The sequence below is a fragment of the Littorina saxatilis genome, linkage group LG2 (genome assembly GCF_037325665.1).
Source record: "Littorina saxatilis isolate snail1 linkage group LG2, US_GU_Lsax_2.0, whole genome shotgun sequence".
Lineage (NCBI taxonomy): Eukaryota > Metazoa > Mollusca > Gastropoda > Littorinimorpha > Littorinidae > Littorina > Littorina saxatilis.
This window is the reverse complement of record NC_090246.1, coordinates 11,765,054-11,872,553: the sequence shown is the minus strand read 5'-3', so window position 1 is coordinate 11,872,553 and position 107,500 is coordinate 11,765,054. Positions and strand designations below refer to the sequence as shown.

At 42.3% G+C, this 107,500-nt stretch overlaps 3 protein-coding genes across 5 annotated transcripts in view; 1 reads left to right on the top strand and 2 right to left on the bottom strand.

Moving 5' to 3' along the window:
- LOC138958209 (mucin-2-like) overlaps positions 1-35,013 on the bottom strand; it is a 44,709-nt gene extending 9,696 nt beyond the window's left edge. Inside the window, exons 1-6 of the mRNA XM_070329303.1 lie at positions 34,755-35,013; positions 34,011-34,271; positions 33,150-33,335; positions 31,047-31,232; positions 24,123-28,949; positions 23,500-23,713 (exon numbers count right to left, since the gene is read on the bottom strand). Coding sequence (XP_070185404.1) covers positions 23,500-23,713; positions 24,123-28,949; positions 31,047-31,232; positions 33,150-33,335; positions 34,011-34,271; positions 34,755-34,890 — 5,810 coding nt within the window. The 5' untranslated portion in view covers positions 34,891-35,013. The remainder of the gene's footprint in view (positions 1-23,499; positions 23,714-24,122; positions 28,950-31,046; positions 31,233-33,149; positions 33,336-34,010; positions 34,272-34,754) is intronic.
- Positions 35,014-37,589: 2,576 nt separating this feature from the next.
- Positions 37,590-44,866, top strand: LOC138958204 (uncharacterized). 2 transcript variants are annotated; one of them, XR_011453338.1, is made up of 7 exons: positions 37,590-37,862; positions 38,869-39,052; positions 39,509-39,567; positions 41,096-41,254; positions 41,853-42,016; positions 43,840-44,362; positions 44,510-44,866. XR_011453338.1 is itself a non-coding variant. In XM_070329295.1 (6 exons), the coding sequence occupies exons 1-6, from the start codon at positions 37,742-37,744 to the stop codon at positions 43,990-43,992; spliced, it is 840 nt and encodes a 279-aa protein (XP_070185396.1). In that variant the 5' UTR covers positions 37,590-37,741; the 3' UTR covers positions 43,993-44,866. The 2 variants fall into 2 exon arrangements, 1 of the variants encoding a protein (XP_070185396.1); XM_070329295.1 differs by having other exon boundaries at positions 43,840-44,866.
- A 2,369-nt stretch (positions 44,867-47,235) lies between these two features.
- Positions 47,236-96,821, bottom strand: LOC138958203 (chitin synthase chs-2-like). Of its 2 annotated transcripts, XM_070329293.1 has the most exons (24): positions 96,320-96,821; positions 81,331-81,723; positions 78,060-78,412; positions 77,376-77,505; positions 70,318-70,524; positions 69,070-69,192; positions 67,650-68,324; positions 66,523-66,857; positions 65,629-65,728; positions 64,976-65,142; positions 64,511-64,590; positions 61,742-61,850; positions 61,203-61,356; positions 60,413-60,626; positions 59,191-59,391; positions 58,113-58,279; positions 56,714-56,944; positions 55,874-56,155; positions 54,217-54,542; positions 52,853-52,929; positions 51,271-51,749; positions 50,302-50,601; positions 49,357-49,630; positions 47,236-48,811 (listed from the first exon to the last, which is right to left on the bottom strand). In XM_070329293.1, exons 2-24 carry the CDS (start codon positions 81,370-81,372, stop codon positions 48,210-48,212), a joined length of 5,628 nt encoding a protein of 1,875 aa, XP_070185394.1. In that variant the 5' UTR covers positions 81,373-81,723; positions 96,320-96,821; the 3' UTR covers positions 47,236-48,209. The 2 variants fall into 2 exon arrangements, with proteins under 2 accessions (XP_070185394.1, XP_070185395.1); XM_070329294.1 differs by lacking the exon at positions 81,331-81,723 and having other exon boundaries at positions 96,320-96,820.
- Between the last annotated feature and the right edge of the window lie 10,679 nt (positions 96,822-107,500).

The window sequence follows — 107,500 nt, the reverse complement described above, 5'->3', positions numbered from 1 at the left end:
AAGTCACACGGGTATTTTGGTGGACATTGTTTTATCTATGCCTATACAATTTTGCCAGGAAAGACCCTTTTGTCAATCGTGGGATCTTTAACGTGCACACCCCAATGTAGTGTACACGAAGGGTTCTCGGTTTTTTGTCTCATCCGAAAGACTAGCACTTGAACCCACCACCTAGGTTAGGAAAGGGGGGAGAAAATTGCTAACGCCCTGACCCAGGGTCGAACTCGCAACCTCTCGCTTCCGAGCGCAAGTGCGTTACCACTCGGCCACCCAGTCCACGTGATGTGGGGGCGGAGCCAAACATTGGTTGATACTTACTGTGTTGACATTAGTTCATTGGCCCCGCCCCAACATCATATGACTTACTAATCCATGGGCTATCTTTGGTTCATGTTTTTGGCGCTGAACTATCTGACAGGTAAAGAACTATTTTGATGTGACACGTTATTACTTGGTGCAAATACGCGCAGTGTTTAAAACCACTTGGCGGACAGAACTGTGCATTCTCACAATTCGACACTCACTACATCCATAATAACCACACCGTTGATCAATCGCTGAGAAATGGCACAAATGACAGTTGGGGAAAACATTCAGAAGTTGGAATGATCTTACTGAACGGCTGGCAGACTTTTCCAGAAAGAACGATTTGGTGTACGTGGTCAAATACAGTCGTGCTGTTCAACTTGCGAACAAGAATTCAAAACAGCCCTTTCCAGACGAACTGAAGTATGCATACGCAAAACTTGTGTGCAAGTACTCAGGAAAAGGACGACTCACAGGCCGAGGTGCGAAGAGGAGCAATGGGTAAACGGATTAATATTTAGTTGCTATACTTCTTATGCGTTCTTGTCACAGATAGTAACTCGTATGAATGTTTAATTTTAATATTATTTTTTTTTTTTTTTAGGTTTACAATGTTTCAACATTCATTCCAGTATCGACTGACATTTTAACGAGTGCGGAAAGTCTGTCTGTCTGTCTGTCTGTCTGTCTGTCTGTCTGTCTGTCTGTCTGTCTGTCTCTCTCTCTCTCTCTCTCTCTCTCTCTCTCTCTCTCTGCGCGCACTTCTTCTTCTTCTTCTTTGTCGGACAGATTTTTCACACAAATGACCAGGAAACCAGATTACGTAAGCCGTGTCAGCTGTACCCTTTGTAAAAGTCAGCGTAGCTCGAGAACGGCATTGAAATATTTTCGGTGTTCTTTACCTTGCCCAAGAAGCAGAGCATAAGAGTATACGTCACACACTCGAGTCAAGGACGTCGTAAAATGGCCCTCGGTCAAGTTTTCACCGAGAACCATTTTATGATGTCCTTAACAATTATGTGTTAGTCGGCTTAGAATATGCGCGCAGGTTTCAAAGTTTTGATCCATTCGATTATCTCAACAGACATCCTTTGATTGTAAAGTTGAATGCGGGCAAGACGGGCGCTGTGGCGGGGTGGTAAGACGTCGACCTCTTAATCGGAAGGTCGAGGGTTCGAATCCCGGTCGCGGCCGCCTGGTGGGTTAAGTGTGGAGATTTTTCCGATCTCCCAGGTCAACTTATGTGCAGACCTGCTAGTGGCTTATCCCCCTTCGTGTGTACATGCAAGCACAAGACCAAGTGCGCACGGAAAAGATCCTGTAATCCATGTCAGAGTTCGGTGGGTTATAGAAACACGAAAATATCCAGCATGCTTCCTCCGAAAGCGGCGTATGGCTGCCTTAATGGCGGGGTAAAAACGGTCATACACGTAAAATTCCACTCGTGCAAAAAACACGAGTGTACGTGGGAGTTTCAGCCCACGAACGCAGAAGAAGAAAAAGAAGAAGAAGAATGCGGGCACATGATGGTTGAAAATACTTAACTTGAAAGTTTCCCGTAGATTTTTATGGTGGTTGTCACACAGGCAGCGACGGCTTTACTGGTCGGACCCAGTTGTGCGTTACCTCGCTTTTGCCTTTAATGACTGACTGACTGGCTGACTTTGGGGATTAACGTCCTCTGAGGTAACTAGGATCTATTTGGGAACATTTACCGTGATACTGTAAGAGGAGCAAGAAAAGAAAAGAAAAATGATGATGATGATGATGATGATGATGATGATGATGATGATGATGATGATGATGATGATGATGATGATGATGATAGAAAGAGAGAAAGAAAGAGAATAGTGAGAGAGAGGGGAGAGAGAGAAAAAGAGAGAGGGGGAGAGAGAGGGAGAGAGAGAGAGGGGGAGAGAGAGAGAGAGGAGAGAAAAAGAGAGAGAGAGAGAGAGAGAGAGAGAGAGAGAGAGAGAGAGAGAGAGAGAGAGAGAGAGAGAGAGAGATATTTAGAACCGACTCCAGACGATGGGAAATGCTGTAAAGATACATTTGACGTAAAGCGAGTGACGCAATTTCACTAGATTTTTTCGAACTTTGATCATTTAGATTCCAAGTGAGCGGGTCGGCATTGCACACTCAGAGGATGGGCGGTGCTTTGCTATTCCGTGAAGCACCCACCGACAAAACTAGCTTTTCTGTACTTTTTTTTTTAGATAAAGAGAGTATTATCTCGCAGCATTTGAAGTGTCATTCTTTAGAATAAATCACGTTGGTATTGTTGATTTAAATTTGTACTTTGTCTTGTCAATGTTTTGCTTGATAAACAAAAAGGGTCCCTGCTTGAACGTTATAACATTTAGAGGGTCACCTAGAATCCGTCCTGATTGGTCAAAAAGCCATATGAGGCACTGAACTGGTACTAAAATAAAATAATGTGCTGACAAATTTAAGCTTCTTTTTTAATACAGTAACAGGATAGATTTCTCCCCCGAAAACTACAGAAAATTGGCCATTTTGACCTCCATAATGTAACATCTTACAAGTAAGTGTAGTTGGACCTGTCTTTAACGACAGTTTGAAACGAGTTGTTATCGCAATTAAAGAAAGCCGCCGTTGGCTACTCGGGTGGTGTCTTATCGCTTTCAAGAGTATGTCAAGAGGTGTGTATGGGGTGCGCTCAAGCGCAGAAGACAACGTGATTGCATTCGGCTAACTCAGAGCCGTCCCGCCCGCCATTTTATTACCTCTCTGGGCCATAAGATGTGGACTACCTTGGGATGGGACAATAAAGTAATGAGAGAGAAAAATCTAATATATTCCTTGACTTTGGGGTAGCGCGACTCTGTTGCAGCTAACTTTCATGTGGGAGAAATAGGCCCTGTCGGAGAACAGAAGTAGCTCGCTGAGTGTCTGATTTTTTCCGAGCTTTTATTACCTCTCTGGGCCATACGATGTGGACTACCTTGTGGTTTGTTTGTTGTTTGTTACGTGTAAGGATTACCCACATGACAAGCAAACAATACATAATTCGTTTGATCTTATCGAGGTTATCGTTCCGAATAAGTTGTTGTATATACTGTAAACATTCCACTTTTAAACACATTTTTAAAACACCTGTTGTGAACACTGAATGAATTACTCTTTTACAAAAATAACACATGAATAACACACACTAAATAATGTTTACCATTTGTGCTACTTTTACCAGTTGAATTAAACAAACTTCACCAACAAAGTATTGCGACAAATTACGCACCCGAATTAAGGCATTAATTCCCATGTCATTTTGTTCAATTTGTCTATGCTACTACCCGTAGTACATGTAGTATGTAGTCAAAATAGTCGGAAAGTTTCAAAGCAAACTAACAAGTCCTTGCTGACATACAGCGCTTTTTCGCATAATGCCCCTCGTAATTAACGCAAAAAACTCCCGTTTTTGACCGCACATACGATCGACACCTGCATCAGAAGGAATAGCATAGAACACAAAATATGCGAGCGTGTGAATCCGTGATTTGTAAAAATGTAAAACAATCGCCCCGCGATTTACAAATCACGTAAATGCGCCGGATATTTTCTTGTCATCTCCAAAGTCAAGATCTATTAAATGTTTTCAATAAGGAATCAGAAAGGCCATATACATTCCGCTCCGCGCATATCTATTAAAATCCTTCGGCAACAAATTATTGCGACAAATTACGCACCCAAATTAAGGCATTAATTCCTATGTCATTTCGTTCAATTTGTCTATGTACTACCCGTAGTAGCTTACATGTAGTATGTAGGCAAAATATTCGGAAAGTTTCAAAGCAAACTAACAAGTCCTTGCTGACATACAGCGCTTTTTGGCATAATGCCCTTAGTAATTGACGCAAAAACTCCTGTTTTTGATCGTAAATGCGATCGACACCTGCATCAGAAGGAATCCCGTCGCGATATAACCTTCGTGGTTGAAAACGACGTTAAACACCAAATAAAGAAAGAATCAGAAGGAATAGCATAGAAGACGTAATATGCGAGCGTGTTAACCCGTGATTCGTAAAAATGTAAAACAATCGCCCCGCGATTTACAAATCACGTAAATACGCCCGATATTTTCTTGTCATCTCCAAATTAAGTCAAGGGATCTATTAAATGTTTTGATTCTTATTTCATTACTTTTTTGTCCCATCGCTGGGATATTCGGGTCAATTCCCCCCAATGGAAGGCTAGCAGGAACAAAGTCGCGCTTCCTCCAAATCAGGGGATCTATCAGATGTTTTTTCTTCTTTACTTCATTGTCCAATCACTGGGAAATTCGGGGCGTTTCCTCCCTGTGGAAAGCTAGCAGCAACAGAGACACGCTACCTCAAAGTCAAGGGATATATTAGATTGTTGTTTTTCATTACTTTATTGTCTATTCGCTGGGAAATTCGGGTCGCTTCCTCCCAGTGAAAAGCTATCAGCAACCGAGTCGCACTACCCCAAAGTCAAGGGATATATTAGATTTTTTTTCTCTCATTACTTTATTGTCCCATCGCTGGGAAATTCGGGCGCTTCCTCGCAGAGAAAAGCTAGCAGCAACAAAGTCGCGATACCCCGAAGTCAAGGGATCTATAAGATGTTTTTGTCATTAATGTATTTTCCCGTCGCTGGGAAATTCGGGTCGCATTCTCCCAGAAGAAAGCTAGTAGCAACAGAGTTGCGCTACCCCAAAGTCAAGGGATCAATTAGATTTATTTAATTCTTTTCATTATTTTATTGTCCCATCGCTCAAAAATTCGGATTTGTTTTCTTTATGCTAAAAATCGTAATATTTTATCTATCGAGTCCAAACCACCCCCACCACCCAGCGTGGACGGCTTCACTGTGTCACAATGTGGATGCAAAGAAAGACAAAAATATCTACTGAAAGAGCACACGCCGACGACGAGCAATATCTAGTAAAACTGCAGACGGGTCACCTGCAGACTCAGCCATGTGTGTGTGTGTGTGTAATCCAGCAGCGTGCTTACAACAACAACAACAACAACAAACACAAAAAACACCTAATAAAAAATGTTTAAAAAAAAACACAATAAATACCGGTTAAGCGATATGAAACAAATCAGTCAATCTGTCGCTCGAAACAAAAATATCAACACTAAAAACCAGCCATATATGACGTAATGTGAGTAGTTTTGACAGCATCGCTGATCACCTACCTTAATTCTGTTTTCACATATTTAAAACAAACATAAACTTTGAAAATAATTCTCTGAGAATGTTAGGACAGTTCCACTCATCTTGAACTCAGGTCAAAAGGAGTTCAGGTCATTCTCTCCCTGACAGGATGCCTTGAGATTCCTTGTCTGGCAAGGAAACCGATTTTTGTGTGTGTGTGTGCATATTTAGAGCTTTTTGTAATGTATTATTGATATAAGCAGATTCGCGATCGTCGATAATGATTTTTCATGGTGTTTTGTCATTTTAAAATTACGAAGGAATTGAAATGTAAGACAGTTTCAAGCGAGCTATTTTTCGCGGCTGTATTTACTGTGCAAACAATTCTAAATATGACAAAAGTGTCACGTGATAATCAACCGTTTGGTTTCGGCGCTCACTGGAGCAGACGATTTTTTCTGTAACCAGTTGACAGAGATGAAACCATATATTACGGTCTCCTTCCGGCAGCAGTCCCAAAATTTCGACTTGTTTTGACCTTAGAACGATGTCTTTATCATAACTGTGAAGAACAGAACGGAGATCACTGTCGAAGTCGGCCAATCTGCAATCATTTTCGTCTCGCGAACACAGATCTCAAATTTAGATCAGTGCTCGCGAAAAACATATGGGAGATAACTCTGTATTCTTTTTTTTATATAGATTCGCGTAGGACTGTAGCGTCCGGTCAGAGAGACAACTGGCAATAGCCGTGGAGCGATGCTTATCAGAATGAGTTCCACTGAGTCCACCATAATCAAATATAGTGCCGAAAAATTAAAGCTTCTTTTTTAATACAATAACAGGATAGATTGTTCCAAAAAAACTACTGAAAATTGGCCATTTTGACCTCCATAATGTAACATCTTAAAAGTAAGTGTAGTTGGACCTGTCTTTAACGACAGTTTGAAACTGTCTACCCGAGTTGTTATCGCAATTAAAGAAAGCCGCCGTTGGCTACTCGGGTGGTGTCTTATCGCTTTCAAGAGTATGTCAAGAGTATGTCAAGAGGTGTGTATGGGGTGCACTCAAGCGCAGAAGACAACGTGATTGCATTCGGCTAACTGAGAGCCGTCCCGTCCGTCTGATACGTTTAGCAGTCGGTATAGCGAGATGGTAGTGTATGAATTTTATGTATTGGTGATGTAGAGATAGTACAATGTAATTAAAAAAATAAATTTAAAACAAACATGATTTTAAAGGTTGTGAAAGACAGGTTGTGAACGTTAGTTTGGGCCGAAACTGGCAGCCACAGTCCGTTTAGACATGTGATCGCAGTTGACAAGTAAGCAATATCTTAAAACATGTCGCGTAGACGAAATTAATTCATTCAGTCAACCCTTCGAACTCACATTATGAAAGACAATACGAAGACAAAACTCAATACCTGTGTCGATTTCATACCTGACGGCGACCGCTATCGCGTTCACGCCACAGAAAGCCAGTATAGCGCAGTAGTGTAAAGCGCTTCTTATGAAATTGTGCTTTTTCTATTGTATATTAATTTTTTTCGAGCTTGTTTTAATCCAAACAGGACATTAAACGTTGTATGTATTTTTGACCAAAATAGGACATTTTACACAGATCGAAACAGTCAGTGTTCCTCCGAGACCGCGCTAGCGGTCGAGGTGAACGACTGTCGAGATATGTGTAAATTGTCATATTTTGGTAAAAAAATACAAATAAAATTTATGTATCTGGGTAGAATTTCTTGTAGTTTTTATGATTGAACGCACACAAACATGCACTATTTTGTAGTCTCGGCTGGCCGCCTAAACAGACGTTTTGTCGGCCTCTGACGTCACATAGCTCAAAGAAGGGAAATCCAGTGTTCAATCGATACACATAGATTTGTTTATGGAATCAGAAAATGATCAAGAATAAGATTACATCTTTTTGGATCGATTCATCACATTTTATTTTTAAATACAATTTTCTGACTTTTAATGGCCAAACTCAAAAAATAATTTGCAAGCTTTAATCCTGAAATGCAATCCTGTTGTCCGGATTTTGTCGAAAGTTACTTTTACAGAATTTTAATCAAATGAATCCAAAAATGAGGGTGTGACAGTGCCACCAAAACTTGTACAAAATGCCAGATATTACGTCATCAAAGAAACGTATCCTCCAGTAGTCCAGTAGTTTTCTCTGAATGGCTCTACACATACATACACACAGACCCACAGACCCACAGACACGTACTACGTAGGCCCTACACCACAACCCTAGTCACGATTCCCCATCTAAGTTAAAACATTTAGTCAAAACTTTACAATATGTTAAAAAATATATATATATATATATATTTCGTGTGGTCGTTATAGACAAAGTGGTGGACAAGCTTTCATTGGACAGGTTTGATTGCACGATCGGACTAAAGATTCAAACACACCGATTGGCTTCAAGGGAGCCCGGGTAGCTCAGGTTGTGGACTTGTGATCCTAGGGTCGCGGGTTCGAATCTCGGCCGGGGCCCAGATATGTCATAATGATATACTACAACAACAAAAGTTCATGGAAAGATAGAAACGCTTACTTGCGTTGCAACTTTCAAAACATTTAAGAGTAATTCGCAGTCGGCTGCAGGTCGAACATCATGGAAAATTACATATGAAAATCCGGACGAGGAAGTAAACTTTACCAAAACATTATTGCGAGAAATGTCGCGACAAAACTGCCGGTTGTTGTTATTTTTCTACCTCAAATGCACTCGACATCTGCATGAGTAGGAATAGCATAGAACACAAAATACGCATGCTAACTTAACAAGACAACATGTTCTAGGTAGATAATGTTTGACTTTCTTCTCTCATGTAAAAGTTGTATATCATCTATATTGTTGTATCATAACAGAATTCAGACGTTCAAACGATTTCTGAAACAGACGTGTGCTGCCTGCTACATATATCATTAAACAAATCAAGCCAGTGATGTTGAGAAGAAAAAATATCGACAACCAACTATACCACAACGACAACAATCGATAATTTTGCGCACAAAACAAAAAAAACTTTCGGGAAATAGAAGTCAAGTAAGCTGATCAACTGAAAGAAGAATGAATCTGAATACACATATTTTTTCTTCTTTACCCCTGTCTCCACCCCCTGACCTTGGTTCGGCGCGTCGTTAACAGATACTATGATTTGACACGATCGTTACCTCACAGACGACACGACTCGCCGCGTCTACCTCTCCCTGTGTGCTTCTGTAGCGGCATGTATAGGATGAAAAATATTAATTAATTTATTTTTGTTGTTGAGCAACGGTTTTTACGAACACATAGTGTTAAATAAAACCTTGAAAGAAAAATGATTGTTGTGTATGCATGAACCGCGCACAAGTTCTATCACGCCTCTTCTGAGCGGCTCCCGTTTAACCAAGGGCAACATTTTTTTCTGCCAACGATTTATTGCATGAAGAAATCAAGTTGACACCTTCTTCGAGCTTCGTGGTCCGCCAGTAAAGTAGCGCACATACTAAATACATTCATCCATTGGCCCAAATGGTCATGTGATAAACCCAACGCTCCGCCCACTTCACTCAAAACACTTGACCGCCGCGTCAATGAAATCTTCGCTGGTGTTTATTGGATGGTCTGTTTTGTTACAGGCCGAACGCTGCCCGTCTTACAGAAGGCTCATAAGACCGCGTAAAAGCCATACCACGTTGAAATCAGCGGTTCTCTTCTAAAAGCGTGATTGACATTGTCAGTTAGTCAAGCAAACGAATGCACGCGTTCACGCATGCACACACATTAATATACGTTTGTTCTGCGAATTGTTTGCTTGTTTCTCTATGATTTGTTAATGCGTGCGCGTGTTTGTATGTGTGTTTATCACCAGTCGACATAATTACTGAAATACTCAATTCTTTGGACGCAACAGCACTCTGCACTTTCAAGCATGTACTACATGTACTGTTTTTGTACATGGGGTTAACACACGTTGTTTTGCATAGAAATCTTAATTCGTTAAGCGGGGAATACTTTAAAAAACAAAACCCACATGTTTTAACGATTCACGTAATGTTGCTTAGCTAACACAACAATTCGCCAAGAAAAATGTACTTAGCATACCCATTCCTAAAACGAGTATAAAGGATCTTAGTTGGAAAAAAAAGGGAAGTTTTGTTTTTGTTTTTTAAGTAAGTCGCCCAAGCGCTCTATCAACTTGGCTAAAAACAAATCTTTGAAAAAAAACACAACTAACTACACACACACACACACACACACACACACACACACACACACACACGAAAAAATAAAATAAAAGAGAAACACACACTAATGTGACATGATATAACTGAGTTTGCTGAAAACTGACGAAAAAGTACAAGACCGGAAAATCGCAAATGCTTACGCATAAACTTTTACAATTTCTTAGAAGCGCTCCGAACAGACACAATCACACACTCACATGCAACTTGGAAAAGCACTTCACTGGACAGTTCGGGTTGCAATTTTGGTTATTGTAATTATGTAACCACACACGTACCATCTGAACATCAGTGTCTAAGTGTTCAGTTATTCACACGGGTTTCATCTGCTTGGGTAATGGATTACAACTAAATAGCACTGAAAAAATTAATTTAAAGAATCAAGAATCAAACGCAAAAGAGATTATCGCCAGAAGGTGAAATCCTGTTTGTATGAAAAGAAATAATCGGCAACGGTAACGGAGCATTTTACAGTTAGTTATTTCAGATGTTTCCAAATTACATCACTGCGAATGTCTCTTGGGCTTCGAAAGGTGGATGTCGCCGGGGAAAAATCACTAAAACGGCTTATTTATTTCTTTATTTGTAAATGAAGTCCTTCCAATACGTATCAATGATTTGGATCACCACCTCAGGTTTGCCTAGGAAGGCGTAATCAATATTTTCAATTTTACGCCGGCAATAAATGTTTACTTTGCGCGTAAAACATATATTAAGAGCGTACAATTCATCAACAGTAATTAAAACAAACAGAAAATCAACAAACTAACTTACAAACAAGCAAAGGGACACGAGAAGAAAAACAAGTCGCGTAAGGCGAAAATACAATATTTAGTCAAGTAGCTGTCGAACTCACAGAATGAAACTGAACGCAATGCAACGCAGCAAGACCGTATACTCGTAGCATCGTCAGTCCACCGCTCACGGCAAAGGCAGTGAAATTGACAAGAAGAGCGGGGTAGTAGTTGCGCTGAGAAGGATAGCACGCTTTTCTGTACCTCTCTTCGTTTTAACTTTCTGAGCGTGTTTTTAATCCAAACATATCATATCTATATGTTTTTGGAATCAGGAACCGACAAGGAATAAGATGAAAGTGTTTTAAATTGATTTCGAAAATTTAATTTTGATAATAAATTTTATATATTTAATTTTCAGAGCTTGTATTTAATCCGAATATAACATATTTATATGTTTTTGGAATCAGAACATGATGGAGAATAAGATGAACGCAAATTTGGATCGTTTTATAAAAAAAAATATTTTGTTTACAATTTTCAGATTTTTAATGACCAAAGTCATTAATTAATTTTTTAGCCACCAAGTTGAAATGCAATACCGAAGTCCGGGCTTTGTCGAACATTACTTGACCAAAATTTCAACCAAAACTGAAGGCGTGACAGTGCCGCCTCAACTTTCAGGAAAAGCCGGATATGACGTCATCAAAGACATTTATCAAAAAAATGAACAAAATGTCCAGGGATTTCCTACCCAGGAACTCTCATGTCAAATTTCATAAAGATCGGTCCAGTAGTTTGGTCTGAATCGCTCTACACACACACGCGCACATACAGACACAGACACAGACACACACACACACACACACACACACCACGACCCTCGTCTCGATTACCCCCTCTACGTTAAAACATTTAGTCAAAACTTGACTAAATGTAAACAAGTCGCGTAAGGCGAAAATACAACATTTAGTCAAGTAGCTGTCGAACTCACAGAATGAAACTGAACGCAATGCCATTTTTCAGCAAGACCGTATACTCGTAGCATCGTCAGTCCACCGCTCATGGCAAAGTCAGTGAAATTGACAAGAAGAGCGGGGTAGTAGTTGCGCTAAGAAGGGTAGCACGCTTTTCTGTACCTCTCTTTGTTTTAACTTTCTGAGCGTGTTTTTAATCCAAACATATCATATCTATATGTTTTTGGAATCAGGAACCGACAAGGAATAAGGTGAAAGTGTTTTTACATTGATTTGGACAACTTAATTTTGATAATAATATTTATATATTTAATTTTCAGAGCTTTTTTTTAATCCAAATATAACATATTTATATGTTTTTGGAATCAGAAAGTGATGGAAAATAAGATGAACGTAAATGTGGATCGTTTTATAAATTTTTATTTTTTTTTTACAATTTTCCGATTTTTAATGACCAAAGTCATTAATTAATTTTTAAGCCACCAAGCTGAAATGCAATACCGAAGTCCGGGCTTTGTCAAAGATTACTTGACCAAAATTTCAACCAATTTGGTTGAAAAATGAGAGCGTGACAGTGCCGCCTCAACTTTCACGAAAAGCCGGATATGACGTCATAAAAGACATTTATCAAAAAAATGGAAAAAAAGTCTGGGGATTTCATACCCAGGAACTCTCATGTCAAATTTCATAAAGATCGGTCCAGTAGTTTAGTCTGAATCGCTCTACACACACACACAGACACACACACACACGCACGCACGCACATACACCACGACCCTCGTCTCGATTCCCCCTCTACGTTAAAACATTTAGTCAAAACTTGACTAAATGTAAAAAAACAGAGACAGAAATGGGGGAGGGGAGCATATGGGGAGGTGGAGAGAGGCATTACAAAAACTTTCCTGTTGACGAAAGCAAAATGACGCGAAATGAACCCAATGATGGTTTTTTTTCAAAAGTAATGTAGTAAGCTTACAAAAGTGTTCTTTTTTGGTTTGTTTTATGTGTTTTCCTTTTAACAGCCAACTGTCGCCCAATTAGGGACTGCTCTACATTATGCAAATGAATATGAATAGTTAATGGTTGAAAAGTGTGAAAAAGAGAGAGAAACAAAGAGAGAAACAGACTGGTAGAGAGAAGATGGAGAGAGGGAGGGAGGGATTCAAAGAACTGTTGCCGAAAGCAAGGCATCTCGAGATAATGGCCTATAACCTGTTCAGGTAAGTATGTTAAAAGCAATTAACCGCTGAACTCATCCTCTCTAAAGAGTACACTTCACACCAATCGCTGAAGTTTTCAAGGGGTCATAGAGTACACACATTGGACAATAGAGAGGCCGTAAAAGGGTCGCGTTGCCATTGGTCAACCTGACCACGTGATCAGCCTCGGCACAAAGCTACGTCCGTGGTCATGGAAACCCTTTCTAGTTCAGTCCTGGCTCGGAACAGTTTTTTGTGGGTTTTTTTCCGAACGATGTATGCGTCTCCCAGGAATTGTTTTGGTTGGCGTGCGGAGCGGAGAGTTACAAATTACTTTAAAAGAAAACACTTTGGTTACTTCTCAGAGTGTTATGTATGGTCCGACTGAGGTGCCAGTAGCGGACGTTTTAAATGGAAACAAATTGAAACAACTTTTACAGCCCGGACTTCGGTATTGCATTTCAGCTTTGTGGCTTAAAAATTAATTAATGACTTTGGTCATTAAAAATCTGAAAATTGTAAAAAAAAAATAGGCCTATTTTTTTTTATAAAACGATTCAAATTTACGTTCATCTGATTCTTCATCATTTTCTGATTAAAAAAACATATACATATGTTATATTTGGATTAAAAACAAGCTCTGAAAATTAAAATTACAAAAATTATGATCAAAATTAAATTTTCGAAATCAATTTAAAAACACTTTCATCTTATTCCTTGTCGGTTCCTGATTCCAAAAACATATAGATATGATATGTTTGGATTAAAAACACGCTCAGAAAGTTAAAACGAAGAGAGGTACAGAAAAGCGTGCTATCCTTCTCAGCGCAACTACTACCCCGCTCTTCTTGTCAATTTCAGTGCCTTTGCCATGAGCGGTGGACTGACGATGCTACGAGTATACGGTCTTGCTGAAAAATTGCATAGCGTTCAGTTTCATTCTGTGAGTTCGACAGCTTGACTAAATGTTGTATTTTCGCCTTACGCGACTTGTTTAAAATCAAGAGTCAAACTGACACAAAGATTTTCACCTTCCATTTCTCTGTAATGGAGGCACGCAGAGGCACGACGTAGAGAGAGCGTCAGATAACCGCGACGTAGGTTTGGGGAGTCGGGTCGGGCACTAAGAGTACAGTTTATTTTTACAGAACTGTACATTAATTATCGCAACAGGTTTAAACAGTTCGCTTTACATTTGATTCTGTCTCTCTCTGTCTGTGTCTGTCTGTGTCTGTCTGTCTGTCTGTCTGTCTGTCTGTCTGTCTCTGTCTGTCTGTCTGTCTGTCTGTCTCTCTCTCTCTCTGTCTGTCTGTCTGTCTGTCTGTCTCTCTCTCTCTCTCTCTCTCTCTCTCTCTCTCTCTCTCTCTCTCTATCTCTCTTTTTTTTGGTCGTTGGAATTTGAATTTAAACATATCATTGAACATAAAACATAATTGTCAGAACGATTTCGAGTGAACAGACTTCGGCGTGTACGAACACAGATAACCCTGTGGGCTGCTGTCACATTTTAGGTTTCTATACAATGAGAAAATAACAAAGTGTTGTTGACTTTTCATGCAAGGAGGTCGATCCTTGCAATTTTGCATATTATGTTTGTTCTCGTATGTTAGCTTAAGACGGGAAAGTCAGACGCAAGCGAAGGGAAATTACCAGATCACGCTCACAAGTGTGTACTAAAAGTCACATCAAATCCAATCTTCGGCCACTGTGAGGCCACTAAATGAGAAACAGATGACAGGCACTCCGCCACTTCTGCTGAAGGACATAGCAGGTACTTGGCTACACTTCACTGCGCCACATGAGTGATTCCATTTTCCGTTCGGCAATCAGTCTGTCTCACGCACAAATTGTCAAGGGTAATTTTAAACTGAGTCTAATTTTGTCAGACACTGGGCAAGTTTTAATACCGGACCTTCAACATTGACGATTGGGGTCTAAAAAACACATTCCTTCCTTATAAACGATTCAGAGAAAATACCCCCCCCCCCCCCCCCCCCACTCCTAACAGTATCTGAAATTGAAGCTGGCGTTAGAAAGCATGACTGAAACCCCACCGCTGTTAATCTCCTTCTCGATAAAAGAAGATATACACGTATTGTACGGCCTTTTCTCAAGGCTGTCCAAATGAAGTGCTATCTGAATTTAACTCTTAAAAAAAAAAGACTAATACGGGTTTTTTTTGTTTTTTTTTTAATAAGCCACGCCCCGGACTGCGCGCGCAACACATGCAGACGACGCATATATGTGTAGTAAGTTTGTCGGAACTTTGGCGGAGTAATTTGATAGAGTTTTTAGATTGTGTCAACGACTGTAGACGTGATGTAACTTACAGATAAATTATATCTGAGCTTAAAAAAGTGTTTATTTTCAATAAAAATCGGTTCGGGTAGCGATGTGATGTTAATCTAGCAAATCAACAGGGCTACGTCCTAATGGACCGAAGTTCTGTGGGACTGAAGAATCATCAACCGATGTGAACTGCTATTTGTTTAGGTGGTTCAGTCTTTCCCCATCGGCAGCCATGTAAGCCTACATTTACTGAAAAAATCCTGTTTCATTTTTCTCTTTGAGTAAGAATATTTGTCCGCAGCTTACGGACTAACCCGTTCGATAGTATTACTTGGGTATAAACTTCCTTCCCAGATTGTCTCTGTCTCATCGCAAAATTACACAAACATTTTTCAATTTACAATATTCTACTTTGTCATTTTTTTCCCTGTTCGACGACTCTTCCGACTATGTGAGTGTGTATGCGTATGTTGAATCCGATTACGCTTGTCCGCTAAACTGAAACGTGATCGAAATGACATTCGATCGATATTGACACTAACTAGTTTTAAAAAAAATGTATTCACACGCATACGCACACGTGCACGCGCACTTTTGCAGTCCCATGCACTGACCGCTGGTTCTACCTTGTGCGCTTGTCCGGAGTAAGTTTGTTCAACTTTCCCAACCACTACATGTATTTAGATGTGTGATGATCTTGGCAATGTCTTGCTTGTTTGATTGATTTTCTTTAAAAATGTAATGTATGGATTAGAGCATGATGTTGAGAAAGTGCAAGCTGCACTATACCACTTAATTCACATCAATCAACTTGCAATTTACCTCAATGTAATGCATTTTGTGTACATATGTATAATGTGTTTTCACTTTAGTTATCTGTTAAAATGTAGAATTTTAGTTATCTATTTTCTAATTTTTATCTTGTATTTTTTATTTCATTTTTTTAGTTAGTCCCTCTTTAGGGCGAGGGCTGGATGTAAAAAAGCAGACCACTGCTTAATCTACTACCCTCGTTAAATAAAGAATTGTCATTGTCATTGTCTCTCTCTCTCTCTCTTTCTCTCTCTCTCTCTCTATCTCTCTATCTGTCCCTCCGGCAGCACACATTTTTCGCTCCAGCAATTTACTTGAACAAGTGAAGAAAATGCCTGTCGTTGGACTACCAACTGCTGTGGAAGCTACCTTGACAGGCCTGCCAGCTGACCACTATGTCAAGTACTGGAAAGTCACCGGAGAATGAGAAGGAGCCACAGTCACACTTCAACTGCTCAGCACAGAGAACCAACAGGCCGCCATTTGCCGAGCTAGTCAACGCAACGTAAACAAAACCCCTTCGCAGCTCAGACGTGACAGACAATGATCCCAACAATTTAACAGCAAAGAGGTATGCGTTTCTTCTGTTGATACAGCTGATCGATCATCTGCGAAATCATGCCAGCACAACATCAGGCATAATTCACACAAACACGTACGGCAAAGTTCCCGACGTTAGGCACAAACAGAAAATGAGACTACACGCCGGCGAACGCATTGACAGCGAGGCAAGCTGTGTTGTGAACATTGAAGCACGTGAATCACGGAGCCACATTCCATCCAAGCTGACGGAACCTGCCTTGCAGCAATCCGTTGACTCCACATGCGTGGCCACTGACAGTGACAAGGACAGATATTTTACGTCAGAGAGTGATACAGAGGAACCAGTGGAAAAGCAGTTGACTAAAGCTGAAAAGGATGCTTTGGAAAGGGAGTACAGTCTAGGGGAAGTAAAAGCACTTGCTTTAGAAATTACTACGAACCCCAGAACACGAAAGAAAGTGATTAGAATGGTGTACAATGCTTCATCCAAACAGCTGCTTGCAAAATCAGATGACTTCATGTTCACCTACGATTGTACCAAAGCTGAAACATTGTACTGGACGTTATTCAGGGACAAAGCAGACATGAGTTATGATGAATCAGAACGACTGGCATTTATTGAGGAGCCTGCGGATGTGCGACGAACACTGTACCTTATTGAGATAAATCATATCGCCAAGGATTTGCATGCACTGGTTACACTTCTCAGAGCCTACCTTCAGACTTGAACTTTGATCGCTGTTGTATCACATTTACGTATCATTACATGCTGCTTCTCTTGCAAAACTCGTAAAGCACTACTACTATATTTTGCAGCTGATACTGGTAAAACGTTAATACTCTATGATTGTATTAAAACATTATTGTACATAATGCACTGGAAACATTTTCAAACATAATGTGGTTAACTTCTATTTCACCTCAATGAGCGAGGGCGGGATGAAAAAAAAAAGTAGTTTAGCATTTCCTATTCTGTTACAGTGTTAAGATAAAGATCAATTCAATTCAATTTAATTCAATTCAATTCAATACAATCATCTCTCCCTCATTCTCGTTCTCATAAATAGGACTCAAACCATACCGGCACGGTGGCCTAGTGGTAAGGCGTCCGCCCCGTGATCGGGAGGTCGTGGGTTCGAACCCCCGGGTCATACCTAAGACTTTAAGATTGGCAATCTAGTGGCTGCTCCGCCTGGCGTCTGGCATTATGGGGTTAGTGCTAGGACTGGTTGGTCCGGTGTCAGAATAATGTGACTGGGTAAGACATGAAGCCTGTGCTGCGACTTCTGTCTTGTGTGTGGCGCACGTTATATGTCAAAGCAGCACCGCCCTGATATGGCCCTTCGTGGTCGGCTGGGCGTGAAGCAAACAAACAAACAAACAAGCACAGGTTTTTGGACGTCCCCATTTCACTGCTGTACAGCAAACATCGTCCCCAAATACCTGTGTCTGTGTGTCACCGACTTAGTTGCTCTGCAGAGTGTGTGTGTGTGTGTGTGTAATACTGCCTTGCTGCAGAGTTTGTGTTATACCGCTTTGCTCTGCTGAGTGTGTTTGTGTTAATTACGGTCTGTCTGTCTGTATATTCTTTTGTCTGTCCGTCTGTCACTCAAGGGTAAGGGGGTGTCCTTAACCTCTTCTTTGTTGTCTCGGTCTGTCTCTCTGTCTCTGTCTATCTGTCTATGTCGCTCTTTCTGACTCTCTCCCTCTCAGCGGAGATCAAAGCCAATGAAAAACACACATCTCTGAAGCAGTTTTAGCTTGTGCCTCCAAATGACTGCTGTACAACAACCAGACCCCATCTGACTGCTGTTTGGGAAACAGTCCCCAATTCACTGCTGTACACCATTTACGTATCATTACATGCTGTTTCTCTTTCGAAACTTGTAAAGCACTACTTCTATTTTGCAGCTGATACTGGTAAAATGTTAATACACTATGATTGTATTGAAACATTATTGTACATAAAGCACTGGAACATTTTCAAACATAATGTGGTTAACTTCTATTTCAACTCAATGGGCGAGGGCGGGATGGAAAAAAAACATTTTAGCATTTCTTGTTCTGTTACAGTGTTAAGAGAAAGATAAATTCAATTCAATTTAATTCAATTCAATTTAATACAACTCTCTCTCCCTCATTCTCATTCTCATAAATCAGACTCAAACCATCCGTTGTCAGGGTCGTGAATGCTAGCTACTGACTGGATTGGAAATACTCTTATGTCGCCTAGCGCCATATGTAACTGATGAAACCATTCATAGCACAGCGCAGAGCTATCGGTTTTTGGACGTCCCCATTTCACTGCTGTACAGCAAACATCGTCCCCAAATAACTGTGTCTGTGTGTCACCGACTTAGTTGCTCTGCAGAGTCTGTGTGTGTAATACTGCCTTGCTCTGCTGAGTTTGTGTGTTATACCGCTTTGCTCTGCTGAGTGTGTGTGTTTGTGTTAATTACGGTCTGTCTGTATATTCTTTTGTCTGTCCGTCTGTCACTCAAGGGTAAACCGGCACGATTAGCTTAGTGGTAAGGCGTCCGCCCCGTGATCGGGAGGTCGTGGGTTTGAACCTCGGCCGGTGTCACGATTTCATCTTTCGCCTGTGTACATATTTCCCCCTCGATATTTACTCGAGACCGAAATGTTGTTTCCTGGTAAAATTAAGAAGAGAAATTATTTATGGACGAAAAGCATGTCAGTTTCTTGCATGTGAAAAAAATTGGTTGTGAAATTAAATAGATTAAAATCGAATTCTTCGAAAACGTGTACCGAGTGGTTACGTCCCTTGAGTAAGAAGGGAAACATTTTAGGATGAATCAAATTTCTAAGTTAAATAAAATAATTGGTTGGACAAATTTGGCCCCATGAATGTAAGGTACACAAGGTCGCTCATCAGTACTATCGAAGGGTGTTTTTTTTGTTCAGTGTAGAGTTTATACTAGATCAACGAGGCCGAAAATCGAAATATCAACACGGCGAAAGATGAAAACGTCACACCGGGTCATACCTGAGACTTTAAAATTGGAAATCTAGTGGCTGATCCACATCCCATTTTGGTGCAATCCCATTTTGCCGCCGTCCCATTTTTTCCCCATCCCATTTTCGCGACATTTCACAAGCCAAGCGTCATTTTATAACATTTATAATTTTGGATGATTAATGAGATGAGGATGATTATAATGATGATGCTATGGATTTCCAATTTGGATTGAGACTACGTGACAGGGCATTTTACTAACATGTCATAACAATAGCGCGACATCCCATTTTGACACCATATCCCATTTGGCCGCCATGCCGTTTCACCGTATTCCATTTATCCCCCATCCCATTGTCGCGACATTTCACAAGCCAAGCGTCATTTTACTACCGTGTCATAACAATAGCACGTCATCCCATTTTGACACCATCCCATTTGGCCGCCATCACATTTTTTATTTATTCTTCTTGCCAAGCCTCACTATACTACTATACTGCGTTATTCAACTAGGAAGACATTCCGTTTACGCCAAATTCCATTTTTGCCACAATCCAAAATGTCGCGAAATAGAGATGGCGGCAAAATGGGATGACGGCAAAACGGCATGGCGACAAAATGGAATGTGGCGCTAGTGGTTTGACACGGTGGTAAAATGACACATGGCCTATGAAATGTCGCAAAAATGGGATGGGGGCAAAATGGGATAACGGCGAAACGGGATTGCGCCAAAATGGGAAGTGGAGCTAATGGTACATGACATGGTGGTAAAATGACACTTGGCCTGTAAAATGTCGCAAAAATGGGATAGGGGCGAAATGGGCTAACGGCCAAACGGGATTGCGCCAAAATAGGATGTGGGGCTATTGGTACATGATATGGTGGTAAAATGACACTAGGCCTGAGAAATGTCGCCAAAATGGGATGGGGGCGAATTGGGATAACGGCGAAACAGGACTAATAGATCCCTTGACTTGGGGTAGTGCGACTCTGTCACTGCTAGCTTTCCACTCGGAGGAAGCGACCAGAATTTCCCAACGATGGGACATCCTAGTAATTAATTTTTTTTTTTTAATTCCTAAAATTAACAGAGTCGCGCTACCCCAAAAGTCAAGGAATTTCGTGTTTGTCCCTTGACTTTGGAGATGACAAGAAAATATCGGGCGCAAAAACGTGATTTGTAAAATTTTTCACAACATATGTCGCCTAGCGCCATGTATGTGATGAAACCATTCATATAGCTCTGCGGGAGCTCTGCACTTTTGGACGTCCCCATTTCACTGCTGTACAGCAAACATCGTCCCCAAATACCTGTTTGTTTCTAAAAAAATCACGCTGGAGGTTGCATTTTATGTAATAACCTCCTGAAATGAGTTTTGACACTTTAGAATGGCATGTAAAATGACACATGGCCTATGAAATGTCGCAAAAATGGGATGGGGGCAAAATGGGATAACGGCCAAACGGGATTGCGCCAAAATGTTAACGTGGAGCTAATGGTACATGACATGGTGGTAAAATGACACTTGGCCTGTAAAATGTCGCAAAAATGGGATGGGGGCGAAATGGGCTAACGGCCAAACGGGATTGCGCCAAAATGGGACGTGGAGCTAATGGTACATGACATGGTGGTAAAATGACACTTGGCCTGTAAAATGTCGCCAAAATGGGATGGGGCGAAATGGGCTAACGGCGAAACGGGATTGCGCCAAAATGGGATGTGGAGCTAATGGTACATGATATGGTGGTAAAATGACACTTGGCCTGAGAAATGTCGCCAAAATGGTATGGGGGCGAATTGGGATAACGGCGAAACAGGACTAATAGATCCCTTGACTTGGGGTAGTGCGACTCTGTCACTGCTAGCTTTCCACTCGGAGGAAGCGACCGGAATTTCCCAACGATGGGGCATCCTAGTAATTAATTTTTTTTTTTTTTTTTAATTCTTAAAATTAACAGAGTCGCGCTACCCCAAAAGTCAAGGAATTTCGTGTTTGTCCCTTGACTTTGGAGATGACAAGAAAATATCGGGCGCAAAAACGTGATTTGTAAAATTTTTCACAACATATGTCGCCTAGCGCCATGTATGTGATGAAACCATTCATATAGCTCTGCGGGAGCTCTGCACTTTTGGACGTCCCCATTTCACTGCTGTACAGCAAACATCGTCCCCAAATACCTGTTTGTTTCTAAAAAAATCACGCTGGAGGTTGCATTTTATGTAATAACCTCCTGAAATGAGTTTTGACACTTTAGAATGGCATGTAAAATGACACATAACCTATGAAATGTCGCAAAAATGGGATGGGGGCAAAATGGGATAACGGCCAAACGGGATTGGGTCAAAATGGGACGTGGAGCTAATGGTACATGACATGGTGGTAAAATGACACTTGGCCTGTAAAATGTCGCAAAAATGGGATGGGGGCGAAATGGGCTAACGGCGAAACGGGATTGCGCCAAAATGGGATGTGGAGCTAATGGTACATGATATGGTGGTAAAATGACACTAGGCCTGAGAAATGTCGCCAAAATGGGATGGGGGCGAATTGGGATAACGGCGAAACAGGACTAATAGATCCCTTGACTTGGGGTAGTGCGACTCTGTCACTGCTAGCTTTCCACTCGGAGGAAGCGACCGGAATTTCCCAACGATGGGGCATCCTAGTAATGAATTTTTTTTTTTTTTAATTCTTAAAATTAACAGAGTCGCGCTACCCCAAAAGTCAAGGAATTTCGTGTTTGTCCCTTGACTTTGGAGATGACAAGAAAATATCGGGCGCAAAAACGTGATTTGTAAAATTTTTCACAACATATGTCGCCTAGCGCCATGTATGTGATGAAACCATTCATATAGCTCTGCGGGAGCTCTGCACTTTTGGACGTCCCCATTTCACTGCTGTACAGCAAACATCGTCCCCAAATACCTGTTTGTTTCTAAAAAATCACGCTGGAGGTTGCATTTTATGTAATAACCTCCTGAAATGAGTTTTGACACTTTAGAATGGCATTTAACGCTCATTGAAGTTTTAACAAACTTTCTAACACCTAAAACATTCATAGCACCGATAACGTAATTCTAGCTCTGCACTTTGTGTACACATACGTCCCCATTTCACTGCTGTACAGCAAACATCGTCCCCAAATGTCTGTTTTTCTAAAAATCACGCTGGAGGTTGCATTTTATGTAATAACCTCCTGAAATGAGTTTTCACACTTTAAAATGGCATTTAACGCTCATTGAAGTTTTAAGAAACTTTCTAACACTTAAAACAAAAGAGACCCCAAATGCCTGTGTTTTGAGCAAGATGGCATTTTGATACACAGCCGACCCCAAATGACTGTAAAACCACCTATGTGTGTGTGTGTGTGTGTGTATGTGTGACGAAGTGATTGAGTTTGTGTTACTGTTTGTCGATTTCTTACGTGAGCCTTGAAGGCTTCGCCTCTTGTTATAAATGACCTACCGGACGCAATTTCAAGTGTATGTAAACATTTTGCTGACGATACAAAGATCTATAATGCAACCGAAAACAGTTAAATTATACAAAATGATTTATTGAAATTGCAAGCCTGGTCAGACACGTGGAATTTGTATTTTAATGTGCCCAAATGCAAAGTGATGCATATTGGCCAGAAAAACCCTGGGAAGGATTATTTAATGAAATTAGAAAATCAGATGTTAGCCTTAGAGTCATCCCCAACAGAAAAAGACCTTGGAGTGACTTTTGATAATAATTTGAAATTTGATGTCCATATACAAAAGTCATTATGGGCCTAACGGCCTACACCAGGTCCATATGTCCCCACAAACTAAACTAAACTAAACTAAACTAAAGTGTCGATGTATCTCGACGACGTGAGTTGTGGGTTACTGCCCTTGGTGAATGGTAAGATTACATGCGCAGTGAGTAGTTTGTGACTTGTAGGCCGCCATTTTTATGAAACTCGTTAGTTGTTAGTGGACTTCGCGTTGTGTGTGTATTTAGACAATATGTCGGCAAAAGAGTGCCAAGCACGCATTCTTCAAGTCCGTGACTAAGCAACCCAGAAGAGAGGAAGAGTGTGACATCTCGATGGTGTCGACTGTCGTCGGAAAGAAGCTCTTCTGACGAAACATTCTAGCCCAAAGTTGTCAGTATAGCATAAGCACCGAAAACAAGAGTCTCAAGCTCCCTAAATTACACTGGACACACACGCACACTAACATTCATACACCCCCCCCCGCCCCCTGAATTACACACACAAAGAGGAGGTACTGACCCAACCGTGAACACAAATTCATTGAAATCACTGCAGGGCTTGGCCAGCACGAGCATGTTGGAGGCGATAAGAACGCCGCTGCACGTGATCATGTTGGTTTGGTCATGCACAAAGGCCACAACACCACCATAGTTGCATGCTTCGTCGTCGGTGGTACCTCCAATCGCTCTCTCCCACACGCTACGACGTCGACGGCCTGTAGAACTGGGACACACTGCCAAGAACATACACACAGAGCAATTAGAGGGAAATCAACATTCTCTTGGGCATTGTTTTATGAGGGTAGAACATAGGTAAGCAAAAAAGCAGTATGACAGGCAGACAGATAAACACACCCCAACAAACTTACGCCGAATAAGCACACTTTACTTACATAGACTCATACACAGTGAATAAAGACACAAAGAACAAAGAACCCCTACCACCAAATATGACAAAAGAAAAGAAAAGGATTACAATTATTGTTTCCAGAATCAATACATAAACTGTTGTAAGTAGGTTGAATAATACATATCTAACCAATGCGTTTTACAGTTATTTTACTACCAAGAAGAGTGACTATGAGACGACTGCCGTACTTACTAATTAATCGGTCACAAACGAACGGCGAAAGTAAAACTTACACAAGGAAGGTGTAGTGGAAGCTGTTGTGGTGCTTGTTGCTTCAGTGGTTGTTGTTGGAGCAGTACTTGTAGTCGGTACAGATGTGGTGGTGAGTGAGGGCGTAGTGGTGGCTGCTGGGGTGGTAGTGGCTGCTGGGGTAGTGGTGGCTGCTGGGGTCGTAGTCGCTGCTGGGGTAGTGGTGGCTGTTGGGGTTGTGGTGGGTGCTGGAGTAGTGGTCGCTGCTGGCATGGAGGTGGCTGCTAGGGTAGTGGCAGGAGATGTAGGAGGAGCAGGCATAGGTGTTGTTTCTGTGGTGACTGACTGGGTAGTTACTGACAGGGTAGTTACTGATGGGGTAGTGACTGACGGGGTAGTGACTGACGGGGTAGTAACTGACGGGGTAGTTACAGAAAGAGTAGTGACTGATGGGGTAGTTACTGACGGGGTAGTTACAGACGGGGTAGTGACTGATGGGGTAGTGACTGACGGGGTAGTGACTGACGGGGTAGTAGCTGACGGGGTAGTAACTGACGGGGTAGTAACTGACGGGGTACTGACTGATGGGGTAGTGACCGAAGGGGTACTAACTGACGGGGTAGTGACTGACGGGGTAGTGACTGATGGGGTAGTAACTGACGGGGTGCTGACTGACGGGGTGGTGACTGACGGGGTAGTAGCTGACGGGGTAGTAGCTGACGGGGTAGTAACTGACGGGGTAGTGACTGACGGGGTAGTGACAGACGGTGTAGTAACTGATGGAGTTGTAACTGAAGGGGTAGTTACTGACGGGGTAGTTACTGACAGGGTACTGACAGACGGGGTAGTAACTGATGGAGTTGTAACCGAAGGGGTAGTTACTGACGGGGTAGTTACTGACGGGGTAGTGACTGACAGAGTAGTAACTGACGGGGTAGTAGCTGCTGGAGTAGTGACTGACGGGGTAGTAATTACTGACGGGGTAGTAGCTGCTTCAGTAGTGACTGATGGGGTTGTAACTAACGGGGTTGTGATTGACGGGGTAGTAGCTGCTAGAGTAGTGACTGACGGGGTAGTAACTGACGGGGTAGTAACTGACGGGGTAGTTACTGACGGGGTAGTAGCTGACGGGGTAGTAACTGACGGGGTAGTGACTGACGGGGTAGTGACAGACGGTGTAGTAACTGATGGAGTTGTAACTGAAGGGGTAGTTACTGACAGGGTAGTTACTGACGGGGTAGTGACGGACAGAGTAGTAACTGACGGGGTAGTAGCTGCTGGAGTAGTGACTGACGGGGTAGTAATTACTGACGGGGTAGTAGCTGCTTCAGTAGTGACTGATGGGGTTGTAACTAACGGGGTTGTGATTGACGGGGTAGTAGCTGCTAGAGTAGTGACTGACGGGGTAGTAACTGACGGGGTAGTAACTGACGGGGTAGTGACGGACAGAGTAGTAGCTGACGGGGTAGTAACTGACGGGGTAGTGACTGACGGGGTAGTGACAGACGGTGTAGTAACTGATGGAGTTGTAACTGAAGGGGTAGTTACTGACGGGGTAGTTACTGACAGGGTACTGACAGACGGGGTAGTAACTGATGGAGTTGTAACCGAAGGGGTAGTTACTGACGGGGTAGTTACTGACGGGGTAGTGACGGACAGAGTAGTAACTGACGGGGTAGTAGCTGCTGGAGTAGTGACTGACGGGGTAGTAATTACTGACGGGGTAGTAGCTGCTTCAGTAGTGACTGATGGGGTTGTAACTAACGGGGTTGTGATTGACGGGGTAGTAGCTGCTAGAGTAGTGACTGACGGGGTAGTAACTGACGGGGTAGTAACTGACGGGGTAGTTACTGACGGTGTAGAAACTGACGGGGTGGTAACTGACGGGGTAGTCACTGACGGGGTAGTCACTGACGGGGTAGTCACTGACGGGGTAGTTACAGAGGGTGTAGTGACTGACGGGTTGGTAGCTGATTGGGTAGTAGGAGCCGGGGTGGTGGCAGGAGATGTAGGAGGAGCAGGCATAGGTGTTGTAACAGTAGTTACTGACGGGGTAGTGACTGACGGGGTAGTATCTGACGGAGTAGTGACTGACGGGGTAGTGACTGACGGGGTGGTGACCGACGGGGTAGTGACTGACGGGGTAGTAGCTGACGGTGTAGTTACTGATGGGGTAGAAACTGACGGGGTAGTAGCTGCTGGAGTAGTGACCGACGGGGTAGTAACTGACGGGGTTGTTACTGACAGGGTAGTAACTGACGGGGTAGTAGCTGTTGGAGTAGTGATTGACGGGGTTGTAACTGATGGGGTTGTTACTGATGGGGTAGTATCTGACGGGGTAGTAACTGACGGAGTAGAAACTGACGGGGTAGTGACTGACGGTGTAGTGACTGACGGTGTAGTCACTGATGGGGTAGTTACTGACGGGGTAGTGACTGATGGAGTAGTAACTGATGGTGTAGTGACTGACGGAGTAGTTACTGACGGGGTAGTGACTGACGGGGTAGTGACTGACGGGGTAGTATCTGACGGGGTTGTTACTGACGGGGTAGTAACTGATGGGGTAGTGACTGACGGGGTAGTAGCTGACGGGGTAGTGACAGATGGGGTAGTAACTGACGGGGTAGTTACTGATGGGGTAGTGACAGACAGTGTAGTGACAGATGGGGTAGTAACTGATGGGGTAGTGACTGATGGGGTAGTTACTAATGGGGTAGTTACTGACGCAGTTGTTACTGACGTGGTTGTGATTGATGGGGTAGTAACTGACGGGGTACTGACAGATGGGGTAGTAACTGCCAGGGTAGTGGCAGGAGATGTAGGAGGAGCAGGCATAGGTGTTGTAACAGTAGTAACTGACGGGGTTGTAACTGACGGGGTGGTAGCTGCTGGAGTAGTGACTGACGGGGTAGTAACTGACGGGGTTGTTACTAACGAGGTAGTAACTGACGGGGTAGTAGCTGCTGGAGTAGTGACAGACGGGGTAGTTACAGACGGGGTAGTTACTGACGGAGTAGTGACTGACGGGGTAGTAACTGATGGAGTAGTGACTGACGGGGTAGTGACTGACGGGGTGGTGACCGACGGGGTAGTGACTGACGAAGTAGTGACTGATGGGGTAGTCACTGACGGGGTAGTCACTGACGGGGTAGTCACTGACGGGGTAGTCACTGACGAGGTAGTTAATGACGGGGTAGTTACTGACGGGGTAGTTACTGATGGAGTAGTGACTGATGGGGTAGTGACTGATAGGGTAGTGACTGTCGGGGTAGTCACTGCCGGTGTAGTAGCTGATGGAGTAGTAACTGATGAGGTGGTAACTGTTGGGGTAGTGACTGACAGGGTAGTAGCTGACGGAGTAGTTACTGACGGGGTAGTGACAGACGACGTAGTAACAGACGGGGTAGTAACTGATGGGGTAGTGACTGATGGGGTAGTGACTGATGGGGTAGTGTCAGATGGGGTAGTTACTGAAGGGGTAGTTACTGACAAGGTAGTGACAGACGGGGTAGTAACAGACGGGGTAGTAACTGATGGGGTAGTGACTGACGGGGTAGTGTCAGATGGGGTAGTTACTGAAGGGGTAGTTACTGACGGGGTAGTTACTGACGGGCTGGTAGTAGCAGGAGATGTAGGAGGAGCAGGCATGGGTGTTGTAACAGTAGTGACTGACGGGGTAGTAACTGACGGGGTAGTGACTGCCGCGGTAGTGACTGACGGGGTAGTGACTGACGGGGTAGTAGCTGATGGGGTAGTAACGGACGGGGTAGTAGCTGGTGGAGTAGTAACTGACGGGGTAGTGACTGACGATGTAGTCACTGATGGGGTAGTTACTGACGGGGTAGTAGCTGCTGGAGTAGTCGCTGACGGGGTAGTGACTGACGGGGTAGTGAATGATTGAGTGGTAACTGATGGGGTAGTGATTGACAGGGTAGTAACTGATTGAGTAGTAACTGACGGGGTAGTTACTGACAGGGTAGTAGCTGCTGCAGTAGTCGCTGACGGGGTAGTGACTGACGGGGTAGTGACTGACAGGGTAGTGACTGACGGAGTAGTTACTGATGGGGTAGTGACTGATGGGGTAGTCACTGACGGGGTAGATACTGACGGGGTAGTGACTGACGGGGTAGTTACAGACGGGGTAGTTACTGACGGAGTAGTGACTGACGGGGTGGTGACTGACGGAGTAGTGACTGACGGGGTAGTGACTGACGGGGTAGTGACTGACGGGGTACTAACTGATGGGGTAGTGACTGACGGGGTAGTTACTGATGGGGTAGTGATTGACAGGGTAGTAACTGATTGAGTAGTAACTGACGGGGTAGTGACTGACGGGGTAGTGACTGATGGGGTAGTGACTGACGGAGTAGTTACTGATGGGGTAGTGACTGATGGGGTAGTCACTGACGGGGTAGATACTGACGGGGTAGTGACTGACGGGGTAGTTACAGACGGGGTAGTTACTGACGGAGTAGTGACTGACGGGGTGGTGCCTGACGGAGTAGTGACTGACGGGGTACTAACTGACGGGGTAGTGACTGACGGGGTAGTGACTGACGGTGTAGTTACTGATGGGGTAGTGACTGACGGGGTAGTTACTGATGGGGTAGTGATTGACAGGGTAGTGACTGGTGGGGTAGTAACTGACGGGGTAGTGACTGGTGGGGTAGTAACTGACGGGGTAGTGACTGACAGGGTAGTGACTGACGGGGTAGTGACTGGCGGGGTAGTAACTGATGGAGTAGTAACTGACGGAGTAGTAACTGACGGAGTGGTGACAGGAACTGATGGTGCTGTGGTAGGAGGGGGCTGAGTGGTCGGCTCAATCCAGCAACCCAGTGTTTTATCCTGACAAACACACTCGCCGCTCGCTGTTTGAAGGACATCAAACAGAACAAGAGAAATTATAGCTATGTACGCGTATTATATCCTGATTTTGTTTTCATTCATTGGAGATTTTAATGGTTTGTTTGTTTGTTTGCTTAACGCCCAGTCGACCACGAAGGGCCATATCAGGGCGGTGCTGCTTTGACATATAACGTGCGTCACACACAAGACAGAAGTTGCAGCACAGGCTTCATGTCTCACCCAGTCACATTATTCTGACACCGGACCAACCAGTCCTAGCACTAACCCCACAATGCCAGACGCCAGGCGGAGCAGCCACTAGATTGCCAATTTTAAAGTCTTAGGTATGACCCGGCCGGGGTTCGAACCCACGACCTCCCGATCACGGGGCCAACCGTGCCGGTAGATTTTAATGGAGACGTCCTTTTAAACAGGCATAGTTGTGATTGCAAAGCTACTGCTTTAAAGTGTGGATGGATCTTCAACATATACATGACAATACATTAGTCAAAGAAAAGTATAAGTATCAGCTTAATTGTGGAACGGTAAAATAATAGAAGACGTAACCTAGACAGATTGCGTTTAAATTCGCACACCCTAACATTTGCAGAGAAACTGTATATTATTCCAAGACCTCCAAATGTTGCCTCTTTTATTCGAGTGAGTTGATCTAGTCTGGTATCCTGCCTATCCCATGACCTTCCTTCTTTGTCTCTGCAGTCCAGTGAGCACATCTATTCCGACATTGCCTAGTAGACGATAACTTCGATCTTTGCGCTCTACAATAAGTTGCGCAGCCGCAGTAACAAGGAAAAGAAAACATCGAATGGAGACTGTAAACAGAATAAAACGATGGCGTATAAGTTTTGGAGCCACGTAAAATTCACGGTGTGTCAACTGATTCCGTTCATACACCGGATGTTTCCGTTCGTACGCATGATGTTTCCGTTAATACAGCCTTATTTTTGGCACTTGCTTGGGGAAAAAACGTGGCGGTAAGTAGTGTGGGCAGCGCACTTTTGTGATATTGCAAGAATCATGGCGTATGAACGGAATCGGCATGTTTTCAAAAGACAAGTGATTGTACAAAAGCCATGGGTTTCCATACACTTCTGTTCAAGCGAAATGTCGTAACAGGCAAATGGTTTTGGTGATCATGTGCAAATCAAGGGTCAGATTTGATAACAGAGCGAGAAAAACAAGAAAATGTTAAAAACTGAATCAGGCAATTCTGCCACGTTTGGCCCGCGTGTGTTATCATGAGGATTACTAGCACCTTGGTACTTATCGTACACATAGCCCAACCAATTAGCTACCTATATTTTGCCATATCACAAAAGTGCGCAGCCAACACGACTTACCGCCACGTTCTTTCCCCAAGCAAGTGCCAAAAATGGGGCTGTATGAACGGAAACATTCTGCGTACGAACGGAAACATCCGGTGTATGAACGGAATCAGTTGACACACCGTGAAATTGACCCCGTGACGCAGAGGTTTTTTCGACCTTGACCCCTCTCGGTTTACAATCTGGCAGCGAGTGAAGGTCGCACCGATTCATAGGTTCAGCATGCATTTCCTTACTGTCTGATGCTGATTCTGAGTCTGTCCCTTTCTCTTGGACAAGAAAAAGCGAAGCGAAAGACATTTTCAACCTTGTTTGAGATTGTTGTGTGAGAACCTTTTAGTTGTTCATCTTCATAATGTCAGGTTGGTGATTGGCTGCATGAGGTCACGCAAATGATGTCACATCAGCGTAAATCTAAAACGAAATGAGGCAGAGCGTTGTTTTATTTGTTTTGTTTTCACAGCAGAGTAGGTTCAATCTCGACTCCAATTTTTCCTGGTTCTTCTATCATGTTCGTAGGGTCGCTTGGATAATTATTTTGGTTAAAAATCGCCGGTATTATAACCGTTATTTCTAATATGAATGCTGACAGTCAGGAAATGATGACAGGCATGTCTCGAAAATGATATCAACATTTGCCTGCCGCCCAGTGTTGAAAACCATTTCCTCGACATGTCTGTTATTATTTCTTAACAGTCAACATATTAGAAATAACTTATGATATTAACGTTCCCGCTTACAAAGGCATAAACAAAAACTTTCCAAGTTCCTTACGCAGCTGTGAGCAACTGCTCAAGAAGCCCATGGAGAAGTACTTTGGACTGGAGGTGTCGCAGCAATCCGGGTCGAAGAAAGGCTCTGCTGGTGCTGCTGGTGCCGCCGTTGTCGTTGGCGGAGGCAGCGTCGTTGGTGTGATCAGACAGCCAAGTGTTGTATCCGAGCACACACACTCGCCACCGGCTGTGTAGGTTTGCGAAGAGAGCAGTTCGTGTTTTGAATAAAATTATACTGTTTGGTGTTAAACATAGTTTTTTTTAATCTAAACAACAAGATGACTGTGGGTAAAAACAAAGCCACTAGATTGCCAATTTTAAAGTCTTAGGTATGACCCGGCCGGGGTTCGAACCCACGACCTCCCGATCACGGGGCCAACCGTGCCGGTAGATTTTAATGGAGACGTCCTTTTAAACAGGCATAGTTGTGATTGCAAAGCTACTGCTTTAAAGTGTGGATGGATCTTCAACATATACATGACAATACATTAGTCAAAGAAAAGTATAAGTATCAGCTTAATTGTGGAACGGTAAAATAATAGAAGACGTAACCTAGACAGATTGCGTGTAAATTCGCACACCCTAACATTTGCAGAGAAACTGTATATTATTCCAAGACCTCCAAATGTTGCCTCTTTTATTCGAGTGAGTTGATCTAGTCTGGTATCCTGCCTATCCCATGACCTTCCTTCTTTGTCTCTGCAGTCCAGTGAGCACATCTATTCCGACATTGCCTAGTAGACGATAACTTCGATCTTTGCGCTCTACAATAAGTTGCGCAGCCGCAGTAACAAGGAAAAGAAAACATCGAATGGAGACTGTAAACAGAATAAAACGATGGCGTATAAGTTTTGGAGCCACGTAAAGTTCACGGTGTGTCAACTGATTCCGTTCATACACCGGATGTTTCCGTTCGTACGCATGATGTTTCCGTTAATACAGCCTTATTTTTGGCACTTGCTTGGGGAAAAAACGTGGCGGTAAGTAGTGTGGCAGCGCACTTTTGTGATATTGCAAGAATCATGGAGTATGAACGGAATTGGCATGTTTTCAAAAGACAAGTGATTGTACAAAAGCCATGGGTTTCTATACACTTCTGTTCAAGCGAAATGTCGTAACAGGCAAATGGTTTTGGTGATCATGTGCAAATCAAGGGTCAGATTTGATAACAGAGCGAGAAAAACAAGAAAATGTTAAAAACTGAATCAGGCAATTCTGCCACGTTTGGCCCGCGTGTGTTATCATGAGGATTACCAGCACCTTGGTACTTATCGTACACATAGCCCAACCAATTAGCTACCTAAGTTTTGCAATATCACAAAAGTGCGCAGCCAACACGACTTACCGCCACGTTTTTTCCCCAAGCAAGTGCCGGAAATGAGACTGTATGAACGGAAACATCCTGCGTACGAATGGAAACATCCGGTGTATGAACGGAATCAGTTGACACACCGTGAAATTGACCCCGTGACGCAGAGGTATTTTCGACCTTGACCCCTCTCGGTTTACAATCTGGCAGCGAGTGAAGGTCGCACCGATTCATAGGTTCAGCATGCATTTCCTTACTGTCTGATGCTGATTCTGAGTCTGTCCCTTTCTCTTGGACAAGAAAAAGCGAAGCGAAAGACATTTTCAACCTTGTTTGAGATTGTTGTGTGAGAACTTTTTAGTTGTTCATCTTCATAATGTCAGGTTGGTGATTGGCTGCATGAGGTCACGCAAATGATGTCACATCAGCGTAAATCTAAAACGAAATGAGGCAGAGCGTTGTTTTATTTGTTTTGTTTTCACAGCAGAGTAGGTTCAATCTCGACTCCAATTTTTCCTGGTTCTTCTATCATGTTTGCAGGGTCGCTTGGATAATTATTTTGGTTAAAAATCGCCGGTATTATAACCGTTATTTCTAATATGAATGCTGACAGTCAGGAAATGATGACAGGCATGTCTCGAAAATGATATCAACATTTGCCTGCTGCCCAGTGTTGAAAATCATTTCCTCGACATGTCTGTTATTATTTCTTAACAGTCAACATATTAGAAATAACTTATGATATTAACGTTCCCGCTTACAAAGGCATAAACAAAAACTTTCCAAGTTCCTTACGCAGCTGTGAGCAACTGCTCAAGAAGCCCATGGAGAAGTACTTTGGACTGGAGGTGTCGCAGCAATCCGGGTCGAAGAAAGGCTCTGCTGGTGCTGCTGGTGCCGCCGTTGTCGTTGGCGGAGGCAGCGTCGTTGGTGTGATCAGACAGCCAAGTGTTGTATCCGAGCACACACACTCGCCACCGGCTGTGTAGGTTTGCGAAGAGAGCAGTTCGTGTTTTGAATAAAATTATACTGTTTGGTGTTAAACATAGTTTTCTGAATCTAAACAACAAGATGACTGTGGGTAAAAACAAAGTTGAAAAGCAAAAGAAATCGGTACTCACCAACACAAAGACAGCTTAAACAAAGACTGTTTTTCAGCATAGTTTTCAGTAAATTTCAAGGGGATATATATACACGTACAACAGAGTCACCAGGGACAATCACAATGTAAATTTCAATTCTTATTTTAATTTTACGAAGGAGATAGAATAATCTGCGGTTTGATTTTGTTAACTCTAGCCGTAGTCCTAAAAAGGGATTGCACTACATTTTAAGAAAAAAGAGAGTAAGACTTAACATTAAAAAAAAACACGCACAATAATAAAAGCATACGTAGTACGAGTTAAACATAGTTACGGAGACCTCACTACAAGAAAAGCTGTTCGGACCGAGACCTCGACTACAGAGGACGGCATCGTTTGTATTGCAAAACGGACTGACAATCTGACTGACAATCTGACCAGCCTGCGAACAAAAGGAGAAGAAGAAGAAGGTATAGCAAAGATACGAGTTAGACAAACCAGTCACTCAGATTTTCGAGTAACATTCTCCGAACATTACGTGCGTGCAACCGGTTAAGTTCAGAGTAGGACTTACCCACTGTCACACAACCGCTCAAGAAGCCCGCCGAAAAGTACATGGGACTGTTGGGATCGCAGCAGCCAGGGTCGATGTAAGGCCCTGATGGTGGAGCCGCCGCAGCAGTCGTCGGAGGTGCTGTGGGTGCCGGTGTTGTGGGCATCGGTGTGGTCGTGGGTTTCGGAGTCGTCGTGGGTGGCTTAGGCGTCACACACTGACTCTCAAAATCCGTACCGAGAATGATATCAGAGCACTGGCACAACCCGCCATTGAAATGATCTGAGAAAGAAGTCGTTCGTTATTCGGTGAAGTTTTGTTGGCTAGGGTGATATTCACACAGTGCATCATGTTTCCGTGCGGATAATTTGGTTTCTGGTTTTCTAGCGAAGTGGTCATGTTATTGATATATATGTCAAAATGTGTATCTGCATTTTTCCGTAAGGCGACGTCAAAGAAACTCAAGATAAAAAATACCCAATTGTGTCCATGGATTTATGTTCTTATTATTTTCATCATAAATAAAGTTTTAGACGTACATGATGTCGTTAATTATCAACAAATCTAGAAACAAAGAAGCACAGCTATTTTTAAATGCAGAACAATAAGGTTTAGATAACCGAGAAAGTAGCACTTCTAACTTGTAAAGTTTGATGTTGAGAAAAAAAGAGCTTTTAACGTGCAAACAAAGCGACACAACAAACAAGCAGCAGTAGCTATAGAAAAAACAAACAAACGAAATAGACAAAAATCATGATTCCTTACTGAAGGAGCACCCAAAGACGAAGTTGGTAAGAGTGTAGGGTGTACAGGCGCTCTCCAGATCACAAGTCACAAGTCCAGTCACGACCGTGGGTCCAGAAGCCAGTAGACACAGCAGTATAAAGATTCCGGTCGCCATTGTGCAACCGTCAGGGAGACACGCGTGAATCGAAAAGCGTTGTTTATAAGTTCTCCGCGTTCTGTTGGTTGGACTTCACTGGTCTCCACGCCGGCTCGTCCTCTGCTACAAGAGGAGGCAAATTCAGCTGGCTGCTGAAGACTCTTATCTTTCAACCTCTCAAATGGCGGCAGAGACATCACGTGACCCATTTCTCGTCCAATAAAAGTGAAGCCGCCTTCTTAGTGAAAAGATATTGACCAATTGCGTGGAAGGAAAAAATGGCGTCCTGGTTGTCGACCTGTTACAGTTTCTTCATGAAATGATTTCTTTTGTTCCGAGATGTTTGAAACAAATCGCTTACGCTCAAACCAAAACGTGTGCAATAAAATATCCTTCTTGGAGCGTAGTAACACACTAGTCCACGTCCTTCTACGCAGTGCAAGGGCAGCCTTTACCGCGAATAGTCTTAAAGGTCATTATGACCGGCGTGCTTTGTTTCCGGGATCGGCACTCGGAAACATATTTATATATATAAGCTATATATATATGTTAACATGGCGTACATGCTACCGACATATGCAAAACATGCATGAAACTGATTGTCGTTGGTGGTCTTTTGGGACTCACACTTCGAACTTCAATCGTAATCCCCAACGAAGCACGTCCACTGCTTATTCGTTGGACATATTCAAAAAGCTTTCAAAGCCTTTTTTGTTAAGATTTATAAACGAAATAATCCTTTCGAAGAAAACAAACCCCACTAAAACCAAGAGCAACATGTCGTTTAAAAATAACCATTGGAGCAGAATGCATCAGGTATTTCCGTTGAATCTCTCGCTCTCTCTATCTCTCTCTCTCTCTCTCTTTCTCTCTCTCTCTCTCTCTCTCTCTCTCTCTCACTCTCTCCCCGCCTCTCTCTCTCTCTCTCTCTCACTCTCTCTCTTTTCCCCCTCTTTCTCTCTCTCTCTCCCTCTCTCTCTCTCTCCCTCTCTCTCCCCTCTCTCTCTCTTACTCTCTCTTTCTCTCTCTCTCTCTCTCTCCCCCCTCTCTCTCTCTGTCTCTCTCTCTCCCTCTCTCTCTTTCCCCCTCTCTCTCTCTCTCTCTTCCACCCCCTCTCCCTCTCTCTCTCTCTTCCCCCCTCTCCCTCTCTCTCTCTCTCTCTCTCTCTTCCCCCCCTCTCCCTCTCTCTCTCTCTCTCTCCCTCTTTCTACCTTCCCCCCTCTCTCTCTCTCTCTCTCTCTCTCTCTCTCTCTCTCTCTGTCTCTCTCTCTCTCTCTCTCTCTCATTTCCATGTAACTGTCTGTCAGTCTGTCTCTTTCTCTCTCAGAAGAACGAAGATAACAACAACTCTCCCAAACAGGTGTCATACTGACGCACATAGTTGGGAAAGTCGATCGCCCACGTCTCTTCACCAGTATTTTCACCCATCCGCTGCTGTTGACCACCTGTTGAGGCAAAACTCACAAAAGAACTTTTCGATTGTCTCCTGGAAGCGCATGTGCGAAAGAAAGGAAGATGTTCACACTTCATTGTTTGATGCATAGACTTGAGCAAACAAGGACACCCACTGTTTGTCGTTTTGGGTTGGATCTGTTCGATTTTGGGCTTGGTGAATTTTACACGACTGCTTTTGTTTTATACATTTGTTCCATGCATGTATCCACGTGCTGTGAGCATGTTTTCAATTATGTCAAGATGACATTTGGAACCAAATATGCAACGAGAGAATATTCTGTACTTGTACATCATTTTTCAACTTTAGTAAGTGTTGGATTACATTTTAAAGTATGTTCCCTAACAGAACCAGAATGACATATCTCTAAGATTACATTACCACGGTGTGTCAACTGTTTTCCACTCAAACAGTTGACACACCGTGATTACCTCAACTGCAAGAGACAACAAAGTCTTTCGATTTGTTAAAGCCACCCTCTATCGCAGAAGAAGGCAAAAAACCCATGCGGCAACAGGGCCGGACCAAATGAGTTGTAACGGGGGGGTTCCTCCTTTTTTGGGAGGGCAAATCAGCGAAGTGACGAAGCCACAAGCGCGCGCCTGCAAAGCAGGCGCGCGAACTAGGGGGGTCCGGGGGCATGCTCCCCCGGAAAATTTTTGAAAAACGGTTAAAATCTGTGCAATCTGGTGCATTCTGGGCCTTGTTTTGAGGGTTAAGAGCAGCATTGTTTTGGTGCTAAAACTAGTAAAAGTCAAAGCAAGGTACATGCTTTTTCCAGGGGTGGGGTTCCGGAACCCCTGGAACCCCCCCCCCCCCCCTGGGTCCGGCCCTGGGCAAAGCTTAAGAAATATAATTTCTACTGATGGAAATAATCTAATTTAATTCCTTGGGAAGCAGCCAGATAATTGTTGGCTCAAGCTCAGCAGTGTGATTGAGTGGACAGTTTCTCGCAGGGCATGACCCTTTGGTGATACTGTGATTGACATGATCCTAAAATAAAAAGGAGGTCTTTTCTTGGATTTAAATTTTGTTGTTGTTGATGTACGAAGCATTTTGAAATAGTATGCGCAGCTTCGCTTTACCGCAGATCTATTTAGCTGCAGCTAAGGATAGTCTCAACCCCCTACCTGCAAGACGTTCGGCGAAACAGTAAGAACCGAGCATGTCCAAGAAAAACGACATTTCATTGGCTGAGACAGAAATGACTACCACTATCACGTGACATCGATTTTGTTCGATACAAGCGGAAATAGGGCGTAGAGGGGAACAGACCACCGCTCTCAGGCAGACAAGTTGCTGTGAGCCAACCATCTCAGCACACGGCAACATTGTATGCAAGATCTTTACACTCTCCGTTGTATACAAGATATTTAAAGTGTCCGGTGTATCTGACACTCCGCTTTCTTACCAATCATGGCTCGGCGTGGTGCAGTTGCAGTGACGATCCTGGGCATCCTGTTCTCACTATGTGGTCCACTGGAGGGGAGCAGCTTCTTTGACCTGAGGCTGGAGGATTTACTCAGAAAACCGCTAGGTAGGCCTACTCATACAGCCTTTACCATTCTCTTTTTGACTCCCCTGAGTAATCAGGAGAATCTTAAGAATGAACCGTGTTAGGCCGCCATAGGTACCGCCGATACAGCCTTTGCCGTTCCCTTTTCCTAAGCAACAAAATGACTGTGGGTGAAAATGAACAAAGATGAAAAACAGATTTGTTTTGCTTTTCAAATTCATTCTCTTTTTGTTACGTATTTCTTTTTTGAAGGAGAAAATGATCGTGTCGAGAATAATGTGTATCGGTTTATGGTTTCTGAATGTGCAAACTGCATTTTAAGAGGAATGTAGACAAACAGCCATGCCCGCAGACTCACCACACAGATATTACAATGGTTGGTTATTATTTTGTATCATCTCTTCAGCTGATATTTCTATTCGACCTAGAGGTGAAAACGCATAGTTATGCGTCTCACATTTAAAAAATAAATTACTCACCAAAAATACTCCTTTGACAGACGATATTGTAAAACTTTCCCTAACTAAGGATTAATCTTACAACTTACTCTTGTCGTCGGCTATATTTTAGAGTATATGTACCCCTTTGTTTCTGTGATCTATGCCTGAATAAAACAACAAGAATGAACAAGATTTGTAAATTCTCGCCTTTGTCCATTGAGCGTTGGATTAATTAACTTGTTATGTATTGTCCCGCTGAAAATGATATTACTTAACAGAAATATGGGAACAACAACAACAACACACACACACACACACACACGCACTCACACACGCACACGCACGCAGACAAACGCACAAACTACTAGACATAGCAAAGATGAATGAAATAGCTGTAACGTTAGAGTAAAAAGAGGAAAAAAAAAAAAAAAAAAAAAAAAAGAAGAAAAATGGTTTAAAAAAACAAAACAAAAAGGGTGACGTAGGCTTACCCCTTTACAGGAGTTAAAAAAAAAAAAAAAAAGTGACCGTTTTTAAGAATATAAAAGAAAAATGGTAAAAAAAAAAGTGTGACCCCTTTGTCACAGAGATGCTGGGCATTGCACGTGCTCGTCGTCTGTCGGGAGGGACAGCAGTGACTAACTGTGACTACCCTGGGGTGGTGGCCGTCACCTTCAACGGGAGGATCATGTGCGGAGGTATCCACCAGGGAGGAAAAGTTACCGTGCCCAACGATTGCGCCGAGTTTCTCGAGTTTGTCACCAGAATGGGGTACGTGTGAAACTACTTTTTGTTTGAAATGATTGTTTTACGCCATAACAAAGAACAAACTAGCATATGAAGAGTTGGTTAGGTAGTAACGCTAGGTTTTGCAGAGATGTGATGATCTGTGTATATATCTAGTACGTATATATATATTTTTTTAATATTTTTTATATTTTCTTTGACTGTATTATTATTTGACTGTATTACTATTAAGCAGGTAGTACGTTTATAATTTCCACATTGTTTGCTTGTGTTGTTCTTGTACAAAATAAATAAGTGGAAAAAAAGAACAAACAAGCACACAATATGAAAAAAATAACACACACCTTTGTTCTCTGAAATTGCATTGGGTTTAGAAAGTATTTCTGCTGAAAGCCGAAATCGTTTTATAATGAGAAAAGAAAGCTTAACAGTGTCTGGTAGAAACGTACAGTAAACCTTGCTTCTCTTGTTATTCAACAGTCCGGCGGTAGTAAACGGGGACGATGGGACTGAAACTGGTGAAATCGAGTCCGTAGTAGGTAAGATATGGACACTTTTGAATCTTTTGATTTTATGTTATTTAATTATGACATTTTTACTCTACACATTTTATTTTTAATTTCTCAAGCCACCGTTGTTTGTTCAGTACTTGACACCATACATTATACTTTCGGGAGGGAACGGTTGATTATATTAAAGGCACAGTAAGCCTCCCGTAAACCATCACCGATACTGTCAGGTTTTTACACACAGTACAAACACCCTTCCATTTGAACGTTCACCGAACGGGAACATCCTGGCTGCTTTCCGTCGAGAGTGAGACATTTTCAAAGACATTTTTTCGTGGACCGTCTGATCTATAATCAGTCTTTATTTATGTATGTTATAAATATAAATATTTAATATAAATATAAAGTTTTGGCGCTTGAACGAATTTTTAGAATCTCAATAATAAATTGACAGCTTGTAACACAAAACATTCTTAAATCATGAAAGATTTCTTTTTTCATCAAGACAAGATCAGTAAAATTCGAAGTTTTGAAAGTTTTAAAAAAGATAGCCCGGAAGCAGGGTCACGAAAGGTCGTGTCTCAAAGCAGACGATTGTTCTGCATAGCGCTCGCTTTCTTTGAAGCCAGCTGCCGCCGACAAGTTCGTGTGACTCGCAGCCGTTTGTTGCGTTTTACAATCAGAGGTACACAATAACGTGCCTTTGCAGATACAGCCAGTCGCATTGAAATCACAAACTGACGACCAAATTGTAAAAAAAAGGAAAGTGGATCACACGGGTTCACGAAATCTGGTGTGTGGTTTACGCGAGGTAAATAGCAATTCAAACGAACTGTTTCATTCAATACTGTTAAATGCTATTGCAAGTGTGTTCCATAAGGTTACAACTGCTTTTTTCATTGAAGATTTAAATCGTTTTGTAAACCATTTGAGACATACTGGGGCTTTAACTACGATGACTAAGTCGAAAACCAAAAATCCATAAGTGCACTCTCAGACACACTTGCACACTGAGAGTTTGGGACGGAATGGGCAAAAGAGCATGGGACTGCGAATTGTACTAGTAGGCTATTGTGATTTGGATTTTTACTCTATCTATCAGCAGTTGTGTCGGTACTTTTCATATTATCTCTTTTTCTCCCATGTGTGTGTGTGTGTGTGTGTGTGTGTGTGTGTGTGTGTGTGTGTGTGTGTGTGTGTGTGTGTGTGTGTGTGTGTGTGTGTGTGTGAGAGAGAGAGAGAGAGAGAGAGGGAGAGAGAGAAAGAGAGAGAGAGAGAGGGAGACAGAGAGGGAGACAGAGAGACAGAGAGAGGGAGAGAGAGAGAGAGAGAGAGAGAGAGAGAGAGAGAGAGAGAGAGAGAGAGAGAGAGAGAGAGCGTGTGTGTGGATGTCCATACACTTCGTTTAAACGAATTTCCTGCCGACAAGTACCTTCTCAAACTCGTACCCGTTCAATGATACAGAACAAACAAACAAAGCAAAGAAACTAACAATCAGGAGAGAGAGATTTTTTTGCATATATATGGTTTATTATGCTGCCTTCATTTCTACCGACAGCAACGAACAACAACGACGGAACGAGCACCATCCCACTGACCAGTGCTCTGGCCACGACCAACTGTGCGTCCAACGAGTACGTGGCCTACGACCCTTCTATGACCATCGACACCGGTACCTGTGAGATCATCAGCTACGGGGGACTCAGCAAGAAAGGGCGTACGTGATTGATTTTAATACTGATTGGTTGATTGATTAGTAAAAAAAATGATAATTAATTCTTGTTAGTATTTTTTAATTTTTTTTATTTCTCGTTTTAAATTCATGTTTCTGAATATGTTATTATTTTTATTTTTATCTAATTCTTTCTTCACTTTTACACCGACGTCCAACGTTGTTTTTAGTTTGGCGTCGGATAATACCTTCCCTGAATTGAGACGATGTTGTCGTTTTGCTATTACTTTCCTCTGGCGTCCGACGTTGCTGTGGGTTAATTTAGTGCTCGGAAACGATTCTTAATATTTTCACTTGACGTTGGACGCTGTCGTCGGTTTGGCGCTCGATTGTTTCTTTCTCTTTGCGTTAGACGTTGTCGTCGATTTGTTGCTCGGTTATTACGTTGAGACATGAGATTGTAACGCACAATTTTGATTTTCCATTAATTTCAAATCCCAAGCTTCAGGGTTTTCGTGTTTTTCTTTTGGCCAAATCAGCACTGAAAAGTACGCATAAACCACAGCTTCGCTAGCTATATGTAATTTTAACATATTAGGGCTTACAGAATCCCATGTCCATTATCTGTTAATTCATTTTGCAGACACCTACGATGGCAGCCTGCAGTCGGCGCCGCTGGTCGACAACCCCATGCAGGGGTGCTGCGCCGATGTCCTGCCGAACCTGGAGTCCTACGCCACTATCGGTACCATTGAGGCCAACCCAGACTACTACACTTGCTCCAAAACCGAACAGGGCGTTTGTAACGTAAGTACATTAAAACCGAACAGGGCGTTTGTAACGTAAGTACATTAAAACCGAACAGGGCGTTTGTAACGTAAGTACATTAAAACTTGCCACTTGTAAATGTCGAGACAAAATGGTCATTACATGAAGGAGCTGGGAATTTGACGGTCGATCTTCTTTTTACGAGGTATGATCCAAACAAAATGATCAAATGTGATTTTCGCAGAGACCGTTTGGCGTATCTGGCCCAAATAACAGCAGTCATTAGAACTACTCTCCTCTAATATCGATGCAGAGTCACAAGTGCCTAAGCCAATCAGAAGAGGCCTTAAGGTGGCCTTATTTGGGGTTGCTTTTGACGGCTTTTTGTAGGTCCTGGGTGCAGTGAAACTTGTTGGCAAAAAGTCTGATGTTCAAAGAGGGTATATTCAGCAATCTCAGGGGGTGTAATCAGGTCTGAAGAATGTGTGAGGCAAAAATGGGATAATTTGGTCTTTTAGGAATGGAGTTACGGCCCTTCTTTCGTGGAGACTGACATTTTCATGAAGGAGAAGGGCAGTCTGGGTTTCGCAGTTTGGTCGCTGACTGCCAAACTCGTGAATAAGTTTGGGTAAAACGGTTTCTGCATAGTATGTGACAATGACAGTGCTGTCAGTAGACATAATATTGACAGCAACGGGACCTTCGTGGTCGAAAAATACAGCGAATAGCCCTGTTTCTGCTTTGAAAACGTCGCTTACAAATTTGATGCATCTCGTCATTTTAGTCTAGACACGCTTTGTTTCTGTGTTTTCTGGCACTAAAGACAAGTAGAAGGAAACCAAAGTCTCATAATCAGTGATTACAGTAATAACAAATTTGGGTCTACTGGGTTCACAACGGTGGACCAGATCGCGTGCAAGAGGACCCTGATGCTCCTTCCGTTCCCCTGTCAGCTAATGAGGCACCCATTTTGCGGCCAGCTTTTGAAGCGGAAGATCATTGAGTAGAACTCTCTGGATTGTTCCATATGAAAGTTGAAGTTTTGCTCTTTATACCCGCATGTACATTTTGTAATCTTAGTTCTTAAATTTTGACACAGCAGCTACATTATTCTCGTTTAAAGCGCTCTTCGGAAGTCTTTTTGGCTTGTCAGAGTTATTCCCCTTTTCCCCAGTTTCAATTTCCCTTTTCTTTTGTCAAATTGTTGAATATGGAACAGCTTTGATTAATGTAACATTCTTTAGCGTTGTAGACATTTTTGTTGTACCATTACCCAGCTACACTCTTCAAAGAAGTGAAGATTTTCATGGTGCTTGACAAAAGACCCCGTTTTGAAGCACAACCCAAAAGTGACGTATTTTAAAACCACGTCATTTATGACGTATTAACCAAATGACGTTGTCTTTTGGAGTTATACCAGTTAAATGTTTGGCCTTTCCAGTGATATATTACTTTTTATGATCAGTGGCCTGAGACTTGTATAATCGGGGTTTGATCATTTTGTTTGGATCATACCTCATACGTGTACTAAATGCACAGTTTTCTGGAGTTTTGGAAAGGAGGGGTGTAGCGGTTACAGTGAATTAAGGAAGTGATCGTATCCATGGGTAATGTTAAAGATACTGCCCATCCCGCGTACACGAGTATGTTCACCGCCGCATATCTGTCCAGATTGTCAAATGGAATAAGAGCACTTGGACACATAAAATCAAGAGCGTGAATATATGATTGTGCCTATGGCCTCGGTCGATAAAGATGAAACTGAAGACGATATGCTCCCCTCGGACCCACCGGAAAGCTGGTCTGACAATTAACAATCCACCAACAATCTTATATTGTATTGTGTATTCCATGACTTTCAGGGTGATATCGGAGCCCCAATCTACTGCACGGACACAGCGTCAGGCAGCAAGGTGGTGGTGGGTATGGCGGCCACAGCCAAGTGCAGCGCCACGGGAGAGATCTTCGTGTCCATCGACCTCACTGGGGGCTCGCTCACAGGGTTCTCCTCTTAAATCTCTTCATAACCACGCTCTAAACTGAAGCGCTCCAGCTTTAAATACACGTTTTGTGACAAGTTTTGACCACCGCGTGACAGTCTCATAGCACATAATTCTACTAGCAAAGGTTGCACACAAGTGTTCACCACGTGTGCTACTTCTGTTAGTATAATTGTGCACTATTTAACACTGTGGTCAAAACTGGTTAAAATAAGTGTGTTCAAAAATAGAACACTTCAGTTTAGAGTGAATAGTCTAGATGCGTTACGTCGGTTTTGGTACCCAGATCTTTGCTACGCTGGATTGACGATTCATTTGTTGGTTGGTAGATGGAGAGCACTATGTACGAAGGCGGGGATTGCGTTAACCGGAAACTGTCGGCATGGTACCGGTACAAATGTCAAAATACCGGACATGAAATCGACAAGTAATCATACATACCGGTTAATATTTGGTTTGACCGGTTTGTTGCTGAAAAGTATAAAGTAATCACTGCGCTTTAGAAATGGGTTGACAAATTGACGTGACAGAGCGACTGGTTTCATTGAGAGAACAGTGTTGTACTTGTAAAGAAATACCGGATTTGAAAATGGCTTGTGCGATTGAGGACAATGTTGGGTACGAATATCGGCGTAACGCGTCCATGACGAGATAACTCCTTCATTCTCGAAATTACTCGCTCCTGCTACCGCCCGCGTGTTTTTGTTGTTGTTTCTTTTTCCCCAGAGAACTACAACTCTTCTTATCGCATTGTGTGGCGTTTAGATCTATAGAGACCAAAAGAAACTTAGGAGTATACAACGAAGCTACAAAAAATGCACATCTTTGTAAAAGCAGTCCTATATCGGTCACAGCTTTGAGATGAATAAAGCGATTATTGTTTTAGTTCTATTAGTGTGCTAATTGACTGATTTGAGCGTTTTGTCTTCCTCTGATAGTGTTACCTTTCGTTTTTACATTCCTGTTTACAACCACTGTCGCTTTCTGTATATCGGAGTCCTTCCTTTTGCTGTCTGTCGGTCTTGCCATCAGTCTGAATCTGCCAGTCCTTCCTTCTGTCTCTATCTATCTACCTATCTACCTATATGTCTGTCTGTCTGTCTGTCTGTCTGTCTGTCTCTCTGTCTCTCTCTCTCTCTCTCTCTCTCTCTCTCTCTCTCTCTCTCTCTCTCTCACGCAGCGTTCAATGCATCGGGAATTAATCGAAATGATCATAAACACACAATTACAAATTTATACTTTTTTTTTTATTAAAATCAATAATCGTTCAATCATGAGAGCAATCAAGTAAAAAGTATAAAACTATGAAAACGTTATCCATTCACGCAATTTATTCGCAGTAGTTTCATGCACAATAGAAACCATACAAGCACCAAGTATGTGGATTTATAAATTACTGTAAAATATATGAACAGGCTGAAAGGCACATGGTGGTGCTACGTTGCGATTCGGCGGGCACAAACGGGGGAGAAAGCTGGAGGGGGAGAAAGGTGTGTGTGTGTGTGTGTGTGTGTGTGTGTGGGGGGTGGTGGTTTGGAGTGGTTAAGTGAAGATAGGTGAACACGACGCGATTACAAAGGGATAGGGAGGGGTGGGGGAGCTCATTTAGAATTATAGATTGTTCATTTCATACAGCATTAATTAATGCTGATTGATATAACCATAACTGCAGAAGAAAACATGAAACAGAGTTGGCATCGACCAACTATTCTCAGCAGGTAACCCAAAACGTTATACATTCTTGATGGAAAAATGAGCCACTGACCTGGTAAAGCTGTTGAAATATGACAAAAGCTTTTAAACGTCATATAAATACGCAATAATCACGGGAAAATGAAAAGCAGATGGCCAACCCTCATCCGTATCAAAGTGGAAACGCATGAACAAACAACGGCGGGAGAAATAACGAAGAGAAAGTTAAGTGTGTTTGTGAGTGTGTTTGTGAGTGTGTTCGTGTGTGTGTGTGTTCGCTTAAGTATGTGTGTGTGTACATTTGTGTCTGTGTATGAGAGAGATAGAGATGTAAACATAAACACAGTTTTCCGCAGTATTATTAACACATCTGCGCGAAACGATGCTCCTTGTACAAGTACAAAGAGCAATATTTCTTGAGACATATCCATTTAAATATACAATAAATATTTTGTGAAAAGTCTTTACGTAAAGTGTGACTAGATACCGTACGAAATGAAGTCGCTTGATCATCTAACAAAAGGCAAGAAAGACAACTATCGCTTTCCATTGGAGGAGAGGCTTTCTGGAAGTCACTACACGATTATTAGTAATTAAAAACGTGCATAACTCAAAATTTACTTAAAATAGAGCAGCAAATAGTTTGACAGCGACATTAAAACATAAGCGCATAACACAACATTTAAAATAAAATATACCAGAGAAAGTGATAACAGCGAATGTGTAGCATACGGAACACTTTCCAATCCGATGGTATTCTTCAGATGACCAAGAGATAATAGTAATAGTCATCTTTTAAACTATATGTAATTAACATATATTACGTTGGTAAAAAAAAAGTCCATCGAAAAAATGTTCAGTAAGGCACGCTTACATATTGCTTGAAAAGCATTTCTGACGATTTATTTTGGCAAGAATTGTTTAAGAACGGGCCGTAAAATGTTTCTGTTAAAAATGTCTACCGGAACACGAACACACCGGAACCGTAGCCATATGATGTAAATGAAGCCTAGTCCGCAACTTGAAGCTGCTGCTAGGACTTCGTGGATGGTGTTCGGAGCAGAGAACGATTCATGTAAAACAACCATCTATGACAATGAAATAACTGACAACAAAATTTGACATTGATAAAAACCGTAAATTGGTTAAAGAAAATAATGCAGTCAGGTTTAGATAAAGTAATTGAGCTTTGATTAAAACTGTTACTCGTCAATTTCGCGGACAACCGGAAGGTCATGGTTTCATGGCTAGATCTTCACCCAGTGCCGTAATTGGCCTAACGGCAATCTTCATCCTTAAAATCATTGTCATATCCCACCGTGGTGAGCGAACTGGTAGTAATGTCCCTGACATGGAAGTCGCCCCGCAATACTCCTAGAATAGTTATCTCTTTCAGAATGTACACATTCACACAACACTTCCCGTCGCGATATAACCTTGAACGGTTGAAAACGACGTTAAACACTAAAGAAAGAAAGAACACAACACAGGGCCGGACTAGGCGAAGAGAAGGGGGGGGGGGGGGTTGCCAGTGGTGGCCCAGGGGGATGTCCCCCTGGCGGCAGGGGCGGATCAGTTCATTTTATGGGTGTTTTTTTTCAAAAGTATATTGTGAAGATATGGGTGTGAAGGCGCGAAGCGCCGAGCTGACGGCGCAAAGCGCCTAGCTTGCTAGGGGGGTCCGGGGGCATGCCCCCCCCGGAAAATTTTGAAAAAAAGGATGCAAAATGGTGCAATCTGGTGCATTCTGAGGATGATCATTACCAGTTTCAGGCAGCAGATTTTGTCACTGATTAATACCCCAAAAATTTAAACTCAATGTAAAATAAAGAAATGCATGCCTCATTCAATATTTTTATTTTTTGGCTGGGGGGGGGGGGGGGTCCGGAAACCCTAGAACTCACGTCAATTTGTTCCTACTCGTTGGTCTACTGGTCTTTATTTCTCCTGGCGGTTGGCGGGTGGGAGGGGGAGCCGGATAGGTGTATCTGAGAGAGGCATCTTTATACTTTAATGTCCCGCAGAAGCCGTTTAAGGATGCCGGCCTTGTGAATACCAGACACTTAAGCTTCATTGGTATCCTCAATTTAGACTGACAAAGGGAAACCCAAATACCACCTGTGGTATAACAACCAACCTTAACCCCTAAACAGCAGCACAACGTTGATATGTTATTTTTATGACGGAACCAGCTTTAAAACAGACTTTGTCATTCTGACTGGTATTTTTACATTTCGTCAAGTTTTGACTAACTGTTTTATTGTATTTTTGTTCCGTACTTGTGGCACTGTCAGCCTTAATCGTTTTCACGGTGAACACACAATCAAACGCTTTCAAGAACAGCGTTCTGTAGTAGAAATAAATCAATTCTACCACATCATGAACTTTTCCGAACACAGCTTTGTGAAAGACATATCGTAAAGTAACGACCTTAGTATGCGCAACTAAGTGTCCTCATATTCATGGTCAAAATCAGCACACACAAAATCCCCAAAGCAGTGTAGCATAAGTTCAGGTCATTCCATATAGAGTGCTTTCGGTCAGAAACGCGAGTTGGTGTCCGGACCTTTATCTTTCTTCACTCCTTCGCCGTCACCAGTAGGTTCCAGCGAGTCTGTAGCTCGTATCAAACCCCCTGGGGACTGCACAGGGAACGTCGCAGAACCTCCGGTACCTTGGGAGGAATAATGCACATCCGCTTGCGTAACAGGCGTTGACGTGAGATCGTAGTTGAAAACAGTGCTGTCCCTGTCCGCAGACAACACGGTGGTGGCGGTAATAGGCTGTTCGGACATCTCCTCCATGCCACGGTAACTCGCCGTCTCCGAATTGGGCTCCGTCTCATCCGAGTCCTTCGCCGAGACGCCATTTTCTTCGTCCCCCGTTCCGCTATCACCGACTCTGAAGACGTCGGTCATCTCGATTCTCTCGTACAGCCCCGTAGGAGACTGCAAAGGCGTGGTGACTTCTTTCACCTCGCTGAGAATGTTCAGCGAGGAGCGGCGCCCGCCGAAGCTAGCGCGGGATACAGGGCGGCTGTCCCTAGGCATGAGCTCTGCTGCTGAACGCCGCAACAGGACCGTAGAATCAGCGCTGGACGCCCACGTGAACTTTCTCTTCGGGAGCAGTGCGGACAGACGACCTGAAAAGTTCAATGCTTTGTTATTAAATTATGTAAAACAAATGTCGCAACAACGAGCTTATAGCTCAGCAAAAAAAGAATAAGGCTTCTATAACCTAAAGTGACATGTTGATCAATGTTATTTATAAATTGTATAACCATGGAAGCAGACAAATTATCATCCAAACCCATCCGAATGCCCTAAACCCAATCTCAATCATTACTCTCATATTGTGAGTGTTGCTTCCGTCGTCTTATGATCCATACCACTTTAAAGCAAGCCAGTCTGCTCGTGAAAATTAACTTGTATGTGCGTGCGAGCGAACGTGCGCCTGTGTGTGTGCGTGCGCGCGCGTGTGTGTGTGTGTGAAGTCGATGGCTGCACCTTAGCCTGTCTTGACGTTCACTGGCTCTGCAATAGGTCAACATAGCAAGTTGTATGATAATGCTAAACCAGCAACTTTATAATTTTGAAAGATACTCCAGTACACTTTGCTGAAAAAGATCAGCTTTCCAAGCGCCTACAACCCGTGTAAGACTTCCCCCATACGGTCGTCAACACTCACCATCTTCTTCACTGATGGTGTTGAGCGAGGATCGTGAGTGAGACAGCACACCCTTGGCCATGGACACCCAGGGGTCTTTCTGCAGCTTTTCCATCGTCTGCGTCGTCGCCTGGCCGTTGGAACGCGCGCGGTTGAGACTCTGCCACTTGTGGGCCTTGAGAAGAACGGAGGACTTCTCTGACGATTTCTCGATGGCTTCCAGGGCGCGCTGGGTCTTGCGCTTCTTGCGTGAGCTGTTACGATGGCCTCCCTTGCTGCGGTCACTCGTCTTCTCCTGTCAACGAAAAAAAAAAGCTTCTTAGATACTTAATAAAAGATTAGCCACTGGAACGTTTCTGATTATTGGCAAAACGAAATGTTTCATTATTACGTCGTTAGCAGACTTATTGTCTTATTCTTTGTCTTCCTACACTTAACTTTAACACTTGAGCTGTCTACCTGTTTCGATTTTATTTTAAAATCTGTTTCCCATGTTTGAGCACATATTCTGCAGAACACACCACACTATTTATATTTGAATAGCAGAACACTATTTCTTGTTGACTGCAGCGTTAAATTATTTCTTTTTGAAGGTAAGACGACTTAGAACTACTACCTAAAGAAGTGAATTTTTACTGAAGGACTAATTCAGAAGGGTATTTGCGAAGCTGACCGACTGGCGGCAAAAAAGAACACACGATACAAGACGGATTATATAGCTAAAACATCGCCACATACAAAAACATGGACACCAGATTCAACGGATGGATCTGAGGAGGGGTTCCTGGGTTCCGAACCCCCCTCTCCCAGCAAATGTATCTTTTTTCTCAAGGAGAGATTCAAAATACCCCTTTCAAATGCTAAATTTGTAACAGCAACAACCCCCGCCTAGACAGCCAATATACCCCTCCCTCGTTTTTTAAGGCTATCCCTCTCATACACTAGGTCCAGCACTGCATTCCTTACCTGACGCAAGTCCTTGGCCAGTTTCAAGTATCTTTCCATGAAGCGACTGCCCAGGTTGGAGCCCTTCTGCTCCACGGGGCGACCTCGCTTCTTGGTCAGCCTCATCACTGTCTTGCGTCGGCCCATGCGCGGCGAGTCGTCCGTCGTACTACTGCTGTCGTCGTTGGTCGTCTCCGCTGACGTGGTGGAGCGGGCGTCGTCGTCGTCGTCGCCGAAGTTCTGCATCTCTCTGACGAGTGCTAGTTTGTCCGACACCGCCATGTCCGCCATCTCTTCCTGGTTCAGCTTCATGCAGTTCACCTGGGAATCACACACAGTGCACGTTTCAATAGACGATGTTCGGAAATAACTCTGTCGGGTTTGTATGTGTTTTGAAAGAGTGAATACTCTGGCTTTATTTGAGTCAAACTTTCCCATGTGACATTATAGCCAGTCACTCGTGATGGATGTGTCTGAATCAAATGGACAAGGAGTACGTGTGGAAAGTTGTCTCAATAACAGCAATATTGAACAGTATTCACTCTTTCTTTCAGAATCCATATACAAACCCGACCGAGTTATTGACGAAGTTCGTCTATTTGAAGTACTGTATATTCAAGGGTTGTTTTTGTGTGCAATCGGTTAACGTTATTTAGAAGTCTCATCCCCAAAGAAAACCAGCTCTTGACCTTGAATTGCAAGTTCCTTTCTTTATCCGTCATCTGTATCTACTTGTCTTGCAGTAAAGCTTTTCTCTCAACTATCGTAAAACGTCTAATAAAACAATCCACGCAAAATATAATAAAGTAAAGATAAACAACATCCCAAACCAAAGTAAACCACTGACCAAACCCTTCGTAACACAAGCATCTTACTTGGACGCACCTGTGTGTCATTCATCGGTAAACTAAATAAGAATCATGTAACACCTGGGTAGTTTCCAAAAGAGCAACATGTTCACAAACGTGGTACCAGAAATGTCAAACTGACCTCAGTGGAGGACACAATGTGCAGGAAGGTGCCCATGCGATGGAAGAACATGGCGGCGAACTGGATGATGAGGGCAATGCCGAAGACAGCCATGAAGAGCAGGGAGATAGGCTCCAGCGTCAGATCCTTACCATCGTCGTTCTTACACGGCAGCGGGATTGCAAGACCATTGCCGTCGTTGGCAGCGTTGGTGTACTGCAGGGCGGCGACGATGACGATGAAGAGGGCGTTTAGGAGGAAGAACATGAGACTCATCTTGTTGCGAAGTTCTATCAAGTCCTTTTCCAGTTTCGCCTTGCGCGCGGGGTCGTCCTGAAGCGGGAAGAGGTAGCGCGCGATCAGCTCGTGCCAGAAGCGTGCTTCTTCTGTGCCCAGGTAGCGCACTTTGCCCCATCCGAGCTCACTGTCCATGATCCAGTAAGGGGAGAATTCTGCCTCGTAGTTGTTGAACGGGTTTGTCTCTTGGAAGAGTGGATTCGCTGTGGGGAGAGATAAAGTGGGTGAAGGTTAGGGTTATGGGAAATGGAGATGCTGAAGGTCAAGAGTGTGAATGTGTGTGCGTGTGCGTGTGTCTGTGTGTGTGTGTGTGTGTGTGTGTGTGTGTGTGTGTGCGTGCGCGCACTGTTCACTCGTGTGCGTATGTATATTCGTGCGTGCGTATTTTTAGTTGTGTGCTTGCGAGTGCTTTTGCGCTCGACAGGTGAACTATCTGGGTCACTGAGTAGAGTTTTTTTTAAACAAGCAAATCTATTTAACAAGAAGAGCAAACGCTCGATCGAGTCACTTTCGCAGTTCTGAATATTATATGAGGCATCAGATGGACAGGAAGAAATTGCTATTCACAACACAATGAGTCACGTTCACATAAAATTTGAGCCCGGTCACTTTTATAGTTTCCGAGAAAAGCCCAACGTTAAGTTGTGTGTTGCCGAACAGAAAAGGCTAGTTATCTCCCTTGTTTTTCTGATAACGTTCGTAAAAGGCTACAGATGTAAATACTTTGATGTAAAGAATAATCCTACAAAGTTTCAATCACATCCGATGAACTTTGTCAAAGATATAAAATGTCTAATTTTTCCTTTGACGCTGACCTGTGACCTTGAAAAAGGTCAAAGGTCAACGAAACCATCGTTAAAGTGTAGAGGTCATTGGAGGTCACGACTAAACAAAATATGAGCCCGATCGCTTTGATAGTTTCCGAGAAAAGTCCAACGTTAAGGTGGTGTCTACGGACGGCCGGCCGGACGGCCGGCCGGACGGCCGGCCGGACAGACTAACACTGACCGATTACATAGAGTCACTTTTTCTCAAGTGACTCAAAAATACAAACTTTGGCAGCAGCATTCAAAGAGGATGTTGGGTAGGGGGGGGGGGGGGGGGGGGGGGGGCTGGAGAAACTAGATAACGAAGGGAGCACACAGGAGAGAGAACAGATTTACAGAGGGAAAAGAGGTAGAAAGGGCGATGTACCAGGGGATTGAAAATGAACGGGATCAACAGGTCGATATACAATAATTTCACAATGCGTACTTGATGGACATGCCAAACATCGCAAGCAGATTGTCAGAAAAGAGAAGCTTACTTTTCACACCATCGCCTTCCCCTTGGCTTGAAAGCTTGGGCTCTGCTGGAGAGAGCTGTTTGTTCATGTCGTTCTGTCTGTAAAGTCACAGAGAAAAAAATTAGCTGTGCAAGCTTAAAAACATTACACAAAGCTCAGCGGATAAGACTCATAACATATTCGTAGTAAACCTAATTCATTAGGCTCAAATAAGAGGGGACAATGGAGAGAGGAACTCAAAGGAACATAGAGCAGGTGACGTCAGCATTATTACACCCCCGGTATAGGGGTGTGTATAGGATTCGGTCGATGTGTTTGTTTGTGTGTTTGTGTTCGCATATAGATCTCAAGAATGAACGGACCGATCGTCACCAAACTTGGTGAACAGGTTTTATACATTCCTGAGACGGTCCTTACAAAATGTGGGACCAGTCAAACACACGGTTAGGGAGTTATTGGTGGATTAAGATTCTACAAGGACTTATAGAGGGACATATTAATGGTCAAAGGGAAATAACCTTCTCAGTTGGTGGCAGTGAGAATGGTTATTTCCCTTTGACCAACGGGGGTGTTTTTCCTACCTCGGAGGAATTTCTTGTTGGGCACTTTATTGAAACATTTATCGTACTTTCTTTTTGTCGAGTCATGGGTTAAACGAATCATATAAACTGGATAATCTTGGAATCTCACACCAAACACATTCTGTTGACATAGACCATCAGCAAGTTATTTCAAATTGATGGGAGAGGTGACAAAAGACATTCCGGTGAACTTTTCTTGAGCGCAGTTGACTTTGCTAACTAAATGCATTATATACTAAATGAAACAAGTCGCGTGAAGCGATATAAAAACATTTAGTCAAGTAACAGATTACAACACCAAGAAACAGTCATCGCCGAGACTATATTTAAGATAGTCTCGACAAACCACAGCCAAAGGCCCACGTAACCTATTTTCTGTAATTCTGAGCACAGTTTTAGAGTAAACATGACATACGTATACATTTCTGAATTCAGGAGAAATTGAGGAATACGATGCAATCATTTTTAAAACTGTTAGTGAAAAATGGATTTTAATGACAACTTTAATAAGCAAACTAATTAACTAGTTTTTAAGCCTCCAAGCCGAAATACAATACCAAACTCCGGGCTTCGTCGAAGATTACTTGACCAAAATTTCAACCAATTTAGTTGCAAAATGAGGACGTGACAGTGCTGCCTCAACTTTCACAAAAATCCGAATATGACGTCACAAAAGACATTTATCGAAAAAATGAAAAACACCTCTGGGGATATCATACCCACAAACTCTCATGTGAAATTTCATGAAGATCAGTCCAGTAGTTTTATTCAAAACTTGACTAAATGTAAAAAGGTTGCACTTACTTTTCGGTATCAGCGGATTCCTCAGCAGCAGATGGCAACCTTGACCCCCCAGACACACTCCCGTTCTCCTTCTTGATGCTCTTCTCCAGCTGATCCAGCTTTTCCAAGATGGCCGCCATCTTGATGTTGCTCTTGTCATCCACGGGTTTGGGGCAGCACAGGCATTTGAACAGGTTGCCACAGGAGAAGCCGTAGTCGCTGTCCTCTTCGGTGGTCACTGAGGGGTCGGCCTTGCCCACCATGAAGAGGTTGACCAGTTGCTGAAGGCGCGTGGGTTTGGCCCCTGTCTTGCGAGGTTGACCTCCCGGCGGTGCTGGTGTTAACGACTGGAAAAAGAAGAGAGATGACTCTTTATCTCTTTCTCTCTCCCCCCCCCCCTCTCTCTCTCCCTCCCACTCTCTCTCCCTCCCTCTCTCTCTCTGAGATTGTATCTTGGCTGACTGGAAAAAGAAGAGTGATGACTCACTATCTCTTTCTCTCTCTCTCCCCCCCCCCTCTCTCTCTCCCTCCCACTCTCTCTCCCTCCCTCTCTCTCTCTGAGATGGTATCTTGGCTGACCGGAAAAAGAAGAGTGATGACTCAATATCTCTTTCTCTCTCTCCCCCCCTCTCTCTCTCCCTCCCACTCTCTCTCCCTCCCTCTCTCTCTCTGAGATTGTATCTTGGCTGACTGGAAAAAGAAGAGTGATGACTCAATATCTCTTTCTCTCTCTCCCCCCTCTCTCTCTCCCTCCCACTCTCTCTCCCTCTCTCTCTCTGAGATTGTATCTTGGCTGACTGGAAAGAAGAAGAGTGATGACTCAATATCTCTTTCTCTCTCTCTCCCTCCCACTCTCTCTCCCTCCCTCTCTCTCTCTGAGATTTTATCTTGGCTGACTGGAAAGAAGAAGAGTGATGACTCAATATCTCTTTCTCTCTCGTCCTCCCTCTCCATCTCTCAGATTGTATCTTTTGAAATGCACCGTTAACAGTTGTTTACAGATGTACGGTAAACCGAACAACGACCAATGTGTGTGGCAGACAAATCCGTACACCTGTGTTCACATACTCGCTATCGGACTTTCAGTAGTAAGAACTTATCCGCAATTGTGTATGCCTCGGTTTTCAGAAAGCTTTGTACGTCGACATCCTAACCCAACAACACCCTTTCGCTATAACACTTGTGTTTACGCGAATAATAATTCTGACTTTTTGCTGACGTCTCTCTCTCTCTCTCTCTCTCTCTCTCTCTCTCTCTCTCTCTCTCTCTCTCTCTCTCTCTCTGTCTGTGTATCTATCTGTCCGTCCGTCTCTCTCTGTCTTGCCACTCTCTAACTCACCTCTCGAGTTCACCAGGACACAACAACGAGGTTAAAGATGGAGTAGATCATCAGCAGCATGGACATGGCGGGGATAACAATCTCTCTCTCTCACACTCTCACAGACACACACACACACACAAACACACACACCCCACCCCCTCTTCTCTCTCTCTCCCCCTCCATCTTCACCTTCCACCCACTCGCTCACCTCTCGAGTTCCCCAGGACACCACGTTGATGTTACAGATGGAGTAGCACATGAGCAGCATGGACATGGCCTGCCTGTCTGTCTGTCGTCTCTCTCTCTCTATCTCCCTTCCCCTCCCCTCCCCCCGCGCACCCCCTTTCACTCGCTCACCTCTCGAGTTCCCCAGGACACCACGTTGATGTTACATATGGAGTAGATCATGAGCAGCATGGACATGGCGGGGATGGACAACAGGTAGAGGATGCCGTGGAAGAGACAGTAGAACTCCATGGGGTGCATGATGGCCGAGATGATGAACACCCCCACCACGAAGATCATGAAGATGGTGGTGGGGGCACATATGCCGTCCTTCTTCATCTCCAGAACCAGCCCCACGATCACCACCATCATGAGTAACGCGTAGCCGATGGAGAGGATGCCAGCGAATGCCAACTGCGTGAACAGAGTGCATTGATACATTATCTTGCGATCATGTTTTTTGAGACAGTATTCGTGGAAAACTGAGTTCACGGAGTTATGAAAATATGCTGTAGAATTCTGCTTAAAGGATTTCAAAACACATTCAGTTAAAAAATAACATCCAGGAAATTCTCAACGAAAAAAAAAACACACAAAAGGGTGTTTCCGTTTTCTGCCTTTTGAAAAGCGACATAAGAAGTAAATACCAAACAAACCACACACAAAAAGAAAAACTCGTGGATCAAAATTTACCATCAAGTTTCAAAACAGGATCCCCAAACCAAGGACGGTCATTTATAAAAATAAAACTTCTACCATCAACTAAGAATCCGTTAAAGTAGACTGGCTTTTCTTGAGATTTACTTACAAAAACAACAATAAACTCTCCCTTGAGGATATCTTTAACTCAGCCCGAAGTTTGTTTTTTAAAGACTTCGCGAAGTCGAACATTCAATACCAAAGCTTCGTGCTTCGAGCTTCGTAAAGTCACCTTCGCGAAGTCAACTCCGCCCAATTAACACTAGCCTTTACCTGTATTTTGGACCTGCATGTGAGGCAGACGATAAGGAAGAGGACGACAGGGGCGAGGTTGATGAAGAGAGCCTCCATGAGGTCGATCTCCTCGAAGGCGGTGTTGATGGCGCCCACAATCAGCAGGAAGATGGTGCCCGGAGTCAGCAGAGAGGACAGGAACAGCAGCAGCTGGTAGGACATGTACAGCACGGACATGTTCTCGTTGATCTTGATCATCATCCGCCAGCTCTGCACAAAGAAGCAGTTCCAACAGTGTCAATAAAAGATCATCACGTGCCAGCTCTAAACAAAGAAGCAGTTCCAACAGTGTCAATAAAAGATCATCACGTGCCAGCTCTAAACAAAGCAGCAGTTCCAACAGTGTCAATAAAAGATCATCACGTGCCAGCTCTAAACAAAGAAACAGTTCCAACAGTGTCAATAAAAGATCATCACGTGGCAGCTCTAAACAAAGAAACAGTTCCAACAGTGTCAATAAAAGATCATCACGTGCCAGCTCTAAGCAAAGCAGTCGTTCAAGCTAACAAAAGACAATATCAGTGCATGGAAAGGGACATGTAAAATCGTCCGGTATAGTCCCGAGTGAACCCCGTGGAAGTGATGTGACAAACTGAAAGAAGAGCGACCGTTTAAGATTCACTCAGCGGGACCGTGAAACTCACACGGTTTTTTGTTTGTTATTACAAGTGGTTTCATAATCTAATTGTTCGATGGAGAGCGAAATGTTAGAGATTCCAACTTTTGGTTGGGCCAGCTGTATGAGGGTCAGATACCCATTTGCAGTTTGGTGGACTGGACAGCACTCGGGAATAAAATCAGGTATGTTGGGGTCAAAACCGTTCCGCGAGAGGCGCGAGCTCGAACCACCTGCTTTCATGGAATAGTGTGAACAAAAGAAGTCCATCTGGAAGCAACTACTTAATGGGTACAACTCTTTTGCACATATCATGGCGCTAACGTTTGCCATTAACCCAAATGATTTCTTTAACACGTTATCGTTTTAGCCATAGACAAGAAATCATTCAGACGAAAATCACTGCATTTCTGCTCCCTGTACATACAGAGATATTTTCTTAATCTTCTAAAAGCTATCCGATGATAGGTTACTAGTGGAAGATTGGCAAACACGGAGATATCTGCAAGATTGACTTTTGCTACTTCCGAACACTACCCAGTGTAATGTTATGACGTCACTGAAATGTGTATTCAATTGCCAATGTGCAAGACCCATGACGTAATACGTTGCTGGGGATTCTGGGTAAAAATCATGTTGGAATAAACCCCGTAATCCTTCCATGCTGCCCGTGTCTGCTTTATTTCTACCAGTTTGTTTGTATTTGTGACCGTCCCATACGACGAGAACACGGCACCCAGAGGGGGCCTAAGTGCAAGGTACCTGCAGCAGATCCATAATGTTGGCCATTGTTGATGGAGACCATCTCCTGCGCTGGTTGAAAAACTCTTCGAATCCTTCCGGTGCATAGGTCAACGCGTCTGCGGCTGCGCAGTACTCCACGCGATATCCCTGCTGCAGCAATAACGTACACAGCCAACGATCTTCACCTGAAAGAGATCGAAATGGAACATCGGAATTTGAATTCCTGACGCTAAACATGCTTGTTACTGGGATCGCTCGACACAAAGAACATCTAGCATGAGAGATTCGCTCCATGAGCTAACAAATCAAAGAGGCATACAATCGTCGACTGCATTCTCTCGGCTTTCAGAGGGAGAAACGCCAGACTCCTTTTCCATTCATCTTTAATCATTGCGTAACATGGAAACTTTTTCACATTTTAGTCAACACTATTCTTTGCTTTTTGATGCTCCTATGAGTAAAACGACAACACACGTAACTAATTATAACAAAGACATGTTTCAGTTTTGTATGCACTTTTTACCTTGAATTACTTTTTAGGACCACTGTCAGCAAAACATCAACATAAACAAGAAATTCCTCCGAGGAGGTAGGAAAAACACCCCCGTTGGTCAAAGGGAAATAACCATTCTCACTGCCACCAACTGAGAAGGTTATTTCCCTTTGACCATTAATATGTGCCTCTATAAGTCGTTGTAGAATCTTAATCCACCAATAACTCCCTAACCGTGTGTTTGACTGGTCCCAATTTTTGTACGGACCGTCTCAGGAATGTATAGAACCTGTTCACCAAGTTTGGTGACGATCGGTCCGTTCATTCTTGAGATCTATATGCGAACACAAACAAACAAACACATGTGCCTCTATAAGTCCTTGTAGAATCTTAATCCACCAATAACTCCCTAACCGTGTGTTTGACTGGTCCCAATTTTTGTAAGGACCGTCTCAGGAATGTATAGAACCTGTTCACCAAGTTTGGTGACGATCGGTCCGTTCATTCTTGAGATCTATATGCGAACACAAACAAACAAACACATCGAGCGAAACCTATACACACCCCTATACCGGGGGTGTAATGACTCTAACTGTCACATACCTTGATCGTACTGCACATAGTGTCTGGCTTGTGTTGACACGGTAGCGTATTTCCTCATGACGTTATCGTCCATGAGTGCTGAGGCTCGGAAGAGAGAGAAACATCCGGGGCTGCAAAGCACACAGCCTATCATATGCTCTGTTGCTTTCTGCAGCCAATGGGAGACGGCGTATTCGAATTTCTGGTACCACACCATCGGACCTTGAGACAAAGAAAAGTTCTTGGTAATGAAAAGGTAAACATGCAGAACTTGTATGACACAGAGCGTTCACTTTTTTTTCTAAATCAATCTTTCTGTTCACAGCAAATGTTCACTGGGGCGGGGAAATAGCTCAGTCGGTAGCGGCGCTGGCTTTAAATGTTAAACCAGTTGTCGCTATCGGCGTGGGTATGATCCCCACGTTCGGCGAGGGATTTATTTCCCAGAGTCAACTTTGTGCAGACTCTCCTCGGTGTCCGAACACCCCCCGTGTGCTCGCATACACACGCTAAAGAACCCAAGTTCACAGCGAAAGTCTCAGGGCTTGGACACACGAATACACGCATGCAGGAAAAAACTAAACAAAAAACACACAAATGGGTAGCGCCGTATGCTGTATGGCAGCTCGCTTTCCTCAGGAAAAAAGCAGCCCAAATTTCCATGAGGGTAACCTCACAGGACTATATGAATCTTATCCTTATACTCATCCTTAACCTTCATGTGGCTGATGGATCTCCTCCGCTTTCAACAGGTCGTTTCGAGACGAAACAAATTTTTTTTTTCCACGCCGAGATTAGTGGAGAGGAAAATTCAAATAACACGAAGACTTCCCCGAAATCCAGAGACTCGTGCAATTGTCAAATGACAACATATTCAGAATCAGCCACACGGTTTGAGGTGTGACGTCACAGAGGCCTGTTTTTGAGAGCTTTCTCGACAATCCATGATGGAGGTCGCGATGTGAATGTCTTTTCTTTCATGTCTGTAAATAAAACACTCGAATTCTTTCTATTGTAAACAAAACAATGGCATCTTTGGTTTTGCAAACGAAAACATATAAAACATATGATGATCTTTCATCTTCACATCAAGAAAAGCACCGACAACTGAAGTCTTACAAGTTTGGTTTCTGCTGTTGACAAAAAAATGACGTGTTTGGTCCACAAACTAAATAAAACAAAACAAAAACATGATACACTTTCTACTTCACACAATACAAATCTCCGAGAACTTGAGTCTTACCAGTTCCAATGGGATGAATACGGCCACAGGCAGCTCCGACCTTGTCGTTCTTCTTCATCCTGTCGACCAGCAGCTGCACGGCGGAGGGCTGGAAGTCTACGTCCCCGTCCAGCGTCAGCATATACGTGTTGTCCGCGATGATCTGCTTGCGGCGCGCGTCGGGCAGCTTCTGGGCCACCAGGCGATGACCCAGCAGGTAGTACATGTACATTACCTGTAAAATAGGCAGATACAAAAAGGTAAAGGTGGAGAAGACAAGAAAAGCGAGAATAAATATAAAATAGAGTTGTTTCCAGGCTTAGCAGCTCCCTTTCGAGGAGGTGGTGTGTGTGTGTGTGTGTGTGTGTGTTTGTGTGTGTATGCGTGCGTGCGTGCGTGTGTGTGTGTGTGATTGTGTGTGTGTATGTGCGTAGGTGTGTATGTGTGTGCGTGAGTATGCGTGCGTGCGTGAATGTGGGTGCGTGCGTGTGCGTGCATGCGTGCGTGTATGTGCGAGCGTGCGTGTGTGTGCGTGCGTGCGTGTGCTGGCGTGCGTGTGTGTGTGTGTGTTTTTTGTGTGTGTGTCTGTTTATATGTGTGTGTTTGTACTACAGTTTCCATTCTTTAACAGGGGTCTCTTTTGTGTAGATGGCTATATAACGAATATCTCCATTATACAACGGGGTTCTTTCTCGGGTGGATAATATTCAAAACAAAATGTCCACACAATATGTTTGTTTTTTCTCCAATATCTATTCTGTTCGAAAAACAATGTTCATTTGATAACGGGACTCTTTGTGGACACACTCACCTGGCTCCACCGTTTCTTGTGTCGGACTCTGGTCTTGTCCTTGAGGTGGACAGCCAGCTTGTTCTGACCGGGTAGTGTCCACTCCAGACGTCCGCCGTACGGTGTCGGGTACTTCACTGGCGGGTCAAGGCGGATCTGGGACCGATGGACGGCTCTGCAAATTACCCAAACACACAGTCTTGTGAACATTTATAAGAAAGCGTACAGGACAACTTTCATGAAGGGTTGTAGAGCTCGAGTATTTTCTTAATAGAATTGGTCTCTTCAAGAAGTTATTTCATTCACAGTATGGGGCAAATGCAGGAGCGATGGAGCGCTACAAAATTTACCAACGATCCTAATGTTTAGCCTTTTTTTTCTTCTTCCAAAAACGAAGTTTGTTTAATACGGTATATTTTTTTTACAAACTTTTTCGTTTAATAAATATATGGTGAGTTTGACAAGGCAATTATTAGAGAATTATCTCGCTGGCTGTAATTTCAAGTTAAACAGCAAATAACAAAAATAACTGGACAGTCAGGTAAAATCCAAGAACTCACGAAGCTGCATTGTCCATAGCCCGTACGAGCTGTTTGACAAAGTCATTGGCTCTGTACTCTGGGTCTTCGTCATCGTGGGGCTCGAAAGCGTCGTCAAAGAAGAAATGTGCTGCAAATAGAGAGACATGATTTCAATTATCTACGGTGTGATACACTCTGCAAATAGAGAGACATGATTTCAATTATCTACGGTGTGATACACTCTGCAAATAGAGAGACATGATTTCAATTATCTACGGTGTGATACACTCTGCAAATAGAGACATGATTTCAATTATCTACGGTGTGATACACTCTGCAAATAGAGAGACATGATTTCAATTATCTACGGTGTGATACACTCTGCAAATAGAGAGACACGATTTCAATTATCTACGGTGTGATACACTCTGCAAATAGAGAGACATGATTTCAATTATCTACGGTGTGATACACTCTGCAAATAGAGAGACATGATTTCAATTATCTACGGTGTGATACACTCTGCAAATATAGAGACATGATTTCAATTATCTACGGTGTGATACACTCTGCAAATAGAGAGACATGATTTCAATTATCTACGGTGTGATACACTCTGCAAATAGAGAGACATGATTTCAATTATCTACGGTGTGATACACTCTGCAAATAGAGAGACATGATTTCAATTATCTACGGTGTGATACACTCTGCAAATAGAGAGACATGATTTCAATTATCTACGGTGTGATACACTCTGCAAATAGAGAGACATGATTTCAATTATCTACGGTGTGATACACTCTGCAAATAGAGAGACATGATTTCAATTATCTACGGTGTGATACACTCTGCAAATAGAGAGACATGATTTCAATTATCTACGGTGTGATACACTCTGCAAATAGAGAGACATGATTTCAATTATCTACGGTGTGATACACTCTGCAAATAGAGAGACATGATTTCAATTATCTACGGTGTGATACACTCTGCAAATAGAGAGACACGATTTCAATTATCTACGGTGTGATACACTCTGCAAATAGAGAGACATGATTTCAATTATCTACGGTGTGATACACTCTGCAAATAGAGAGACACGATTTCAAGTATCTACGGTGTGATACACTCTGCAAATAGAGAGACATGATTTCAATTATCTACGGTGTGATACACTCTGCAAATAGAGAGACATGATTTCAATTATCTACGGTGTGATACACTCTGCAAATAGAGAGACATGATTTCAATTATCTACGGTGTGATACACTCTGCAAATAGAGAGACATGATTTCAATTATCTACGGTGTGATACACTCTGCAAATAGAGAGACATGATTTCAATTATCTACGGTGTGATACACTCTGCAAATAGAGAGACATGATTTCAATTATCTACGGTGTGATACACTCTGCAAATAGAGAGACATGATTTCAATTATCTACGGTGTGATACACTCTGCAAATAGAGAGACATGATTTCAATTATCTACGGTGTGATACACTCTGCAAATAGAGAGACACGATTTCAATTATCTACGGTGTGATACACTCTGCAAATAGAGAGACATGATTTCAATTATCTACGGTGTGATACACTCTGCAAATAGAGAGACACGATTTCAATTATCTACGGTGTGATACACTCTGCAAATAGAGAGACATGATTTCAATTATCTACGGTGTGATACACTCTGCAAATAGAGAGACATGATTTCAATTATCTACGGTGTGATACACTCTGCAAATAGAGAGACATGATTTCAATTATCTACGGTGTGATACACTCTGCAAATAGAGAGACACGATTTCAATTATCTACGGTGTGATACACTCTGCAAATAGAGAGACATGATTTCAATTATCTACGGTGTGATACACTCTGCAAATAGAGAGACATGATTTCAATTATCTACGGTGTGATACACTCTGCAAATAGAGACATGATTTCAATTATCTACGGTGTGATACACTCTGCAAATAGAGAGACATGATTTCAATTATCTACGGTGTGATACACTCTGCAAATAGAGAGACACGATTTCAATTATCTACGGTGTGATACACTCTGCAAATAGAGAGACATGATTTCAATTATCTACGGTGTGATACACTCTGCAAATAGAGACACGATTTCAATTATCTACGGTGTGATACACTCTGCAAATAGAGACACGATTTCAATTATCTACGGTGTGATACACTCTGCAAATAGAGAGACATGATTTCAATTATCTACGGTGTGATACACTCTGCAAATAGAGAGACACGATTTCAATTATCTACGGTGTGATACACTCTGCAAATAGAGACACGATTTCAATTATCTACGGTGTGATACACTCTTTTATTATACAAAAAAGCAACAACAACCAAGAATGGTAAATTTATGTACCATTATTTTTTTTTTTAAATTCTGAATTTTGGAACGTTAGCAGTCTATCTGCTTGATTCTTAAACTGTTTTATAACAATATAAGGATACATGAAATTCCAGGTTCGTCAGCAAAAACGTTGTTTTTGCAACGAGACTTGGTAGATTGAATCATTTGAGATGCAAAAACTGCAATAGAGTGTGGTGTCTAATCCCTGTAGCCATGCCGTTTCTCTGATTTGTACATGAATGGGACGGATTCTGAACGGACATACATAAAAACTTCGTCAAAATTGGGGCATGACAATGGCTGGTACTAAGAGAGTAAATTGAGAGCTTCACAGTTTTTGTGTTTACATTGTAATTTGTAATGTGTTATTTTTATTATGCAATGCATCTTTCTTACTCAGGATGTAAAGTTCAAGATCCTACCTTCGAATTCGTAGTAGTCAGGATCCACGACGTCGAAGAAGACGTACGCATGTTTTCTTGTACATTGGTCTAGATCAAGCCTGTGAAAAAACAAAATGCTTCAATTAATAGTTGTATTTTGTAATTATGTTCAACGCCACAATAATACTTTGTTTTACATTCAATAAACGGCATCCAATTCTTCTGTAAAGCCGACATTGAAAGCAAATGCAAGACCGCATGCATTCGCACACTATTAAACATAGACAGACAGAGAGACCGACAACAGACAACAGACAGCAGGCAGACAGGAAGACAGGCAAGCAGAAAGGCAGACGAACACAAACCTTTAACCTCTGATATTAGGTCATGTGTTATATTCGAATAGTTAAAACACAAGCTTACAAGTGAAACAGTTCAAGAGCACAATTTGAGGGGTAATTCAGAAGAAAAAAAACATGGCAACGAAACAATAAACAAAATTACCTGAAAAGGGACTTGAGGACTTGGTTCATCTCTTTCTCCGTTTCGTGCCACAAGGTGGCGCACACGTAGATCATGGGTGTGACGTCAGTACGCAGAGAACCCCGTGGTTTGAACCCTGACTCATGCGCCTGGTCGTGTTCCGCTTGGAAGAATTGCAGCGCTGTTTTCTGTGAGGAAAAAATGAAAACGTGAACATCGAGCGGGCAGGAAAAAGAAATTACAAATGAGACATTTTCTTACATAACTTCACTTGCAATAGAAAGTGTGTAAACGAAGCACACGCAAAACTGCGTGCTTACAAAATCCAGCGTAAACAGAAACCCGCACGATTGCATGTACACACATATCCGCAAGAAAAAACCCATTTTCATTATGCAAAGTTCCTTACTAAACCCCAAAGAACTCGTGATGCGAAAACAATACTTAATATGTTAACACACATGTTCACACAGAGTGTCTTACGTAATGGATAGCTCCGTTCTGAACCCTAACAAACTGAGAATATGAAAACAATGCAGGATCTTTTTAAAACTAAGGTATCTCCAGCGAAGTGGTCTCTCTTGAGCACATCAGTCAAAACCGGCTATAGCGCTTGAGAGTGACATAGGAGTGCAGAGACGTAGATAGAGGGAATCGGTAAAGGGTTAGTTTACCTTTTCAGTCTTGGCTTCCCTGTCCTTGTCGTCTCGGCGTCTGTTGAGGATCAGAGACTGTTCCAGGAACACCCCACAGTACAGAGGCTGAACGAACAACCTGGACACGGAGAAAAACGAAATATACACTTCAGCTATACAGACGCAACAGGTTCTCTATAAGAGAACAAGAACCAGATGAAGAAATAGATTCCAGGCAAAAATACCGCAAAAAAACGCACAAAAGAATGAACTTTCTCTGCGTAAGTTTGAAGCCTGTAAATTGGCCTCTGTCAGCCATAGGCCTAGACAAATTGATCACATAAACATAGATCGACGACAATATATCCTTCAGTTTCATACTTCTTTGAAAAGTTTTTCTTTTACGAAGCTTTTAATTTAAGATGCCATTATTCCTTTCTTTCCTAGTGGTAAGGCGTCCGCTCCGTGATCGGGAGGTCGTGGGTTCGAACCCCGGCCGGGTCATACCTAAGACTTTGAAATTGGCAATCTAGTGGCTGCTCCGCCTGGCGTCTGGCTTTATGGGGTTAGTGCTAGGACTGGTTGGTCCGGTGTCAGAATAATGTGACTGGGTGAGACATGAAGCCTGTGCTGCGACTTCTGTCTTGTGTGTGGCGCACGTTAAATGTCAAAGCAGCACCGCCCTGATATGGCCCTTCGTGGTCGGCTGGGCGTTAAGCAAACAAACAAACAAAAAATTCCTTTCTTTCCTCTGTTATTGTCCCTCTGATTTACCCTTTCTCTCCATTGTTGTATTCACAAAGTTTGCACCGCCCCCTCCTTATCCCCCCCCCCCTCCTCCCCCACCACTTCGCATTTAAATGAGTTTTACCCTGGCTCAACTTTTTCTTGAACCTCCACACATCAGCTCCACCCCCTACCTCACACACTCACCTCTCAGTCTGCACAAGCCTCTCTACGCTGGGGAACCAGATGTGGGCAGTGACCCAGATAAAGGACAGCCACCAGAGGACAGCGGCCGGCAGGTAATAGTCGGCCAGCAAGGTGTACAGGTAGTTATGCGCGCGACCATTGACGTCACACGTCCAGTACAGATAGGAGGGCAGTCCAAAGAGACCGGTTTCTGCATCAGGGTCATAGGTCGTGGCGTTGCTGCTGATGATGTTGTTGATGTCGCTGTTAGCGCCGTTCCACGTCTCGCACTCGCTGATGAAGGCGCCGAGGAGGATGGGGGTGGCGAGGGTCAGAGGGAGAGCGAAACTTCCCACCTGGTGAGAGGAACATGCGGAAGGAATGCTTTGATTACACACGACAAAAGAAGAGAAACGCGCAAGAATATATGGAATAGGTCGGCAAGGAAAGCAGAACATCTGCTGAAATAGCTCAGTTGGTAGAGCACTGGACTTGTGATCGGAAGGTCGCAGGATCGAATTCGGGCCGGGACGGACACGGGTCATGTGCAGACCCAGAGACGGAAGCCATGTCCCACCCCCGTGTCATCACAATGGCACGTAAAAGACCTTGGTCATTCTGCCATAAGTGCAGGTGGCTAAATACACCTAAACACGCAGACACCTGGGTGCGCGACTCCGTTGCTGCTGGCTTTCCACTGGGGTGGGAAGGGGAGAGAAAAAAAATGAAATGAGAAAAATGTCCATAGTTATTCGTGGAAAAATAAGAGACGCAAGAAAAACAAACTGGAATTTGTTTTTTACAAACAAATAAACAAAGACTTAAACATTGTTAAACAAACCAAGGAACGAAAACAAAACAACTTCGTGAGCTTTCCGATACCTGAACGTTATCTTCGAAACGCAAATGATAAAGAATAATCGGGAGAACGAACAGGGGGCGGGGTCCGGACAGATGGAGTGTCACTAAGGAATCCACCGACTGTTCTAACTTTTGTGTTAGACTTAGAGTTTATTAAACTTACTCAAGTTTTACATTAATTTTTCACAGATTGCCCAAACGTTATTTTCGGTTCTGTAAGTTCAACCATGCAGATTTGCGATTTACAATGCAAAAAAATCGAACTAGAGTATCAACTAAAAGCTTACCTGGAGCAAAACTTTGCAGGCCGTCTTGGCAAAGCTGTAGCACGCAAGACAGGCGGCGAGCTGCACGAGCATGACCCAGAAAGCGTCGTTGAAATACTCCTGCGCCTCCACGTTGGCCACATTGTACGGGTCGTTGAGATGCGGACACCCCTTCACCCCGTTGTCTCCCTCAAAGTACAGCACCTCCAGGCACTTGAAGTCGAGGTCACTGATGATGGCCGTCATCAAGGCCAAGGTCAACACGATCTTCCACGCGCTGACACCGATGTAGATCTTGACGCGCATGCGGCGTGTGTTCTTCTTCAGTTCTCGAAGCTTGGTGCCCAACCCGCCTAAGGTGGTGTATTTGTTGACGTAGTTCTCCCAGTAGCCGCATGAAATCAGGAACAGAGAAACAGGAATGGACCATGTTTCTGACGTCACTTCGTCAAAGATAATGTCTCTGATTGTCCAGGCTAGCAGCGCTGACAGCTGGACGACGATGGCTAGAATGTCTATGAAATAGGTGATGCAGTGTCGGCCCTTGTCGCTCTCTTTGTCGAACAGTTTTAACAGAGCGGGAATGAAGGCCATGCCCACAGATAGCACCAGGCCTCTCAGCGAGTCCAAAGATGGTAACACTTGAAAGGCGAACAGACACACTCCCACCGTATTCAGAGTTTCTGAAATGAACACCTGCAGAAATAAGAAAGTCAAAAAATTACAGTACTGTACACGTACAGTTCATTTAAGATTATGTTTGAATCGAAATAAAGGAACCGTTGAAGAAATTCTGTCACAATAAAACCTCCAAAAAAAAAACATTCAGAAACAGCATCCATTTAGTTTCATGTGATGCATAAGAAGTATACAAATCGTCTAGGTCACTGCCAGGTACACATATACCGATTACACCTAAAAACACACGCACTAGGGTAGCAATCCAATTTCCCAGTAATAGGATACAAACAATAACAATAACAAGAAAAAGAACAAATACTTTATTGCCTGTCTTTACTAAACAAAAATTTGCCTAAAGGCCTGCCTCACATTTACAAAAACGATATTGCACAAGGACATTTAAAGATAAAACCTAACATCAGATCAACATCGTTCTTTCAAACAATATAGGATATAACGTAATGAAAAAGAAAAAAAATGTGTGGGCAAGATAGAGCTAGTCATCAACAGGTGCGATGGTGTTGTCCACCAGGGCGGGATCGAGGGGGGGGGGGGGGGTGTGTGATCCTAGGTTCCGAAAGCCATCCCTTACACGGCAAGTGTACCTTTTTTTTTTAACAGGAGAGACCCAAATACCTCTTTCAAATGCTAAATTTCAACAGCATCTGGGACTCCCCGCCAGCCCTTGTACCCCTGCCTCATTTAGAAAGCCCCTCCCTCTCATACGAGCACTAGCTCCAGCACTGTCCACTGTACTCACGGTCAAGAAAGCGGAGAAGGTGGGGGTGCGAGTGGTCTTGAAGCAAGCCCGCCACGAACACTTGATGAAGGTCAGTAGGTAGGGTGCCGCTATCACCACGAATAGCGCCCAGATCCACCGCACCTGAACACCATCAACACACAGTCAAACAAGAGGCGAAGCCTTCAAGGCTCACGTAAGAAATCGACAAACAGTAACACAAACTCAATCACTCCGTCACACACACACACACACACACACACACACACACACACACACACACACACACACACACACACACACACACACACACACACACACGCACACACAGTAAGCATAGGTGACACTGTGCAAGAAAGCGAGACACTAGATCTAGATCTGTCTGTCTGCATGTGTAGCCTACTTACAGGGACACGACTGCCAACTAGTCTCGGCCCGCTCAAAATAACAATGACCGAGACTTTCAGTAATTCCTTCGCGTGACGTCTAACCCTCTTACGCCATAATGTGACGTCTTCAAATGTTAAAGTTTCTATCACACACACACACGCACAGACAGACAGAGTTTACCATCGCATAGGCTCACGTAAGCCAAACATAGGTCCTGGATAACATTACAGCGGAATCCCCAATTTGAGACTCCCTCCCTTTTAAGACCCTGTTTTCTCAGACTTTTTGTTCATAAGCTGTGTAAATGTACCCCCATTTTAAGACCCCCTCCTTTTGAAGACCTGATTTTCCCAGATTCTTGGAGGTCTTAAAAGGGGGGTTCCACTGTACTATCATTTACAAAAGACATTTCCCCCAAGATTCGTACATGTATTCCACTGAATATTCTGCCCCCCTCCGTCTTTCACCGATCAATAAGAAAACATGTGTTTTGAATAACATAACTCAACCTGAAAATGAACACAACAATGAATTATATGTGCATGTACCTAATTTAGATCATCAAGTTGTTAATGTTGTGTTTGGAGAACTCGACTGAGGTGTATGAAGCGAAACCGGTGAAGCCGTAGGGTCTGATTGTTTGAAAACCCAACAGATCTCAATTTCAACCCATCCTACCCTGCGGGTGCGTACCAAACATTTGGGTGGCACCCACTTTCGCTTCGTACACTTCAGCCCTGAGTTCTAAAATCACGAGTAAATAATTAATAAATAATAAGGGTATTTATATGGCGCAAATCCTACCATAGCCATGAGTTCTAAAATCACGAGTAAATAATAAATAATAAGGGTATTTATATGGCGCAAATCATCACAAACCTGGACATTTTGCGAAAATTTGTAAATGGTGCCCTTGATGTCATCAGGGTACGCTCTGGAGCAGCTGTAGAACTGGCGTCCACCTTCCACCTCCGTGCAGTAGAGCGTGGCGTTCTTGTAGATGGAGGAGGTGATGAGCAGCAGAGTGCTCTTGCTGAGTACCGTGCACAGAAGCACGAACAGCGTGAGGAAAATACCACAGATGACCTGCACACACAAGGGAACGATGCAATCAGTCTAACACGCAGTGACTTTTTTTTTCTTTTTTTTTCTTTTTTCTTCTTACTTTTTTTTTCTTCTCTCCTTTGTTTTTGTTTTGTTTTTTTGTATGGCTATCTAATGCAGGTGCCGATTACATGAGCGGTCAAAAACAGAAGGTTCTCTGCATCAATCTAAAGGTGTCCTTTTGTTGTGGTACCCCTCAAAATTGATGCAAAAACCCTGTCATTGACCGCTCATGCCTCCCCATCAGTAGGTTGTGGGTTCGGAATCCCGGTGTAGGATCCGGTCCGGTCCCCCCTCTGAAGTAGTCCCCCGGGGGACCAATTCGTGGCAAAAACTGCTCTATAATGGTCCCCCCTTAGACATCCAGCCTCGTTTTTCTTAGGCACTCAAGCCATTTTCAATCTATATCTTCGTCCGGTATTATGTAGTGCACAGACAGCAATCTCTTTGTTTGACTATATTTTGCAGAAAATAAAATAGATCTGATTTATAATGCCGTTCAAAAGAAAAATCACATGAAATAAAATGAATAATAAATAAATACTGATAAGAAGAAATGAAACCAGTCTCTGATTCTTTCCTTTCTTTTCTCTAAAATTGCTGGTAACATTACTAACATTGTAACAAGAAAAACGAGGCTGGATGTCTAAGGGGGGACCATTATAGAGCAGTTTTTGCCACGAATTGGTCCCCCGGGGGACTACTTCAGAGGGGGGACCGGACCGGTTCCTACACCGGCCGCGCCTGGTGGGTTAAAGCCCCAGTCCGTCTCAACTGCTTTACAAAACGATTTAAATCTTCTCATGAAAAAAAATAGTTCTAACCTTAGGGAACACATTTGCAATAGCATTTATTAGCATTACATGACACAGGTCGTTTGAATAGCTATTTAGCTCGCGTAAACCACACACCAGATTTCGTGGTTTATCTAACCCCTGAGCCATCATGGACCCGTGTGATCCACTTTCCTTTTTTCCACAATTTAGTCGTCAGTTTGTGATTTCAATGCGACTCGCAGTATCTGCAATAGCACGTTATTCTAAAACGCAACAAACGGCTGCGAGTCACTCGAACTTATCGGCGGCGGTTACCTTCAAAAAAAGCGAGCGCTGTGCAGAAAAATTGTGTGCTGTGAGACACGACCTTTCGTAACCCTGCTTCCGGGCTATCTTTTTTTTTAAACTTTCAAAAATTCGAATTGTTAATCATGTACTGATCTTGTCTTGACGAAAAAAGAAATATTTTATGATTAAATAATGTTTGTGTTACAAGCTGTCAATTTATTATTTAGATTTTAAGAGTTAGTTCTAGCGCCAAAACGAGGCGCCTGATTGTCCGATCAGACAGTCCCCGAAAATAAATTCTTTAAAAATGTCTCACCGTCTAGACGGAAAGCAGCCAGGATGTTCCCGTTCAAATGTAAGTTCGTTTGTACTGTGAGTAGAGGCTCGGGGAGCTCAGTGATCAGAAACGAATGGTCTACGGGAGGCTGTGTGTGCCGTGGAATTTATGATTTTTTTGCTGGTTTAACCGTTCCATCAGTTTATGTACCTTTCTTCCTTTACTGTAAAATCCCTAGCATAAGCCCACCATCTAGCAAACGCCCACCCCCCACTTTGGGCCAAAAGTTGTGCACAGGGGTAACTACCTAGCAAACGCCCACCCTGATTTTTTCAAAGAGACTATAGGCTCACTTTCACCAGGATTTGTGCAGACTGTTCTAAAAGTCATCTTTTTCCCCTTCTTTACCTTTTCGTGTTTCTTTCCTTTTTTCTTATTCTTTGTCCCCTCTCCTCACTCCCACCCATCGTTCATGTTTTTTCGAGTTTCTCTTCTCTTTTTTTCCCTAAGTTTTTGGGTTTTTCTTTCTCAGAAAGATAAATCCAAGTTCAGTTAACGTTTCATTTCCAAAGACGATCGTGTAATTTCTTCCCTGTACAGAAAGAAAGGGCTTCCTTGGTGTTGACATTTGGACATTTCATCAAGTTTCTTTTTCCCGGAATTGTGTTGTTATTGTTTGTCCTTGCAAAGGTCTTTTTACTCATAAATTTATATGAATGACTATGCTCGTGTTGTTTTCAGAAGAGCCAGTCTCTCTCTCTCTCTCTCTCTCTCTCTCTCTCTCTCTCTCTCTCTCTCTCTCTCTCTCTCTCTCTCTCTCTCTCTCTCTCTCTCTCTCTCTCTCTCTCTCTCTCTCTCTCTCTCTCTCATGGTTGGCCTTCTTTGCCTCAAAGTCCTTTTTTTTCTTTTTTCCTTCACTTCTACTCACACGACCTAACTTACATGCTTTCTGGGTTTGTATTCACTCAATTACACGGTTGAGCACAAAACTTACTTTGTGCAAAGGGGTCTATCCCTAGCAAACGCCCACCCCCCAATTTTGCCCTTAATCTGTGCACAGGGGGGGGGGGGGGGGGGGGGGGGTGGGCTTATGCTAGGGATTTTACAAGTCAAGTCAAGTCAAGTCAAGTTTTATTATTCCAATAAAACCCCGTGAGGGTACATGGAAAATTAAAAAACCCAGTAAAAACACATTTCATTCAACACCAAATAAAAGGAACTAAAACAAAAAGAAATCAGACTATGTACAGAAAAGGGAGTTGAGGGGTGAGGGAGAGCAAAAACAATACAAGAAACAATTCAACAATAATAATAATAAATAGTAATAATAATAATAATAATAATAAAACGCTACAAGTGCAAAGTGATTACATACATTTCTTTACTATGGGGAATGGGGGGAAGGGGGAGGGGGGGGGGTGGAGGGTGAGTTAACATCAGGACAAAAATACTATTACAAACAACACATAACAGATATCGGAGAGAATTAAATTTTACTCGCTTCTCAAACAGTACCACTGTTGACGGTACCACTGATGACATTTCACTTCCATATCTCGCCTGTTCAGAACAGGGCGACTACAAAAAAATGGATTCGAATGTTACACCGTCAAAAGACGGTGTCCCTAGACGTATTACGTCCCCACGCACAATCGCTTGCTGAGATTAATTATTTGAGCGTTACACACATACCAAATCCTTAATAAAAAAGTTTTATTAAAATCCCTGTAAATATTCCCCAGGTTTGTAAAGCAGTTGTACAAAAGGAAAAAACTTACATACAAAATAATAATTTACCGTTTGTTGTTATTTTTTAAATAAACGTTTGTCTATAATTCACTGATTTCTGACAGAAAAAGGGAATGCTGGAAAAAGAGACAAGGGGAACAACTGTTTTAAAGTCATCCCCCAGCTCCAGGAGTTTAGCCCCTTTATGATATACTTTTTTCCCCCTCCCAGGCCGGAGTACAGAATACAACATACAAAATACGCTGGTGATTATAGTTTGCCTTCAAATCAAATTGTATGCACATGCACAATTGTTTGTACTCTTTTTCTGGTGACCACATCGCTTTCTAGACATAGTAGTGGGCACTGCGGACACTGGAACAATTTGTCCTTGAACAAAACAAGCACAAGCTTTTTTTTTTTTTTTTTTTTTTTTTTTGCCTCAGTTGCATGCAGTCCGCTTCAAGCTGAAAAATAAATGAAAAGAATGAAACCCTAAGTTGGTTTTTTTGGTGTTTTTTTGTCTTTTTATATTTAGTCAAGTTTTGACTAAATATTTTAACATCGAGGGGGAATCGAAACGAGGGTCGTGGTGTATGTGTGTGCGTGCGTGCGTGTGTGCGTGCGTGTAGAGCGATTCAGACCAAACTACTGGACCGATCTTTATGAAATTTGACATGAGAGTTCCTGGGTATGAAATCCCCGAACGTTTTTTTCATTTTTTTGATAAATGTCTTTGATGACGTCATATCCGGCTTTTCGTGAAAGTTGAGGCGGCACTGTCACGCCCTCATTTTTCAACCAAATTGGTTGAAATTTTGGTCAAGTAATCTTCGACAAAGCCCGGACTTCGGTATTGCATTTCAGCTTGGTGGCTTAAAAATTAATTAATGACTTTGGTCATTAAAAATCGAAAATTGTAAAAAGAAATAAAAATTTATAAAACGATCCAAATTTACGTTTATCTTATTCTCCATCATTTGCTGATTCCAAAAACATATAAATATGTTATATTCGGATTACAAACAAGCTCTGAAAATTAAATATATAAAAATTATTATCAAAATTTTTTTTCGAAATCAATTTAAAAACACTTTCATCTTATTCCTTGTCGGTTCCTGATTCCAAAAATATATAGATATGATATGTTTGGATTAAAAACACGCTCAGAAAGTTAAAACGAAGAGAGGTACAGAAAAGCGTGCTATCCTTCTCAGCGCAACGAATACCCCGCTCTTCTTGTCAATTCCACGGACACTGCCTTTGCCACGGGCGGTGGAGTGACAATGCTACGAGTATACGGTCTTGCTGCGTTGCGTTGCGTTCAGTTTCATTCTGTGAGTTCGACAGCTACTTGACTAAATATTGTATTTTCGCCTTACGCGACTTGTTTTTTTGGTCTTCCTTTTCTCTTCTTTCTTTCTTTCTCTCTACAGCTGAGCGTCCTTCTTCATTGGCGTTTTATAAATTTATCAATTGTATGTGGTTTTCTACAATGGACAAAATCTTGCATCTTTAATGTTGGTTATTGTCGTACATATGTCTGTGTTTGGGTTGACTTAGGTGTTGTTTGTTGCGGTGTCATGATGGAGTTAACATAGTAACAATCACAATAAGTAAGAGGAAAAGCAAATTGTAAGCGTGCTAAAGTTTTCTTAGTAACAGTTCTCTTTTCATTCAAGTGGTGTTTAGTGTAACAATGTAAGTTCCGCCTTTACCCCGGTACCGTTCTCCTTTTAGCGAAACGAAAGAAAGAGGGGGCGGTGAGGGAAGCCAGAAAAGAAGTATATATGATACACTATTCTACATTTCGTATTTGTTTCTCTTTGTCAAACATTATTATAATATCAGTGGGAGTTCCGTATCTATATTTGCTTATGCACATCTTTCCTATCAAAATCAAGTGATTTATATATTTGCATTTTATTGAGTCAGCACCATTAATATAACCACACAAAATATGTTCTACTCCAAAGACTATTCTTATTTTATATTTCTCATAAATAATTTGTTCAACGTATCTCCATAGCACTTTTATTTTCTTACAATTAACAAAAAAATGTTCAACGTAATCTATTTCGGTTGGACAGAAGGGGCATCTCTCACTATAATAAGAACATTTATATAGCGCTAAATCAAAAACTTTCGTTAAAAAGGCTTGCTCTAAGCGCTTGACATCTAAACTAAAACGTCATTCACACTCTTTACAATGATGTACAAGAACTTCATGTCACACTCTTTCATTCAGTATAGCACCATTCACACAGTTGTTATTCGTATTCCAATTTTATACAGAAGAACATTTGTTGGATAAATCGTGTGTAATATTTTCCAGTGCAGCTCTCTTAATCTGGATTCTTGGGTTACATTTTTGGCCAGGTTCCAATGTGACTGGTCGACATTAATGCCAAACATATCACGCCAGAAGTTGATAGATCTCGGGGTAGTGTACTTTTCTTCAACAATATATTCACGGAATTCAATACAGGTTGGTTAGGATCATAATTGCTTTTCTTAATATTACCAGCTATTGTGTTTTCAGCGTAGCAATATGGCCCGATATTTAGACGAGACAAGTAGAATGCCGACGAGTCGAAGACGAGTCGCATTATACTTGTTCGAGTCTAAATATCGGACCCTATTGCTACGATGAAAACACAATAGCGTTTATATAGCTATTCTGACATTAAATTCTGTGTTAAAATCATGTTTTTGTCAGCAACAAGTACCAGAATGGTCCATGTCGCTGATTGCAGACGACGGTTCCCTTTCCGCATGAAGCCACGGAAATAACCGAACATTGAAAAACCCACGGACATGTACAGGGTGACCCAAAAAAAAGAGTACCCAAACAAAACGTCATAAATTGAACAAAAATAAAGCAATCTTCATAAAATTTATTTACACACACAAGTAGCCTCTGCATGATTTCAACAGAAAATGTTAGCGTTCTAGCTTGTCTTTCAGGAAAGTTATGCTCATTCTACAGAACATGCTCCAAATGGCCTCCCCCGAATTTAAATCCCCCAGATTTCTATCTTTGGGGGTTCCTGAAAGACAACGTCTACAGGAACAACCCACAGACAATCGCAGAACTCAAGCGAGCCATCACAACAACCATTCGCGGAATCTCGCAACAGGAGTGTGTGCGGGTGATTGATAACTTTGCGCGGCGAGTTCAAGTTTGCCTGAATCGGCGCGGAGGCCATTTGGAGCATGTTCTGTAGAATGAGCTATTTTTCGCGGCTGTATTTACTGTGCAAACAACACTAAATATGGCAAAAGTGTCACGTGATAATCAACCGTTTGGTTTCCGCGCTCACTGGAGCAGACGATTTTTTCTGTAACCAGTTGACAGTGATGCAACCATATATTACGGTCTCCTTCCGGCAGCAGTCCCAAAATTTCGACTTGTTTTGACCTTAGAACGATGTCTTTATCATAACTGTGAAGAACAGAACGGAGATCACTGTCGAAGTCGGCCAATCTGCAATCATTTTCGTCTCGCGAACACTGATCTCAAATTTAGAACCCAGGATTCTCCCTCCCCTTGGTCCAGCCCTGACATTGATTTGCTAAGGTGTGCGTTAATATAAATACCAATGGTTAGTGAGTTTGCATTCTTGTTTCAGTCTTAAGACGCAGTGACGCGATCGATCGGTTTATGTCACAAAAGCATAAATCCAATCAGACAAACCTTGTTGATCACAAGACACGGCAACAAATAAGACGATACATTAGCCTTATTTCGTTTCATACATTACCTTGACGATTTTGCGGAAGCGACTGATGGTCTGGTCGTCCAACCCTTCGTCCTTCTGACGTTTGAACGTCCTGAAGACGTCCCAGCTCTTCCATCGCGACCGACTCTCCACGCTATCTAAAGACGTCAGGCTGAAAAACAGACAAACGTCATGAGAGACATTATGACGTTTGTACGTCCTGAACACCTCCCAGCTCTTCATTCGTGACCGACTCTTCACACTATCCGATGACGTCAGACTGAAACACTCACATGCGTTATACGACACCTTCTGTTGTTTGTACGTCCTGAACTCATCCCAGCTCATCTATCGTGACCGACTCTCCACGCTATCTAATGACGTTAGGCTAAAACACTAACAATGATCATACTACAATCTATTATCTACCCTTTCAGGCGTTGCTGTTTCTGACGCCCGTACTAAATGCTATCCTGCCAAAAATTTTTCTTGACCAGGTGGACTGACAGACAAACAGCCAGACAAACATACAGACACTCAAACAGCTTGTAAACTGCTCCTACCCTCATCTGAAATTATAGAGCTCTCCTTCCTCTTTCGCTGAACACTATTCTGCCAGAAGATGTCCTCTGGTAGAACTGACGCACAGACAGACATACAGACAGACAGACACCCAGCGAGCCAGCCAGCCAACCAGCCAGACTATAAACTACTCCTGTCCCTCACCTGGTATTACTATCCCTGACGCCGTCACTCAGCCCTATCCTACCGGGGAAGGTCCTTCGCTTGAACGCCTCCACATCGCTGCTCTGTTCAGCTACATCGTCGCGGTCGCTGTGCTTGTAGTTCTCAGCGCTGCTGCTGTCGCTGGTGGCCCCGCCCTCCCCCGGCCCGTGTTCGAACCCCGGGTTGAGGAAACCGTTGGGCAAAGTGTGGCTCTTGTGTCGCTGGTTCAGGCGTTCTTTATACTCCATGGGTGTGGGGGGCGTGTGGCTGAGTTTGTGGCTGCTCTCCGGTAGGAGAACGGTGATGGGGCGATCTATCAGGGGCCCGTTGTTAGAGGTGCAAGGGATCTCACCCTGTTGTAACAAAGATGGCATTTTTATTTAAAGTGATGCTGATTATTTTGTGTTTTGGGGTCGTTCGTGGCTGTGGCTAATCTGTTAATTTTTTTTAATCTACACTACGATAATCCAAGTCTTCTTCATCTTCTTCTTTCCCCTTATGCTTATTTCTGTACTTTCGTACACCATTCCCCTCCCCCCCCCCCCCCCCACCTTCTGTATTACCACCCCCCTACCTTTTCTGTTTGTTTTTTGTTTGCACATAAGGTTTTTCTGTCTTAACAGATTTGCAGGAAAGTAGAGTCGTGAGTACATGTGATTCTTTGGTAACGCAGCTGTGATTGCAAGTAAGAGGGAGAAAGAGAGAGAGAGAGAGAGAATTGAATTGAATTGAATTGAATTGAACTTTATTTTACAAGGATTTAGATTTAAGGCTACGCCTTTTCTTACAATCTGTCCTGAGAGAGAGAGAGAGAGAGAGAGAGAGAGAGAGAGAGAGAGAGAGAGAGAGAGAGAGAGAGAGAGAGAGAGAGACAATGACAATGACAATTCTTTATTTAGAGAGAGAGAGAGAGAGAAAGAGAGAGAGAGAGAGAAAGAGAGAGAGAGAGAGAGAGAGAGAGAGAGAGAGAGAGAGAGAGAGAGAGAGAGAGAGAGAGAGAGGGGGTGGGGTGGGGGGAACAGTGATACTATTTACATCGAATGTCCCTGTGCACTCGAATAAAAGAGCCGTGAGCAAATGCTTGAGACGGTTCTACTTCAAGTCCGCTTATAACAAGTGCAAATTAATAGCATGCACTATAGCAACCACTCTGCATAGTTGAACATCGTCTAAGCATTTAGCTAATGAAACATACGTGGGAGGACGGAGAAAGCAATGAGCTTAGAGATGAGAAAGCGATATGCATTAGGGCGTGTTAGTATTTGACGTCCTCATATGATACACGAATATTCATGAATCTCACAGTAAATGGGGTCCTGATTTGGCCTATATGGTCCGCTGGACCCAAAAAGCAACAACTATCAAATCAAATCATATACATTAAATCACTGGAATTTTGGATACATTTTTGCAGTTACAAGAGTCTGGCGTAAAGAAAATAAATTAAACGCGATCGAATGCTTTGACAAATCGTGTTTACGTCTGAAGGTGCAAAATAGTATAACAAGCAAGAGAACATGAGGAAAATAAGATGAAGGTAGGCAGAAGGTAAAATGGCTGTAAATATATCAAATGTATTACACGTATTTTTTTCTTCATTGTAAACAAACACGCTTCACCAAAATAGAAACACAAACAAAAAACACCACCAACTAGTAAACACTGGATTAGGATCGAGCATCAAGGATCATTCCAAGTAAAGGTGAGGGTAGGGTGCTAATGATCCTACCAGCATTTCGTTAAAGCTCAGATGTTCCCGCCACCCGGCAACCGCAAGCATCTACCCGTCATCACTTCAGACGCATACCCGCGTGCAGGGGCGGAGATGTATCAAGCCAACATCCCTAGACTGAGTAAGCTGGGTTTGGGTGGAAAGTTTGTCTTCATCGGGACTGACATATCGTGACTGACACTAACGTTTCTTGACAGATGCGGCGGTAACATTCTGTGCACAAAATTAAATGTTAAAGATAAAGGACATTTCATACATTCCTAAATGAGTGCGTCTGTTCTTGATAGTGGTTTACACTCCATTGGATATGAGAGAAATACTAAATGAACAACAAGAACAACAAAAACAAAGAAGAATTAAAAAACAAACAAAAACAGAAAGTAGAATTTACAAAACGTTGAAATATAGACAAAACGAAACATTCACGAGTACATCGACCTAATGGTCTTGTAATGGACTGAAATACACATAATTATGAAAAGGAAAAAAACACATAACTTATAGGGCCTTTTATTCGATCTCTACATCAAAAATCGCAAAAGCGGATAAAACGGAATACTTTTGCGCACATTAAAATTGTATTTAATGAAAGTAAAAAGAAGCTAGAAAATACCACCGCAGAAACGGAAGTTCAACTTCAAGACAAATTAACTGAGAATCATATATCATATAAGGAGCAAAAATAACACCAGTTTTATTTTCCTGAAACACGTAGAGATTGCCAAAACTGTTATGTCAGCTTTACAAATGCCATCATGTCACAGTGTCGGATGACACAATATCGAGAGAAAACAGAAAGCGGCTGCTCGCAAAATGGTTACACCTTCGGGCCTCACAGAATCAAAAAAGAATAACAATAATTATATGTTCATAAGAATGCGTCCTCTTAACAAATCAACAATTCAATAAACTAGCCAAAGATCACAAAGCGTTGTAGAGTGAGTCTACAATCTGTGATTCGACTCGTCTAAAAAGACAGGCAAATAAAAATTAAACAGAGGACAGTCAGTGCTAAGAATGAGTAAAAGAACTTGCTGTGAGCCAAGAAAAGCAAAAGCACTGGTCTGCAAAGAATAAAAGAAAGCCAAGTAATGTTAACGTGTTAAAGTCGAGGCGATTAAACCGAAGTCGGTGATAGAAAAGGAGTTGATGGATTATTGATCTGACACTCACACTCACAGAGGGTATTAGTCACTACAGTAAGTCATGTCCTCCATCCCAAGAATGCCAACCAAGCCAGCGAGTAATCAAGGAACTAACACTTTTGGAAACTTCATCACCTAATAATGATCTAGTATAACTACTAACTACCAAAACCGCCCTGATATCACCCTTCGTGGTGGACTGGGCGTTAAGCAAACAAACAAACAAACAAACTAACTACCAAAACACTGATAACGGACCGATCCACACCCAAACAAACTCAAGATAGCACAAGAGGCAGAAACTTGCCGCAAACCAAAATTCTAAGATTTTACACCTCAAGATCATTTCTACCGAAAATCGAAGGAAACCTTAGAAGAGGAGGTTCTCACTTACTTCGCCATAGATCCTCCTGAGGCGTTCTGGTGTGTTGTTCATCTCATCATGCACTGCAGCGGGCAAGAAAACTGTCGCAACCCCGCTCAGTCCAAACTGTCGTCTGCTTATTGCTAAAACGCTGTATGGTGAGTATGTAAGTTACTTCCCTTGGTTGGTATTGGTAGGAAATTATGACTATTACAAAACCGGGCTAGTCTCTGCTTTTCTGAAGGGCTTTCTTTGTGATGATCTGTTCTCAAATGAATTGATATCCTGTATTCATTTTAAGACGATAAACACCCACATTGTTCAATATTTTTGATATCACTCCACTGAATGATGCAGGCTAAGTCCACCTTCTGTTGACGATTGTCTTCTCAAGTCAGTATAATGGACATACACAATCACTTACTGCAAACAAAAGAACAGTAATATCATCAAGAAATGTTGATTCAAACTGTTGTTTCTTCACTGACGTTACCACACTGGATGAATTCGGTCTGTCCTAAAACAGAGTTCATAGTTCTGGATTGTTATCCCAAGGAAATCACGGGACCACAGAACATACAAAGCAGAACCTTAATCACAACTTAAAAAAGCTCAATATGGTATCACTTTCCAATCTCTGCGTGTTGCCAGTGTTTGTACCCCGGGTGTATACAGAGAGGACGGTGGAACGGAAGGACCAGATAAGATGCGGTATGCTGCCGGCCAGCGAAAGATCGAGGCCAGTGAGTGAAGAGAGAGAGAGAAAAGCCCTAATTACAGAAGATATATTGACATAGAAAGCTGGCCATACCCACTTTCACCCACTCCTCCACCCACCACCCTCCTAGTCCACTCCTCTGTGCCATCACCAGTTGGTACTGCAGTCTACCTACCCGAGTACATTATTTTTGTCTACCCAGATATTCCCCGTCCCCCCTCCTCCTCTCTCACGCTCCTCCACTCCCCCTCACCATCATCCCACACATCACACCCCCTCACCTATCAGCCACCTAACCGTGAACTGTATCCTCACGTTTTGAAGGACAAGTTCAATTATGTACTGTACCGCCGACCTGTTCTGTTTAACGCTGACCTTTGGTTTGGCTGTGATTTTTCCCGATTCTTTCACACATTTTGCATCCGTGTATGATCTAGAGTTTCCTCAGTGTCACTGCGTGGGCAGCCAAACTGGTGCCTCTACTAAATCACGGGGGCTATTTGCTTAACAAAATGGCTAGATGTGTCTAATGCCCAGTTAACGTTAACTTGTGATCCCTTGCAAGCTGCAAGTACAACCGCGCCACCAATGAAACAAGGAAACGACATATATGCGAGGAGAACAAAATGGAAAGAAAAGACGTTAGAACAAGTAGGAAAGATAGAGGAAGAAATAAACCCATCAAAACACTGCTGGGTGGAAAGAGGCAACCGTGAAACCTTTTTTGAAACGTCTGTCTTACAAACATCCTTGGGCTTCGGAAGCAAGGGAGAGAAATCTCTTATAGATGGCGCTCCGACGGAAGCGGGGGACAAGGCTTCAAAGATGGTGACGAGGCTTTAACCTACACATAGGATGATAACGAAGGATTGCTAGCTTTCTTGCAAGGCCCACCCTTTGCAGAGTGTAATTGGAAACACAGGTATTCGTGTTTGTTAGCCCGAAGAAGTAGAGGACATCTCATACAACTGCTGTATGTATTACTTAGGTGGATGCTTTTACAACGATACTTTTTGATGACAAACGCCAATGATTCTGCCATTTTGTGGTTTTAAGACTTGTTCCGGCTTGTTGTTTGGTAGATTAAAGCGATGTTCGAAAGGTTATGGTTCAGTGTCGTGTATACTTAACTGTTTACTTACAGGTTGTTTAAATGTTCCGCATATACTTACCTATAACACGCCTAGTGTCAAGAAAGAATTGATCTTGAGCTCGTAAACTAATTTGCTTCCTGTCGCATAAATTCTGGATAAATTCCCAGAACTAAGGAAACGAAACATCAAATATTATCTTCACCGTAAAAGTCTCGTTCTTGAAGGTAAGCGTTAACAAGATACAACCGCATTTTCCTTTACGATACTGATAATGTCCATGATGATACTAACGACAAAAACGACGACGATGATGACAATGACGTGATGTCATGATACCAATCATCAGCATTTTTAAAGGCTGCCATATACGTAGCGTTCATTAATTAATTCATATTGTTTACATGTGCCAATAATGTTATAAAACTGTACCTAAGGGGATATAATAACGATTGGCTGTAGCTTTCGAACACTGAACAAATTATTTCAGTAGTGCAAAGTGGTGTTGATAGTGTCGAATGTAAACAGAACAGTCTCAAAGTGAAAGTGGATGTTTTCCGGAAATTGCGAAGTTAACAAGAATACAGAAAAGCGCGCTTTCCTGCTTAGCACAATACGCTACCGCGCTAATCTGGCGTGTCAATTTCACTACGTTTTGCACGTGGAAGGTGAGCGATTTCCTTCACGCGGGGATTGACGAAGCTGTACTGTCTGTGTTGACGGTCTTAAAATAGCCCAAGTCCTGGAGAACTGTTGCTAAACATAGCAATAAAAAATTAATTATTTCTCGTAATTGGTAAGGACTTCAAACCTAAAACTTTGCAGAAAGCTTAATTTATACATCCCCGCAACGATGGGAAAAGCCCTGGAAGTAATTAAACTAATTAAATAGGACTATATGTCAGCCTTCAATAACGTTTTCGATTTCGTTATCGTCTTTGGTTGCAACCATAAAATAATGCATCCGCAGAGGGTCACAGCTTGGTCTGGTAAAGTAACTGAGTAAATGTAACCTTTGACCTGCTCATTATTCTATACCGCCCATTTTCTAACCCGTGTTATCCTCCCTATCCTCTCATTCCCTCCCTTCCCGCTACCCCGGCTCAGCATCCCTTCTACTCTCCATCTATGTGTTTGTCTGTCTGTGTCTGACTGTAACAGGGCATGTGTATGTTTGTCAGCACATCTCTCTCTCTCTCTCTCTCTCTCTCTCTCTCTCTCTCTCTCTCTCTCTCTTTCTCTCTCTCTCCCCTCTCTCTCTCCCCGCTCTCTCTCTCTTACTCTCTCTCTCTATCTCTCTCTCCCTCTCTTTGTCTCTCTCTCTCTCTCCCTCTCTCCCTCTCTCTCTCTCTCTCTCTCTCTCTCTCTCTCTCTCTCTCTCTCTCTGTCGCGCCATTTCTCTCCCTCTGTCTCTGTCTGCCCGTTCGTCTGCATGTCTGCCTACCTGTCTGTCTAGCTCTCTGTCTTCCTATCTTTCCCTCCTATCTGTCCCTCCTTTCTTCCCTCTCCCCCCTCTCTCTCTCTCTCTCTCTCTCTCTCTCTCTCTCTCTCTCTCTCTCTCGCTCTCTCTTCCCCCTTTTAGTCTCTGACCCATTCATTGTTCTTGTTACCAATACAATGGGACATTTTACATGCAGGTAGTTTATGTGTGTGCTTCCAGTTGCACATCCTTGCAGCATGCATGATGTTGACACTGTAAGGCTGCAACTGCTTTCTTCACACTATTCTGCCAAGCGACAGAACGAGGTGGACATCTTAGAGGGCCCCAAAGGGTTTATAATCGTGATCGTGATTGGCGTTTTTTGACCTTTCTGTGACCGTGATTGCCGAAATTTCCATTTCTGTGATCGTGATGGGACTTTGTCCGTGATCCGTGATGACAAAAAAATCAAGTCTCGTGATCGTGATCGTCATTTGTTTTCGTGATCGTGATGGGCATTATTGCAAAGCATTTTATTTTCAACGTACATTTTTCACAGCTGTATCACTGTATGATCCTCTATTCGTCAAGGTGTTTGTGATCGTGAAAACAAAAATCAAGGTAACTGTGATCGTGAAAGCTAAAATTTCCCTTCCCGTGATCGTGATGATACCCCCCCTTTGGGGCCCTCATCTTACGGAAGATGTCATGTAGTCCTGTGAGGTTACCCTCATGGACATTCGGGCCGCTTTCTCACTGGGGAAAGTGAGCTGCCATACAGTATACGGCGCTACCCATTTTTGTCTTTTTCCTGCATGCGTGTATTCATGTTTCCAAGCCCTGAGACTGTCGCTGTGAACTTGGGTTCTTTATCGTGCGCATGCGTGCACACGGGGGTGTTCGGACACCGAGGAGCGTCTGCAAAGAGTTGACTCTGGGAAATAAATCCCTCGCCGAACCGTGGGGATCGAACCCACGCCGATAGCGACAACTGGTTTTGAAGCCAGCGACGCTACCGACTGAGCTATTTCCCCGCCCGTACGGTACAGGAATGTTGCAAATTTGCCAAAATGCGCATACAAGTTTCGGCAATTTCGGAAATATATAGCTTGTTGTTGATTCCAAATATGCTCATTATGTATTGTACCAATTAACGGTTGAATGAAACACTGTTGAAAACAAAACATCGGGCAGTCTTTAGCGTCACATTTTTCAAACTTTGAAAATGTTCAGTATTTCGACCAAAATGATTGCAAAGTTTACAGTGATTTGAAATACGTTTCGGAGTTTTGCAAACGCCAAATAACATGAGTGTACGTCTTTGGCTGCGTATGTGCCTGTGTGTGTGTGTGCGCGCGTGTGTGTGTGTGTGTGTGTGTGTGTGTGTGTGTGTGTGTGTGTGTTTATGTCTGCGTGTTCATTTCTGTTTCTGTGTGCATGTGTTCGTAGGCGTGAGTGTATGTCTTTGCCTGCGTCTCTGTGTACCGAACGCGCCCAGCTCTCCTTGTTCATACGGACATGCATGTTCTACAATGCCTTTTCAATGTTGTCATTGTTTGACGCCCAATCCTCAGCCATTTTCCCCAAGCTCCAAACTCAACAAATCAGCTGAACCAGTCATTGGAAGAAATATGTATCTCACCAGTGCTCCTTTTCCAACCCTCAGTAGTAATGACACTTACGCCCTGTGGTGTTGTGAAACGATAAAAATACCCAGCTGGGTGGGACCCAAGCACTGTTTCGGATTGGTTGACATATCAAACAAATATCAATTTCAACCAGTCTCACTCACCCAGCGCTTAGTTCTAACGTAGTTGGACACTTCCTCGTGCACACAACTCCTGGAATCTGAATGGGATGGCTTGTGTGGACTGCAGAAGTGAAAAGAGGGATATAAACACAGCGAGACATGTGGAACTTGTTTTAAAGAACGCACCAATATGTCAGTTTCGAGCTTGTGAAATGTCAAGAAGGTCTAGTTACTGTACTGCCGTGTACGTCAGTGTCGAACAGGTGATAGGCCTCTTTACCTCTTCAAACTAGGCTTACGTAAGAGTTGGATGATGTCACGAGTGTATGTTAACATTACGTGATTTTCTCCATCACTGCGCCGGTTTCCAACCCCCGCAAACCGCAATTTTTCCGCCGCCCAATGGGACTTCCCTTCCACACACTGACACAGACGCACAGAACCCCCCCCCCCCCCCATTCACACATATACTGACAGACACCGACACACAGACACATACACACATGCACGCACAAACGCACACACTCCACACACACACGCCCGTACACACGCCCGTATGCACACATGCACGCAAGCCATCATGCACGCACGCACGCACGCACGGACAGACGGACACACACACACACACACACACACACACACACACACACACACTCACACTCACACGCACAGCGTTTACTCATCGATACCAACCACAAAAAACATGACGGCACCAGAAAACAGCAGGTTTTTTTGTATCTCTCATGTCAGACCTGGAGACCCGCAATGAGCAAACACAAGGTGTGAAACAAAAAGTGTTGCGCGCAGTGACAACAAAAGCAGCAGTACAGAGCCAAGAAGACAATGACACGCCAAACATTGACTAGTTGCCCTGCGTGACCCTTCGCTTTGCTCACCCGAATGACCCCCGTGCTTCAAACACCGCCGACAATGAATGGAGAAATCCTTGACAAAAAGAGAAGTTTACAAACAGTGAGGGAGGAAGAGAGTGCGATAGTAGCTACGGTCATCAAGCCCCGGTGATGACCCTGGCTGAGCACGTTACACCCGAGCGCTTTTTTCTGGGTGTATTTACGTGGAATGAAATGAAGACAGACAGTGATTGGGACAGTCATAAGAAACACTTTCGTTAGGTTACATGCTTTGTGCGTTGACAACTTCCGAATAGTGGATTGTTATAGGCTTATTTTATGTGATGCCTTCTTCTTCTTCTTCTTCTTCGTTCATAGGCTGAAACTCCCACGTTCACTTATTTTTTTGCGCGAGTGGGTTTTTACGTATATGACCGTTTTAACCCCGCCATTCAGGCAGCCATACGTCGCTTTAGGGGGAAACATGCTGGGTATTTTCGTGTTTCTATAACCCACCGAACTCTGACATGGATTACAGAATCTTTTCCGTGCGCACTTGGTCTTGTGCTTGCGTGTACACAAGAAGGGGGGTAAGACAATAACAGATCTGTTTGGGACAACATCAATTTATTTTATTTATAAAATACAAAAGATAGCAAACATTTGGCGAAACAAGAAGTTTACATGAGTGGAAGAGGACCACTGAAACCGCTGCCATATAAGTCCTGGTAATGACTCAATCTGGGCACAATGTGTTCGAACCCTTTTTGGTTGGTCTGTCAATATAGACCGACAATGAATGAAAACAAAACCTTGCAGAACAAAAGAACGTTTCTAAACAGTGCCTTTGAAATAAAAAGCTGAGAGTTAGAAGCGGCGGCCATTAAGACCTAGCGAAGACCAATCTGGGTACATTTCGTTCGAGTACTTTTTGCTCGGGATGTATTCCCATACTGAACTGAACAGTTTATTTGAATTCAGTTTAACACAACTGGTTCAAAATATACCTGGGAAAGTTAAATATTAAGTGGAATGGGGCTCTGATTTAAAAACAATTAATTTAAAGTAGTTTCAACGATTTTTGCTTTAGCTGTCTTTGCTGATAAAAGATACAGAAGAATGCAGCCAGGCTGTTGAATTTTGGTAAGTGACCAAGTAATAGGATGGTCTTACCCCATGTACAAGTCTGGCCAGATCTGAGATGGTGAACATAATCGATTATGCGGGAAGAACTGTACCTTTAAAGACTAGGGAACCTTCAGTGCAGTCTAGGTCTTCGTTTACTCGCCGAAGTTCAAGAGACGCGGGGAAAGCTAATGAGTTCACAGACAATCCCCTCTCCTCCCACCTTCCCTCTGACATCCGTCCACCGACTTCTAAGTAGCGCCATCTTGATCCTTCTCACGCATGCATAGACGACTCTTCAACCGATGCAGAATCCGGATTCAGAACAGGTATCTCAAGTACCAATTTGCAGTGAATAAAAACACAAAGAAATGTTTCCCTATTTACATACAGCCTATTGACCAGATTTGTCTGATTCACAAGGAAGCTGTGGGACATAATCCGGATACAGGCGAGGCATCTTAAGTAGGCCTACAGATTCACGGCGAATCAACACAACCAAAACTCACACAAATGTTTTCAATAAAAAAAGAACTGATTTTCGAGTGTTAGCGTACTAAATTTAGTTGGGTCTCTTTGAGAGAAACTAAAGGGAGAAAATCCGGATACAGATCACGTTGCTTACCGCCCCTCCTAGGATGGCAAACACCCGTTTGGCTGTGTTGTGGTGGTTACTTCCGACCTCGGGTAGAAACAGAGAGTTATATGTGTCACCCAAACACCTTTCAGCTCACTTGCCTAACGTTTGCAGCCTCTGCTTCAGTAGGGGTGCGTTTCATGAAATGGTTCCCTCAATAAGAACACACTGAGAGCCTCGTTCCTGTTTCCTACATTAATTGTATTAATATTGTTGCTTTTTTGTACCCACAATCAAGCAGTAAAGTTGTATTGTATTGTATTGGACTGGACTGGACTGGATTGTATTGTATTGTATTGTATTGTATTGTATTCTATCGTATTCGCTTGAATTTGATTGGATTAGATTGGTTGGTAGTGTAGTTGTAGCCAGTACCGTATTTAAAACCGGTTTTTAATGTAGTAATGTGTGTTCACGGACACACATCAAAACCTAGTTAGGTTGTACGTTATATCTCTACGAAGTAAACGTCCGTGTTGCCATCTTGTTCAGTCCCGCCTTGTCAAAAAGACTTTTCTTTTTAAAAAAAAACCCAACTACGGTCACGAAATAGTAAAACCAAAAGTGTCATAAACAGGCCTGCAAGTGGCAAGCTAGAAGCAGAATGTTTAAGGTGATTTGAAATACGTTTTGCCGACGCTCAAACAACATGTGTGATTGTGTGTGTGTGAGTGTGTGTGTGTATGTGTGTGTGTTTGTGTGTGTGTGTGTGTGTGTGTGTGTGTGTATGTGTGTGTGTTTGTGTGTGTGTGTGTGTGTGTCTCTCTCTCTGTCTCTCTGTCTGTGTCTGTGCGTTTGTCTGTAAGTGTGTGAGTGTGTATGTGTGTGAGTGTGTGTGTGTGTGTGTGTGTGTGTGTGTGTGTGATTGTGTGTGTGTGTGCGTGAGTGTGTGTGTGTGTGTGTGTGTATGTGTGATTGTGTGTGTGCGTGTATGTGTGTGTGTGTGTGTGTGTGTGTGTGTGTGTGTGTGTGTGTGTGTGTGTGTGTGTGTGTGTGTGCGTCTGCCAGTACTATCTGTGTGTCTGTATGTCTGTTTGAGTCTGTGGGGAATTTAGTGTAGCTCACATGTTCAAGCTTTGCTCTATCTTACTTGCTAAATAACTGCATGATGGGAATACAAACAACACGGCGTCGTTTCTAAAGACGTTAGATTCGTTTAAGAAACCAACTGCGTGAAAATGACTGTACCAAATTATTCTGGATAAGTTTACACATCTAGGTACAAGTAAACACTTCAGTTGCTCTTGAGATCCATTCACACTCCCTTGCTGCGCCCCAAATAACCACGGCGTTTGAATTTCACGCCTGCTTATGATATACGTATAAGTACGCGTCATCTAGTAGAATTGTCACGTTCCAATGCGCATGACTAATCATAACAGTTCTTTGTTTGCTGAGTCACTACAAACCTTGCAAAGCTAACGCTATGCATTTATATTTATTTTACGAACTTCTGATTGAACAATTCGGAATCTGGTATCATGCGTAATTTCAACTATTGGTGAAAACAGAAGCATTTGATAATCTGTTGATAACCTTACGAAAATTAAAATCTTAATTTGAGTCCTTTCATAGGGTTGGAGTATGATGGTGAGAGAAATGGTTTGCCTAACAATTAGACCAAAGTTATTATTTTTGTATTGAAATTGAATAATTCACAGATATAATTGATGATACGCTGATATAGAGAGGTCGGTATCACCGTTTACCATATCAATGGTACTACATTTGTTTCACAGTTAATTTCGATCAAAATAATATTCGAAACGATTATGCGAGTAAGATGCCGCCGTGTTGTCTTCACACGTAACTGAGAATTTGCTGTTGAAAATCCAAGAGTATCATTCTTTGGAAGGACTCATGTTTTGAGTATTAAGCAAAAAGGGTCCCGGCCTAACCGCTAAAACATCACCTGGTCACCTTTAAAAATAGTCCTGGTTTACGTCAAATTATTCACATGGTGCCCTCAAATGACGATAAACTGACATGGCAATAGATAACTTGACTCTTTTTCGGTGCACTTACATTGTACAAACTAAACATATGATTATTTTGCTATCATTTTTGTCTTAAAGTCCCAATATTTCGACAGAATTACTATAAACGTCAGTTTACACAAAACCGTAGGATGTTATATGTTTCTTTTCTTTTCTTTCAGTTTTTCCCCCCTTCGCGTTCTTCTTGTTTTGCCGCTAATATTAGAAGCAGAGTTGATATGTCTGTACCAAAAGCCAAACGCAGAACCCCGGTTAAATAAGAAATTAAATCCACAGATGAAATGCCATCAATATTAAGTAACATAAACGAAAACAGGGTGGAAGTTTCTTTTAATCTTTTCACTAAGAAACGACGTCCAGTCGGACAGTGGCTCCATTTGGCAATCATAAGACAAAAACTGATGAAAGAAAACACCGATTGGTTGCCTTTTTTTTTAATCTTTATTTTTTTAAGTTTACTACAAACGTCTGCACAATATTGTTTGAAACCTTAGATTCTTGTTACAAACAGGTTATCTATCAGGTAAGGAAAAGAAGCAAGCAGAAGAATTGTAATTAAAAAACAACAACTTGCTGTAGTTTACATTTACAGATTATTTCATCTTACTTGTTTGATGTCTGCCTAATTAGAGACACGACACAAATTAAAAAAGAGAAGCTTTTGGGCGGAATTCAGGAGTTCAATAGTTTGCATTGCATTGTCTCTATAAGCGTCTTTCAAACTCATGCTGTAGCCGGGTCAGCTCAACCTACGAGGGCGTCCTTGTCGGAAAATGTGCAGACGTCGACTAATGTACAATGCACGTTTAAAGGCCACGCGTGCATAATTAGGATAGGCTACCGTCGGGCCCTTTGTTTAATGGGAAGTCAACAAAAATGTCGAACATCTAAAATACGGTGTATATGTCTGTGTTTGATTGACACAAAGGTTCATTTACTGGGTACAGCTGACTAGTTCTATGTTAATTCTTGGGCTAAACATAATCAAATTCTAGAGAACTACAAAGGTAGAACTTCGGCGAGCCATTTGAGATGAATCAGTGTTTCACTTTTTTTTCTCGAATCAACATTTAAATGACACTCAAAGGAAAACGAATTGAAAACCAGAAAAGCGATCGTTACTTACTTTTACAACTGGAATAAAAAACTAATCAAATAGGTTCATTATATGTACCTTCTCAATAATCCACGATACTTAAGCGTGTAAATCCCCCAAAAACAAGAAATTCCTCCGAGGTAGGAAAAACACCCCCGTTGGTCAAAGGGAAATAACCATTCTCACTGCCACCAACTGAGAAGGTTATTTCCCTTTGACCATTAATATGTCCCTCTATAAGTCCTTGTAGAATCTTAATCCACCAATAACTCCCTAACCGTGTGTTTGACTGGTCCCAATTTTTGTAAGGACCGTCTCAGGAATGTATAGAACCTGTTCACCAAGTTTGGTGACGATCGGTCCGTTCATTCTTGAGATCTATATGCGAACACAAACACACACACAAACAAACAAACAAACAAACACATCGACCGAATCCTATACACACCCCTATACCTGGGGTGTAATAATATAAGGCAGTCCGACAAAAGAGAACTGTGTACATAAGCTAATCGTGTTTGACTACATTAGGGATTTTTTTAAACTTCAATTTATGGGGATAAGTTTGAATTTTGGTTTCTTCAGTTGCATCAAAAGACTATAAGGCCAAAAAAAAAAAAAATAGGTGTGGTTACGGTAACATAGCCAAAAAATATAGGGTAGGAAGGTAGGCAATCACTTTTTTTTTAAAAACTTTTTTTTCTAATGTGTACAAATTAAACCTACTTGACAGGGAAATAAGTGTGCGACTCGGGCGCTTTCGCTTTCATTGCGTTTTCTGCACTCGTTTTCTTGTGTTTTTTTAATTTGTTTGACAAATGTAATAAAAAGTTATAGGGTCGGCCCCTAAAAATAGGGTAGGTCGGGTTACCGTAACCACACCTATTTTTTTTTTAGGCCTAAGCAATCATATCCTTTTTTAAAAGCACTGTTTATAAATAACCTTTTCTCGTGGCCTATCTGTGTGTGTTCCTTTCTCGCTCACATTCTCAGATCCTTTCATCCCTTCTCTATCGAAGAACCCCGGACCAAGGGACACCACTCCTGGCAACCCAAGATAAGGAAGATGGCGGACGTGTGCCATGGAGATGTGCCACGTGAAAGGAAAGGACCTTCAGTACAGTTAACGGGAGATTGAGACGACAGGCTTTGTCCTTTGATCTCAACTAGCAGCAAATTCACCTGTCCGAGAAATCACTCTTCGGTATGAAGTACAAAACCATGTTCAGCCGGCGATAGAAAGTTAAATAATAAAGAATGGACAACTGAGAAGACTGAAATTGTTACTGATGATTGAAACATTGATCAAGTGTTTTTCTGAAACAACCTCAACATGATACAATTTAGATAACTTCTACGAATGAAATAAATTAGGGGGACATAACTTTTTCTGACTCCTATCCTGATTCTAATAAGAATATAATAGCAATGATAATACTTATAGTAACAATACTATTACATTGTGATAAAAATAGTAAAAAAAAAGAGGATGTACACGACAACACACGCGCACACACATACGTGAAAGCCGGTTAGACAGACAAACACACTGCGTCAAAAAGTCTACTTTGACAGTCTACTAAAATCCATATGTATCGCTTGAGTGTGGATTTATAATGCCTTTTAGGTAAGAAACCGACCATGCAAAGGAACAGCAATAATCCTGGTAAGATAAACAAACCATAAGCGTTATTTTTGTAAACAAAAGTATGATTTTTTCAAGCTTTCCATAGGTCGTATACATGAAGTAATATTAACATTTGTACAGAGTAAAAGGCTGCGTTGGAGACCTTAATTTTGAGTGAAGCAATTGCACTATATTGCTGAACACATTTATAAAATACATATTATTTTAGCACATGACCTCATCATGTCCAATATATTTTCCGTAACACTAGTGGACATTAATTTCAAATAGTCGTCGTCAGAATTGTGACCCTCCACCACGAAATGAGTCGCATGTCACCTCACGCGGTTCTGCGCTAGGCATAATATAAGTCCGGGGAGTGTCTAGTCACAGTGTGAGGGTCACCATAGTCACAGGCTTATAACTCGAAAAGTGTTCACTCTTTTCTAAAAACGAATTTCACCACTGGATAGAGAATAAAAAAAAACTCTTTAAGAAAATGTAAAAATATGAAAATCATGAAAAGGTGACATGCGACTCATTCCGTGGTGGAGGGTCAGAATTTACATTCACCTGTGACATTGGGTGGGGTGGGGTTGGGTGGGAGCATTGAATGCACGATAATTATGAAGGCCGAGAGCGAGCCTTTTCTGAGACGTGATCACAAAACATGAATCAAGGGGTGAGCATGCATTATTACATGAATGAACTCTTATTTGTAGTTCGTGCTGTTCAACAGTATATTTCTGCAGTTCAAATAGAATTAGTGCTTGAGCCGGGGAAAAATTAAAAGGCTAGTCGTGTTTGTATTTTCAGAGATGAGATTCTTCCTACTTTTGGAGGAGTTCCTACCCATTTAAGTCATCAAGATATTCGCTTTCACAATAAAAAGTTTTACACGTTTTATTTACCGTGGAGAACAAAACAGCCGTAAAGTCACGTGTTCATCGATCATTACCTGTTTTTGAAAAGCCAGGGATGATATAATCAATGAAAATCTGTTGTTCTTTTAGTTCTAGTTTTAAAACTGTTTTACCCTTTTTCTGCCTGTTTGAGTAGTTTTCGCTCTAATCTCTTATTACAAAACAGAGGCTTCCATTACGAAACCGAAGACGGTTGTGAAATACTGATTTCAAGTAGCCGCCATTAAAATTGCATTCTCTGACGTAAGATGAAAAAGATTGAAATTACACATATAAAATCATCTTGTACAATCTCATCGCATAACATTGCGGTGAGCGTTTACCCATCGGACGAAGCAAACACTACCCTGGTTACCTAGCTGGGTAGCGGGTGTTAAAGTAAATCTATCCAAATGTTAGAATTGCGCGTACCCACATTCTCGGACCGGTATGCAAACCACGTACTAAACTGGACAAACAGAGAGCGCTAGGAAAAGTATCGGCACTTTTTACACAGCTAACGCTTACTAGCCCACTTGGATTAAGATCGTATCTTTGTATGTGTGCGCTTGAAATGATGTTACACACACAACTGTTGGATGTTATAAAAAACTGACCATCTTGCCTGGATTAAGTTTTTGACTACAGTTTGGTCAAACCGCTACTTGAAGACTAATGACTAGCTTTGCTTGTAGACCCAGTTTTCAAGAAGTTGTGGGTGTGTCTGAAAGGGTATCATTTATACGATAACAAACTGGATATACAGTTAACTCGTGAAAGGAGCATATTTCTTTCAGAGAAGAGATTTGAAGAAATTCGTTGTGCAGTACATGCGAGTACAGATTGAACGTGTTCAGTAACAACAGTGTTCTGAAGAGTTTAATAATAGAAATGAGAAAGAGGGCCAAAGACCTGCCGCTTACAACTCGCGAAACCACAAGTAAATGACCGATGAAGAATAAAAAGGGTTACCGTAGTTGACAGAAAGTTTAATTAAAGACAAAAGGAAACATTCACATGAATGATTTGTTTTGTTCTCCCATGTATTTACTTGTCTTATTGCTTCAGGGACTAGTCGAGAGCGTTCAAAAAAAAAAAAAAAAAAGAAGTAATAGATTAATAAATTAAAAATGAATGTAACTCCAAAATTCTCAAACACGTAAAAATTCCAACAATAAGAAAACATAACAAGAAAAAAATTCAATAATTTAATAAACAAACAAAGAAATCTATAAATAAAGTGTTCTACATAACTAAATAAACGAATGAATAAATAAATAGATAAATAACAGATTGATTGAAAGAATGAATGAATGAATGAATGAATTAAATAAAAAAATAAAAAAATAAACACTGAATAATCAATTTAAGTATGCTATCAAGTTTACGAAGGGAGCAATACTGAATGTTGGAAATGTACGTAGAAAAGGACTAGAATGACACCACAGATTCAAGACAGGATGTGAACGGTGATGAACGCACATTTTGCCAAGCTTATAAAACCTGTCGGATTGTTTTTTCTTTGTTTGCTTTTTGTTTGTTGTGAGGGGTTGGTTTTGGAAAACAAAAACAAAATACGAACAAACCAACAAACCAACAAACAGAAACAAAACCCCACAAAATATCAATACCGAAAACATCCCTAACATTTTAATGGCTTTGTTGTGTGTACATAGACGGACGATCCTAAATAGGTGAACCAATTTTGAAGCATCAGTGTACTGACACATCACACGACAGTGAAAACAAAACATCGTGAACTCAAAGGTCATCATTTAAACAGGGTCACAACGACACTGACTTACCTGAAATCCCAGGTGAAAAGTCAATGGAGTCTGTGTAATTACGGCCGCTAAACAAAGTCAGGTATTAACAGTGTTACGAACTTGGCGCCAAACCCGAAACGCAGTGGGGCCATCCTCACTCGCTCAGCCCTAATCCAATGAATCCAACATCAAAGGTTTGGTCACCTGGTACTCGTGCAAACTTCTCAACTTTCCTTTAGACCCTAGTGGACATCTCTCGAAACTGTCTAGACTATGGTTTGGAGTGGTCAGAATCTGGTGGTCATCCTACACAAGACTTGAGGTCAGTAAGATTGGCTTCAGAAAAGGACGTCCAGACTCCTGAAGTGAAGAAGGAGAAAAGCAGCTTCTTTGTGGTATCGCTCTCTGACAAGGAAGCGCATGCTTCACTGCTGTGTCCCCATACCCACATCAACGAACGAAAAGTGAAGGCGTTTCCGTTAAAATTAGCATTGGGCCACACTCGTGGCGGACCTTCATCAAACTTTGGGGAGTGTAAGCTGCATCAAACTCTTGTTCCCAACACCCCTGCACTATCGCGGCACCCTGATGACGAGCTGCGTTTTCGGCCTTGCCTGTCAACGCAGGCTCGTCTCAATGGAGAAGAGAAAGGCACCTCGGACACCTCACTCCCAGAATAGCTCAGTTTGATAGGTAAACTTTGGTACATAGAGATATACCTCCACGCCTAAAATTCTAGGGGAATCCTTTCTAATGTGTGTATTTTAGCCCCCGATTCGCATTGGCCTGTCGTTACGGGCCGTTTTCTTTTCAACTCCGCTTTTTGTGGGGGAGGGGTATGTATGGTGAGCAAGAGAAGGGGAATGACTGATGTGAACACATGTGCAGACCATGACAACAGCATCACGCACTGATGTTTAGGTCACTGTTGATACAGATGCCAAGAAGGTCTATATATATTTATAATAATGACTGAGCAATGTTCATACGCAGATGCAAACGGTATGCTCCCTCGCGCTCTGTTACGCATTTCTGGACGTTGTTATGCATTCGGTCTTATACGTATATCTCGTGTTTGGTAATTGTTTCTATTTCATTTCAATATCATGTCGGCGGTATGAATCGTACACGGTGATCTGTAGAAGTGGGACAATGGGCTAGGATGAGTAATGTAAGCTACCCGGCATAATCAACGACAGGATATACACGTTTCCAATCAGAGAAAAAAAATCAAAAAGGTAAACAAATCCAAAATAATATGGTGAGGTCACTAAACTTGATCTTTATTTAGTGACTAATCTCAAAACACAAATACATTATTTGATTATTGTCTTAAAGTGACAGCCTGAAAAAAGTATAGTCATGCCTATGATATTCTATTTATAAATCACAGCTTCGATCCGGTTCTACCAGACAGCGACCATTATGTCAAGTGACCGGCTGTGCCATCCGAAAACTATCTGGCATACCATCCTACCCCAAACACACACAAAATGACCACATATTATCTGTTATTCAACCTACCAATCGATTCTATTTATTGATACACCTTATCTTAATACCAGCAACCGTGACATACTTCATTGAATAGTCATTATTACTTAGTTAGTGGAAGAATCTTTTGTAATGTATGTTTGATGGTGTATGCTTTTAATTAAGCGTTGTTGACTATGAATGTAGATGTAAATGCTTGTATAACTGTGTTTTAATTTTAAATGTGTCAAGCGCAAAGAGCATAATTGTAAAGTTATGATGTTGCGCTATATAAATGCTCATTTATTATTATATTATTATTACATCACAGTAAAAGACACACAACAACCGTACTTGCATCTAAAAAAAAAGGTACACCCCAAAATGTGTTGTCATATCAGAATATTCCCTACCAAGAAAGCGTTATGAGCAATAATGAGCACATCTGACCACACATATGAGGTTCACAGACCTTTCGACGTAAAACTGCACTTTAGCGGGAAATAGCGAGCAGCGTCATTAGAAGAAAAATGAATTTTGAGCAGGCAGAGAGAGAGAGAGAGAGAGAGAGAGAGAGAGAGAGAGAGAGAGAGAGAGAGAGAGAGAGAGAGGAGAGGATAGGATAGGATAGGATAGGATAGGATAGGATAGGATAGGATAGGATAGGACAGGATAGGACAGGATAGGATAAGATAATGTGTCATTAACGAGGGTAATGGTGTACGCAATTGCTACTTTTCTTCACTCAAACCATTGCCCATGAGGGAAAACTCTTTTCGTAACAAACTTAACTCATTACGTCTCAAAGAGAGAGAGAGAGAGAGAGAGAGAGAGAGAGAGAGAGAGAGAGAGAGAGAGAGAGAGAGAGAGAGAGAGAGAGAGAGAGATATAAAGAGAGAGATAGAGAGAGAGAAAGAGATAGATAGAGAGAGAGAGCGTGTGTGTGGATGTCCATACACTTTGTTTAAACGAATTTCCTGCCGACAAGTACCTTCTCAAACTCGTACCCGTTCAATGATACAGAACAAACAAACAAAGCAAAGAAACTAGCAATCAGGAGAGAGAGATTTTTGTGCATATGGTATATTAAGCTGCCTTCATTTCTACCGACAGCAACGAACAACAACGACGGAACGAGCACCATCCCACTGACCAGTACTCTGGCCACGACCAACTGTGCGTCCAACGAGTACGTGGCCTACGACCCTTCTATGACCATTGACACCGGTACCTGTTAGATCATCAGATACGGAGGACTCAGCAAGAAAGGGCGTACGTGATTGATTTTAATACTGATTGGTTGATTGATTAGTCAAAAAAATGATAATTAATTCTTGCTGGTATTTTTTTTATTTTTTTATTTCTCGTTATTTATGTTTCTGAATATGTTATTATTTTTATTTGTATCTAATTCTTTCTTTACTTTTACACCGACGTCCAACGTTGTTTTTAGTTTGGCGTCGGATTAATACCTTCCCTGAATTGAGACGATGTTGTCGTTTTGCTATTACTTTCCTCTGGCGTCAGACGTTGCTGTGGGTTAATTTAGTGCTCGGAAACGGAGAGAGAGAGAGAGAGAGAGAGAGAGAGAGAGAGAGAGAGAGAGAGAGAGAGAGAGAGAGAGAGAGAGAGAGAGAGAGAGAGAGAGAGAAAGAGACGCTTTGACGCTTTGAGAGTTCATTGTCCTCATCTTTAAAAGCCCTTTAGACAAGGGGATATAATTTACAGAAGAAATAAGAGAGAGAGAGAGAGAGAGAGAGAGAGAGAGAGAGAGAGAGAGAGAGAGAGAGAGAGAGAGAGAGAGAGAGAGAGAGAGAGAGAGAGAGAGAGAGAGAGAGAGAGAGAGAGAGAGAGAGAGAGAGAGAGAGAGAGAGAGAGAGAGAGAGAGAGAGAGAGAGAGAGAGAGGGTACTCTAGACAGACGAATAAAAAGACAGGAAGAGACAGAACAGACAAAAGTACAACTCACTTGATCAGAGCAATCAGAATATCGATCCCATAGATTATAATCCTCCGATGTGTCCCCTTCCTGGAAATAATCTGCCTCCGGACCAACAACATTGAACTCACTCATCGGGTACTCATTCATTTCTAATCCGTCAATCGCATCACCAACAAAGTTCCTTTTCTATTTATCTTTTCTTACTTACTTGAGTGTTCACGAGAACATTAACCCTAATTTCGAATTACGTCCGTTTACACAACTAAAGTCGAGCAACTGATTCAGCAGTTATTTAAAGCGTGTAAGGCTACTGTAACACTGCCACCGAGAAGACAAAGGCGGTGAAAACCTACAACCAGTCAAGAAAGGTAGAAAGTCAAACAAGAAATTGACCCGGAGTTTGACTCAAAGTTCACAGACACTGACTGACACTGAGACAGTGCATAAAAGGGCTCCGAAGTCAACGGTGGTTTAACCATGAAGTACTAAGACTAGTCGGGGTATATTGAGCTTTATTCCGAAGATTACAGGGGGCAGGGATTTTTTCTGTGAAGAGGTGGGATTCCCTTTTTTTTTTTTTGAAGAGGCGGAGATGATGTTTGACCACAACGCTAAGAAAAAAACGTAGCAAGTAATTATCTGACTGTGGAGAGTTTGCAGTGTGACGTCATCAATAGCACTCACGGGTACGCATGGTCTTCTAGACAGACCAATCCCTGCATCTTTCTGTTGCTGTTGAAGCTCTTCAGGTGTTTCTTTTACCTTTCTTTTCTTTTTCAGCGGCCGCGGTTTGTGTGTACTCAAGGTACAAGCGAAACACCCACAACCCTGGTATTCGGCCGACTTGATGCATATATATAATATCTCTCATCTCGTGTGGTGAGCGTTTCGTGATGAGTGACGCCCCTTTGTCAAGAAATGTTGCTAATTTGATACCCGTGGCAGTCTGAATTTTGACTTTTGAGAGCGCTCGTTACATGTACGGGTATAAACGCAGTGGCAGAAAAAGACAGACGGACAAACTGACACTTACAGACAAACACACAGGCAGAGAGAGAGAGAGAGAGAGAGAGAGAGAGAGAGAGAGAGAGAGAGAGAGACAGACAGACAGACAGACAGACAGACAGACAGACAAACACAAACACACCCACACACACACACACACACACACACACACACTTAAATACAGACATGCAGACACGCATACACAAACACAGATTCACATAAACACACACGCACACACACATGTACACACACACACACACACACACACACAAACACACACACACACACACACACCACATCTTCCCCCACACACATGCTTATTGTCCGCACCATCTTTGCCGCCTCCTTTACTTTTTCTTTTCATCGTCATATTTGCTTTTTACTTGCTGCTTGCACAAGCGCGTCTGCGTTATCTTTAAGCCTCAATTTTGTTTTATCCTTTTTTCTTTAAAAAGCCCAACTTGTTCCTGTATGGTGTGATCTTCTTCATAGAATATGAGAGCAGACACAGATAACGATAATCTCATCCCCATCTTGAAATAGTAACATAAAATCAGTCGCATCTCGAGAAAAAAAAATTCTCCACAAAAGTGCCAACAAATCGTTTTCAGAGACGTGTTTTTTTCGTTTTTCTCTCTCGTTGTTTTGTCCTCAGTTGCATGCAGGATGCTTGAACCCATATTTTTTGCCTGATTTATTTTTTTGTATTTTTATTTTGTAAATTTAGGCGGGGAGCATCCTTCTTCCTTGGTCTTTTTCTTTATAACATAATCAACTTTATATTAAATAAAACAGAGACACATGGTTACTGAAAAGTTGCTCAGAAGGCACACTCCCTCCCACCTCTTCACCTCTCCCTCCGCACCCGTCTTCCCAGTCCCCCGCCTCCTCCATAGCATTCCCTATTTCCGTGCGAAAAGACCCCAGCAATCCCGCTTGGTGTCATCAGTCGGCAAGACCCTTCTTTCTAATCGCCGAAAACCTTGCCGTCATTTTGACACTTCTGCCGATTTTTTTTCTCACGATGTAGGTAAGAGGACGCCCAGGACTTGTCTTTAATTTCGGAAAATTGCCGACAGTTTTGTGATCATTTCGGCAAATTTGCCAAAGAAAATAAATACTGAGAACGTCCGTTGATGAATCCATAAATCAACACAGGCGACTATCTTCTAATATAACTTACCTTCTCTAAATGCGTCATTATTCATTTATACATTTGAACATTTACCTAACAGTGAATAAGATTTCCCCCCTCAGTGCGTATACAAACCCAATGTTCCCCTAAAATATAAACCGCATTCTGTCAACAATAAGTTGTCACAGACTTCACTGGGTCAGGGGGAATATGCAGGCCTGTCGGAGAAAACATCTTGAGGGTGCATCTCGCCTCTTTTCTTCTGTGAATACACTGCGATGTGTGCTTTCTAATCCACTCGGAGCAGTAAGACGGTAAACAAAGCCAGAATCCGTCTTTTCATTTGGCGAATTCAGATTGCCTGGCACACATAAACCCTCTCAAATAAAGGTGTGGGGTGAAATTTAGATTGAGACTGAATCCAACAAAGAAAGTTCAGCTACTTTCAGTATATAACGTTACTCATATTTTGAAGGAGTACGTGTGCCGCGACCTTTTAGGTGAATATTGTGTGCATGAAAATTCTGATGCAGTTAGCTAATGACTATTTCTAAAGAAAAAGTTATACTCCAAACAGACACTAAATCCCTTCATATATCTGAAACATTTAAACACCCCCGCATTTCCCCAATCTGTAAAACCCTCCCTGCCCCCTACTTAATAGAGCTTAGGCCACAAAAAATAGGTCTGTTTACGGTAACATAGGCCAAAAATATAGGGTCGGTAGGTCGGGATTTTTTTTTTTTTTTTTTTTTCCAAAAAACCATATTTCTACGTTATTTTGCATTTTGTTTTCCCAAAGGCCAAAAAAAAAGTCTAGGGTCGCGCGAAAAAAATAGGGTCGGTCGGGTTACCGTAAACAGACCTATTATTTTTTTTTGGCCTTACATAAAGGAGGGATAGCTTTTGATACCCTTTCTGAGTGTCTGGCTGTATGTCTGCATATATATGTACTTAAATATAACTGTACGAATAATTCATTCAGGAAATTAAACATATGTATCATCTGTATTGTTTTCCATTTTAATACAGTAAAATCAACTGCATACCTTATCCGCATTCAAAACTTCTCACTAATCATTGCAGACAATGTAAAGGACTCGATTATGTGCAAATAAAGAAAAAAAAGCAAATGATTCTAAGCTGTCACATAAGGTGCTTTTTTGACGAAACAGACAGTCCTGGTGAGGGTCGGTATTCGTTCATGTATTTACTCCTTACAAATACAGTACATTGACAGAACAAAATTGTATTTGCAATGTAGAATACAAGCCATTGGTATAAGTCCTGGTATTGTATACGAATGTGTACAAGCACACATGACGCACTCCTTACAAACACAATAAATTAATAGTTAGTCAAAGAAAAAAAGAAAACAAGAAATAAACAAGTCGCGTAAGGCGAAAATACTACATTTAGTCAAGCTGTGGAACTCACAGAATGAAACTGAACGCACTGCATTTTTTCACAATGACCGTAGTCCGCCGCTTGTGCAAAACGGAGTGAAACTGACGAGCCTGTTCAGTGCGGTAGTGGTTTCGCTGTGCTGCATAGCACGCTTTTCTGTACCTCTCTTCGTTTTAACTTTCTGAGCGTGTTTTTAATCCAAACATATCATATCTATATGTTTTTGGAATCAGGAACCGACAAGGAATAAGATGAAAGTGTTTTTAAATAGATTTCGGAAATGTTATCTTAATAATAATTTTTATATTTTTAATTTTCAGAGCTTGTTTTTAATCCAAATATAACATATTTATATGTTTTTGGAATCAGGAAATGATGAAGAATCAGATGAACGTAAATTTGAATCGTTGTATATAAAAAAACAATTATTACAATTTTCAGATTTTTAATGACCAAAGTCATAAATTAATTTTTAAGCCACCAAGCTGAAATGCAATACCGAAGTCCGGCCTTCGTCGAAGATTGCTTTACAAAAATTTCAATCCATTTGATTGAAAAATGAGGGTGTGACAGTGCCGCCTCAACTTTTACAAAAAGCCGGATATGACGTCATCAAAAGTATTTATCGAAAAAAAGAAAAAGGAACGTCCGGGGATATCATTCCCAGGAACTCTCATGTCAAATTTCATAAAGATCGGTCCAGTAGTTTGGTCTGAATCGCTCTACACACACGCGCACAGACAGACAGACACACACACACACACATACACCACGACCCTCGTCTCGATTCCCCCCCTATGTTAAAACATTTAGTCAAAACTTGACTAAATGTAAAAACACTCACATAGGTTTAATACCAACAAGAGAAGGTCATCCTAAAATCCCAAGCATCCTCGAATGACACGAAACATTCTTCCTACACGTGAAATTACTCAACGTTTGCATTGCTCCGTTTCGTTTTGGTTTCTCTTTTAAACTTATCTTTGATCCTTTGTCAATCGGAGATAAAAAAAAAAAACGAAAAGAAAAACGACAGAGCATCTATAATCCCGCCATTCGAGTTTACCGAGATGACGTCACGAAGTGCTCTCGTGCGCTGACTGAACAAGAGGCTGGGCGTTGAATTCAAAGGTATACGAATACGAATACTTTATTATCTCATACAGAGAAATTTCAGTGTGGTGCACATTAAAAGACAAAACAAATAATAAGACAACAGATAAAAATACCATACGAAGCATACTACACTCGCGCACGCATATGTACACTAACAGGAATAGTAACATGATTCCAAATAGGTAAATTGCCGTCAGCTTTAGCTAAAAGTTTACCGCTAAAAACTATCATTATCACAGGACTAGATATGTCATTGAACAATATTTATCACAGGACTAGTCATTCGAGGGTTATCACACTCAGCATAAGGGTTCACATCAAAGAATATAAAAAATATTCATCACAGAAATCAGTGCATATGTTCACCGGCACACATACTAGTTTTAATTAACTTAGGTATTTAAAAAGCCAATTGACTTTGGAATAAAACTGTTCTTAGTTCTGAGCGTGCGGAATCTGGGAGTGCGGAGGCGACGTCCTGAGGGCAGGACCTCAAAGTGGTGAGCGAGCACATGACTACTATCCTGGATGATGCAGCGGGCCTTTCGCACCACACGTCGTTCATACAGCACAGTCAGTCCTTCCTGTCTCACCCCCACAATCTTACCACATGTGTTCACCACCCGCCCAAGCACATTCTTACTCTTCACACACAGACCTCCATACCAGCAGATGAAAGAGAAAGTGAGAATGGATTCAATGAATGAAGTATAGAATGTTTGGAGGATGCGGCTGTTGATGTTCAGACTTCTGAGCTTTTGTAAGCAGTAGATTCTTGACTGACACTTCTTGTGGATAGCTTTAGTGTTTGAGGAGAAATTTAGTTTGTTGTCAATGACTGTACCGAGATATTTGTATTCAGTCACTCGCTCAACTTTCACACCATCTATGTATAAATCTGAAACTGTAGCTGGGTTTTTGCGAAAGTCAATAACTAGCTCTTTTGTTTTTGTCACATTTAGGGCTAAATAGTTATCTTTACACCAGGAGCTGAAATTTTGAACTTCAGAAAAATAAACAGAATCGGAGTCAGACAGGTCTTCAAGGGCAGAATCGTCAGAATATTTCACAAGAGGGGTCGTAACAGTGCCTTGACAATCGTTAGTGTATAATGTGAACAGAACTGGAGACAATACTGTGCCCTGAGGGGCTCCAGTAGAAGTACTAACTATGGATGAAAGTGCGCTATGGAAACGGACGGACTGGGTTCTGTTCACTAGAAACTGTGTGATCCAAAGGACGAGTCTGGGAGTGACGTTGTAAGAAAGCAGTTTTTGAACAAGCAGGTGAGGTTGTATTGTGTTGAAAGCAGATGAAAAGTCTACAAATAGAATACGGACGAAGGAACCAGGTTTTTCTAAGTGACTATATGCTTGTTGCAGAAGTGTGAGTGTGGCGTCATCTGTGCCTCTGTTTTTCTTGTAGGCAAACTGAGAAGGGTCCATGAAAGGTGTGAAAGAAAGACACAAAACAAACGTTTCCAAATCCAACACAAAGCAGACGACAGCTTTGAGGTTTAAAATTTTGAAGGAATAGTGTTAAAATAAACCTGGCATACAAGATGGCTTTCTGCTCTGTGCTTGTAAACCTTTTCTCGCTTTTTGTTAGACAATTTACCAAAAGGAGAATGGCAGCGAAAACTCGTCACGTTTGTTGAATTTATTCCTCTTGCAGAATGAATTTGATTTGTCTATGTCAGCGAAAAGAAGTGTGTAAGGACGTAGTATGTTTTCGTGACTTTTCTTTTTGAGAAAAAAGGTTACTTAGACAATAATTTTGAAACAATTACACACGTGCACGTAATATCTTTACTTTGGAACGTGTCCCTCTATGGTACATAATATATATTCACTCTGTGTAGCAGGTGAATTATTCCGAGATTTACAAGAACTTAACTTCCTACCTAAAAACCTAGCCAACTACCTAACTATCCATCTACCAGAAATCCAAAACACAGAGAGACTGCTAACGATCGACAATTCACAATCTCAATGTATATGTAAAAGTAACGTTTTGTTTTGTCAACAATGAAATGTTCCTATAGCCTACGTAACTTTTTTTTAATTTTTTTTTTATCTATCTGCCAACCCTACCTACATACCCACCATTCGATCGACCAGTCTACCTGCCTGAATGATTGAAAGACAGGTTTTATGTTACTGACAGACAGAATGACTGACTGACTGTGTAGTGAACAAACAAGCAAGCCAAACAGCCAACTATTCAGCTGCAAACTGACAGTATTATCTTGACTGAAAAAAATGCAGCGTGGGAGACCGATTCGAATCAATAAATACAATGAATTACAGATAGCCATTGCACTTAATCTCGTTTTGGTTTAATTTTATTTCCCAGAGAGGGAGAGAGAGACAGAGAGAAAGGGAGAGAGAGAGAGAGAGAGAGAGAGAGAGAGAGAGAGAGAGAGAGAGAGAGAGAGAGAGAGAGAGAGAGAGAGAGAGAGAGAGAGAGAGAGAGAGAGAGAGAGTGTAGCGTCAGAGACTATGGTAGCGTCAAGTGAGTCCGGATAACAGTGCAGTAACCTGTTTTGTTCCATTCAGTTGAACCCACCCACTGTCTACACAGTCATCAAAAGGATGACTCACGCCGAGGATTTACCCTCGCCACCACACAGTGACTGGGGCTTGCCCCATAGAACTCCCACCTACACTGATGATATATATAAAAATAAATGTAATGAGCTTTCTGAGATGTCGTCATAGAGTACGTGTTCTCGGAAATTCCCCTTCGTGACGCCACGATTGACGTCACATACTAGACATGTAATTATGCGTCATACTTTCTTCAGCATTTATTCTGCTGACGTCACAAGTCCAAACGATGCAGACGTCTTCGAAACGTTAGCTGTCTACCTTCCCATACACCGTCATGTCATGACGTCATGTGTCTCCCTCCACTTGTTTTCTCTGACGTACTTTCAACGAGGAAAAATTTGATTCGGATAAAAAATAAATAAAAAAACGTTATTTTCCCGTTTTTGTTGTAGGCGATTTCCTGATTTCTTGCTCTACGGGTAATGTAACTTGTGTGAGTCTTATTAAAGAAACGGCTGGTGGTGTCAAGAATGTGTGTCTTTTGTAAACAGGCACGCAGTAGATAAATTATGCACACACAGGGATATTAAT

Excerpts from the sequence above, each read along its gene's own strand:
- LOC138958203 (XM_070329293.1), bottom strand. The coding sequence starts at position 81,372 with ATGAACAACACACCAGAACGCCTCAGGAGGATCTATGGCGAA. Across the intron at positions 52,930-54,216 it reads GAATCCGCTGATACCGAAAA|ACAGAACGACATGAACAAAC; the intron begins GTAAGTGCAACC and ends GTGACTTTACAG. Across the intron at positions 49,631-50,301 it reads TGGCCAAGGACTTGCGTCAG|GAGAAGACGAGTGACCGCAG; the intron begins GTAAGGAATGCA and ends TTTCGTTGACAG.
- LOC138958204 (XM_070329295.1), top strand. The coding sequence starts at position 37,742 with ATGGCTCGGCGTGGTGCAGTTGCAGTGACGATCCTGGGCATCCTGTTC. Across the intron at positions 39,053-39,508 it reads GAGTTTGTCACCAGAATGGG|TCCGGCGGTAGTAAACGGGG; the intron begins GTACGTGTGAAA and ends GTTATTCAACAG. Across the intron at positions 41,255-41,852 it reads GGGACTCAGCAAGAAAGGGC|ACACCTACGATGGCAGCCTG; the intron begins GTACGTGATTGA and ends TTCATTTTGCAG.